At 41.5% G+C, this 144,179-nt stretch overlaps 3 protein-coding genes across 10 annotated transcripts; 1 reads left to right on the top strand and 2 right to left on the bottom strand.

The window, feature by feature from the left end:
- Positions 1 to 3,029: 3,029 nt before the first annotated feature.
- On the bottom strand, positions 3,030 to 24,256 carry LOC311601689 (uncharacterized protein). Of its 2 annotated transcripts, XR_014780626.1 has the most exons (5): positions 16,913 to 20,876; positions 13,685 to 13,777; positions 13,299 to 13,393; positions 6,234 to 6,346; positions 3,030 to 3,572 (listed from the first exon to the last, which is right to left on the bottom strand). XR_014780626.1 is itself a non-coding variant. In XM_084789363.1 (4 exons), the coding sequence occupies exons 1-4, from the start codon at positions 23,776 to 23,778 to the stop codon at positions 3,448 to 3,450; spliced, it is 420 nt and encodes a 139-aa protein (XP_084645489.1). In that variant the 5' UTR covers positions 23,779 to 24,256; the 3' UTR covers positions 3,030 to 3,447. The 2 variants fall into 2 exon arrangements, 1 of the variants encoding a protein (XP_084645489.1); XM_084789363.1 differs by lacking the exons at positions 6,234 to 6,346; positions 16,913 to 20,876 and adding an exon at positions 23,666 to 24,256 and having other exon boundaries at positions 13,685 to 13,771.
- A 101-nt stretch (positions 24,257 to 24,357) lies between these two features.
- Positions 24,358 to 73,472, bottom strand: APOO (apolipoprotein O). 2 transcript variants are annotated; one of them, XM_084789361.1, is made up of 10 exons: positions 73,318 to 73,390; positions 71,614 to 71,692; positions 58,957 to 59,064; positions 56,410 to 56,529; positions 52,584 to 52,638; positions 46,740 to 46,835; positions 41,587 to 41,678; positions 39,909 to 39,989; positions 27,516 to 27,581; positions 24,358 to 24,599 (listed from the first exon to the last, which is right to left on the bottom strand). In XM_084789361.1, exons 3-9 carry the CDS (start codon positions 58,969 to 58,971, stop codon positions 27,546 to 27,548), a joined length of 495 nt encoding a protein of 164 aa, XP_084645487.1. In that variant the 5' UTR covers positions 58,972 to 59,064; positions 71,614 to 71,692; positions 73,318 to 73,390; the 3' UTR covers positions 24,358 to 24,599; positions 27,516 to 27,545. The 2 variants fall into 2 exon arrangements, with proteins under 2 accessions (XP_084645487.1, XP_084645486.1); XM_084789360.1 differs by lacking the exon at positions 71,614 to 71,692 and having other exon boundaries at positions 73,318 to 73,472.
- A 116-nt stretch (positions 73,473 to 73,588) lies between these two features.
- LOC311601686 (uncharacterized protein CXorf58 homolog) lies at positions 73,589 to 104,232 on the top strand (the record flags this gene model as incomplete). 6 transcript variants are annotated; one of them, XM_084789358.1, is made up of 10 exons in its annotated part: positions 73,589 to 73,857; positions 74,601 to 74,681; positions 75,733 to 75,868; positions 79,851 to 79,941; positions 82,423 to 82,517; positions 82,875 to 82,986; positions 93,592 to 93,723; positions 98,466 to 98,695; positions 101,900 to 102,062; positions 104,062 to 104,232. In XM_084789358.1, the coding sequence occupies exons 3-10, from the start codon at positions 75,753 to 75,755 to the stop codon at positions 104,230 to 104,232; spliced, it is 1,110 nt and encodes a 369-aa protein (XP_084645484.1). In that variant the 5' UTR covers positions 73,589 to 73,857; positions 74,601 to 74,681; positions 75,733 to 75,752. The 6 variants fall into 6 exon arrangements, with proteins under 6 accessions (XP_084645484.1, XP_084645485.1, XP_084645480.1 ...); XM_084789359.1 differs by having other exon boundaries at positions 73,589 to 73,809; XM_084789354.1 differs by lacking the exons at positions 75,733 to 75,868; positions 79,851 to 79,941; positions 82,423 to 82,517; ... (3 more) ...; positions 101,900 to 102,062; positions 104,062 to 104,232 and adding exons at positions 83,039 to 83,106; positions 84,882 to 87,084.
- Between the last annotated feature and the right edge of the window lie 39,947 nt (positions 104,233 to 144,179).

Genomic DNA, 144,179 nt, shown 5'->3' on the forward strand with positions numbered 1-144,179 from the left:
TGTATGGTCTGCTTTATTTTTTCACTTTCTTGTGTCTTCTTAGTTAATTCATTAATATTCCTTTTTACATGTTTGAGATTATAATTAACTGGATTTCTCCCTTCCCTTTCCTCCCTCCAAATCCAAATCTTCCTGTATACCCCTATTTGCCTCTTTCAAATTAATGACCTAGTTTTTGTTAATTTCTGTTATACACGCACACAACACACACACACACACACACACACACACACACACACACACACACACAGCCTAAGGGACAACTATATAAAAGTATGTACTATGGTAAGCTCCTCTCATCCTCCTCACTATGAGCACTACCATTGCCTACTGATTCTACTCACCCAAACTGCATCTCACCATCTGTCTGAAACAAAGGACATATTCTCTTACTCTTAGCACTTTAACCAATCATGCATCTCTGCACTGACTACTAACACTGCAAAAAAAAAAAGCTGTCTTCTGGACATGACATGGTTACGAGTCATGAACTGACAAAAGCTGTGCGTAACTGCACATGACTGCACAAGATCAAGCCAGCCCAAACTCAGAGAAGGGTGTTCTTTAGGACTCATCCCTTAAAGAATAGCTACCGGCAGCTGATAGCTATAGGGAGAGGGAGAATCATTGTTTTGGGGGGTCTTTACTGCTAGATTTCATATGGGGAGCAATAACTGGACTGAGACATGAAGTTAGGAGCAGGCATGTTAGGGGAACATAACAAAGCCTGGAGAGGGAAATTGGGGGTTATACATAATCATCTTTCATTTTACACACACACACACACACACACACACATACACCATAGCACAAAATCCCTGGATGCTAAGAACTGTCTTTCAGTTTGATGCCATATTACTCCAGGTTGGAACACACTAAAGGGAATAAAGGCAGCTTCAGATGGTGGAAGAACACATATTTCACTTTGGGTTCATAATACCAAAAGGGTTTCTTTTTGACATCAATGTATACCTGTTGCTAAAAATTTCTTTTTTCTTAGCAACAGCAGCCAAAGAATTCAAAGAGAAATGTATTATCGAAGAATTTGCAATGAATATCTTTAAGAATAACATAAACTTGCTCTCAGAAAGTATCTTCTAAAATGCTTTAGATTGTTATACCTCTATTGTTCCCAATACGTCCCATGGGAAGGCCAAATATTACCTCTCTGTTCCCCATTGCTACAGCAGCAAAAGAAGCAGTATAGTGTGGACGAGAGGGCTGAAAGCAGGCAGAAAGTCACACTCTGTTGCTTAAAGTCACAGTAATGTGGCACTTTCAACTGCCCAAATTGAGGTCATCAAACAGTATTTCAGGACACCTGCTTCCCAGTAGGGATCTGAATCAGCTCCCACACAAGGGTGATGACAGTTGCACAACTTAACCTTGACCTTCTCACCTGCCATATGCTGCTAGATTGGCAGTGACAATTTTATAGTAGATTAAAACCATATCCTAGTCACCTCAGACATATGAACATATCCACTCAAGAAAAGGACCCATCTCCAAATTACTATATATATACTATATACTCCATCCTGACAAGGCGAGCAATAGTAAGCAGCCACTGCAGAGAGCATCTGTTTTCTGTAGGCACTATCTCCATTAGATATTCTGAGCCTTGCAGAGACTGATGTGCACATCTTTTCGGATTCTAACATGCTGTCAAGAGATAGTGTAGATGCATACCTGATCCCTGTTTAAGTGCAACAGGGTCCAGTTCAAAGCCAGCCAGTCCCTCTTGAGTACACACCAGGATATTCACCATGTGCAAACACTTCAGCAAACCTCTATGTTGCTGCCAGTGACTTTTCTTAAGCCACAGGGATTTGGCACAGAAGCATTCTATTGGTAAAAGAGATGTTTTAGGCAAGAGGCTACAAATAAAGAAACCATGTCAACAACCACACAAACTATTTTCACATCACTAAGAAAAAAGGCAGCAAAAAATTGAGAATGAGGAAAAGACGGATGGACAGAAAAAAAGAGAGGCGAGAAGGGAGCTAGGAGGAAACAAAATAAACAGTTTAATCACTGAAATTGCTTAAAATATATTGTTCTGAATTCTATTTTGTTTTTCCTGCTTAGTTCGTTTATGTAAAGTTCAAAAGCACACAAAACTTCATGTTTATAGACATCAATAACTATGTAAGTACTAAAAGTATAGACATATAAAGAAGGAATATTTAACTCCAGGATAAAATCACCGCTAAGAAAGACCAGAAAATTATGTAAGAGATAGGGGTCATGAAATGCATTGCATCTCTACCGTGCTTTTTTAAAAATAAATTTTATCCACAAATTTCAGGAATTCCTTGTTTTTAATAGCTGAATAGTATTCCATAGTGGATAAATGGATTGAGCTAGAAATGATCATAATGAGTGAGTTAACCCAGAAGCAGAAAGACTCAAATGGTATATACTCACTTATATCTGCATATTAGCCCAAGGGGCATGTCCCACGAAAGACTTCACTTACCAGGAAACTGAGACAGAGGGGAGGACATCCTATTGGGACTCTAGATGAGAGAAGCATGGGAGAATGGCAAAGTAGAAGGATCCAGAGGGTCCTAGAAACCTACAAGTAGAACATTATGAAAGGCAGATTTGGGCACAGGGGTCCCGCTCAAACTAAGGCACCAGCCAAGGACAATACAGGCGGTAAACCTTAAACCCCTACCCAGATCTAGCCAATGGACAGGACATTCTCCACAGAAGAGTGGAGAGTGGGATATGACTTTAACACGTACTCTGGTGCCTCACCTTTGACCATGTCCCCTGGAGGGGGAGACCTGGTGGCACTCAGAGGAAGGACAGCAGGTTACCAAGAAGAGACTTGATACCCTATGAGCATATACAGGGGGAGGAAATCCCCCTCAGGAACAGTCATAGGGGAGGGGAATAAGGGGAAAATGGGAGGGAAGAATGGGATGGGATAACCATTGAGATGTAACAAGAATAAATTAATAAAGGAGAAAAAAATGAAAAAAAAATTTTAATCTAAAATATAATTACATCATTTCCTCCTCTTCATTGTATCCCCTCTCATGCATGCCTCTCTCTCAAATTCATGTCCTCCTTTGATTATCGTCTCATATACATATAAATGTACATATATACATACATAGTGGTGATTACTTGTAGATACAAATTTACAGGCTCAGCCCTGAGGGAAGACTTTTTTAGCATTCCTTACTTGCCTGTAGTTCTAGGGGTGGGGTCCCATGAGATTTCCCCCTTCAAAGTAAACATGCCTATTGGTATGGTCATTATTTAGGTTCTTTTGGTAGCCATATTTTTGAGGCATTATGGGTGTAGGTAGCTTCCTTGTCGCTTCTAGTAGATACAATCTCACAGCAAACTTACTGGTTCTCTGGCTCTTAAAATCTTTTCATCCTTCTGTGATGTCCTATGAACTTCAGAGGTGGGGAGTGTATGGTAGATGGATCAATTTGGGTTGAGCACCCTACATTCAATTGTTCTCTGCATTTTGACCAGTTGCAGTTTTCTGTCATTGTCTCTGTTTTCTGCAAAGAGATGCATCTTTGATGAAGGGTGAGAGCTAAATTTATCTGTGGGTATAAGGACAAATATTTAGAGTGCAGTTAGGTTAATTACTATTACAGGGACATGGCATCAGAAGGTTCTCCTCAAAAATCAACGACCTCATTAACCACAGGTAGTTGGCTGGGCTTACAATGCCAGGCATGATTTTCCCACTGTTGAGTGGGCCTTAAGTACAATTAGACAGCAGTTGGTTACCACCTTTATAGATATCTTGCTAATACTGATCATTGTTTTGGTCATAGGCCTCAAAGATTAGTAGGACTATTGATTGCTTCCCTCCTTTAGTAGCTTGTATAGCACCTTCCATTACTATGAAGGCTAATCCTCAGAGAAAAGGCTTTCAGGTCAGGTCTAGCCCAAATCCTCCAAGTCCTGTCTCTGTAGAGCAAGTCATCAGCACTAGGGATTGATCTTGAACTTCTGGGGGCAAAGGCAACAGCACTAGCCTGTGTCTTGAGAGTCCTGGATTCCCGTGACCAACAGCAGGAAAGGAGGGTTCTCCTGTTAGACAGTCTATGGCTCTTTGAGGAAGCATTAGTATCCCACTCAACTTAATTGAAACTATTTATACATACATACATACACATAACATCTGCTATAGAAGATCTCACAAATGGATCCCCAGATACACAGCCCACTAGAATTTGGCCACAGTACCCTGGACCACCCTTCACGTAGACAGATACTTCTAGATTTTACTTCCACTGAGCAAGAAGTAAGTAGAGAAGTCAATGCCCAGTCCTACAACAGCAATCAATGTCAATGTCTGAGCAGGTATGCACTAGTCACTGTTCTATTGCTGTGAAGAGACATTATAACCAAGGCAACTCTTATAAGTAAAAGCCTTTAGCTGGGCATGGTGGCACACACCTTTAATCACAGCACTGGGGGAGGCAGAGGCAGGCAGATCACTGTGAGTTCGAGGCCAGCCTGGTCTACAAAGCGAGTCCAGGACAGCCAATGCTACACAGAGAAACCCTGTCTCAGAAAAAAGAAAAGAAAAGAAAGAAAGAAAGAAAGAAAGAAACAGCGAGCCTTTAATTGGGAACTTGCTTACAGTTAGAGAAGTTTAGTCCCTTATCACCATGGCAGCAAGCATAACAGCATACAGGCAGGCACTGGAGCAGTGCCTGAAAGCTATACCCTGATCTGTAGGCAGAAAGAAGGACACTGGGCCTGGTGTGGGCTTTTGAAACCTCAAAGCCTACTGCCTGTGGCACACCTCTTCCAACAAGGTAACACATCCTAATCCTTATAATCTTTTCACACAGTGCTACTCCCTGGTGATTAAGCATGCAAATATATGAGCCTATGGGGACCATTTTTATTCAACCCACCACAGGGTATTAAGCATAGAGGGACATAGGTAAGCAAGGAAAGCAAAAGCAGGCTGTGTGAGATGGCTGCTCTTTGTTCACAGAAGACTCTGTGAGGAGAAATGGCAGGAAGTCACAAGGGCACAAGGCAAGTAGGGGAAGAGGAGGAACCAAGGGCTTGATAAACTACACAAGTCAGCTTCTGTTTAATGGACTTCCAGCCTAGGGCTTCTCCCATCCTGACAGGATAAAGCTGTTATTTTCCCCTTATCTGCTGCTTTGGCTTCGGTCATTCCCAGTTACTGAGTTCTTTGTTCACGCTGAGGAACAGATTCCGCAGTCTCCTGCAGAAAGCTGCCAGATCTCCATTACAACAAAGATGTCAAAAGACACACTGGGCAAAAGAGAGCATCTTCAACAAATGGTGCTGGGAAAACTAGATGTCCACATGTAGACAAATGAAATTAGACCTGCATATATCACTCTGGGTACTTTAAAAAAAAAGGCCCAGTGACTCAGAGAACTCAATGTGAAACCTGAAAATGCTGAAACTTATAGGAAAAAAATTTAAAGAGGGTCCTACAAGAGCTAGGTGCAGGAAATGACTTTCAGAAAAGGACTCCCTCTGCCCAGAAATTAAGGACAAAAATTGACAGAAACTAAAGAGTTTCTGTACAGCTATGAAAACAACCAACTGGGTGAAGAAGAAACTCAGAGAAGGAGAGAATCTGAGCTAGCTTTATATGTAACAGAAGATTAATAACCAAAATATATAAAGAACTCAAAAAGAATCATGAAAACAAATACACCAATTAAAAATAGACTGGATCTGAACAGAATTCTCAGAAGAAGAAATAAAAAACGGTTTTAAAATATTTTAAAATTTAAAAATCTTAGCAATTAGTAGAATTCAAATTATAACTACTCTAAGATTTCATCTTACCAGAGTCAGATTAACAAAGATCAACAAAACAACCAAGAACATATACTATTGAGAATTTTGAGAAAAGAAAAACCTCATTAACTGTTGGGGGAATTAAAAACTGGTGAGGCCACTCTGAAAATCAATTTGAAGAATTATCAACAAATCTAAAAATAAGTCTAACATATTACACAGCTATAGCACTCCTTGACATGTGTCCAAAAGTCTCAACATCCTGCTCCACAAATGCTTACTCAGCAATGTTCACTGCCACTCTATTCACAACTGCTTTTCTAGCTTTTCTCTGCTTTCTACAGAGACATCCTCAATGCCCTTCTATTCATCTGATACAAATTAAATTGCAAAATTTGTAGGTAAATGGAATTATAAAATATAGTAAGTGGTATACCCAAGACCAGGACACATACTACATATTGTCATCTCTGGTTCCTCGCTCCAAATATTCAGATGTGAAGATGTAACCTTGAGGACTTGCAGTAACCAAAAATGTAAACAGGCACCAAGTGGTGGGGGCTGATCTCTAGAGAGAAAGAAACAGTAGGATATGAATGATATGAAGAAAGAGACGGGAAACACACCAAGTGGCGTTCTAACTGGGGAGGGAGGAGAAAGACCGCTACAGAACAAAGATGGACAAATAACATCAAAGACTATTTGAAAAAGTAATAGTGAATCATACTGTGTTATATTTACCTAAAATATATATCGATGTATATGTATACATATAGATGATGCTTTCAATTGGTACAGAAAAGACCTTTGACAAAATCTAACACCTATTCATGATTTAAAAAAAAAACTGGAGGGGCCAGGGTGAAGGGAATGGATCTCAACATAATAAGCTATTCATCATAATACTAAACAGAAGAAAGTTGGAGCAATTCCCAATTTAAATCAGGAAACAAACAAGGGTATCCAGGCTCCCCACTCCAATTCAAATATAGTGCTTAAAGTATTAGCTAGAGCATTAAGACAAGAGAAGGAAATGAAAAGAAGCCAAAATATTCCTATTTGCATATAATGTTTTCTATAACTGAAAGACCCTAAAGTCTCCAGCAGGAAACTCCTAGAGCTGATAAACTTTGAGCAAAGTATCAAGGTTACAAAATCAACATACACAGTACCCTTGCTATATGTCAAAGGCAAACATACTGAGAAAGAAATCAGGGTCACACTCCCTTCACAATACCCTTAAACAAACAAACAAAACTGTCATGGAATAAACCTAAACAACTGCACTGGTTTATATGAGAAATATCCCCTATAGGCTCTGGTATTTGAATACTTGGTCCCCAGCTGGTGACACTGTTTAGGGAGATTGAAGAGGAAGTTATGTCCTCGCAGGAGGAAGTATTTCACTATGGGAAGGCTTTGAGAACATAAAGCCTTGCTCTGTGTCCAATTCACTCTCTGTACTTCTTGCTGATGGATGAGGATGTGAGCTCTTGGCTTTCTTCTCCAGCTTCCATGCTTGATGCCTCTGTGCCTCCCTGCCATGACAGATTTTTTATCCCTTAGGAGCCATAAACCCAAAATAAACTCTTTCTTCCACAAATCACTTTTGGGCATAGTGCTTTATCAGAGCAACAGAAAAATAACTAATACACTAAGGAAATGAAAGACCTACAAAATAAAAACTTTGAAACAATGAAGAAATTAGAGATGACATCAGAAGATGGAGAGACTTCCACGCACACGGATTAATATGATTAATTTTTTAAAAAAGATTTATTTATTATTATGTATACAGTGCTCTGCCTGCATGTATGCCACCTGACAGAAGAGATCATTAGATCGCATTATAGATGGTTGTGAGCCACCATGTGGTTGCTGGGAATTGAACTCAGGACCTCTGGAAGAGCAGTCAGTGCCCTTAACCTCTGAGCCATCTAATATTATAAAAAGTCCATGCTATCAAAAGCAGTCTACAGATTCAGTGTTATCCCTACCAAAATTTCAGAGTAATAGTTCATGAATATTAAAAATACAATCTTAAATTCCATATGGAAACACAAATGACTTTGGGTAGCACAAATAATACTCCTGGAAGCATCACCATGCCTAATTTCAAGTTATACTACAGAGCCACAGTAATATAAACAGTAATGTGCTTGACACAAAATTGGCAAATTTATCAGTGGAAATAGAACTGAAGACCCAGACATAAGTACATGCACCAACAGCCACCTGATTTTGACAAATGTCAAAAACACACATCAGAGAAAAGACAGCATCTTTACCAAATGGTGTTGTGAAAACTGGGTATCTAAACATAGATTAAAATTTGATTATTACTTGTCACCCTGTGCAAAAAATCAATTCCAAATAGATCAAATATCTCAATATGACACATGAGACCTTAAACTCTGAAACTTCTAAGGAGGATACTTCAGAATAGGCTCAGATGAAGACTTTCTGAATAAGATCCTGGTTACAGAGAAAACAGGACCAACAATCAACAAGTCGAACTTTATCAACTTAAAAGATTTGTATACTGCAAGGTAAACTATTCATTGACAGAAGAGTAAACCTACAGAATTGAGGGAGGCTAGAGTCTTCACATCTATATCTTACAGAGAACTAGCATATATAAAGAACTCAAAAAATTAAACACCAAGAAAACAAAAAATTCAATTTTAAAATGAGCTATGGAACTGAACATTTTCTTTTTTCTTTTTCTTTCTTTCTTTTTTTTCCTTCTGAGACAGGGTTTCTCTGTATAACAGCTCTGACTGTCCTGTCTGTAGACCAGGCTGGCCTGGAACTCACAAAGATCTGCCTGCCTCTGCCTCCTAAGTGCTAGGATTAAAGGTGTGTGCCACCACTGTCTAGCTGAACATTTTCAAAAGAACAAAACTGAATAAATAAGAATATTTTGTGAAGTATTTGATACATTTAGCCATTAGGGAAATATAAATTAAAACTACATTTAAATTTAATCTTACTCTAGTAAGAATGGCTAAGATTAAGAAAACAAGTGACAACAAAGGCTGGTAAGGGATGTGAAAAAGGGAAAGCCTTCAATTAATTATAGGTGAAAGTGGAGATTGATATAAATATAAAGGAGTTTAATTGGAGTTACCCTGCAGAATATAATGTTTGTACCCAAAGCCAGAGGTTACCAAATAAAAAACCCAGTGCCAGGTATAAAATGTGTGCCCTCAAGCTCTTCGTCTGGGCTGTTCCAAATATCTCCTAAACAATACAGTCTGTTGCCATTGCCCTTGGTTGCCCACTTAGAACTTAGTGGTACAATTCTGAAGACACCATTTGGCCACAAGATTTGAAGAAATCAAGCTGCTACTGACTGGGGAGTTTCCTCCCTACTGCTAGCTTTCATACCAATGTAAGATACTGTGTAGGCTGCTGGGAAAGAAAAGTTATTAACAGTCCTATCCAGCTGTGAACCTTGCAAGCCATAATAATGACCACCCTGTCAAGATATGCCCGTAGGTGCAGTGGCACTTAAGGTATCAAGGAATTAAAATGCTAGTGGTAAGCACAAACAACAGCTAAAAGCAAAAGGAAGTTTAACTGTTACATTTATGTTATCTTTGTAAAGGGAAGATTCTTTTCATATTATTCTAAGAAAAATCAGTATTGTTACAAATGACTAGAATTCTTGATATTTACATAGCACTGAAGAGTACTTCATAATTATATAATCACTACAGTGATCAAATAAGTCAGGCACAAAGATAATACTTTTCTAGAGATACATATCAAAGTGTAAGAGGCAGCATTATGTTCAGGGTCGTTTGAAAAAAATCATTAGAAATATCTACTCTTCTTGTTTTCTTTCATTTTCCAACATGCCATAGGTTGTTCACTTCAGAGAACTGCTGTACACATGGGTCTGGCCTGGCCTGAGATGAATAAGCTCTGCCTTAGAGCTCCAAGGGCTAACAAGAGCTCAGTGGATGCTGCCAGAAAGACAATGCTTTCTAAGGTAGAGCCTCTCTCTGTCTTGAGTGTACCTACTTCAGAGTTCCCACATACTTCTCCATCCTCAGTTGATTTACTGCAGCGGATGCCTCCTAGCTCCCATCTCCACGATGTCAGATGTCAGCTTGGATCTGAACCTTTCAGTCTGCCAAGGGAGAAGGAAGCCATCCCCTGTCCCTTCAGAAAGGCACTGGCCAGTGTCTCAGGACTGACCGGCCCATGTTCAATTGCTCTTCACATACTCTTCTATAATAGAAGACTAAGGTAAATAAATCAATAAAGACAAACGACTGTGCTTCAGAAGACATATAAGCAGGGCATGGTGTTGCATGCCTTTATCCCAAACTCAGGAATTCAAGGCCAGCCTGGTCTACATAATGAGTTTCAGGCCAGCCAGGTACCTATAATGTGACCATATATTTAAAAAAACAAACAACACAGGAAAAGTATTTCATGTTAACAATCTCATTTAAAAAAAAAGTTGAAATCACTATGCAGTATGAACTTCATTCTATTTAACATTTACTTTTGTTTTTAAAGTATTTTCAACCTTTCTGGCCTAAAGAAAAAATAAACGGGAGAAGCCACGTCTACTTTAAACATTTTACAAGGCTGTGGACAGCTGGAATGTTTCAGGATCAAAGCCAAATTACCTTGGGCTATCATAACTCCTACATAGAGTTCCATTCAATAGATGTAATTTAACAACCTTGTGACTATTAGGTAAATCTCAAAGGCTAAGAACAGTGCCTGAGGCCTAGAGCAGAGCTCCCCTACTCCCTCATTAGAACCACTGTCAATGAAAGAAATAAGTTTCACCTTAAAGTAATAAAAGATGTGGTTTATTCTGGAGCCAAATATGAGTTACCATGGCCCAGGAACATAAGATTTATATCTCCCCAAAACACCGTGTTCCAATGACATAGGAATTTCATAAATGTTTTACAGTGACAGAACAAAGAAGTCCAGAAATCAAGACACTTTTCCAAATATATCAGTGGACACATCAGGCAGCCAGGTTCTAGTAAGATCCAGAGAATCCTGATGTAGGCTTTGGATACCACCTGACACTTCTAGCCCTTTGGTCAGTGGAAAACTTGGGATTTTGTTAAGTTAACACATTCCTAAATGTCTTATCTGTTTGTCAGGATGTCAGGTCTGACAGAGGGAGGGAAAAGAAAAAGCTATTTAGTAGACTAAAGGTCACCCAAGATAAGTTGTACTTAGGCCCTGGAACTGCAACAGTCCAGCCTCTCCACATCATTAAAGTGAGCTGGATTTTTTAATTTAAATTTTATTTTATCAATTATTCACTTCATGGCCCCCTTCTTCCTTTCTTCCCAGTCCCACCCTCCCTCCCTGTTCCCCATCCCCCTTCTCCTACTCCTCAAAGAAAGGGAGCCCCCACCGAGCCCCCACCCACCCACCCTAGCATATCAAAAACACATCAAGACTGTGGGCATCCTCTTCAGGCTGGGGCTGTTTGTTTGTGGCAGGATTTCTCTGCATAGCCTTGGCTGTCCTAGAACTCACTAGGTACACCAGGCTGGCCTCCAAATCACAGAGATCTGCCTATCATTGCTAGGATTAAAGCAGGCATCAACATGCCCTACAGGATTTTAAACAATTAATAAGCTTTTGCACACTGGACTTCTTTCCAAGACTTCTGATGCACATCTGTATCTGAAAAGGGTCCTCAATTGTGTTTTTTTTTTGTTACTACAAAATTTCATGAAATGGTTACCACATATGGGTAGGGGTATGGAAGGACACAGAGAGGTCAGGAGCTCCACAGGGAGACCATCAAGCCCAGTGCACAAACTGATGCACCAACCAAGAACAATGCAAGCGGAGAACCTAGACCCCCTGTCCAGATGTAGCCAGTGGACAGCTCATGCTCCATGTGTATGGTGGAGGGGGAAGAGAAGGGACTCTCTGTGACATGCACTCTGGTGCCTGAGATTTGATCACTGCCCCTTGGTGGGGAGGCCTTAGAGGCCGGCCCCTTAGGGAAGGGGATGCAGGCTAGAAGAGCCCTGATAGACTGTGATCAAATGGTGAGGGAGAGGCCCCCCTCCATCAGAGGTCTAGGGGAGGGGGGAATAGGGTGGAAGAGGGAGGGAGGGTGGGAACTGGCAGAGAAGAGTGAAGGGATAACAGTTGGGATATAATGTGAATAAGTTATAATTAAAATAATAAATAAGCAAACAAATAAATGGTATTTGGGGTAAGTTAAGTCTGGGTCCAAGGCCAGGATCACTCATCTCCAGACTAAACTTTCTCTTCTGTGTTTGTGTTATAGTGGATAGATATTTCACTAAGTACTACACAACAAATGAACAAAATAACACAAAATAAATAATTCAATATTTATTTCTAAGTATGGAAAATACAGTTCAAGAAAAAATAAAATGTGCCATTAATAACGAAAAAAGTGCAAAGAAGTGTATAAGACACTATGGCTATGGTAACTGGACATATCTGGATTCCAGTTTTTCATAGTGATGTTAACTGAAGCCTATGAATCAAATAGTATGTTGTCTCAATACAAAACTAGATGTTTACATGATAAGACAATTAAAATAACAGAACATTTGCTGAAGAAAAAAATGTAAGTAGTTGTAGTTGCCCAGAAACCAGATACTTCTTTTTAGTTTAAAAAAAAAAAAAATTACACTGAAAATATCTGTCCCCCACCAAGAAAATCCCACAGAATCTATAGCATTTAAGGGAGAAGGAAGCAAGAAGAAAATAAAAGAAAAAGAAAAGGGGGAAAGGAAAAAATGAAAAGGGGAGAGAAAAAAATCTCCCTTGCATTTCCTTTTTTTAAGCACGAAAGGCGGGGGAGAAACCAGGCAGCAGGCTACAGCAAGGAGTAACACTACCATCTACTGGTCAGAACATGTAAGTTCAAGCATAGCAAATGAAAATCGCTCTTTGACCAGCTCTTTGACAGACAGCCCTAGAAAGGATCTGGGAGTCAGGATAAATAGGGTGGGGGCGGTTCTGGGATGGGTCCTGGGCCACAAGATACAGGCTTACATGCACTAAGCGCACTGGACCTAAGAACCTGGCGGCCAGACAGCCTTTAGCCCCGCCCTTGAAGCATAGCAACAGCAGCAGGAAGTCAGACAACACAGAAAACACACAAGCTAGTAAGTCATTGGATTGGCAGGTTTGGGGCCTGCACAATGATCCAAAGTGAAGTCACAATCACAGACATATTAGCCCTCACTCCAAAATCCTATTAACCTACCTCCTAGCACACACAGGCGAGCAGACAGCCCCTGCAGTCTCTCCTTTTCAGGGGCCTCCTGCTTATCCACCTGTGAGCAGGCCCTGCTTTTTTTGTGTGGTGTATGTGACTAAGCAGGACAGGACTCCTGCCTCTGGAAAGTTTTGACTGTATAAACAAGAGGTTACAATCCCCAGGCCTAAGTAATCTCTAAGCTTTTCTCTCTGTTCAGTGCTCCAGAAAGCAAAGGAAGATGGAAGACAAAGGGAATTACGAAATCGGGTAAACTTACCATTCCTTAGGTATATCCGTCCCGCAAAGAAGCCTCTGAAGTCCATTCTGCAGCACCGACAAGCTACCACACCACCCCTTGACTCAAGCAATGATCTGTAAGGGAATGTCGACCTTTTAAAAATTTATTTTTGCTGCCTATAAAACTGCCTGTGACTGAAAGAAGCAAGTACAAAAGTGCACTGTTGATAACTAAATTTCAAAGAAATTTTAGTTTTATTTCACATTAGAAAGCATATATATATATATATACATGTTTGTTTTATTTGTGTATATCCATATTTTTACAAATAGCACATCATACTTTTCCCTATATGTAATTCCTACTCAAGTGTTATTTTGTTGCAGAACCTTACATATTTAAACTGAACATTATGATGCACATACCTGTATTGCCAGCGCTTGAGATGTGGCAGTAGGAGGACCATGAGTTCAAAACTATCCTCAGCTATGTGGCCTTGAACTCCTTGTAAACTAAAGCTTGTAAGAAAAAGAAAGCACTTCTGTAAGGCTGAATGGTTCAACCCTCATGACTGTGGTGAAATATTATGTATCCATAGGCAAAACTATCTCAGTGCCCTTAAACAGCCCTTGAGTGCCTGCTCTCTGCATCTGACTTTAGCATCTCTTCAACTAGGAAGCAGAACCTTGGAGGCAGCTGGATCCAGAGTTCAGGCCAGCCTGGGCTCCATAGAAAGACACTGCAGGCACACGCGTACGTGCGCACACACACACACACACACACCCAACCCCGCAGTGGAGCATGTACAAATACTTGAATTCTTTACCTAGTACAAAAATACCATGCCATACTCCCATAACATTTTTGTACCTTTAAACTTTTTTATTAAAATATAATTACATCATTCCCCCTTCCCTCTCCTCTCTCCAGCCTCTCCCGTGCCCACTGGCCACTTTCTCTCAAGTTCATGGCTTCCTTTTCTTTTACTGTTATTATTTTATGTTTTGTGCTTGGAGATGATTGCCCCATGTGCTTTTTAGATCTATAGAGTGTCCACACAAAACACAGTTCTCACCTCCAAGCAAATAAAAAGATAGTTTGCTCTTAAGCAAAATGTAAGTAACCATGGCCTAGGAAAACAGTACTCCGAATACAACACTTTTCATGAAGTTTTTATAGTTACAGAACAAAACAAAGTCATAAATTGGAACATTTTTTAAATACTTTGGCAGAAACAAGCCATTATAGCAAAGCAGGGGAAATCTTCAGTGTTTATCTCAGCTACTATCAGCTAACACAGCTTTGGGACTGGTGGACGCTCTGACATGGAAGTAACTCACGAAGAAGGAAAGAGGGGCTCTTTAAAAGTGTTTCACAAGGACTTAAATCCCGGAATCCAACCGACCCAGTTAACAAGCAGTATTACCATCATCATTATTTATCAATATCCAAATGTTGTGTTCACTATAGATATTCATTTTATAAAGTGTTTTCAACCTCTACTTTTGCTGTTTTCAGCAAATGATACACATGCATTACTTTGGGTCACGGGCATGGAAAACCTGTGTATTTTAAGATTATGGCTATACATTAGCTTTAGGCTGTAAAAGTTGATTACATGGAAAATCCAAGGCAAGCAAGGTTGGAGGTTACACTGTTCTCTTAAAGGCAGGTTAAACAAACAAGCTGAGTACACAGCAGGATAGCAGTCTTATGTCTTAAGTGACCTCAAAGTGTATTATTAACTCTAGCTGTGAGGTCCAGCAAGAGTTCCAGTCTTTTTAATTGTAAGAGACTATTTTGCCAGGCACACACGCACAAATATTCTTGTTCTCTCTCCCTCTCTCTCTCTCTCTCTCTCTCTCTCTCTCTCTCTCTCTCTCTCTCTCTCTCTCCCTCCCTCCCTCCCTTCCCCTTTTCTCCCTCCCCCTTTTTTCCCTCAAAAAAGGAAGTATTTGAAAATAAACCTTCATCTGAAACTCTAGCTAGCTTATGTGTGATAATTACTAATTTTTAAGTACTTGGAAAAACGGAGGAATTAAACTAAACCCAATAACCTAAACATTACTTCTTCCAAACTAGTTTTATGTTGTGCATTCAACAAAGTCCTATGTGACAGTTTTCAAGAAAACAGAAATAGGCAGCCCGCTTTCATTAAAATGTAAAATGTGTTTTAAAAAAAACACTTATAAAAACTGGTAATTCATAATAAAGAGCTTTTCAAAAAACTATATGAGTTAAATGAGATACCCAAATAAAATCCTTTTTAGTTTATATCAAAACTAAAGATAAATCTAAACTACTATCTCCCTGCTGGGCTTTTTCTCAGCTAGTGCTTCTTTATCTCGTGTATCTTACAGGTCTCCTTGAGCAGCTTTTTCCCCCTTTTAACTCCATGCCTACATTAAAGCATCTTTATTATACAACGCAGTCCTAAAATTCCTTTCAGCCTTAAATCCAAAAGTCTCCCTGAGTGGAGATCCCTACAATTTAGGGGAACCTCTCCTGCTGTAAAGACAAACAAATTAACTAGGTCTGTGTCCCCCCCCCAACATTCCTAGGGATTTATGCTGAGGCCCATCTTAACTCTTGGGGGGGTTCCCTATCTGTCATTTGTCTGATGGATCCTGTTAAACATGGGTTCTGTGTTCCTTGGCTTCTCTTTTTTTCTAACATGAAACTCCACTAAATGTTGGAGAAGGAATATAGAAAGACAGCTAAAATTAAGGAGCATTTGAGCAGTAGTATGGAAACCTAATACAGTAGAGAGTGCCTAATATATACAAATATGAAGGCTATCTTAAGAAACTGTCAAATAATGGTGCAGAGCCCCAACTGGCCATTACTTGTCACCAAATGAAGCCTCTAGTACCAGAAATGGGTTATAGACAATTGAGTGTTGACCAATCCCATGAGAATTCCTCAAATAACCCAAGTTCTTCGTTGCTAAGACAATAGATTGATCGCTCTCCACAAACTGATGGCAAGGCCCTATTGCTGAAGACAACACCTACACAACTCACTGAACGTGGAGAGGTTGAGTTAGTGCCTAAATAGAAGCATCACTCCTATGTTCTAGTGCCTTTGGTATGGGAAGGTACTCTATAGGCTACCGAAAGAGAAGTGTAAATACCAGCACATCCACAAATCCTCTGATCTACAATGGTGTCCTGCCTGCAAGATACTAGGGCAGTGGTGGTACAAAGCTTGTGAGAATAAACAACCAATATCTAGATGGGCGGTGGTGGCGCACGCCTTTAATCCCAGCACTCGGGAGGCAAAGGCAGGCTGATCACTGTGAGTTTGAGGCCAGCCTGGTCTAAAAAGCGAGTCCAGGACAGCCAAGGCTACATAGAGAGACCTTGTCTCAAAAAGCCAGAGAGAGAGAGAGAGAGAGAGAGAGAGAGAGAGAGAGAGAGAGAGAGAGAGAGAGAGAGAAACCCTGTCTTGAAAAAAAAAACCAACCAGTATCTTATTTGATTTAAAGCCTACTCTATAAGACGGAACTTCTAGCTGATACCAGCAGGCTGCCCAAGAAGCAAAGGCTAGATAGCCCAGGGACTAGGGTGAAACCAAATACTAATACTACTTGTATAAAAATAAAGGGGGATGTGGTAATAAAATGATTCCTAATGCTATTCTGCTATACTCACAGATCATTGCCTCACTGAGCCAACATCAGAGAAGCTTCCTTCTTCAACAGAAGAGAACAAGTACAGAGACCCACAGCCAGATATTATCCAGAGAGTAAAAGACCTTGGAATACTCAGATATGATGTCTCCATCAAATCCCTCTGCTCAGGGCTCAGGAAACCCTTTAGAAGAGGCAGAAAGAATGTAAGAGCCAGAGAGGATGGAGGATACCAGGAGGACAAGGCCCTCCATATCAACACGAGAAAATCTCATATGAACTCAGAGACTGAGGCAGCATGCACAGGGCCTGCATGGATCTGCACCAGGTCCTCTGAGTATATATTATGTTTTCCAGGTTAGTGTTTTTATGACATTCCTAAGTGTGCAAATGGGGGGGGTCTGATTTTTGTGCTTTCTTTTGGGCCCTTTTCCTTCTGTTTATTTGTCTTGTCAAATTCCAATGTGGTAAGTTTTTGTTTTATCTTATAATATTTTTTTAATATTTTAGTATCTCATAGAAGCCTGTTCTTTTCTAATTAGAGACAGAAAGGGATTGGATCTGGATAGGTTAGAGGTGGGGAGGAACAGGGAGGAGTACAGGGAAAGGAAACGGTAATCAGGATATATTATATGAGGAAAATATTTTCAATAAAAGGGAAACAATAAAAATGTTTAAAAAGCTCTATGTTTTCAGTGAGAACTGAAAGCACTAGGTGTTAGGATGAGATGGGAGGCTCACATTCCAAGCCAACGTCACCTTCCTTAAAGCCAGGGGACAAGCCTGGCAACTACCAGTGTTCTGAGATACGGGCAGCCAAATATCTTGTAGACAAGAGAACCAGGGACATGCATTGTCACAGCCTTTTGTCTGACTTTTTTCCTGTCTGGGATGAAAATTCTCTATGCTATTTAACCCGTCATGCTTTCTATATTTCCAGGAAAATTATTTCCTCAGTCTAGATTCATCTTGTAGTAATGCACCACTTACCTGTCTGATCTTCTCTGATCCTTACTAATGGAATTTCTTGGTTTCTAATTAAATTAAATTATGCCAGTCTATTGGGAATACAAGAATTTGTTTCTCCTTTATCCACTAATACAAGATATTAGTTTTGACTTTGTAAAGTCTTACTTTGTTATCAGTACAGAATAGTTAACAAGGGACAGGAAAGAAAATGACTATTCATACATAATTTGTGGGCTTATGAAATAATTGAGTACTTGTGAGATGGCTCAGCAGGTAAGTCCAATGATCCAAGTTTAATCCTCAAGACACACATGATGAAAATATTGTTCTCTGGCTGCCACACATGGACTGTGGCATGAACTCACCCATAAATAAATGTAAAATAAGAATTGAAAAATAAAGGCCAACTGTAGTCCATAGCACTTGACCCTGCCATGCTAAATGCAATTTCCACATCAATGATGACTTTTAGAGAGCAGCCATTTTTCTTTATGATTTCGTAAAAAGGCCTAACAATGCCAGTATCACAGACAGCATGCTTATCAATATGGAATACCAATGCACCCTGTTATGCTTTGTAGGTGGGAGTATAAGTTGGTGTGGCTATTATATAAAGTACTATAAAGTTTCTTTACAAAATGAATAACAAAACTAACCTATGATCCACCGATACCACTTCTGGGCATCTATCAAAAATAAATGTAATCAATGTTGCAGATAAATATTTAATGCTCCATGCTCATGGTAGCACTATCACATCAGCCAAGACACATGGATGAATATATTTTTTTAAACACGTTCTGGGTTACCATGATAACCTCTGGCTCTCTCTATACAGACTTAAAATATCCATCTGTGGGCTGGAGAGATGGTTCAGAGGTTAAGAGCACTGACTGCTCTTCCAGAGGTCCTGAGTTCAATTCCCAGCAACCACATGCTGGCTCATAACCATCTATAATGAGATCTAATGCCCTCTTCTGGTGTGCAGGTGTACATGCAGACACAATTGTGTACATAGTAAATAAATAAATCTTTAAAAAAAAGAACATGAAAATGAAAAATTTGTTTTCTAAGGAGATGTCTTATAATCATCAGCCATCAAAAGACCAGCTGGGGAAAAGCTTCCAAAGAAATTGAGGAACTTACTGACAATGTACCTTCAATAGTAGGAAAAACTATAGAAAGTTTTAGAAGTTATAGTGAAAGGAAGAAAATGAAGGAAGGACTGGATCAGAAACAGGAAAGAAGAAAGAAGAAATATAATCCCAACAAACAGCTAAACAGTATAGAAATATGTCTTAGTATGGTTATAAATATATACATAGTCTACATGTGATTTTTCAACATAATTTACTCAGTACCAGATTTGTTTATAAGTGCTCCCAAACACAACTGACAAAAAAAAATCAATGAAATGATTCCTAATGTTCCATTATACTCATAGATTGGTGCCTTGTCCAGTTGTCATCAGAGAGGTTGCCTCCAGCAGCTTATGGGAGCAAATGCAGAGACCCACAGGCAAATGTCAGGTAGAGAGCCCAGGTTGGAGGTCTTCACCGGTCCCTCCCCAGCTTAAAGCTCAGGAACCCCTGCAGAAGAAGGGGAGGAGAAACTATATAAACCAGAGGTTGAGGCCACCAGGAGAGCACAGCCTACAGATTCACCTAAGCAGGGCTCATATGGGCTCAGAGACTTGGAGTGACAGTCACAAAGCCTGCATGGCGTCCATTAGATCCTCTGCATATATGTTATGGTTGTTTGGTGCTTTGTGGGATTCTGAACAAAGGGAGCAGAGGGGCTATCTCTGAGTCTTTTGCCTGCCCTTGGAACCCTCTTCCTCCTACTTGGTTGCCTTGCCCAGCCCTGATGTGAGAGGTTTGTGCCTGGTGAGATTTTTGTGCCTGGTCTTTTTATATGTTATTGATGTCCCTGGGAAACCTGCTCTTTTCCAGGGGCAGGCAGAGGTAGGGGGTGGGGGGATAATGGGGGATAGATTGATGAATGAATGTGGGAGAGAGGGAAGCGAAGAAATTGGGAGAGTGGAGGGAGAGGAAGCTATGGCTGGGATTTATTTCATGATAGAAGAATAAATTTAAAATTATAAACAAATAAATACATAAAGTTATTAACTTGGCACAGCTTCCTGTTGGCTTAATAGTAAAATTAAAAATTTAAAGAACAAAATAATGATAAAATACAAAGGAATATATTTAATCAATGTGACCATATAAGTATAAAAACTAGAGATGGACAATAGGGCAATTAACATGAGTTCTTAAATTTAAATTTTTTTAATTAAAAAAAGGACAAACATAATCATGCAATTCTGGTAAAGACGTTCTCTCCTTGATTCTTATCTCAATTCTGGTTCTACAACATGGTTCCTAAATTAACTTTAAGAGAAAAGTTCTCATACTCCAGGACTGTTTTCTTCCCTATTAAGTAAATGTTCTCTTTTGAAATACTAACTCGTTATTCAAAAGATTAAGAGAATAACTTACCTCTGTGCCTTCAGACATGTTTTGTACGTGAATATGCATATAAATCCAAACATGGTTCTAAGGATATTTTTATAACTACTGCATTTTTAGAAACAAACAAATGGGTTTTCCAAGATCTATATCTTAGCCAAGCCTATGTAAGAGAAAATACTAAATGTGTTTTTAGTGTCATTTTTAAAAACCTGCTTTAAGGCTTACAAAAACATCTTAGAGTTTACAGATAAAATTTACAGATAATCTTAATTTTAATGTGTTACATCATAATGATATATTTTTAAAATCTGCTTTTATTTTAAATTAATAATAAAGTCATAAATGTCAAACTTTATCCTATTCTGAACATATTACCCTACTTTTGATGTCTCCTAAGCAGTAATAAAAAGTAAATTCTTGCATGGCGTGGTGGTACACACTCGTAATCCCAGCACTCAGTTTGATGCTAGCCTGGTCTACAAAGTGAGTCCAGGACAGCCAAGGCTACACAGAGAAACCCTGTCTCAGAAAAAAAAAACAAGAGGAGGAGGAAGAAGAAGAGAAGGAGGAGGAAGAAGAGGAGGAAAGAAAATAAAAAAAATTCTTAAGCTATATGTGGAGGAAGAGGCAGGTGGATCTCAGTGAGTTCAAGGCCAGCTTGGCCTACATAAATTGCTGGACAGCCAGAGCTACATAGTGAGACCCTGCCTCAAAAATAAATACTGATAGATAGATAGATAGATAGATAGATAGATAGATAGATAGATAGATAGATAGATAATTTAAATTGGTTAAGAATACAAAAACTTGTGAATGAGAACTAAGCATTCTCCCTAGGGTCCTCCTTGTTATTTAGCTTCTTTAGGTCTGTGGATTAACTCCACCCAGCAGGGAATGAAAGCAGATGCTGAGACTCACAGCCAAACTCTGGGACAGAGCACAGGGAGACTGATGGGAACAGTTGGGGGATAGAAGAACCTGAAGGACACAGGAGCTCCATAAGGAGAACAACAGAGCCAACAAATTGGGGCCAGGGGTGGGTGCTGCAGAGATTAATGCACCAACAAAGGGCCATGCATGGTGAGGACCTAGACCCTCTTCTCAGATGTGGTAGATAGACAGCACAGTCTCCCTGTGGGTCCCATAATATGGGGGCTACTTCTCACATGCCCCTCTGCCCGCTCCCAACTTTGATCACGTTCCTCTGGCAGGGCAGCCTTGACAGGACGCAGAGGATGCAGGCAGTCCAGATGAGAGTTGACAGGCTGAGGTCAGATGGTAGGGGAGGAGCGCTCCCCCATTCTGAGGACTAGGGGAGGGAGGGAGGGAGGAGAAGAAGGAAGGAGGGATTGAGAGGAGATGGGGGGGGCCACAATCAGGATGTAAAGTGAACAAATTAAAAATAAATAATTTTTGCAGGAGGGAGGGAGGATGGGAGGATACAAGTGATGGGACAATAACTGAGTTGTAATCTGAATAAATTAATAAAATTAAAATTAATAAAAAATAAATACATGATTTTTTAAAATACAAACACTATTAATGTATTTTTATCTTCATGCTTTATAACATGTGCATATTCACTGACATTTGACCACAAACAGGACCTGCAAATATGAGAATACTCTCATACGCACTAGCATATGACCATGCATGGAAACTGCATACATAAGTCTGTATACGCTTATGCTCAAGAACTGCTCATGTGTGAAAACATGCATATGTGCTGACATATGACCGTGCTGAGAAACTGCTCACATGTGATCATACCTGACACACTGAGATATAACCATTGGTCAGGAATTGCATACACACGAAGACACATATATATATACACTGACAAATGGCCATGTATGGGACTACGTGCATGTGAACATGCATATATGTGCCAATATATAAGTATATCCAGTGCCTTAGTTTTTCTACTGCTACGACAAAACACCATAACCAAAAGCAATTCAGGACTCAGGATTTTCACACACATGCACCACCATGTGGCCATGCTTGGGAACTGCACATATGTGAACAATCATATGCACTGGAAGGATTGTACATGTGTGAATACCAAATATGTGCTGTGCCAACATGTAACCACACTTGGGATTGCCTTCATGTGAACACTGACATATACCCCAGCATATTCCCACCCATCCAGAACTACATGCAACAAGCCAGGCATGGTGGCACACACCTTCATTCCCAAGGCAGAAGCAGGCAGATGTTTACCTCTGGTCTACAGAAAGAGTTCCAGGACAGCCAGGGCTACATGGAGAAACTCTGCCTCAAAAACACCAAATTGTACAAAAGTGAACATATGCATAAGTGCCAATATATAATTGAGCTTGGGAACCACATGCATGTAAACATGTACATATATACTGCATATGACCACATATGGAACCAGACAAAAGTGAACACACATATATCACAAACATATAACTGTACTAGAAAAGTATACATATGTGAACATATGCTGGCATGACCATATTCAGGAAATACATACATGTAAATACATGAATGTGAACCAACATGTAACCACACTTGTAACTTACATGCATGTAAGTACACGTTGGGAACTGCACACAGGTGAATGTATATGAACATGCATATGACTCTTCTCAGAACTGAATGCTTATAAACACATAAACACACAAATTTGTAGACATGTGACCATACTTAGAACTGCATATGTGGAAACATACACATAAATGCCATGTGACCTCTCAGAGTTACACACCTGCCAACACATGCATGTGTGCCAACATGTACTCACTCTCAGAACTTACACACATTAAAATGTACATATGTGACATTTGAAGTTTACCTGTGTGTGTGTGTCAACATGCACCTATGTGCAACATGACGAGGCTCAGAACTTACACAAGTATCAAAATATATATACATGTTGACATGTGACCATGCTTAGAACTGAATGCATGTAAACACACACATTTGTCAAGACATGTGTCTGAGCTCAAACTGCACATATGTAAAGATCTATATGTGTTGACATGTGACCGCCCTCAGAAGTAGCGCACATCAATACACACATGCACTGGCATGAGTTTGCTCTTGGTACTTGTATGTGGTTTCTGAAGGTGTTAGTGTCATAGTTACTGCTCTATTGCTGTGAAGAGATACCGAGACCAAGGCAACCCCTACAAAAGAAAACATTTCACTGGGGCTGGCCTACAGTTCAGAGGTTTAGTCCATTGTCCTCATGGCAGGAAGCATGGCAGCATCTGAGACCTTTACATCCTGATTCACAGAGTGGGAAAGACTGGGTCTAGCATGGTCTTCTGAAACCTGAAAGCCCACCCTCAATGACGCACCTCCTCCAACAAGGCCACACCTCCAAATCCTTCCCAAACACATATGAGCCTACGAGGTCATTCAAACCACCACAGTTGAGTCTGGTTCCTTTTATTGGTTTCTGAAGAATCATCTCTAAGCTCCTCTCCTCACTTCTGGGTTGTAGGGTTCAGTCTGCTGACTGCCAACTGGTGCTGTCCTAAAGAGTAAATATTACCAGGAAAGAACACACAACTGGTTATCTGGTGTCAAAACATAAGCCCTGAAAACATACATACAAGTAACATGGTATAGCCCGACCAGGTTATATTGCATGCCATAACAATAATGGAAAAAGAGGCCATGAATGTGAAAGAGAGCTGAGAGGGGTATATGTGAATGTTCAGAGGGAAGAAAGGGAAGCAAGAAATAGTACAATTAAAATACAACCTCAAAAATAAGCAAACAAACAAAAAGATCTCAAAGTGAGGCAAATAAAAGCCAACCCTTAAAAAAGCAAATAGTAAATATTGTCTTTAACACACACGCTCATGCACACACACACATCCACCATACACTGCACATGTATGCATGCAGACAAATGATATACACAGAAACACACACACATAAATGAACCTCTCATGATAATCATGTGTACACATAAACCATACAGATAAGCACTAGAGACACTCATTTAAACTGTTACTTCTACCAGTAAAGAAAGCAGGCCAGCTCTGTTTGAATCTGAATTTTAATTTTGCTCATAAACAGTAATTCTAAGGCTTGTACATTATTTCCATGTGAAGGATTGCAGATTAGTTGGCCTGTAATATGATATCACCTAAAATAGGAAAAAAGGCTTAGTGTTGTTTGTTCCTGATGAAGAAAGCCAGTTTACTATATCCAATACTGACTCTGCCATTTGTCTGTAGAAATACTGATTTACCGTCTGGAGTTTCCAATGTTTACCTATAACTAAAAGAAAGAAAAATATAAGGTAATTGTAGGCTTAAGTAAACAGGTTTTTTTTTTAACATTACCATTACGAGAATGAGCTAGAGAACACTAGTTAATCTCATTTTGCTGATGAGTGAACCAAGACTCAGGATGTGTTCCATCCATAGAACATTCAGACTTTCACCCAGCTGAGTACCCAAGCATACTGCGAGACATGCCTAAATGGCACAGTGAATACCAATGCACCTCTTGCACTCTGAAGACCAAGACAAACTTCCATGTAGCAGCTGCACAAGAGTGCAATTGTATCATCGTCAAACAGCTGGATGTCTTTCCTCATACCTTCCTTTACCTCCTATCTTTCCTTCCAAGAGTGAAACACACACATACTCATACACCAAAGCCAAGTTAATCTTCTCCAGATTGTCTTTTCCTTCATATGTCATGAACATGCTCCACAATTGGAAGTCTATAAATATTTTTGTCTGCTGGGGATTGAACTCAGGGCCTCACAGATGTTAAGCAAGTACTCTAGCACTACGCATATAGCCAAACTTCTGAGAAGCCAGTGACTGACTATTCACTTGATCTTTTAATGTAAAATCAAAGTCTTAAACATGTAAACAACTAGCTAATCATTCTCCCTCACTTTATTAACTTTTTTGCCCAAGAATTTAATAGATGTACTGTTTTGTTAAACACTGGAAGCAGCCTACACTAACAAGGATTAAGTATGTAATGGTTGCAGAGAGGTTCCACCCACCAGCTGATGGAAACACAAGCAGGGACCCCCCAAACAATAGGCAGAACTCAGTGAATCCTGTGGAGGAGAGGAGGAAGGATGGTAGGAACCAGAGGGGTCAAAGAAAACACTCAGAATCAGCTAACCTGGACTCACAGGAGCTCACTGAGACTGAACCACCAATCAGGGAGATTACATGAGTCTAACTTAGGCCCTCTGCGTATGTGTTATAGCTCTGTAACTTGGTCTTCTTGTGGGATTCCTAACAGTGGGAGCAGGGACTGTTTCTGATACTTTTGCCTGCTTTGCTGACCCTCTCCTCCTGCTGGGTTGCCTAAGTATTGTTGAAACTTGATACGCCAAGTCTCCTTAATATCCCTGGCAGGACTGCCGTTTTCTTAAGGGCAACAGAGGAGGAGTGGATAGGGAGAAGTAGAGGGGAGAGACTAGGAGGAGAGGAGGGAGGGGGAACTGTGGTTGGGATGTAATACATGAGAGGATAAATTAATAACAAAATATTTTAAGTAAGCCATGGTAAAAGTATAGCCTAGAGATTAACTACTTAAATAAAGAAGGGGCAAAGTGGATCTACAAACACTACAGGGAATATATACAATAAATTCAGCTGAAGAAGCAATTTCACTTACTCAACACACCTAAACAGTGCTGCCTATGAGGTATTTTAACAAAAACTGGAGCCTAAATTTGACCAAGCCTTTAGATCCAACTGTCACTACATGGGAAATAGAGAAGGAAGGAATGAAGAGAAAACTGGAGCTGACACTAAATATAAAAGCCACCATTGAACATGACACATTTAAGACCAAAAACAGCCAAGGTTTTCAATGAATAAATAAGGAACTGCTGACTTTGCATTAGTATAGATGTCAAATGGAAACTGATGCTGGTTGATGGGTCATAGAGAGCAAATCAGGACCACTGCGTAGGAGTCACAAGGAAATACCTTTCACTTACTATAAGCAACAGCCTCCTAAACTATCAGAACTGTCCAAAGACAGCTGCGGTGGGAGGTTTCCTATCAATCAATGGAGATGTGAAAGGACAGAGCAAAAGGAGGTTCTGCTTGAGGCTGGGGCTGCTCTGTACAAACGCTCAAAGTGCTAGTACTCTCTGGCTCTCTAAAAACACAACGATAGCTGAGAAAGGAAAACCTCAAACTCAGAGTTTTTGTGAATTTTAAATAATAACTGATATACAATAATATAATACAACTATTTAAGATGAGCTGGAGTTGTAGTTCACTGGCAGAATGCTTTTCTGGCATGTGTGAAGCCTTACATTCAATCCCTGGTACCACACACACATATGAGCATTAAAAAAAAACACTTCTATTCACTGCAGGAAATGTGAAAAAATATAAAGTTACAAATAAAAATACACATTTAAATTTTCTATTATACCTCCTGGTCTAACAAAATACCATACTGCCTTTCTTCTTTATTTAGTAATTGTGGCTCTGGGCCTGCCATCCTAGCTACTCAGGAAGCTGAGGCTAGAAGATTGAAAATTCAAGGCCAGTCCAGGCAACTTTACAAAAAAGTCTCTAGAAAATAAAAAGGGAAGGGCTAGGGGTACAGCTCAGGGGTGGAGAGAGTGCTTGACCAGCATGTGTGAAGGCCTGAGTTCAATCCACTACCACAAAAAAAAAGAATGTGGACATATTCCCATGCAATTAAATATTACTAAAACAATAATCCTTTATAGATATATCATAACTAAACTATTTTCACACAGCTTAATATATCTAGGTTAGTTTTTAATTACATATAATTAGCAATCAGGAAATCACAAGTTTAATACATATACAAAGCAGGTGCTTGGTCAATAAATACATATACAAAGCAGGTGCTTGGTAAATAGATATTAAACAAACAGATTAAGAGTAATAGTAAGTTGAACTTAAGACCAAAAGAAATTGCATTGAGTTTCTAACCATTCTGGTTCTAGGGTATCTAAGAAGCACTGGCACTACTCAGAAAAAAATACAATTAAATAAGCCATGGCACATAAAGCCAGAACTTAAAGACAGAATGTAATATGACCCTTTATGTTTCCACACCAAGGTGAAAGTGCTATAATTAGTTAATGGACAGTAAGTCATTTCAACTAGCACTAACAACGCTGAAAATAACCAGAGGATTTGGGAGGGGTGCTCTTTTAGTATTCTTTACCTGATTAAAATGGGCAGAGCATGGAGTTTTCTACTTATTTCCAGGTGAATTCTTCACATTTCCTGACTTGTAAAACAAAATTGAGAACTTTAATGCAACTTGAAAAGAAATAGTGAAGCATTGCAAAGTATCTTCAGTATTTGGCTGAATAGAAGCATGAAATATTAATTTTCTTGGAAGGTGCCCAAACCATTTTATTGAAAGGCTGAGGTGGGGTGTCAAAGAACGGCCTGGGAGATACCAAATTCTCAGCTGGGGTTGCAGTTAGAGATGTTCAAGGTGGTTATAACGAAGGACGAGCCATTTCTTAGTAAACTGAAGGGATTAATCAGTTTCTTTCAGTGCCCTATGTGGAAAGTAACTTGGGCACAGGAAGAAAAAAAAACTATAGTACTTCTTATTTGATAGGTTCAGCCAAACAGTTGATTTCATAAAGAAACAAGATCAAATCAATAGTGAAAGGATTTCTAAGTTCCTAGAAGTTAGATTTATTACTGCAAGCCACTATCACTGCTGTAGAGGACTTGACAAAGAAAGCTTTTTGCATTCCCCACAAAGGCCAATTCATTAAACATACACTTTCAAAGAGGTTTAAATTGGACCACACCGATTCTACCTTGCCACCCTTGGAGAACATATAATTAGATCATGTCATCCATGAGAAGAAGTGTAGAAAAGTTTCCAGGGAGGAAAATTCATGTGCTAAATAGTTAAAGCTTTCCTTTCCTGTATGTTTTTTAAGACTTAGATTCTGAAATTTTGTTAACAAGACCAGCTTGGATATCAAAGATCGAAAGTCATGAGCTGGCAGTCTGAACAAGTCTAGGTTGCAGCTGGACAGGGCGTGAGGCTGTGCTTTCTGTAGACTAAACTCTGTGCAGGTGTCCCTGGAAGCCCTCTCTCGCTTTCTCATCAGCACCCGCAGGTGAAGAGGGGGATGAGAAAGCAGGAACATGCGACTGACTGTCACTAAACAGCATAGCTTCTGGGCAATTTTAAAGTCGACTGGAGTAGTTCAAAACTGTGCTCTCTGCATTGCTTGATGCCCATTATAGCAGCATAATTAATACTGTTCTCTCTTATTCACAAGAGTATCCTAGTTTGGATGTAAGATAATTATATGGTTACCCTATCTAGAGACCAGATCACTTTATAACGGAGTTCTGGGGAACAAGACCATATGCATTACTTGGTGGTTCAACATAAAATAAGAAGGCTGGCTGACAAACTCTGCAAGACCTAGTACTAGTGCTACATCCTCCCAGCATGGCTATCCCCCACCCCGCCCCACATGAGCACACATGTGAACACACACCTCACCACCGCCTACTGGGCCTTCTGCGTTTACCAAAGTTTGCCACGCTGCTTTCTGGGACATAATTTTGGCAAAAACACACTCCTTGCCCTAAAATAGTTAATCCCAAGTTTTGCTTGGCAAAATAATTATTCATCCTTCTCTCAACATTTTCTTCATACTTTGCCCTTCAATGTAGGTTACATTAGAACCTTGGAGTCACCCTCCCCATCCCACCTTCTTCCTGATTTGTATTATTTCCTTCATGTTGAGTCTTTCACCAACCTAGACTTCTCATGTGCGCACACTAGCCTGGAGCCTCCCGCCATACAGCACTCAAACACTTGTTGAATAAACAAATGGGACAGAGTAGAACCTAGGGATCTAGTGGGGATCTGTTCTTGAAGTTTAGGACCAAGCATGGTGTTACAAACCCTCCAATCCAAGCACTTGACATATAGAAAAAGGAGGAGTGTGAGCTTATGGCCAGTCTGGTCTACGTACAGAGCCTCAAAAAAAAAAAAAAAAAGAAAGAAAAGAAAGAAAGAAAGAAAAGAAAAGAAAAGAAACAAAGAAAGAGTTTGGGTGAGTGATTCATTTTTTTAAAAACACATATGAAAGTAAGATAACCTTAGCTAACTACTGGGTCTGCCATAAAAGCAACGCGGCTTCCCACCTAATTAAATACATTTACATCTCAATTAACCTACTAAGTTAACTTGCCAAGTATTTCTAATGATGTTCTTAGATATTCTACTATTTATACCTGCCAGTCTCACAACCTCAAAAAACAAAATGCCAAATTTACAAGTTTTTCAAAAGATCACTCAAGATGAAGAAAATAGGCAGGCAAAGCATGCCACTGTACAGATTGAGAAAAACAGTTCTGTTGCCAAGAATATGGCCTTCTTTACATACAGTTCACTTAGAGTAAAACAAATCAAAACAATATGTCACTAAAAAAAATACTGGGCCTACCCACCCTTGACCACATTTATAAGAGCTCTCTTGAGACAGCACCATGATCTCAAAGGAAATGACATTCTTACTCCAAAAAGCAGTTTATGACTTAATGACAAGCCAAAAATCTGTTTGCATTTTCAGAGAAAGTTTTCATTAAAAAATAATAATTTTCCTTATAATCTAATTTTAATGCAATTTGATTTTTTTTCAGTGCATCCTTACCATGATGCATTGAAACTTTGAACACAAACAACAATTTCTGTTAGCACAACTGAAACCATTTTCAAAAAAATCAAAACACTGGTTTCTAATTACTACCCACTATTACGTAAAGGGGGAATGCCAGTATGATGGGTAATCTTTATTTCAACCTGGGTAATCTTTATTCCTAACTGGATTTGGAATCACCTAGGAGACAGATGTGTGTCTGTAAGAGTGTTTCCAGAGAGCTTTTACTGAGGAAAGACGACCTACCCTGCATGTGGGTGGCATCATCCCATGGTCATGGTCTCAGGTCCCAGACTAAACATAAAGGAGAAAATGAGTGGGACACCAACATTCCCTGCTCTCTGCTTCCTCATCTGTTGAGATGTGAGGAAATGAGAAGTCACAGCTGACAGCCATTTCCAACACTATGCCTTTCCAACCATGATGGACAGTACCTTCAAACCAAGACCCAAAATAAATCCTCCCTCCCTTAAGGTGCACCTTATCAGGTATCTGATCTCAGTAATAAGTAACTAATACAGCCAGACAAACAGTGGGTCATAGGAGAGTCATAGGACTAGACAGAGAGCTTACAGTGCAGGCATGAATTTGTGAGTTTGAGTCCCAAAAGCCCTATTTTTTTTTAAATCCAGGAATTGTGGCATATGCTTGTAATCTCAGAAATGGGGAGGTGGCTCAGAGGCCAGCTAGCCTAGCCTACTTCAAAAGTCCCAGGTCAATGATAAACCCAGTCTCAAAGTAAAACAAAACAAACAAAAGAACCCAGGTGAACAGCACTAGAGGAATGGCGTTGTCCTCTGGACTCCACTCCCACAGTTGAGTGTGAAAGGCAGAACAATGGCTCCCAAAGGTGTCTGTATGTGAGGACCTGAGGCTGTGCCAGAGGAAGCATGCGCCAGAATTACCTCGGATTATGTGAATGAGCCTAGTTGAATTTGAAGAGTTAATAGAGACTAACAAGGAAGCAAAACAAGGTGGTCAGAGAGGAGAGCGTAAAAAGAAGACATACTACACTGCTGCTTTTGAAGACAAAGGAAGGGGTCAGCCTCAGGTGCGAGGCAGCAAAACAGACCTAGGTTTACAACAGCAAGGAGCTAAGTTCTGTCAACAACCTGAGAACAGAAAATCCTGTTCTAGGGCTTCTGAAGAGGAATGCAACCCTGCTGACACCTTGATTCAGTACTGGACTTCTGATCTACCGTGCAAAGATAATAAATCTGTACTGTGTTCAGCTTCAGTATATGTATTTGTTTCAGAGGCAATAGGAGACAATCCTGTGCTGTGAAATTCAGAATCTCTTCAGAGCCAAGAGTACTACTCGGTGGCAGAACACTTATCTACCTGTATGCAGCCACCATGAGAAAGCAGTATATATCTGTTAAGAGGTTTAGTCCCTACCACATAAAATTAAAAAGAAAGTAAGGACAATGTGGTAGATTTTCCATGAAGCGTAAGTTAGGTTGTTCTAAATGTGCTACGTCTTACATAACACTATTAGAATTTTTTTTAATTACAGGTAACTTTTTTTAAGGTTGAAAAGCAGACTTTCAGAATTTATTTATCCTGTTTGAAATTTTTTACTCATCAATTAACAACTCCCCATTTTTCCCCGCTCCAGCCTCTGGCAACCACCAGCAGTCAGTCTTTGTTTCTATGAGTTTGGTAACTCCATATACCTCACATAAGTGGAATCGCACGATAAACGAACTTCTATGGCTGGGTTATTTCAAAGGCAAATCTTTTAAGATCACAGGAATTACTCTCAACTAAACTTGTGTTTCGAGAGCTGAGACATCTTGAATGGAGGAAGAGAGTGTACAATGTTTACTCCAGTGGCTGCTTGCATTTTTCTGATGAGCCAGCAAAGGCTGGATAAAAGTTAAACAAAGCTCAGTTTTCATGTTTTCCTGATCTTTATATAATAAATTATTTCTGGCCTTTAATACTCATTTGAAAGTAACTTGTTTGAGATTTTTAAAACCTAGTGAAAAACAAAAATCTGACATTTACTGGGAAGATGGCTTTGTTTAGCAGATTATAAGAGAATCAGAAGAGCCATCAGTGGAGTTACCTGTGGTAGTCACCCATGTAATCCCAACAAGTGAGAAGCTGAAACATAAAAACAACCACATGGTCCAGGCTAGCCCAGATTACAAAGTAAGTCCTTGTCTTAAAAAAAAAAAAAGAGTGCAATCTGTGACTCTAAGGCCTGATATATAAAATTAGCTTCTGCCTCTGATCCTCAGATCTGAAACAAATTATTCTGAAAAGGTTTCAGATTAGCAATGGATAATCAAATACTCATGCTCTTATTAAATTTTTAAAATAAAACAATTATTAAAAAGTATCAGTAAATCAACTATTTAAAGAATGTGGTTACCAATAAAAGACAACAGCCATGCTTTTTGGTACACACCTGTAATCCCAGCACTCCTGGGAATGAAGCAGAGGACCCTAACTTCAAAGCCAGCCTGGACTACACAGCAGGACTTTCCTCACCAAAACAATGCAAACTAGAGTTATGTGCCCATACAGAGCTTATCAAAGAATCAAACATGAAGCAAGCAAGAAGCGTCTGGATTAGCTTGTCCTTTTGTAGGAACTGCAATCAGCCAAACCCATGTTAGAAATGCCATAAGCCAAATGTTCCAGATTCTTTCAACAAATAAAAATAATAAAAAGTAAAAAGACAAAAAAAGACTTGTAAATTAAGAATCATTTTTTAAAAAGGTAATTAGAAGTCATAAAAACTTGACATGGCTGAGCATGGTGTCACACACCTTTAATCCCTGCAAAGGCAGGCAGATCTTCATGGGTTTGAGGCCAGCCTGGTCTAGAAAGTGAGTCCAGGACAGCTAGGGCTGTTACACAGAGAAACCCTGTCTCAAACAACAAAAACTTGACATACTTGTACATGTCTTTAATCCTAGCACTTAGGAGGCAGAGGCAGAGAACTCTGAGTTCGAGGCCAATCTGGTCAACACAGTTCCAGGCCTGCCAGGGTTATATAGCAAGACCTTGGGGAGAGGGAGAGGGAGAGACAGACAGACAGACAGGCAAAGACTGAGACTTAAGTACTCAGTTGATAAAGCCATAAAAAAGGTAGCCAGGCATCGTGGCTCACACCTACAATGCCAGCACTGATGAAGCAGAGGTAAGATTACCAAAAGTTAGGAGCCACCTGAGTTACACAGTAAAATCCTGTCTCAAAAACAAAATGAGAAAGCTATTACAATCAAATCCAGGACAGCAGCTGCTTGTAGAAAGGTGGAGAGGGCTGTGCCTCAGATCAGTCCCACAGAGGGCTAAGTGGGAAGCTGGCTGATTCTATTTTTCATCTAAGATCATGGTTTACAAGTGTTTGCCTTTTAATAATTCACTTAGCTATAAAAAGGGGTTTAGAGGTTTGTAAAGGGCTAAAAGCTGTTAAGTAGGGAAAACTAGAGAAAGATGAGTGTGGGGTGTGTATTACGTCATATCACTATCAACAGTGAAAGAGCTTTCTTCGGTGTATTGTTATCACTGCTATTTATATAAATAAATCTCAATGTTCTTTGGAAATATATACTGAATTATACATAATATACAGAAGGTATAATGACTATATGGAACTTTAAATCATTCCATTAAAGAATATACGTGTGTATGTATGTGAACGAAATACATGTATTAAAAGCCGGTAAGACATAACGAATATTAATCAGTAAATCCAAGTGAACGGTGCTAGTTTTGCAGCCGTTTCATAGTTTTAAAACTTCTCTAGTTGGGTATGGTGACTCGTCTTTATTCCCAGCATTTGGAAGAGACAGATGGATCTTTGCAAGTTTGAGCTCAGCCTAGTCTATACAGTAAGTTACTGGACAGTCAGAATTACATAGAGAGACCCTGACTCAAAAAAAAAAAAAAAAAAAACACCACCACCACCACCACCAACAACAACAACAAAAAAACCTTTTCCAAAATAGACACTGGTGAATTATTTCTCTCTCTCTCCCAATCTTGAGTCAGCCTGGTCCACTACAAAGCCAGTCAAAAAACAAAAACACATACAAACCAAAACACCTGTTCACAGTTCTGTGTGCTAAGAACTACCAAACTACCCATCAACAGCAGTATTTTCCCACAGTTTACAAAAGTTAAAATAAATAAGGTACTGTCTTACTATTAAAGGATTATAGCAAAAAAAAACCTCAATTGATACAGCTAATATGTCTATACATGTTATATTTATAAGCCAAGATAAAGGAAAATTAAGCAAGCTGAACTGAGTGTTGGGGCCCCCACTTTTTTTTTCATTGTTGTGGTTTTCTTGTTCATTCGAGACAGGATTTCTCTGTGTACCCTTGGCTGTCCTGGACTCACTTTTGTAGACCAGGCTGGCCTCGAACTCACAGCGATCCACCTGCCTCTGCCTCCCAAGTGCTGGGATTAAAGGCGTGCGCCACCATGCCCAGCTCTGGGGGCCCACACTTGTAATCCTAGCACTCAAAAGATTGAGAGAGGAGGTTCAAGAGTTCAAAGTTATCCTCAGCTATATAGGTGAGTTCAAGGTCAGTCAGACAACATAAAAACATGGCTAAAACAAACAAGAATATGCAAGATCAACCATAGTGCTGTAATATATATATACATAGTTGAACAAAATTAAAAGCTCACAGAAAAACGAGGCAACAAAAAATAAAAAATTTAAAAATGGGACTGAACAGATGGCTCAGAGGTTAAGAGCACTGACTGCTCCTCCAGAGGTCCTGAGTTCAATTCTCAGCAACCACATGGTGGCTCACAACCGTCTATAATGTGATCTGATGCCCTCTTCTGGTGGGCAGCCACAGGTGTGGGCAGAACATTGTGTACATAATAAAATAAATAAATCCTTTTCAAAAAATTAAAATTAAAAAACACATTTTAATTAGTGGTTCCCTCTGGGAGATAGGCATGGCCTTGGTAATTTCCTAGTTCTGAAGACAGGTAGATGATTTATACATGTGAGGCTATATTGTTGGATTGGAAACTATATATGTGTATCATATATTCTTTTATAGAAAAAAAAACACAAACCATGATGTGATAGCAGTATTTCTAGATACAACTATCTTTACATTTTAGACAGTTCCTTTTAGCTGAAGCAGATAACCTAAAGTGACCAATGTCAATGATAAAACGAAATATACCCTTACCTTAATAACTACTAGAAGATAAAATGCAAACTTTTAGAATCAATTCCTAAAAGGGAGCTGGGATATGGCAGAACAGCAAAATGCCACAGACGTTGAGAATGCCATAGTTATAAGGATAATACAGCTAAGAACCAAGCTATTGCTGGACAGAGAGTAAACCTGTAAGCAAAGCTACCTGGGAGACTGAGGCAGGAGAACAGTGTTTGGGGTACCAGACTCTCCTACATGAAAGGATTGTCTCAAACAAAACAAATTCTGGCCATCATTCACTCCATTTTAATTTGTATGTGTACAAATGCACATGTGCACAGTATACCTGCACACGTGCGTGCGTGCGTGAGTGCGTGCGTGCGTGTTCCTGCATGAGCGCATGCCTGCATGAGTGTGTGCCTGCGTGAGTGCGTGCGTGTTTAGGTCAGAGGAGAACACCAGGTGCCATTTGCTCATTTCTGAAGACCCAGTCTCTCACGGGCCTGGAGCTCTCCTATTAGGCTAGGCTGCTTGTCTAGTGAGATCCAGGGATTCCACAGTGCTGGGGTTACAAGGGCGTATCAGCATACTTAGTTCTTTTTATGCGGGTTCTAGGGATCAAACTTGGGTCTTCATGCTTGCAAGGCAAGCATTTTACTAAATTATCTTCTGGGTTGCATTTAAGATTTTAGGTTCCTCCTTTAAACATATTATCCATTAATTTCTTTGACTGTACACAACCAAAACTATGTACTACAGCTATGATTACAGTACAAAAAAAGTCAAAATTAGAAGAGAGTTAACTGAGACTGGTAGTTACACTTAACTTGAAAACTTCTAGCTGGCAGTGGTGGCAAACACCCTTAATCCCAGAACTTGGGGTACAGAACCAGGCAGATCGCTGAGTTCAAGCCCATTCTGATCTACATAGTGATTTCCAAGATGATTAACTAGGGTTACACAGAGAAATCCTGTCTCAAAAAAACAAAACAAAACAAAACAAAACAAAAAACAAAAACAACTTCCAAACAAGCAGAAGACAAAAAGTGGCCCTTTATGAAGTGTGCCATGTCCCACTCCCCCAGGTTCCCTTCGAAAAGCCAGGCTCTCTTGCTTTTGTCTGTGCCTTCCTCCTGGTACTGTATGGTTTGTTTCATATTTCAGTTGTATACTCCATCCCCTTTGATATATTATAAGTTATTTGAAATATATTTATTTGATATTCAATGAAGATAATGCAGGCATAATACTCATACTCATATAAAATAATAATAGTAAATTAATTAAAAGAAATCCTCCCCAAATGATTAATATGCATAATGAAAAATAAACAAATTAAAATAAAAAATAAGAAAGAAAGTTCTCCTACAAAGAGGTAACTGATTAAGACTTTAACCATTTTTTTCTGTTTTCCATTTATTCTCAACTGCAAATAGCTTTGAACCATGCTGTCTTTCTACTTGGCAATAACTAGTATTTGATAAAATAGCTAATAAAAATGTACTTGCAGTTTAAAAAATATCAAAAGACCTCTGGAAACCATGAAATCTAACAAGGTGCTGGGGGCATCATAATATATCATCAGAAAAAAAGAACACTGGATTATAAAAAAAAAAAATTCTGAAATCTAAGTCTATCAAACCTTGAGCTAATATGGCCTCCTACTATTTTTCACCTAAGACTTATAAAAAAATATCTAACATAGCTGGGCACAGTGGCACAGGCCTATAATCCTAGAACTTGGGGAGGCAGAGGAAGGTGGATCTCTGAGTTTGAAGCCAGCCTGGTCTACTGCTTTGTCCAGGACAGCCTGGGTTAGACAGAAAAATCCTGCCTCGGGGAGCCAGGGGTTGGGGGGTGGCAGGTAAGGGGAGACTAACATCTTCAAAATCAATAGAATCAATTTTACTTCCTCTTGTTGAGGGCAGCCATCAGGAGAAGTATGCTTGCTGGGGAAAATACATGGAAGAGCACTATGAAGTGCCCATTAACTCTGAGAAAGGCAGAGGTGTAACAGACAAAACAGAATGTAGACACATAATGATGAACTATTGACTTATTTAACTTCTATTTTATGCATATGGGTATTTGCCTACATATATGTCTGTGTACCATTTGCACACCTGACACTCAGAAAGGCCAGAAGAGGGATCTGGAGCACCTGGAACTGGTGTTACAGATAGTTATGAACTGTCATGTAGGAATTGAATCTATATCCTCTAAAAGAGTAACCAGTGCTCTTGAGCCATCTTTCCAGCCCCCAATGATGAGCTATTTAGAAATCGTTACCATCTGACTCCAAAAGAACTTGTATAAAAATCTATGAATAGCTTTAAATGCCCCAGGTTTATCATATTTTTTCTTCCTTTTTTTCATTTACCACAAAATGCTGGTCTGTCTAATTTGTTCCAACCATAGTTCTGCACTCCGTTGAATTCTCTGAGCAGTCTGAGAAAGGTGTTTCCGGGTTAGGGTTAGGGTTAGGGTTAGTGTTAGGGTTAGGGTTAGACCTTTGCTTTTATGTTTATGCATGTCTACAGACATCACAGCAACCTACAGAGGCTCCTAGAAAATCCCCCTCTAAAGTTAGTATGTCCTAGTCTGTGGTTGCACCACAGCCCAATAAGTAGTAGATACTGATTTGGTCTCATTTGTTATCAGAACATTTGCGATGCTGAGGCAGGAGGGCTGCTGTTTTCGTTGTTATGTTGAATGGTACCGGGATTTGAATATGGGGCCTTGTGCATGCTAGGTATGCACTCTAACAATGAACTATATCCCCCGTCCATAATAAGAGAGCTAGTTTAATTGGACTCAAAAGGGACTAAATCCATTATAAACTACCAGTATAAAAATCAGTCTTGAAGCTGGCCCAGTGTTTAAGAGCACGGGTTCTTGCAGAAAACCCAGATTCAATTCCCAGCACCTACACGTGCCTCACAACCATCCTTAACTCCAGTTCCAGGGAATCTAACACCTTCTTCTGACCTCCATGGGTACCAAACACACATGTGGTGCACAGACACATATGCAGACAAAACACTCATAAAACAAATCTGAAAGCAATTTAAAAATCAGTCTTAGGATTACACTAAAAGTTGTTTATGTATACAATAATTTAGTCTGTAATATTACGGCAATCCCTGATTTTTACACACTCACACATATATGTACGTCTGTGGTGCCTTGTGCATGCTAAGCTCATTTTTTTCCTACTGAGCTACAACTCTAGTGCATTTATTTAAAGGCATTTTGATGAGTGTATATTAATGATACAAAATAAGGGGCTTCATTATGACATTTTCATGCATATATTTAACTAACTTTGATCATATTTGCCCCTGTTATATATTTTATAAGAGTATTTTCTTTTTAAACAATTGGAGTCAAATAAACTATACTGCAGAAAGTATGTTAACATAAGAAGCCCAGTTCGCCCTTAGCTAGGTCTCTGAACATGCAGGAGGCAGGATGCCTTGTTCTATACCGAGCCTTCTTTTTTCTTGTTGTTGTTGTTTTTGTTTCTGTTTTTCAAGACAGCCCTGGCTGTCCTGGAACTCACTCTATAGACCAGGCTGGCCTCAAACTCAGAGATCCGCCTGCCTCTGCCTCCCTGAGTGCTAGGATGAGGTGAGAGCCACCACCACTGGGATGAGTCTTCTGTATCAAAAAAGAGTATTTCTACAGGCCACATACAATCAGCTATGTGGCCACTAGGACAGTTGAACAGTGGTGTGACCTTATGATGACACAACCCCCTCTCTCTGCTACTCATCTACCTGATGGCATAAAGAATCAGCCTATCACTACTCCCCTAATGTCTCAAAGCTACATCCTCAGATGGGAGATGAACAAATATTACTAAAGGCAAGAAAAGAGCTTACAATTAAGTGTAAAATCAAGGAAGGGTATATGTCTCAGTTATGTGTTTTTTCCCTGCGGACATAATATATTCCATTTGAATCCAGAGCTTTTTTTCTATTACTTAATTGTTTTGTGTATGGATGTTTTGCTTGCAGAGATACATGTGCACCATGTACATGCTTGGTGCCTTCGGAGGCCAGAAGAAGCAGATTTCCCTGGGAACAGAGTGACAGACAGTTGTTAGGCCACCACGTGGGTGCTATGAATCTAATCCAAGTCTTCTGGAAGAACAGCCAGTGCTCTTAACCACTGAGCCATATTGCTCCAGCCCCAAGTACTTTTAATCAAATTTATTTTTGTGTGTGTGCATGAGTATGAACATGAGTGCATGTGTGTCTGTGTGCGTGCATGCGTGCATGTGTGCATGTGCGTGTGCGTGTGCGTGTGTGTGTGTGTGTGTGTGTGGCGGGGGCCAAGGGGTTAGAGAACAACTTGTGGGAATGAGTTCTCTTTCCACCATGTGGGTTGACAGGACCAAACTCAGGTCAGCAGACTTGGCAGGAAGCACCCCTCTACTCATCGGCCGTGAATCCATTTATGGTACAACTTCTAGATAATATGGTACACTCTGAGAAAACTGTATATAGAAAGGAATAGGAATTACAGTCTAAGGCTGCATTGGGATGCATTTTGGGTCACCATTTTTTACCTAATATTAATATCCAAATACTCAGACATTCTACTGTTCTTCCAAAAAGGACACTAAAAACTCTAAGTAGGAGATATAACAGCCAACAGAAGAAGCAATTAAAAGAATGAGGTCAGTTAAGCATTTTACAAAACCTTAGAAGAACCACTTATTTAAACCAAAAGGAAGATAATGAAAATGCTTCTCACCTTCTGAAAATGTTCCTTCCACAAGCCTTCGACAACTATGTATCCTTGTAATCCCCACTCATATAACTTCTCCCCGCTGACCTTGAAACACAAACAGAAAAGATAGATGAACAGCACATTTGTGAATGGTAAAATAGAGAAAATAGAGAATCTTTTTTACATTTCTAAATATATGAGGAGGAGATATTGTAGTGTGTGTGTGTGTGTGTGTGTGTGTGTGTGTGTGTGTGTGTGTGTGTGTAACTACTACAGGAAATCTTGGGACACATCCACTAAACCTGCATAGTATGCTGGGGATTATAGTTCAGTGGTAGAGGCACTTGCCTAGGAAATATCCTGGCTTCAATCTCTAGTACCAGAAAAGAAAAAGAAAAGAGATTTCTACCTCAGTTTGGTGGCTCACATCTATAATTTCAGCACTCAGGAGGCTGAGGCAAGCAGATTGCTGCAAATTCAAGGCCAGCCTGAACAAGACCGTGGAATCCTGTCTCACAAGCAGAAAAGCATAAAAATAAAAACTAAAAGTTGAAAAAGAAAAAAAATTTAAAACTTAAGGTAGGAAAAAGGATAAAAAGAAAAATAGTCTGGTTACATATAGCTATCGCTTTAAATGAGGAATCCGAGGGACATAGTGTTGGGCTGGGCTGGCTCAGAGCCCTCAGAGCCTGGTTCTCATGACTGCACTGCTGCCTCTTCCCAGGACAGCATTTCCATGCGTGGCTCATTATGCTTCTAAGCTGAAGAGGACAACAAAAGCCCAAGCCTGTCTTCCTCTTGCCAGTTTCCCCAGGGATTCTATGTGTATAGTACCACCATGTAAAGCTTGTTCTCAAATAGCTTGACATCTGAATCACCTGGACGCCCTGCTAAAACACAGATGGCCAGTCCACATGCTTGTACTGCCTAGTTCATAGTCCGCGGTGGAGCCTGAGAATTTGCCTCTCTGACAAGTTCCCAGGGGATGTTGATACTACTGATCTTAAGGCCATGCTTGAAAACCCTGTGGTCTATCTTTACCCAAGTTATCCACCAACTGTGATCTACCTACTTGCCATGATAGCATCAAACTGCAGTCTAAAGAGTAAGAAAAGGATAGTTAACTGAGAACCTCAAATCGGACCTCCACACCAGAGGAGAGACCATATGCCTCATGTCTCAATAAGATAACTGAGTCTGGCGCCAATACCAAGGAGAAATCACAGTCTGTACAGACAAGGCCAGTGAGGGCAGGCTGAAAGTAGCCTGTAATTATCAGCTTTGGAAGTTGAGTCTTTAGATTTCTTCGTAAGTATATAAATGCTATCTTAAATTTCCATGGATTAATATTTGCACTAGTATTCATTCTCTGAACATTGACATTATTGACATGAGATTAATAGTGAGGAGAAATTTCTAAATTGGCTATGAAATAAATTTGTTTGGTGTTATAAGAAATGCAAAACAGGGGCTGGAGATATGGTACAGCAGCTGTTCTTCCAGAGGACTTGGGTTCAATTCCCAGCATCCATGTGGTAGCTCACAATTATCTGTAACTGTAGTTCCAGGGGACCTGACAAAATACCAATACATATAAAATAAAAATAAAAGTTTTTTTTTAAAAAAAAGAACTGCAAAATAAAATAAACCAGCACACAAAAGCTGGAACAAAGAACATCCTTGACTACTGGGTCTGACTCACCTGGGCAACGGAGATGGCTTGTTGTGGGTAATAGATAGAGGCACCTAATCCCATGAAAAAAGGAGGATACACCAGCTTCTTTATTTTTGAACCTGACCAATAAAAAGTGGTACACATCATCAGATGATTTGATATCCTTACTCTCACAGTTTGCTTTATACTTTTAATGCCAAACAAGATATCTTTGGCCCTAAATTGAGATATTAATAGTATACAACAAAATAAATCGCTACTTTTTTTATAGCTCTTCAATATAATTCATACATTTCACCCATTAAAAATACAAAATACAATGTGTGGCTGGTCTTTGTTTCTTTATAGGTTGTTCTTTTTCCCACCCTTTATCTCCCTGGCTTCATCCCCTATAACCAATAGGAGAGAAAGGACAGAGAGAAGAAAGAGAGAGATAAGACTTCCCCAAATCTAATTTATTTCATATTTCTTATTTGCTTATAGCTGGTCTTTGCTACTTTGTGGGTTCTTCTTTTTCCCACCCTTTATCCCCCTAGTTGCTGCCCCCATTACTAGAAAGAAGAGAAAGAAGACTAGAATGAAGATAGAGATTCTTTCCTTTTCTTTTCTTTCCTTTCCTTTTTTTTTTTTTTTTTTTTTTGAGACAGGGTTTCTCTGTGTAGCCTTGGCTGTCCTGGACTCACTTTGTAGACCAGGCTGGCCTTGAACTCACAGGGATCCGCCTGCCTCTGCCTCCCAAGTGCTGGGATTAAAGGCGTGCGCCACCACATCTGGCCCGAGATAGAGATTCTTGAACTAATTTCTTTCTTCTTGCTTCTTCTTTGACCTAACTACTAACAAACCACAAGTAACCCCCCTGAACAACCAACAACCACCCACCCCACCTCTCAGGGCCCTAGCATTTATATACACTGAAAAGTTCCCAGCATTCCAAAGGTCACACAATCGCAGAAACTATCTGCAGCTGGCAAAACTACACCTGTGCTAGAGCATGGGGCAAATTATAGTCAGCTACTGCAAAACAGCCCCATAACCACATACCTGGGATTAAAACAAAAAACATTTTTATTTCTGTTTTTAAAGAAATCATAATTTCAGAATTCTCACTGCAACAATGACTTACTGTATTCACAAAGCTGTGTAACCATCATCACAATCAATTCCCTCATTCTCAAAATAAGGCTAAGGGAAACCTATTTTTGATCTCTATGGATTTGCCTCCTCTAGTAACATCATATATATGGAAACATATAAAGTGTGATTCTTTGTGACTAACTTCCTTCCCTCTACAAATATTTCAACAGAGCCACCATTAATTAATTAAGGCAATATAACCTAAATTGGCCTACAGGTATGTACCCCATCTACCTTTTTTCTAGGTTTTGTTTGTGTCAATTTGCTTTTAGAGATAATCTCACTATGTAGCTCAGACTAATCTTGAACTTGTGACTTTTCTGCCTCTGCTTCCTATGTGGTAGGATTACAGGTGTGAGATGACAGTGTTAGGACTACCAGCATACCCAATTTGAGAACACTATTTCTAAGGGAACAGAAAAAAAGTTTTTTTTTTTTTAAAAATAACAGCATTTTTGTTTCTAGGGTTTGACTTTTTAAAGCAATCTAAACACCTTCTAATATAAACACAAAAGACAATTGCTCCTTTCCTCGCCTTCCTGAGATTTCATTAAAACAGCAGTTAAGAGAATAACCTCATAAGGAAGAAAAAATGTACAGAGTGGCCACTGGTAGATAGGTAACAAGTCATCCAGGCTGGGGATGTAGGTCAGTGATAAGCCCTGGGGTCCATTCTCAACACAAAATAGTGTCAACTGTTAAGAATATAGCACAGTTGGTAGAGCACTTGCCTGGCATGTATGAGGCCCCAAGTTGTTCCCTAGCACCCCCCAACACACAAACACACACACACACACACACCCCAATTTTCAAAATTAAGTATGAATGGAAATGCAAGACCAGTTGGTACTGTCTTGAGGAAGGGCTGTGGCAAAGGAGGGAGTAGACCTTCCCCAGGCACAGATGGAAATGACTATGGGCAATAGAGAAAGTAACCAGGAAACATGACAGGAAGACAAATATAAGTCCTGTCCAAGGAGTGGGTGACCCCTTTCTTCCCTCCATGCCAGCCCAGTGTAAAACTACTCCTGGAAGTCATGACAGAACAATGTTAAAAGCAGGGCAAAGTCTCTCACTAAAAAAAAAAAAATTATCATGAACTTTATGCTGAGAACCAACAATGCAGACACACACACACATACACACACACACACACACACACACACACACACACACACACACACACCAATGCTAGTGCTTAAGAGTAAAGACCTAGGGTAGAGAGATGGCTCAGCAAGAGATGGCTGTTCTTCCAGAGGACCAGGTTCCAATTCCCAGCACCCAAATGTGGCTTAAAACTCTCTGTAACTCCAGTTTCAGGGATCTGGCATCCACACACAGACATGCACATAAATACCAATTCACATGAAATAAAAATAAATATTTTTTTAAAAAAGAGCAAAGACTTCCTCCATACAAGGTCAGCTCCCATCCACCTTACCCTAACATAGAACCTGCCTACCAGCAAGCCATATCTACACACAATGTTCTTACTAGCATTTCAATTGCCTCATTCTGAAACATGACTGGACAACCAGGGATCAGCAGACATTGGAGGAGAGCCTGCAACATAAAAGGAACATCCAGACAACAAGACCTCATGGAAATGACCAAAGGAAAATATTCATAAGGAATAAAATAAGCAAGAAAATATAAGGCATACTACAGTCACTTAGAATGAACTCAATTATTAACTAAAAGCATTCAGGAAGGAAATAGAAAGCAAATTTTCAAAGAAAAAGCAGATACGCATGACTCTTGAGCTAAAGAAGACACACCACCAAATGTCTTACCAGAGGTTATAAGCATCTGTGTGCAGTCAGCATGCCATAGAAATTCAAAACACTGAAGATTGTAGATGTTTCTTTTAAAATCTATTTTTATTTTGGTTTCTTATATCTCTTTCTCCCTTTCAACACCCCAATGAGTGTAGAAGAGAAAGGTTAATGAGGAAGAGGGGCCTATTTCTCTTCAGCTACTTCCTGCTGTTTAGGGTCCTTGGGTTCTTTGAGACAATACCAATCTCCATTGTCAGGATATTCAGCCAGCAACAGCAAATCCAGCAGCAGCCTTCTCTTCCTCCTCCTCCTCCAAGTGTTCTTCTCGCAGCCACCCTTTCTCTCTCCCTGAACTCTATTTATACGCCTCAGAGTACTCCGAATTAAACTAACTGCAGCTGGCAAAAATCACGCCCCACACAAGGCAATTATCAGCTATTGGACAAACTAAAGCCCAAACTAAAATTCCACACTTGGGATTAAAACAAAAACATGTTTACATAACATAACCGAGGTTTTTAAAGAAACCAAAACTTGCATTACAGAAGATCCTCAAATTTACTAAGATTAAAAAAAAAAAGGAGAAGCAACAAGTATCTATACTGGCTATTCACTCTGCCATCTGCAATCCAAACTGTCATGAAGAACAGACATAAAAGGTTTTGGGAAGTTTGTCTCCCACATAATACACTTTTTAAAAAACATGTAGTTCAAAAAACAAGGCTGAATACTCAAAAAGGTGACATAGAAACCAGAAAAAGGCACAATATTGAGCATGAAAAGTCCATGACAACAGTCGTGTTAAGTCTCAGGCCAGGTTACAGGATGGAACTGGGAGAAAAGTGGACTACATACGACAAACAGCAGGATAGTAAGTTTGGAGAAACCTAACAACAAAGTGACACAGGAAAATGTGCAGGAACTTATTTCTCAGGTGAACCAAGGTTGGCACCGGGACAGTGTTCACCCTCCGGACTCTAAAACAATACCTTGTGCACAAAGAGGGAAGAGTTCTAATAGTAGAGCAATAAGTATAAAACCACGGTCTCTTTTATGGTGGTCAGATTACAGAGTTCTTTGTTGGGATATTTCTATATTGAATTTTTGTTTTGTTTGAGAGAATTTCACACAGTGAGCCAGGCTGGCCTGGAATTTACTATGTGGCACAGATTGGTCTCAAGACAGTCTTCTTGCACCTTGGCCCCTTAAATGCTGGAATTACCACATTAAGCTTCTAATCAGAACTTTTGTAATATCTGCAGTTTTAGGCCATGAACATTTATTTTACAACTAGCAAAACTCCAAACAGATCATGAAAATAATCTCATGCTGAGCATGGTAGCGCATGCCTGTAATCCCAGCATTTGGAAGTCAGAGGCAGGCAGATCTCTGTGAGTTCAGGGCCAGCCTGGTCTACAAAGTGAGTCCAGGACAGCCAGGGCTACAAAGACAAAGCCTATCTCAAAAAAATTTTTTTTAAATCTCTTCATAGTGAAGCCTTTAATTACCATTATTGTTTTGTGATATGGTAGTAAAATAAAGTAATATTTTCTGGTGCTTGGGATCCAGCCCAGGGCCTCAAGCATAAAAGCATTCCGCCACTGAGCTATACACTCCAGCCCCAAGTATCAGAAATACTTACTAGCTTCTTTCATTTTAAGCATTTTTAAAGTTTTTATATCATCACTAACTGAAGATGTGACACCTAAAGAAGTTAATAAACTAGTAAATCACTGTCCTACTTACTGTGATTAATACCCTGGTCATAACATTAAACATTTTTTCCAGTTGTTTTCAAGACAGGGTCTCTCTGTGTAACAGAGCCCTGGCTGTCCTGGACTCACTTTGTAGACCAGGCTAGCTTTGAACTCACAGAGATATGCCCACCTCTGCCTACCATGTGCCAGGATTAAAGGAGTGCGCCACCATAGCTGGCAACAGTTAAACATTTACAAACAGTTTGTCAGGTATGAAAAACTTTGAACAGAATTTCACTCTTTCTGTACCATAGAGCAACAACAGATATTTGAACAAGAAAATGTGCTTCTTAAATATAACTAATCTCTTTTTCTTACAAAGAGGATAAAATTTCTATGTATGTTTAAAATCAAATATAATGGAGTAAACAAGCACATGAATCATATATTAAGAAGTCCACATTCAGGAACCAACTTATCTAAAAACTATTAAATACAGATAAAAGCCAAACATATATCCCATCTCTCTCATATGAACTGACTGGGGGAGAACCTTAAAAACTGCACCTACCTCTAGCCAAAAGGAGTCCAACAAAACCAGCAAAACCAATAACACCGAGTCTTGGGAAAAATCCATGAGGTGCATTTTGAAGATACTCGTAGTTGTCTACAATGGAATAAGATTGGAAAATAACTCCATAAATTACTCATTAAAATCAAAAGCAAGTCTCATATATAACTAGAACATACAGTACCAAATGTTCCCCAACCACAAATTCTTTGCTTTCTGTCTGCTAAAACATATTTGTTTTTTTGTTTCATTTAGTATGAGAGTGGCCTTGAACTCAGGAACATGCTGTTTCATCCCCAAGTGCTGGGATTACCAACTCAGCTCACACCTTTTTTTCTTAAAATTAATTTTAACATATACATTTATATTATTACACACGAATAAAGTAAACTACATACAGCAGGAAGAACCATGAGACAATCAGGGGTTATATGAGTAGTTCACACTTCTTTAAAGACAGTCTTGCTATATGGTCCAGGCTGAATTTAAACTTGCTTTGTATCCTAGACAAGCCTAGAACTCACAATCCTGCTTCACCTTCTGAGTGACAGGACTACAGATACACAACACCAGGGCCAAATGTGCCAGTATTTCTTTTCAACAAATTCTTTCAGGAAGCAACAGAAATCAACTCAGAAAAACAAGTATCCTTTGCCATCTGAACTCATTATTTGACTCAACAACAATATATCTGGATAATGAAAGAAAACTGTAATATACATTGTGCTGCCTAGATTTTTGTGAACTTGACACAAGCAAGGATCATCTGTGAAGAACCTCAACTGAGTAAATGCCTCTATCAGACTCACTTGTAGGCAAGTGTGAAGGACAGTTTCTGGATAAATGGCTGATGATGTAGGAGGGCCCAACCCACTGGGGGTGGAGCCACCCATGGGAGGTGGTCCTGGGTGCTCTAAGAAAGCAAGCTGAGTGAAAAGACCTAAGAAAACTCAGCCCTAAATGGGATGTCTCTATTAAACCTCTTCTCTCAGGGAACCCCACCAAAGTGGAGTCAGAAAGAAGGTAAGAGGCCAGTGAGGATGGAGGACACCAAGAAAACAAAGTCCTCTAAATCAACATGAGCAAAGTTCATATAAATTCACAAAGTGAGGCAGCATGCATAGGGCCTGCAAAGGTCTGCGCCAGGTCCTCTGCACATGCATTACGGCTTCCAGTTCAGGATTTTTATGGAATTCCTGAGTGCACAAACAAGTGGGTCTCTGATTCTAGTGCCTTCTCTTGGGCTCTTTTCTCTCGGTTTGTCTTTTCAGTTTCCAATGTGCTCATTTTTGTTTTAGCTTATTATATTTTAATATTATCTTTTAGAAACCTGTTTGTTTTCTAGTGAGCCAGAGAGTGGATCCAGATGTGAAGGGAGGTGCAAAGGAACTGGGAGAACAGAGGGAAGACAAATTGTAATCAGGATATATTCTGTGGAAAAAAAATCTATTTTCAGCAAAAAGAAAAAGAAAGCAGGATGAGCAAGCCTTGGGGAGCAAACCAGTATGGAGCACTCGTCCAAGGCCTCTGCTTCCATTCCTAGCCTGACTGCTTTCCATGGTGGGCTAGGAAACTGTAAGCTGGAATAAACCGTTTCCTCCCCCAGTTGCTTGGTCATGGGTATTTTATCACAGCAATAAAAAGCAAAGTAGAACAAAGTTGATGATACAAATAAATAACCACTCTTGGTGGTGATGGAATTTAATAGTTTAGAAATAAATACAACAGAGCAGGACACGGTGGTGCACACCTATAATCCCAGCACTTGGGGAGGCAGAGGCAGGCGGATCTCTAAATTCAAGACCAGCCTGGTCTATAAAGCAAGTCCAGGACAGCCAGGGCTACACAGAGAAACCCTGTCTCAGAAAACCAAACATAAATACGTAAGTAAAATGGATAGATACAATAGTGAGCGTACTCATGAAATAAACAGTACAACACATGACCGTGTTTGCCATACCCAAGCATATCTGAGGACTTGGATTTGCATGATGCCTCCCACTCCTATCTATGGAGCCAGAGGCACAGTGAATTAGAACCCACCTGGGCACTGTCTCCTCAGGCAGGCTCATCCGAAGCTCATCAGCACAGACTCTGCCTCCATCTCTAAAGCTCCAGCAGATGAGAGTCTCTGCACCACTTTTGCTATCTCACCCTTGGGAACCCTGGGTTTCATCTTTCATGTGTATGCTTTCTGTCTCCCCACACTGAATATATGTTCCTTTCATGGTAGATTGCTTAGACTTATATGTTACCTTCTCTCAGCGGTAACAGAGACTATTTATTCAGCAGGTACAATGTCACATACATATGAACTTGTCATAGTGAAACCCATTACTTTGTATGCTAACCTTAAAATTAATAATTAAAAAAGAATACTGCCAAGAATTGATTAATACCAGATGAACTAATAAATGACTTAAAGCTAGGTCATAATTTAGAAAGCGCTCATTCTCTCTCAACTTCATCCTTAGCCCTCCCTATGTTTATAATTCTTCCTGGAAAAGCCAGTACTAAGTCCTGTCTCTAAGCATTGATTACACTGTGCCTGCTGTGTGGTTTGCTCTCCAGAGTCCCACCCCTACATTTTAATTAACACTGCTAACATGGATAACAATGCTCCTTGAAGATTCACCTTTAGAAAGCCTTCCCTGACTGCTCCTATCTCCTCAATCTCTTTTTAACCAGTCTACTTCCTCTCAACCTTATTAAATCTCTCTGGTTTTGAAATAATATTAAAAGATTTATTATGTGTATATCTCAGCGATTGTTACTATCACTTCTATTGTGGATGGGGTTGGTTACTATGGGTGAAGGGGGGTTACTGTTTGGTTTTAAGACAGGGTAATGCTATGTGGTCCAGGCTGGCCTCAATTCTGTGATCTTCCTGCCTTCATCTCCCGAGAACCCATCACAGTGCCTGACTTGACCATTGTCTTAATCAACCTTGATCATCAATGCCTGATGATGACTCAACAAATGTACTCTGACTGAATATTACCAAACAAGAGTCACTAGTTTTATGCCCCTGTAATGCCAGATACATGCTAATTTTTGTTTTCCTGGATTCTCTGGGAAATAAAGTAATCATTTTAAACATTACTATAGGGTTTGTGTTGTATCTGTATTAATTCCCATCTGGTCTTTTGTTTAGTTTGATTTTAACCTAGCTTTTACTTTCTATTTGATTTTAACCTAGCTTTTACTTTCTATCCCTTTTTTCGGGGTGATTTGAGGCAATTTCAGACATTCACACAGCTTAGTTGGCAGGAAGATACCCAGAGGAGTTTGGTTAGCTGAGCCAAAGGAAGCAAATGAGAAAGAAATGGAAAAGAAGACATGTTTTAAGATCACACCTGAAGCCAGAACCTAGCTTCTGATAACATGCCTTAGCTATGATTGCTGGAAAACAGCCTCACAGTCTTGACAAAATGGAATGCTTCTTAAAGAGTCTTTGTAGTCGGGCCGAGCATGGTGGCACACTCCTTTAATCCTAGCACTCAGGAGGCAGAGGCAGATGGATTTCTGTGAGTTCGAGGCCAGCCTCATCTACAAAGCAAGGCCAGGATATCTGAGGCTACACAGAGAAACCCTGTCTCAAAAAACAAAAAGTCTTTGTAGTAACTCTGTGTTCAGGAAGAGAAAAGACAAATATCTCAAATAATGCCTGCTGCCATTGCCATTTATCAGCGGGAAGTGACAGGTTAACAGTGAGGGGGACTCCTCAGTAACATGTTGTGGTGGTTTGAATAAAATGGCCCCCATAGACCCATAGGGAACAGCACTATTAGGAAGTGTGGCCTTGTTGAAGTAGGTGTGGCTTTGTTGAAGGAAGTGTGTCTTTAGAGGGTGGGCTTCAAGGTCTCAGAAGCTAAAGTTACACCCTGTGTGGCATTCACTGCCTGCTGCCTCTGGATCCAGATGTAGAGCTCTCAGCGCCTTCTCCAGCACCATGTCTGCCTGCCGCCTGCCATGCTTCCCATCATGCTGGTAATGAACTAAACCTCTGAAACTGTAAGCCAGCCCCAGTAAAATGTTTTCCTTTATAAGGGTTGCCTTGGGCTATCTCAGAAAACTGGGAATAGGGCTCCCTCAAGACCCAGCTATTCCACTCCTTGGAATATATCCAGAAGATGCTCCAGCACACAACAGGGACATATGCTCAACCATGTTCACAGCAGCCTTATTCATAATAGCCAGAACCTGGAAACAGCCTAAGTGTCCCTCAGTAGAAGAATGGATAAAGAAACTGTGGTACATTTACACTATGGAATACTACTCAGCTATTAAAAACAAGGAATTCCTGAGATTTGTGGGCAAATGGATTGAACTAGAAATGAACATAATGAGTGAGTTAACCCAGAAGCAGAAAGAGTCACACGGTATATACTCACTTATATCTGGACACTAGCCCAAGGGTCATGTCCCATGCAAGTCTTCACTTACCAGGAAAGTAGGACAGAGGGGAGGACATCCTGTTGGGACTCTAGGTGAGAGAAGCATGGGAGAATGGGGCAATAGAAGGATCCAGAGGGTCCTAGAAACCTACAAGAAGAACATTATGGTGGGTGGATCTGGGCCCGGGGGTTCTGCTCAAACTATGGCACCAGCCAAGGACAATACATGCAATAAACTTCGAACCCCTACCCAGATCTACACAATGGACAGGACATTCTCCACAGTTGAGTGGAGAGTGGGATCTGACTTTCACACGAACTCTGGTGCCCTATATTTGACCACGTTCCCTGGAGGAGGAGATTTGGTGGCACTCAGAGGAAGGATAGCAGGCTACCAAGAAGAGACTTGATATCCTATGAGCATATACAGGGGGAAGAGGTCCCCTTCAGTCACCGTCATAGGAGAGGGGAGTAAGGGGAAATGAGAGGGAGGGAGGAATGGGAGGATACAAGGGATGGGATAATAATTGAGATGTAATATGAATAAATTATTATATTAAAAAGAAAAAGAGTTGCCTTGGTCATAGTGTCTCTTCACAGAGACAGAACACTGACTAAGACGCAACTATTCCACCATGAGAGCAAACCCTTGGAAAAGCAAAATTTTAATGTGCTGAAATACCTTAAAGAGAATGAAATATTTGTCAATATCTCTACTACTTTACTAGTTCCTGGCTGAAATTAGACAAAACATAGACTATAAGCTCAGTTTATGAGTACATATGATAAGTGGCCTGTAAATGAGACACAATCAAGGACAATAAAATTTAAAAATGTAAGAGCATTACTATTTTTGCATACCAGTTAAATTTTTTCCTACATCTAGACTTGTGTACCCCTCCTTTTAAAAGTTTTTTGGTTTTTTTTTGTTTTTGAAACAGGATCTCTCTATGTAGTTCTGGCACCCTTGAACCACAGAGATCCATTGTCCTCTTCCTTCCACGTGCTGGAATTAAAGGCATGTGCCACCACTCCTGGTCTGTGCGACATTTATGAATGGTAGCTAATGAATTAGTATGACTCAAAAATCTGGCGATGAATAAACAAGTTGTATTACATTGTAATGTTTTAGCACTGAACCTCACCAATGCTAAGAAAACATTTTACTAGTGAACCACATCTCCAGCCCTGGACTTTTTTTTTTTTTAATCCAGGGTATAAGCAGTAGCTAGCCCAACAATCCTAATAATGTTGAAGAGATTTATAAAACACTACTCCTCTGAAATCTGATTCAAACATAGATTGTCTTCTAGAAAACAGCTATATAGCTCTAAATTTTTCCATACAAGCTCAAGGACTCTAATCTCCAGAGTCCATTCCTGAAAACCCAGTTAAATACGTCAACAGCATGAAGTAACTGATTTTGCCTAATTAAAACTCAACTTACCTGATCCCCACTGGACAAAGCGTTCCACCCTGGGCTTAGTTTGGGAGTATATTTCCTAAGAAGATAAAAAGAAATCGAGTGAGTAGGGTTTACTGAATAAATTATCATTTTTAATACTTTTTGGTGATAGGGATGAATCTAGGGCCTCCAGCACATTAAGCATATACACTACAATTGAGCTATACCTCCAGCTAGTAACTGTTTTTAAATAAGGGGACCTACTTTCAGTTTTATTGCTTTTTTCTCTCCTTTGTAATGTCCCTTTCACTACAGTAACTTATTCATCAGGAAGCAAGATTCCTGGTTTTGAAAACCTAATCTTCTCACCTTTAAGACTGAAGGAAAGAAGACAGAAAATCGAGATGTTGGAGAGATAGCTCAGTGGTTAAGAGTGTACACTGTTCTTGCAGAGGGCAATAATTCAATTCCTAAAACCTGTGTCAAGTGGCTTATAATGGCCCGTAACTCAAGCTCCTGGAGGATGCAATGCCTCTATTCCCCACAAGCACCTAAAGTCAGGTGCACATATCCACACACAGACACAGACACACACACAGACACACAGACACACACACACACACACACACACACACACACACACATGCTTGCACATACACAAATAATAAAAACTATCAAAAAAAGACAGAAAATTTATAAGTCTTGAAAATCAGAGGTGATCGTTTCCCCATTAAGATTACTAACACTGTCTTTCAAATTAAGTATACTTTATAATTTGTCATGATTTTAGAGCCTATATTTGAGAAATGCTCCTTTGAAGCAGGAATAGGCACCTTTACTGAAACCAAAAAGTCGATAACTCAATTTTAAAGAGATATCACAATCCTGTAGTAAATGAAGTTAACATTCTCTTAATACAATGGCTTTGAGGGACTAGAGATATCTCAGTAGCAAAGTCCTTACGTAGCATGAGTAAGGAACTCAGCTTCATCCTAGCTCTGGCAAGCAAATATATAAGTCCCCACCCCCAAACAAAAGTGCAGACAATGAAATGTATTGTACATGTGATTGGAGCAAAGGTTCAGCAGTAACAGCACTGGTTGTCCTTGGAGATCTGATTCCCAGCACCAGCATGGTGGCTCATGGCCATCTGTAACTGCAGTGGCAAGAAATCTGACACTCTCACCCACATGGTGCACAGATGTACAAGCAAGCAAAATATCCATACACAAAAAATAATTTTTTTTAAATGGCTTGTTCATGAATATCAAATGGCCCTAAAGGAAATGAGGACTTAGCTAAAAGAATCTTCAAGCACTTTCTATAGTGAAGAAAAGAAACACAGAAATATCAAAAGGTGTCAAAACTAGCTGCCACTTAGAAAAGGATTGCTTCATAAATTTTGGTCCAAATCAGTTTTTGAGACAGGGATTCTCGGCGTAGCCTTGGCTGTCCTGACTTGTTTTGTAAAGCAGGCCGGCCTCAAACTCATAGCTATCCACCTGCCTCTGCCTCCCTGCGCACAGGGATCACAGGCGTGCACCACCACACATGGGTCCGCATACTTCTAAATGGGCTGGAATAACAAATGTTGAATGTGGAGGAGGACTAAAAGAACTGACAGCTCTTCATTAAAATCAACTACTTCTTCATGTTGGCTAAACCTGCTTTTTTCTATCTATAAGAAACAACAACAACAACAAAAAAAAAAAAAAACAGCCGGGTGGTGGTGGCGCACACCTTTAATCCCAGCACTTGGGAAGCAGACACAGGCAGATTGCTGTGACTACAAAGTGAGTCCAGGACATCCAAGGCTACACAGTGAAACCTTGTCTCGAAAAACCAAAAACAAAAAATAGAGGGCTAGAGATATGGCTCAACTGCTAAGAATGCTTGTGGTTTCCCTCCCCTTGAGTAGCAGAATTTTAGCAGAGCCATTATATCTGGCATGAATCTGGAGTGATGGAAGCTAAGCTTTGAAATAGCCTTTTGTCAGTGATTGTTATAAGAGATTTTATGGGGTTGTTCTTTTGAAGGATCCTCAGAGATATGCCAATAAACCAGGAAGTCTCCTACGGCTGAGAACTGATTAGGTGATGGGTCTTTCAAGACCAAAGATGGAGGAAACAAGAGATTCAGTGACAAAGTCAAATTGAAACAATATCTATACACAAACCCAGCTGTACAGAAAATACAAGAAGGAAAACTCCAACCAAAGGAGGTTAAGTACACACATGAAATAAATAATTTCACACCAGCAAAGCCAAAAGAAGACACACAGAAACACACTCTCTCTCTCTCTCTCTCTCTCTCTTCTTCCCTCCCTCCTTCCCTTTACCACTATCAACAACCAAATAGAAATTAATAATCACTGGTTATTAATATCTCTTAATATCAATGGACTCAATTCCTCAATAAAAAGACACAGGCTAACAGAATGGATAGAAAAACAAGATCCATCATTCTGCATACAAGAAATACACCTCAGCTACAAAGACAGACATTACCTCAGACTAAAGGACTTGAAAAAGATTTTCCAAGCAAATGGACCCAAAAAGCAAGCTGAAGTAGCCATTTTAATATCTAATAATATAGACTTTCAACCAAAATTAATCAAAAGAGATGAGGAAGGAAATTTTATATTCATCAAAGGAAAATTCAACCAAGACGACATCACAATTCTGAACATCTATGCCTCAAATACAAAGGAACTCTCACTCATAAAAGAAACATTACTAAAGTTTAAATCACACATCAAACTCCACATATTAATAGTGGGAGACTTCAACACCTTACCATTACCAATGAACAGGTCATCCAGACAGAATCTAAACAAAGAAATAATGGAACTAGCAGATGTTATGACTCAAATGTACCTAAGAGACATCTACAGAACTTTTCACCCAAACACAAAAGAATATACCTTCTTCTCAGCACCTCAAGGAATCCTCTCCAAAACTGACCACATACTTGATCACAAAGCAAGTTTCAACAGATACAAGAAAACTGAAATAACCCCCTTTATCCCATCAGACCACTACAGACTGAAGCTGGATTTCAATAACAACAGAAACAAGAGAAAGCCTACAATGGGTGGAAACGGAACAATTCTCTACTGAGTGACTACTGGTCCAAGGAAGAAAGAAAGAAAGAAAGAAATTAAAGATTTCCTAGAATTCAAGGAAAATGAAGAGACAACATACCCATACTTATGGGACACAATGAAAGTGCTACTAAGAGGAAAGTTCATAGCACTAAGTGCCTTTATAAAGAAACTGGAGATAGCCAGGCAGTGGTGGCGCACGCCTTTAAGCCCAGCACTTGGGAGGCCTAAACAGGAGGATCTCTGTGAGTTCGAGGCCAGCCTGGTCTACAAAGCGAGTCCAGGACTTCCAAGGCTACACAGAGAAACTCTGTCTCAAAAAAAAAAAGAAAAAAACTAAAATAAAAAAAATTTTTATTAAAAAAATAAAGAACACTTGTAAGTCAGACACTCTTAACTTAGGACCATTATTATTACACCTTTTTCTAAAAACAAAGTCAGGGCTAAGTATGATGGCTTACATCTGTAATTCTAACACCTATGCTAGTCAGTGAGTGAGGCAGGAAGACTGCAAGGCAATCTGAGGACAGTCTGGGCTATGTAATGAATTCCAGGTCACCCCTACAGAGTGAGATCCTAAGAAATGAACAAATGGGGGTGGGGGTGGCAGAGAGAGAAAAGGAGAAAGAAGGAGGGAGGGAGGGAGGAAGGATGAACAGACAGAAGAAGAGAAGAAACAAACAAAAAATTAAAACATACAGCCAATGTAGACTTTCATTGTTTTTCAATGTAGACTTTTTATTATTAACTCTTAAGTTGACGTACCTGACACCAAGTTGTATATGGCTCACAGTTATGTCGGAGTTGTGAGAAATGTTCTTCAAGTTCAGTCCTTGGCTCCTCCACATATTTAGACTGAACCTCAGGAACTGAGTAGAGTGAAAGCTGCACATATTAAAACAAAAGAAAAGCATACAGCATGAGATTGTGTAACATAGGATCAGTTTTATAGGCTGCTATTTCTATAGTATGTGGTAAATTACAGTTACCCTGAGAGTTCCGTGCCATCTCTAACTTTAGATTATCTTTGTACCTTGCTTCCTCAATAAAGACAAGAACAAGAGGGCAGGGCTACAAACTGCCCTGTCTTCTCCCTATCTATGCTACTGTCTTGTTTTGGTGATGTGGGGTAGTAAACCCAAGGCCTCAAGCATGCAAGGCAAGCCCTCTATCACTAAACTGCACCTCTAGCCCCCTTTATCCACTTTACAGACTGGTAACTGGTATTGTACCTCAACCTTAAAGCGGAAAGAAATTCTACTAAAGAGTGAATGGAGGAGGGTTTTTTGGGGGGAGCTGGTTACATGGATCAAATATCAGACTGATACTGATCAAAGCAGGTGGGGAAATTCACTGCTCATTTAGTAAAGAGCCTTCTCAGGAGCCACCTCTTTCCCCTCAACCATACTACTCTTCTGAGGCCGGAGAAGAAAGAGAAGCTAACCAGCTTTATATAAACACTATAAAAGTAACCTTACCTGGACACTTGGGAACATCTGAACATCCCTTTATTCCAAGACAACAGAAATCAAATCAAATTTTTAAAAAAATCCAAATACTGCTCCCAGATTTAAAAAAGAAGCTAAACAATGGCAAGAAGATGTCTTATTTCACTGATCTAAGTATTTATTTAAGCGGCTCTAATCTTTCCAGGAGCCAGAAAGAATCCAAGCCATTCAATTCTTTGAAAGAAAAAAATGTGAATATTTCCCTTAGCTTAATAAGCAGTCCAGAATCAGGTAGGCAACTCTAAAAACTGAGTTGCATGAGACCCACAACTGGACAATGTACAGAGAGAGAGAGAGAGCTCTCAGAATGCTCAGCCCTAAAAGGGAGGTCTTCACCACACCCCTTCCCCCTCAGGGTTCAGGGAGCTATACAGAAGAGGAAAGTTGTAAGAACCAGAGGGGCTGGAGGGCTCCAGGGAAACAGTGTCTTCCAGACATAACATGACTGAAGCACATTATGAGCCAGCATGCACGGGCCTGCACAGCTTCAAACTAGACGGGGTCCCAGTGCTGAGAGAAGGAAGTGGATAGAGGTCCCATCCCTAACCAAGACGCTGTCTCCGCTGACCTGTTGCAAAGGAAAATTAGTTCTCACCAATGAAGTCTCACTGGAAATATTAAATCCACTTAGGAGCAGGCCTCATGCCCAGCAGTATATAGCCAACCCAAAACGAATTTAATGGTAGTTTTGTAGACTTTCTGTCTTCTATTGCTTTGCTTGGGCTTTTTTTAGTCTTACTGGCCTTCTGTTTGTATATTAGTTTCAGATTTTGGATTTACAGTGGGGGGCGTGGAAAAGAGGGAGACAGAGAAAGACAGAGAAGGAGGGAGGGGGAGAGAGAGGGACAAAGATGGGGAGAGGAAGAGAGGGAAAGAAGGAGAGAGAGAAAGAAGGAGAGAGGGAGAGAGAGAGACAGAGAGAGAGAGCACGTGCATGTTTCTTATGGCTTTTCTTTTCATTACAGTTTAGTTTTTTACATGTTTGTTTGCCTGTTTGTTTTATTTTTTCTTTTTTTGTTGGTTTTTTGAGACAAGGTTTCTCTGTGTAGCCTTGGCTGTCCTGGACTCTCTTTGTACACCAGGCTGGCCTTGAACCCCCTATGTACTGGGATTACAGAAATGCATCATCATACCTAGCTCTATTTGTTTTCTAAAGAGAGAGAAGTGTGGAATTGGAGAGGTGGGGAAGTGAAAAGGTTTTTGGAGGAATTGGGGGAGGGAAAACCATGATCAGAATATATTGCATGGGGGGCTCAGAGGTTAAGAGCACTGCCTGCTCTTCCAGAGGTCCTGAGTTCAATTCCCAGCAACCACATGGTGGCTCACAGCCATCTATAATGTGATCTGATGCCCTCTTCTGGCGTGCAGGTATACATGCAGATACAGCACTCATACACAAAATAAATAAATCTTATATATATTTTGCATGAAAAAATTTTAGTAAAAAGATAAGTACTTACTGAGAAAAAAAGTGAGTTGTGCTTACAATCCACTGGGATATAGTAAGCTCTCCACTAAAAACTAAATCTATGAGTTATTCCTTAATTATGTCCTTAGTTACATTCCACTATCATCTGTGGAAATATCAGAGTCCAGTAATTTCCCACAGAGATAACAAATAAACTATCAGGAAATGAGTAGGTCTTCCTTTCAAATATTTTCTAAGTGTGCTAAGGGTATATGTTAGTATCCAGTACCTCCAAGAGTAAAAATAAAACTATAAATCTTTTAATATCTTGATACATCATTTATAAAAACTCTAAATCAGTTATTTACAATGGACCATACAGTATCATCATGTTACCTCATCAACCTTCATGTAATTTTTGTGGGATGAGTCCTTTTTAGGTGCTGCATAGACTCTGAAGGTGAGCAGGCTCAGGCTGGCCGGCCCCACAGATCTCTGAATTACCTGAAATGCAAAGGCAATCGTTAAATCTTTTCTCCAAGCTACAAATCAGGCACATACAATATAAGCAGGCCCATAACCTACGCCACTCCCATCCAGAAGATGCATTTTTGAAATTCTGAGGATGTCAAAACATAAGCATGTGTTCTGGAACCATTCAAATTTCACGACTTTATCTTAATTTCCCAAAAATAAAACATCCAAAGCCTTCAATTGAAAAAAATTTAAAAGAGAACAAATTGATACCAATTTACATATGATATGTAATAATGCCCCTGAAAAACGGCCAGCTCTAATTCATCATCTTCCCTCAAACCAGCCTCTCTCTACATCCTATCTCAAGAATGGTGTTTGAAATTCACTCTCAGAATATAATAGACCAATATTAACTACAATCACTGTGCTTTCCACCTTCATCCTCCTAAAATGTTGTATTCTTTGATATCTTCCTCAATCCAAATCCCAGCCACTGATAGCTACCATTCTCCTATCTGCTTCCATCAGCTCAGTATTTTTAGATTACATTTAAGTAAGAGTAAACACATGAAGTAATGAACAAGCTAATTACCTCAATTTAGCCACACCATAATAGATACATATTTCAGAACATCATGCTTATATATAGTAAACACATGCCTTTTGCTCATTAAAAATAAAAATAAGCTGGGAGGTAGTGGCACACGCCTTTAATCCCAGTTCTCAGGAGGCAGAGGCAGGAGAATCTCTTCAAGTTTGAGCTCAGCCTTTTCTATAGAGTGATACCGGGACAGTCAGGGATGCTACTCAGTGAAACCCTGTCTTGAAAAACAAACAAACAAACAAAACTGCTAAAAATAAACCCCAAGTTCATCTTAACCACCACCCTCAATCCTTTTGGTCACGAAGCTCTGGTGATTGTGCCTATTAAATGATCTCATTTCTACTTGCTCTTCTTTATCCCCCACTATACAGCTGAGCCCTTAGACCTCCTAGATTGTTTATAGCAGCATTCTAATTGGTTGCCCAGCCCTCTATGGATTCAACGTACCACACAAGAAAAACTGATCTATCTAAACTACAACACTGATTAGATTCTCTCTATCCTTACTTGAATTTTTTTTTTTAAATTATAACCTAAGACTTTTATGCAAACCAAAGACTTGCTATCAGCAACCACAACCACTTTCTCTAACCCCACTCTGACTCTGGCCACAACATATGAACTTCTTTGTTGAACAAAGAACTGTTCGACAACTGCTCATCCATTGCCTCTTAAGAGATACAGGGAAGAGAAGAGAGAACAGTGAAGGACGTTGTTTTATCTAGGTAGCCATGTGTAGCCAGTGTTTGCTACTTTCTGGGTTCCTTTTTCTCTCTTCCACCCGCCTCCGCCCTTATTAACCCCATAACACTAGATAGGAGAGAAAAGGATAGAGAAGAAAGGAGGCAAAGTTATCATTGGGCTGCTTCCTACTGATTAGAGGCTTCGAGTTCCTTGGGGCAAGTTTGATCTTTGCTGTCAGGATATCTAATTTCTTGTTTCTTTGCCCTCAACTACTTGACAAACCTTAACAAACTGCATCCAACAGAGCAGCCAGCCAGCCTACAGCATTCCAGCCTCTCGGGGCCCTAGTATTTATATAGCTTCTGAAAAGCTCCCAGAATTCCAAGTATCACACACTCACAGAAACTATCTGCAACTGGCAAAACCCCAGCCCTGCTAGAGCAAATCAGTCACCAGCTGTGAAGTGGCCTCTTCTGGGATTAAAACAAAAACATATTCCCGTAACATTCCTGTGGGTTTTTGTTTTTTGTTTTTAAGAAACAAAAATTACAAAATTCTCACTACAGCCATGTTTAGCATCATGGAAATCATAGTATTAAGATTTGCAGTGACTGTAATACAAAAGACTTGGTCACTTGGTAACACAAATCCTTACTCCAAGAATTAAGCTGCTTGGAACTCTCAGAGGACTCTAATATATTGGCTAATTGGAGGTTTTGAATATAGCTACATAAGACCTGAACTGAAGCAGAAAACTAAAAGTCAGCTTAGACAAAAACTGAGTTGCCTTTGCCAGGTTTGCAAACCTCAGGAAGACTGTCACTGAGTTCCCTGGCCCATGTGGCTCAATCTTCCTCTCTGGTATGTTCTACTCTCCAACGCAGTCTCATTCTAATATGGTACATTCTCTAGTGTGGATCTCTTTCAACTCAACTTCTATTTCACAGAGCCCCGCCCCGTGGGGGGGGGACTTAATACTCAGAAGAAACTAAGCAGCTGGACCACTATTTGGTTAGATGGGGCCCTACTAAATGCTGTAAAGGGGCAGGATGCCATTATTTAAAAAGAAAACAAACCAAAAAAAGACAGTGGTCTTTGACTCAGGGTTCTCCTCCCTTAATCAAGTAACTGGGATTACAGATATTTGCCACCATACTCAGTGGCTGCCGTTATCGTAAATATTAAATACATTGTTGTTTGTCTCTTTCTTCTGAAGCTTGACAAGGACTTACGATTACAAAACAAATTCAGCCTGGTAAGCAGGATCACCATGATGACAATTAGAACAGGCCAACTAGAACCTGACTTCAAAATGAGATGCTTCTTGCACACCAGCTGGATGTCACCGTAAAGCAGATATGGCCGCTGGCTTAAAGAGCTTCTGGGAAATTCAGGAGGTGACTCAAAAAGACTCAAGCAGCTAACTATGAAGACTTCTTGAGTATAAGGTCAGCTATAGGCTATAGAGCGAGATCAAGCCCAGCCTAGGCCTCATACCCAAGCCCTGCCTCTAACAAAATCCAAAAGCTCAGGCACAGATCAGTAATTCTTCAGCTCCAGCCACAAGAGTAGATCCCTACAAGTTAGCCAAGGTAATTAATCTGGCAAGGTCAGAAACATTTAGATCATAATGGGTACACAGAAACTAAGCTGTTTTGGCTGCTTTGCAAATTAAAGAGTACTGCTCAGAATTCTGCAACTTGAGGGCCACATTATTGACCCAGTAAAACTGTTTAAAAACAAATGGAAAACTCAAGTTATTCTAGACACTCCCAAATCCGCAAACCCCTGACAACTTGCCTTCTAATGCTATCCAGTGGATGGTCTCTTCTATTTTTAGTAGGAAGCCTGTGCTGGCTGTTTTTATGTCAATTTGACAACAACCTACAGTCATTTGAGAGATGGGAATCTCAACTAAGCACTAAGAAAATGTCTCTAAAAATCCGGCTGCAGATAAGTCTGTGATTACTGTTGGAGAGCCCAGCCCATTACAGTTAGGGCCACCCCTGGTCTCTATAAGAAAGCAGGCTGAGTAAGCTATAGAGAGCAAGCCAGTAAGCAGCACCCCTCTATGGCCTCAGCATCAGCTCCTGCTTAAATTCCTGTTCTGATTTCCTCAATGACGAACAGTGATGTGGAAGTGTAAGCCTAATAAATAAACCCTTCCCTCCCCAACTTGCTTTTGGGCCATGGTGTTTCAGCACAGCAATAATAACCCTAATTAAGACAAAGCCATTTATCCTTCCACAAGTCCATACCTTTCATCTTATTGGGCTTTCCATTTAAATTATGTAGCCCTTTCCTTTTCACTAAAAGACCTTTTGTATACTTATGGACATGAGAAATCTCAGAATCACCTAACAACTGGATTAAAAGCATAGATTCCAGCACCTTCTCCTAAAGAGTCTGACTTCGTAAGTCTCAAGGAACGCAAGAACTTGTTGCCACCACAAACCAAGTATCAAAAATCCACAAGATGCTTAGGGAACAGATACTGAACATGAGCTGGTACAAATAATTAAGTGCACTTATTTTTAAGAACATTTTAAAGACTCTGAAATGAAATGAAAATTGTCCAAAACATAAAAAACAAAAACATGACTAACTTATACTCCAGAATACCCGCTCATATTAATCAAGATGTGCTAATACTCTCCTCTTCCTTCTCCTTTTCAAGGGGAGGGGTGCTAGGGATTAAAATCAGGGGCTCAGGCATGCTAGGCAAGTGCTGTATACCACTTGAGCTACATACCCTACCCTGACACTCCACTCTTAATGCTCAATTACTACCTTAACCTTCTACTAGCCTTCCACCTCCCTGCATCGAAAATTCTGGTTTTGTCTTTTAAAGATTTATTTAGGGGAGGTGTGTTCAGGTGCTTGTGAACCACCTGATATGGGTTCTGGGAACCAAACTCTGATCTTCTGAAAGAACAGTGGGTGCTTTTAACTGCTGAGCCTCTCTCCAGCATTTTTTCCTTTTCTTTGTTCTTCCTTTCTCTTAAAAATGTCTGGAGGGCTTTTGTTTTGTTTTGTTTTTTATAGTGGTGGTACTGAGACTAGAACCCAGGCCTTCAGGCATGCTAGGCAAGCTCTCTACCACTAAGCTACATGCTAGAGCACAATTGTAATTTTACTTTTGGAGACAGGGTCTTATGTAGCTCACCTGGCTTTGAGCTCAACGTTTAGCCAGTGAAAACCTAAATGTCTGATCCTCATCTCCACCTCCTAGTGTTAGGACTACTTCTGAGGACTACCAAGCCCAGTTTATGTGAAACAAGGGCTTTGTACATAAGAGGCAAAGCACTCTACAAACTAAATTATATTCCCAGTCCCTCAATTTATTTTAAGATAGGCAGTAATCACAAAAGTATGGCTTTTTTTTTTTTATTTAGCAAAGCCACCCAACAGTCTGATGTTTCGAGTCAGTGTTACTGGGAATGGCCTCTGTAAAGAGCAGCAACAAAATAATCCACAGGTTTGAAAGATGAGGATTTTTTTAATACACCACAATCTTTGCAGCTATATCCACAGAGGATATATGGGATCCCATTTAACAGCTGCTACTTTCACAATATTAAAAATAGTTTCAATCAAGCTTCTCTTTAATATCAAGTCACATAAAATTTCAACTATAAACTAATCAAAGAAATCTGATTGCAAAACTTGTATGAAGAGATCTATAATGCTTTATTTTTATTTTTTAAATGTCTCTCTACCTGGCCCAAACGGACCTTGAATTCTCCATCCTCCTGCCTCAGATCCTTAGTTCTGAGATTGAGTGTATACCATCATACCTGGCTCTATGCTTTCATTATTGTACTCTAGGTATTAGATCACTGAGCTGACTGTCATACAACTTGTACATTAAAATGTGCAGCTTTTTCCAAAGTCATATAAAATCATCTTAAATCTCTATGAAAAAACCAATGTTACATGAATATTTTTAAAGTAAATGTCATTTAAAATTAGATATTCTTATACTTATAAGAAGAGGTATAGCCACATTTCCCCCAAAAATGTTATAGTGATTCTGTGATCATTCATCTTTTCTCCAATAGTTTCCATTCTGCACGTATTTATTCATTTGAAATAGAATACTCCTATGGCTAAGGGCATCATGTAGCTCAGTGGTAGGGCACATGCCTGATGTGCTTCAAGATCCTGGCTCCCATCTTCAGCACCATACACACTAAAAGCCTTTCCCTTTTGATTCTCCAGTTGTTTAAGGGGTCAAAATCTAAAATAGGGGAGCTGAAGAGAGGGCTCTATAGCTAAGAGCATGGGATGCTCTTCCAGAGGAGCCAAGTTTCATTCCCAGCACCCACATGGTAGCTCACACTTGTCTATAACTACAGCCTCAGGGGATCTAGTGACCTCCTCTGACTTCTGTGGGCAACAGGCAACAGGCAACATAGTGCACAGACATGCAAGCAAAGAAAGCACTCATATACAGTTTTTAAGATGTAAAGTGTATTTTTTAAGTCTATGAAAACTGGCTACATTTTTCAAGATTATGTGTAATGGAAGTTTTGGGTTCTTTGTGAACTCAGTTGTGTTATGAAAATATGTCTTTGTTTTAATCCCAAGTGTGGGATTTCAGTCTGGGCTTTGGTTTATCCACAACTGGTAACTGTCTCATGTGGGACATGCTAGAGGAGAGGAGAGGAGAGGAAAGGAGAGGAGAGGACAGGACAGAGGGAGGGAGGGGAGAGAGGGGAGGGGAGGGGAGGGAGGGGAGAGAGGGGAGGGGAGGGGAGGGGAGGGGAGAGAGAGGGGGAGGGGGAGGGAGGGGATGGAGAGAGAAAGGGAGAGAAAGTAAGAGAGAGGGGGGAAAGAGGGGAGAGAGGAAGAAAGGGAGGGAGAGAGGGAAGGAAGACGGGGAGAGAGGGAAGAGATGGGGAGAGGTAGAGAGAGAAAGGGAGAGAGGGAGAGAGAGGTTGGGAAAGAGAAAGAGAGAGTGAGAGGGGGAGAGACAGAGGGAGAGAAACAGAGGGGGAGGGAGAGGGAGAGAGGAGAGAGAGAGAGAGAGAGAGAGAGAGAGAGAGAGAGAGAGAGAGAGAGAGAGAGCGCAGTATGGAGAGACCAGAAGCAGATGGTGTGGCAGCTTGGAGATAGATGGAGAGAAATGTTTGAATGCAGCGGCTTGGAGGAGACCGCTTGCTGCGTTTGCTATTGATGGAGATTAGTATTGCCCCAACAGAACCCACTGACCCTCAATAGCTGGGAGAAGTAAAGGGGTCTGTGGTCTCCTCTCCCCATTATTCTTCTTTCTCTTACCCAGGGTTACAGGTTGGTGGAGGCTTCAATACCCCAAATAAAATAGTTTAAAATCAAAGTCAATAGTTCTGCTTGTTCTAAATAACTAACATAAAACTGAAAGATAAAGTATGTACAATCTTTTAAGGTAAAACTAACCGATGACAACAATCAATAGTTTGGTCCAAATAACACTACATTGGTGTTCATAAGAACATATTACTAGGGGGCTGGAGAGATGGCTCAGAGGTTCAGAGCACTGCCTGCTCTTCCAAAGGCCCTGAGTTCTGTGGGCCTTTGTCTGCAGGTGGAGGAGATGCTCCCTCCTGGTAAGCTTCCTGCTGGGACATAGGTAAGCAGACACCCCTGTTGATAACCCACCAGACGCAAATGTATTACAGAGATAGTTCCTTGCAGTCCCTTACCCACACAAAAGGTGTTAAAAGCTGGCTTTTTGAAGAAAAACATATCAAAGGTGCCCTGGAGACAAGCCCCGGGAAGTGTCCTGGGAGTGTCTCCTGCTAGTCAGGTACCCTTAGTTTAAAAACCCAGAGGCTGGAAGTGGGCAAACACACTACCCATTTCTCCCTCTGTAGCTTCCTGTCCTTGTCTTTCTTTTATCATTAAGCTTAGTGAATTAAAATCTAGTTCGTTGACTCTTGACTGTCTTCATTTTAATCAAGTGTGGTCTGGCCTTTCATACGCCAGAGGCGCCCTTTCCCCCTCAGAAAGGGACACAGATTCCCATGGTCTCAAGCCAGGCTGAGTGCTGCAGCCCCGCTTCCCTCCCTGCCCTGAAGGCCTTCTTCGGGACTGGTTCTCGGGGCAGAGCCTTCTTCAGCTAGCCTCCAGAAGGCTGAAGGAAACTCTGTGACCCGATTCTCAGCCCAGCCTCCCGGAGAGAGTTCAATTTCCAGCAACCATCTATCATGAGATCTGGTGCCCTCTTCTAGCACGCAGACATAATTCAGGCAAAACACTGTATACTTAATGAATAAATAAATCTTTAAAAAAAATAGAACATATTACTAATAATTTCTTATAAACTGAATTAAAAGTAAAGAGAAACATTTTAAATTCATTCACAACTCTAGGAACATCAAAATAGATTACCTTACCCTAAGCAGGCACTCGGTGAGTGTCTCCATGTCACAGTGCCTCCTCAGCTCTGTATACAGTCGCATGCCCCACCACTGAGTTATCCCTCTAGCCTGACCCAGCTTTTCTTTCTATGAGGGTCATGCATCCAACACAACAGAAGCTTGCTCTGGGTAGGGGTTGAAAGTAACATTGATAAATCATATATAAGCAGAATGTATTGCCCCTATTTGCATAACATATTAAAAAATAAATTTTACTTATCATATGTAATCACAGCTTCCATTTCTAAATGCTTTTGAATCATCTTTTAAGCCTGTAAGAAATTCATTTTCTGTGATTTAAAATAAGAACAAGAAACAGGCCTGGAGGGATGGTTCAGTGGTTAAGAGTACTAGTTGCTCTTCTAGGAGCTGGGTTTGATTCCCAGCACCCACATGGCACCTCATAATTGTATATAACTCCAGTTCCAGGGCACTGGATGCCCTCTTCAGGTTTCCATGAGTACCAAGCACACACATGGTGTACATCCAACCATCCATCCAGGCAAACAGTCTAACACATAAAATAAATAAATCCTTAAAAAAAAAAAAAGAACAAAAGCCTATTGTACAACGACACTTGTTTTTTTAAGTAGGGGAAGCAGACTGTAGTTCAAATCCATTGATGTTTTTATTTTTACTAATTTATTTTTATTTTATGTGCATTGGTGAGGGTGTCTGATCTTGGAGTTACAGACAGTTGTGAGCTGCAATGTGGGTGCTGGGAATTGAACCAGGATCCTCTGGAAGAACAGCCAGTGCTCTTAACTGGTGAGCCATCTCTCCAGCCCCTTGTTTAATCTTTATTGAGGTAAAAAGCTGAGAATCCTTGAAGCAATGTAGTATATTTTACACTTGACCTTAGCCAAAAGGTTCAGGAACAATGACTGTTTTTGTTCAGAGCTCATACTAGTTCCCATTTAAGGATTTTTTTTTTCGAGACAGGGTTTCTCTGTGTAGCCCTGGCTGTCCTGGACTCACTTTGTAGACCAGGCTGACCTCGAACTCACAGAGACCCACCTGCCTCAGCCTCCCGAGTGCTGGGATTAAAGGCGTGCGCCACCTTGCTAGGCTTCTTTATTCCTTCTTTAACAAAGATTTTCACCACAAATCCAGATTGTCTTCAACTAATTGAATCTTAGACATTATTTTTACTTTAAAAATATTGTTCTGAAGACAGGTGAGTTTTAAAGAAAATTCACTCAATATACAAGTACACTATAATGCACAGTGGTACCATTAAAATACAGTTTAATGTTCAGTTAGAGGCTTTTGGTAAATTGAAAACTCTTTGACCTTTGTTCTAAACTCTTGCTTCTCCAAGTCTTAGTGTACAGGGAACACAAGCTTCAAAAGCCACATTAAGAAGCTGATACTAGGGGCTGGAGAGATGGCTGATGGGTTAAGAGCACTGAATGCTCCTGTGGAGGTCCTGAGTTCAATTCCCAGCAACCACAAGGTGGCTCACAACCATCAGTGATCTGACGCCCTCTTCTGGCCTGCAGGTGTAATGCAGGCAGAGCACTGTACACATAATAAATAAATCTGTAAAAAAAGAAAGAAAGAAAGAAAGAAAGAAAGAAAGAAAGAAAGAAAGAAAGAAAGAAAGAAAGAAAGAAAGAAAGAAACTGGCACTACTTGGGGGCTAGAGAGATGGCTCAGAGGTTAAGAGCACTGCCTGCTCTACCAGAGGTCCTAAGTTCAATTCCCAGCAACCACATGGTGGCTCACATCTATACTGGGATCTGGTGCCCTCTTCTGGCATGCAGGTGTACATGCAGGCAGAGCACTCACATTAAATAAATAAATCTTTAAAAAGAAACTGGCACTACTGAAGTTTCCTAACAAAACTAACATAAACTAGGGGAAACCCTTAACAACATTTCTAAAATATATCTTTTCTGAGATTTATTTTTATTATTTCTGCAGATAAGAAGAATGTTAGTCTCTCTTGAGGTAACAGGGAGTTGTTCAAGATCTTAACATTGAACTCAATTCTCCCCCACTGACATTTTTTTGAGAAAGGGTCTCTCTACCTAGCTCTGGCTATCCTGGACCTCACCATGCAGACCAAGATGGTCTCTAACTCACAGAGTTCTGCCCGCCTCCTCAGTGCTGAGATAAGAGGCGTGCTCCACCATGCCGGCTCCTACACTGACTTTGTGTGAGAATTTTCTTCACTGTTAAGAAAACCCTTTCAGCCTTGCCTGGTTAACATCCAAGGTCAGAGCAAATGTGTTCTTTATGAAGTCTGATGCCCTCTGCTGGAGTTCCATGTGTTCTATGTTTGTTCTCAAAGTCGTGTGACTGTTCACAAACTGGATGCCAAGATTCCTCCTTTCGAGATTCTGATGCCGTTGGCCTTGAGTCCACACTGGTCATGGAAATTTCCATAAGCTTCCCATATGACTAAAGCATGCAGTCTAGGGTGAGATCCATCCCATTATAATATACTTGCTACATCTGTGCCAATAACCACATGTAAGATTTAAATCAAAGTTTTATAGTTCCATAGAAGTATTGAAAACCCAGAGATCACTGGGTTCCGCCTAACAGATAAATCCTGGAGGCTGGGGAGATGACTTAGCAGGAAACGGGGCTTGCTGCCCTTCTCCAGGACCCAAGCTCAGTTCCTGATTCCCAGCACCTATGTCAAGGAGCTCACAAGCACCTCCAGCTCCAGCTCTAAGGGATCCAGAGGCCTCCGCTGGCCTCCCAGGGTACCAGCACACATACACGGCATTCACTTCCAAATTCATATAAGTGAAAAAATCAAATTGTTTTTAAAGTAAAACTGAACTAAGTGAAGGGCCCTCCAGTTATATCTTAAATAACCATAATGCATAACTAGATTGGGGAATTCTCTTCTAGATAAGAACCGAGTCATTTCACTTATACTACATAGAACATTAACTATGCCCAGGCCATAGCCAGACAGTGATGAAATCTGTGAAATGAATGAAATCTAGTATTGTACATGGGGAGTAGATGTATTCAACATTCAAACTTCCTGATACGGCACAAAACAAAACTGCTTCCAACAACAGAATCCAAATTCTGGCACACTTTTCAAATGTGATTTGTTTTTTTAAATCCACTAATGCTACCTAGTGCCCTGAGGATAAAAAGCCAAATCAAAACAATGGCCACAGGGCTAGAGTAGTGGCTCAGTGGTTAAGGGTTCATATTATTCTTACAGAGGATCCCACTTTGATTCCCAGCACTCACATCTGGCAGCTCACAAATAGCTGCAACTCCTCTAGCTTAAGGGAGCCAACACTTCTCTGACCTCCTTGGGCACATACATAAACACACAGAAACAAAAATAGACAATTTTAGGGGCTGAAGAGATGGCTCAGAGGTTAAGAGCACTGGCTGGTCTTCCAATTCTCAGCACCCACATGGCAGCTCACAACTGTCTGTAACTCCAGCTAAAAATAAAAAATAAATAAACAAAATACAAATTTAAAAAGAAATCATGGTTACAGTTTAAACGTTAAGTGCCCTGAACAAGCTCCACACACTGTTCTTCCCTACCAACACCTATGCTCTCGATTCTTGTACCTTCCGGTCCTAGTCTCCTGAAGGTGCCAATTCCCAAAACCAGACCAGTCCTGTCATTTGTTCTGTCCCCTCTAAGCAATGACTTGTGGTGATGAAAGTATCAGCATAGCCCTTGAAAAGCCTTTTTACTCTTGGTAGATGCCTCTTCCAAATCCTACCCATTCATAAAACACAGGATACATGCACTAAAGATCTTACTAAATAAAACCTTAACTGTTCAAAGTGTGACCAGCAGCATCAATGACACTGAGATGCTCAAAAGAAAAAAAAAAAGGGAGAATCTGAGGTCCCATCCCAAACTAGTTTTTAACAAAAGTCACATGTACATTAAAGTTTGATGAGCTATGGTTCTCAACTGCTAATGCCTGCTATCACTCTTACTATCCTGAAATAAAATTCTTCATTCACTGACACACATGATTTTATTTATATATAATATATATGCTTACTTTTATATATAACACAATACTAGAAGGCACTCTGTACACTACCAGAGAAGAAAGGCAAACACCAACCCAGACACAAGCCCTGTGATCTACAATGGTGACCTGCCTGCAGGATATTCTGGTGCAATAGTGGCACAAAAGCTGTGGGCGTATCCAACAACTATTTAATTAAAACTAAGGCCCACACTATCAGATGGAACCCTTGCCTGACACTGCCTGAGACTTAAGACCCATGGATCTAGGGGAAAACCGAATACTACTGCTCTGCTAAAGAATGTAGCAATAAAATGACTCCTAATGATATTCTGATATACTCATATATCAGTCTTTTGCTCAACCAGCGTCAGAGAAGCTTCCTCCTGCAGCAGATGGGAACAAATACGGTGATCCACACCTGGACAATACACAGAAAGTGACAGACCCTGGAACACTCAGTCCTAAATAGGCTATCTCCATCAAATCTGTCCCCCTCGGGCTCAGAGAACCCTGTAGAAAAGGAGGAGGAAAGGTTATAAGAGCCAAAGGGGATTGTAGGCAATAAGGAAATAAGCCCTTCTAAATAAAGCATGGCAGACACACTAATAAACTCACAGAGACTGGGGCATCATGCACAGGACCTGCATGGGTCTACACCAGATAGGGGCCCGGTGCTGACGGAAGTGGATGCAGGTTCCATTCCCAGCCCCCACATGTTATCTGACAACCCCATTTGTAACCCCAGTTCCAGGGGATCATAGTCCTCTTCTGGCCTCTGTGTACAGCAGGCGAGTATGTAGTTCACAGACATACATATAAGGAAAATACACATAAAATAAAATAAAACAAATGCTCAAAACAACTAAAGACACAAAGAATAACCCCTGGAATTTCCAAAACTTACCACCCAAAGAAGTGGTACCCGTCAGTTGAGAACCACTGTTCTATAATATCACATCTTTTTCCTTCCCTTTTTCTCCCTCCTATAAAAATATAAAATAAAATAAACAACTTATCTGAGTCATGAATCTTTGCTAATCTTTCATTTCCAGAAATAAACTTACATTATCAGGATCATGAAAGATTTTCAAAGTGCCCAAGTCAATGAATACTTGCACAAACTTATCTGAGTGCACCCAACATGAGCATCGGTGGTTGCAGATCGAATTTCCATTACACTTCCTCCTTCCTAAAGAACCCCAGCGTGTTCATGAAACCATTCTTTTTCCATATGTTTCAGCAAAGTGGTTTTGTTTAGCCTAAGCTAAGCAGAGACCAACATTCCCCTGGTAACTGCTACTGGGCTAGGAACAGAGACAACAGACCTAGGTTGGTCTAATCAGACCTGAAGAGAAAATATAATCCAAGTGTGGGAGTTTTATGCGCTCCTCTTCCCCTACTGAATGAGAAAGTATTGTTACTGCCAGGCATCTTGAAACCATAGGAAAACCCAACAATACCATAGCAAACCCAGAAGAGCCAGGTGTTTGATGAGCCTGCTGAGCCAACAAATCAAGGAATTCATTGTCCATCCTTCCTCTGGCTTTAGTGACATAATTCTCAGTAGTTAACAATTAGGTTTTACTACCCTAATTTCACTATCAGGAAAAAAAAAACAGGCAGTGAAGTGGGGTTAAGTGACAGGCCCGTCATACAGCTAGAAAATGGCACTACCACAGCACCAGGCGGCAGAAACTTTCATCTCCTTTTCCAGGCCACAAACACTGCAGATGCAGGAAACTTTTACGTGGGTAGCACAATACTGATATTTCATTAGCACTCTTCTGTGAATATTGTGTTCATAGAGACTTGGTTTTGTAGATTTCTGGCTTCCTGTGATTATTTAAGACAGAATCTTCGTATAGCACTGTTGTCCTGGAAATCGCTAAGTAAACCAAGCTCTCCTCGAACTCAGAGATCCATCTGCCTCTGCCTCTTGAGTTCTGGGATTAAAAGCGTACACGGCCTGTGACTTTTTTATGATAAAATATAATTGACTTTTAGGAAAGAATAATCCTATGGTAAAATACAGGGTTTTTTTTTTTTAAGTCTTCATTGTAAATGTCCACCTTACGGAGGATAGTTCAAAAAAACTGTAAGGAAGGGGAGAAGAGTCGACTTCCCCATACTAATTTTCAGTAGAGAGTAAAGCCCCAGCCCCCTGGACACGCAAGATGTTCCCAAACTAGCCTCCCTGACATCCTCCAAAGCTGACCCTCCCCCACCCACAAGCCAGGTTCTGAAACCTGATCCTGCCAGGCAACCAAAGCCTTGAACGCAGAAAAGCTGGACCTAGCCTCATCCTACCCAAGACCTCAAAAGAGCATTAGCCAAGGGAGTGGGGAACATGGAGGTGTTTTAACATTTCAAAGTGTTTCATTCGTGAGAGAACTCAAAGGACCGACCCCACCCATCCAGGGTTTCAAGCCTCAGCCTCATAGGTGCCTGTACCAGGCGGTGGATGAACCGCCGAGCCAGGATTTAGTTAGCCCAGAGGTGGTCAAAGCCTCGGGATGAACTGTGTCTGGTCCCCAAAGAGACACCAAGGAAGCGAGAGAAGGACTCCCGGCGTCCGAGAGGACATGATGACCCGGCTCCTCGTTCTCACCTTGAACATGTCGCTGGCAGCCGCGGCTCCGGTAGGGTCACCCCTTCCTTGGCCCTGCCCACTACAGAAAGGGACCTACGGAAGCCCAGTTAGATCATGATTCCCTTGATCGCGAGCAGAGCGGCCCGTGGTGCACGAGATACTGCTGCCGCCAACTCAACCCGCCAAACGCTCAAGGTAACCACCACTAGGTGGCGCGTTGCATCGCTTAGCAACAGAGAAGCGCGGACGCGCGGGAGCCTGAGGAACCCAAACCCCGCCTTCCAATTGGTCCTGCCTCCTCGCCGAGTTGTTGCTAGGCGGCAAAAGGCAGCTGCTCTGCGTGGGCGGCACGCCGTAAGGAGGAGGGCGTTTCTTTGGCGCCTTGCCGCGCTGAGAAGGAGCTCTCGCCTCCACCGCTGGGCGCCTGGCTGCGCTGGACCGGAATCCTGTGAGCTGAGGCGGCCGGGCGGTGGCGCCCGATAGAACTGGGAAGGTTGCACCAGCCTCGAAGTGAGTAGCAGCGGATCGTCCGCGGGGCTTCGACTTACTTCATAAAAGGTTTTTTCCTTAAAGAATTTACGTGTGCTGAACGTTCGTTAAGTTTTACGTTTAAACTAAATGTACCACGTTATTTAATCGCGAAAAAGTGACCTTTTTTCTCTTTAAGGTACTAACTTGTAAGTCTGAGAATCAAATATTTGTTCCATTTAATACTTGTAGAAGTAAAATGGTAGTATTTAGCTATTCGCAAGAGAAACAAGCATTAACGCTGGTTTAAACGCATAATTTTATTTCTTCTACCGAAGTTGGTGGGCGTGATTCTCATGGCCGAGTGTCCAAGGCTGCGTAAACTCTAAAGCTAGGATCCAATTCCAGGTAGTCCGCCTTTGAAATCTCTGCGCTAGCCTCAGCGAACTCTAGCCCGTCCCGTAAGGACGGTGCATTTCGCATTTGGTTCTGTTTTTCTGCACTAACTCAACAGACAATGAAAGCCCCGTGGGCATCCTGGAGATTTGTTGAGTGAAAGGTCACTGTCCTCTTACCGAAAGGCTCCTAGGAGCACACCTGTCCTTTTTTTTTTTTCTTCTTGCTGCAAGGGAAAAGAAAAAGCGCTCTGGGGCAAAGCATTTCACTAAGAAGCTTTTGCCTTAGTGCTTGAGCTTTGACTTGGTCAAAGTTTAAGGTTTTTTTAAAAGCGGGACTTTGGGGCGTTAGCAAGTTTCAGGGAGAAGAAAACTCTAAGGCTCAGCGAGGACTAGACCAAATCCAAATGTTAAGGCGGCTTTTTTCCATCTCAACAGAACCGTGTGTTCCAAGCCATCCCCATCTCCAATCCCCAAGGAGAAATACTGAATAGACTGTGACGCCTCTGCATCAGTAAGGTAACATCTTAAAAGTTTGAAGCATAGCGGTACATTACACCCGGAGCTCTTAATGCAAGGGGTATGCGAACTAGGAAAAGCGGGAAATGACAACTTCACCTTCACTAAACTCTAGCTGAACTTTAGCATTTCTTTCAGGTACCGTGTAGGCAACAAGCCTCAGGATTAGCAGTGCTGGTGAGTGTCACCAATAGAAAGCAGAGATATTTTCATAGCATTTACAGTCACGGCAGCTAACTAAAAATATCACTTATGCTCATTACTACAAAAGTACAGTAGTTATTAGATTTTGATTTTATGCATAAAGAAGACACGAATTACTGCAGTTCCCTTTTAAAAGGTATTTTGAAGATATGACAATGAATTTGCGAGCCACATCGAAACTGGAATATACTTCAAACAGTAAAAAAAAGTTGCAGGTAGAATCAAATAATTTCATACATGACTGCTCACATCAACAAAGGGGCACTGAACCACAAAGAGGATCAGTAATTTGCTGAAAGTCTCATAAGTTTATAATAAAAACTGTGCAAAAATTTCTTCAGAAAAATGTGTACAAACCCTCCACTCCATTTCCACAGTCAGCAAAGGAGTGTTTGACTGAGAATGACTGTCCCTGAATTATTGCTCCAAAAAGTTTACTTCAAGAGCCAGGTGTTGTGGCGGACATCTGTAATCCCGACACATGGGACACTGGGACAGGAGGATCCGTTTAAGGTTGATGTCCGCTGCATAATGAATTTGAGGCTGGCCTCAGCTACATGAGACCCTGTATCACAAAAAGAAAAGTTCAGTTGTAGAGTGAAGAGGAGGTAAAAATAGGAGAAAGGGAGGCCACATAGGAGGTTACAAATAGAGCCACTGTCTCTCCAACATACCACAGGGTGTTTTTACTATGGAAAAAAAATACCAACTGGAAACAATACTAAACGCACAATGCTCTCTTTTTAAAGGGATTCGGAAATTGAAACAGCAAGTGTATGACATGAGTCTAGACCAAATGTAATAATGTGGGGATTATAACCTTAAAACTTAATGTATGTGTGTTCAGATTACTTCTTTGTAGGGAAAATGAAAAAGTCCTCAAATACAACAGGTACTGGTGCTCCAAAATCAGATAGTCAGCTCTCAGAAAAAATCCACAAGACACATTCGGCACGTGCTACAAAGATAAAGGCAAGAAAAGAGTAAGAAGTCATCTTTTTGCCTTTTGTCTTTTTTCCATGAGTAGACAAATTAAGAACTTACCCATTTTTATTTGTTTGTTTGTTTGTTTTTGTTTTCGTGTGTATATGTGTTTTTTTGTTTTGCTTTGCTTTGCTTTGCTTTGAAGACAGGGTTTCTCTGTGTAGCCCTGGCTGTCCTGGAACTCCTTCTATAAACCAGACTGACTGCAAACTCACAGCAATCCACCTGCCTCTGTGTCCTGAGTGCCAGGACTAAAGGTGTGCACCACCACACTGGCTAAACTTACCCAAGTTTACTCAGATAACTTTAAACATATCTTAATGTGTAAATTAAAATGTTGATTTTTTTTTAAAGATCACGTTTGACTTACATATTATACATTTAGAATTTTGTAATTTACAAAGCATGTTAACACATCTCCTTGACAATACTACAACCTTTTAAAGCAGTTTTCTCATTACATGTTAGAAGTGAGAAAGGACTACAGGAATGGCTTGGTGATTAAGAGCCACTTCCTGAGGACCCAAGTTCTGTTCCCACCACTCATATTAGGTGGCTCATAGTCCCCTGTAATTCCAGCTTTACAGAATCAAACCCCTCTGGCCTCTGTGAGAACCTGCGCTCATACACACACACCCATATGCTGACATACACATAATTAAAATACCTTTACATCTCTTTAAAAGTGAAGGAAAAGCAGCTAAGAAGAAGTTAAGCAACTTGCCGAAAGTTAAACCAGATAATGACATCAATTAGAATTCAAAAGGTTTCTTTCTGTAGTTTAGGGTATTTTGGGGGCTTGTTGTCTTTTTGTTTTGTTTTTGAGACAGAGGATCTCATTTTGTGTTCCAAACTGGCTTAGAACTCACAGTTTAGGCTGCCTCTGTTCTCAGGTGCTGGCATTAAAGGCACGCACCACCATGCTCCCCCCCCCTTCTTCCCGGTTTTTTGAGACAGGGTTTCTCTGTGTAGCCCTGGCTGTCCTGTACTCTCTCTGTAGACCAGGCTGGCCTCAAACTCACAGTGATCCACCTTCCTCTGCCTCCCGAGTGCTGGGGATTAAAGTCTTGCGCCACCATGCCTGGCCCTTTTCTATTTTTTAATGTGCATATTTGTGTATGCGTGTGACAACTCCGGGTGCCTGCCATCTTCAGGAATGGCATTCAACTCCTGTGAGACAAGCAAGCTCTCTCATTGGCCTGGAGTTTGCAAGTTAGGTTAGACTAACCAGCATGCTCCAGGCATCCTCCTGTCTCCACCTCCTCAGCACTGAGATTACAAGCACATGCCACCATGCCAGCATTTTTATATAGGCGCTAGGGATCAAACTCAGGTCCTCGTGCTTGCGTGACAAGCTCTTAACTGGGTTATTACCCCCTTTCCTTCTCTGGCCATTTCTTCTCTACATCCTGTATTTTTCCAGGCAGTGATGACATCTTTGCATACAGTCCCTGAAGAGGGAGAGCCCTGGAGGAGAGCCCTGTGAAATCACTTGGTGCTGGGATAGTATCTAAAGTAAAGTCTTTCTTTAACCTGCCTGGAATGAACCTGGCTTGAGCAAAGATGAAAAGGGGAAATTCTTCTCCTAGATCGTAGTCACAGCCCCTAGGAAAGAAAGGAGGTCTCTTGTGATTTCATCTATTCTACATTGCAGTTTCATCGCACTTGAATCAGTTGGGTGGAACCTTCAGTAGCTACACAGTCCCCTTTCTTCAACCCTTTCAACCCCCTAACACTAGATAAAAGTAAAAAAAAAGAAAAAGAAAAGAATAGAGATGAAAAGAAAGAGATCCCTGAATAAAGTCAGGAGTCCCAAAGGAGGTGATGTTATCTTTAGACAACTTTCTGCTGATTAGGAGTGCCTTAGAGCAAGTTTGATCTTTGCTGTCAGGATATCTATTTTCTTTTTCTTGTTTATTCTTTGTACACGGCTACTTAACAAACTGCAACCAATAAAAGCCAGTAACCCACACAACTCTCAGGGCCCTAGCATTTATAAACCCTCTGAAAAGTTCCCAGAATTCCAAATGACACACAATTTCAGACACTGTCTGCAGCTGGCAAAATCCTGCCCCTACCAGAGCGCAAAACAAATCATAGCTCCTGTGAAGGAGCCCCACACCTCCACACATGGGATTAAAACAAAACATATTCTTATAATATTCCCGTGTCTTTTTAAAGAAACGAACATTCCAGAATTCTCATTACAGTTAGGCAGTGCTTTTAGGAACTACTTATAATCCCAGCACTAAGGAACCCGAGGCAGGAAGATGTTGAGTCTGAGGTCAGCCTGAGCTACACACCAAGTTCCACAGTTCCCTGTCTAAAAAAAAAAATTTTTTTTAACCTGACTATAAAGGAATTATTGCATTGCTATGGTGTATGTGCATGTTCTTGCATGTGCATGCACATGGGTATATATGTGTGAAGGCCAGAGATCTTCCTCAATAGCTCTCTAGCTGCGTGGGAGGGTATGTACATTTGTGCACAGGTACACTCACCTGACATACACACATACAGATGGAAGTCAGAGGCAGATGCCTAGTGTCTTCCTCTATGGCTCTCTGCTTTATTTTTTGAAACAGGGTCTCTCACTGAATCTGGAGTGTACGATTTGAACTCTTAACAGTTGCTTTACTTGCCAGAAAGCAACTGAAACCCTCCTGTCTGCACCCACCCCGCCTAGTGCTGTGGTTACTTAAGGGGACCACAGCCCTCAACTTTTACATGGGTGTTCACACTTGCGCAGCAATTTCTTTACTAACTGAGCCATTTCCCCAGCCCTTTCACCTTATTTTCTGAGAGAGGATGTCTCACTGGCCTGGAATTCACTAACAAGGCTAGGCTGACTTGTCATGGAGCCTCAGGGACCCGCCTGCCTCCACTTCCCTAGTGCTGGGATTACATGTGTTCTCGGATCTTTTTATATGGGTTCAGGCTATTGAACTCAGGTTCCAATTCTTCACCCACAGAGCTATTTCAACAGCTGCCTGAATGTTTTTAGAAGGCAAACTTTTCTTCTCATACCTTCTATTTATTAACATTCTCTCTTTCTCCCTCCCTTCAACTTCTAACCTCCTTTCTCCCTTACCTCTCTTTCTTCCTCTCCTCACTCCCAGCCCCCTAGTCGTAGTAGGAATTAAACCCCAGGATCTCTGACTAAGGATATTCTTACTTAGTAGAGTTGTTACCTAATATATGCACAAAGTCTTTGGTTCAATTTCCATCACCATATAAAGCCAGAGATGACATAATCCCAGCAGGGCTAAGAAGTTAGAGGCAGGAGGATCAGAAGTTTCAAGTCATCCTCATCCACATATCCAGCTCTTCAAATCCAGGCCTGCTTACCGGAGACACTGTTTCAGAGATAACGCGGGGAGGGAGTAAGACACAGGCCGGGACTGAACCCTCAGGCCAAGCTCACTGTGTAGTCAGGCTGCTCTGGAGCTCCTGATCCTCCCGCCTCCATCTGCTAAGTGCTGGGATTGTAAGAAAGTGCCACCATGCCTGGCTTTATGTATGGGGCTTGATACAGTTTTAGGTGTTTAATTTTTTTAATCTCAAGGGAAATACTAATTATTCCATAGCCTCATTCTGATTAGAGCCTACAAGGGAATCATTCCACTTACTCCATCCTAATGTTCCTCATTAGTTCAGTCTCAGTAATGGGAAAATGTAAGATGCAAAAATTGAAAGCCTGGCGTGGTAGCGCACGCCTGTAATCCCAGCACTTGGGAGGCAGAGGCAGGCGAATCACTGTGAGTTGAAGGCCATCCTGGTCTACAAAGTGAGTCCAGAACAGCCAATAGAACACAGAAAAAAAAAATTTTAAAAACCCTGTCTTGAAAAACTAAAAAAAAATTTTTTAAATAAAAACAAAATAAAATTTTTAAAAATTGAAAGTTGTCTAAGATTTCAGGAAAATGAAAAGCACTTCATAAATAACCAACCAACCTCTCTTTTTCCTCCTAATATTAATAGAGACATTTCAGCAACAAAAATACAGAAAGCCTGGTTCATTTATGTGGACAAAACATTGTTTAAACTCCTAAAACATGCAGTTTGTGCAGCGGTATGTATTTTTCCCTCTGACAGATGTTATTCCATAGCTAGTTAAAAGACCTGATAATTAAAGATAGAACAAATAACCCTCTTTGACTTAGATATAATAATATTTATCTCTCTGACTTAGATATAACAATATTATTTAAAGTTCTTAAAATTGCTTCTTTTGTTAACATTAAATGGATTATTTCTGGTCCTTTATATTTTATTTTTAGATTTTTTTTTTTAATTTTATGTGTATGGATGTTTTGCCTTTGTGTGTATCTGCACACCATGACATGCAATGCCTGTGGAAACCACAAGAGGGCAATGGATTCCCCTGGGACTCATACCTGGGTCCTCTGAAGGATCAGCAACTGTTGAGCCATCACTCCAGCCCTCTGGGTGTTACTATTTTTCTGAAATGAACGCACTGTTGTGTTTCAGTTTTTGAATTTGTGTCCTTATTTGAAGATAGGAGACAGTGATCTTACAACAGCAACGAATTTCTGGATTAAGAACTGGAGGCATAGGCTGGAGAGAAGGCTCAGAAGTTAAGAGCACCGTCTGCTCTTCCTAAGGTCCTGAGTTCAATTCCCAGAAACCACATGGTAGCTCACGACCATCTGTAATGAGGTCCGGTGCCTTCCTGTGCTAGGCAGATGCACATGCGGGCAGAATACTGCATAGATAATAAATAAATCTTTTTTAAAAAAGAAGTGAAGGTGTATCTCAGTGGTAGAATGTGTATTCAACAGGGCCTGGGTTTAATCCTTAACAACACACACACACACACACACACACACACACACACACACACACACAGCCTGAATTTTAAAATACAGTTTTCTTTTTCTACTCAGCAGATGTAGTTCATTTTTTAAGAATTTATTTATTATGTACATGGGTGTGCCTGAGTGAGTTTATGTGCACCGTGTGTGTACAAGAGCTTGCAGAAGCCAGAAGAAAGCATAAGATCCCCAGGAACTGAAATCACAAGCAAGTGTGAGCCGCCACGTGGGTGCTGGGAACCAAACCAAGGTCTCTGTCAAAGCAGTACATGCTCTTAACCGCTGAGCCTCCCTCCAGCCCAGCATTTCCATTATCTCAGCCTTGGTTCATAAACGCAAGTAAATGTTTCTGTCTTCATGTAGGAAGCTTACAATAGTTTTGTTTTGTTTTGTTTTTTGAGACAAGGTTTCTCTGTGTAATAGCCCTGGCTGGCCTGGACTCTCTTTGTAGACCAGGCTGGCCTCAATTTCACAGTGATCCGTCTGCCTCTGCCTCCCGAGTGCTGGAATTAAAGGTGTGCGCCACCACTGCCCAGCTAAAGCTTGCAATATTAACACAATTCTGCAATAGAATAACAACCAAGATAGCTTGTTAGTAAAAAGGGCAAGTCAGAACAGTAGAAAGAATATAATCCTATTTGACTATCAACAATAAACAGATGCCTATCCTCCTGCACTGCCCGCTCCCCAAAAAATCCCTTTGGAAACTATTCTGCTATCAGAAATGTCACATTACAGGAATTTTAGCAGCCCTGAAAAATAAAGTCTAAGCATATGTATACTTCTTCACTATCTTACCCTCAGGCCTACTTGTATTATCATATAAAAACTCACTTTTAATTATCATGTTATTGCTTTCCTTATAATTTTAGGCTATTAGTAAATAAATGAAGTTAGTCGTTTTTGCATCTTTATTCCAATGCTTCAAATTAGTAATTCATATTAATAATATTTTATCTTATTAAAATCTCACCATTGTACATTTTATGGAATTGTCACAGGCATAAAATTGAATAGAGTCATTAAGGAAAAGAATGGGAGTTTTAGAGTCAAACAGATCTAAGTTTGAGACCTAACTTCCTCACTTATAAAAAAGAGAGTGATACTATTCTAATTGTGTTGTTAGGATTAAATGAAGTTTTATACATATACATGTATATGATATCACCATATTACATGATAAATAAAAGGTGCTTGAAAGCTAGTTGCAGAGTTTCAGGACAGCCAAAGCTACACTGAGAAGCCCTGTCTTGAAAATAAAAAGTTAGTTGCTTAGTGCCATAATTATCCCCATATTACCATAATACATTGAACATTAAACACTTGTTAAGTTTCTTATACAGTTCAGGTACTGTTTTAAATGCTAGGGACATAATAAAGAAGAAAGATGCTGACTGTGCCTTTATGGCACTTATAATATAGTTGGAGACACAGATAAGCTTATAGATAAATGCAATAGATTGTGGGAAGGTGTTCTCACAGAGAAAGAACAATGCCTGTGATCTCAAAAGGGATGAACACTCAAATTTGGAGACCCATTAAGTTAAAATAACAGACTCCAGGCTTCATAGATGATAAACACAAAGAATAGAAACCCACTTCTTCGGAACTCTGAAACAAGTGTACTCTTCATTTCACTGTGCTTCCATTCCTCTAGTCAGTAAGTGACATCTGAGCAGGGCACCACTTTCTGTTCACAGTGCCATCATTTATTTCAGGAATATTGTGTGGCACATGAACTACTGAAGAAAGTAAGCCCCATAGAGGCTGCACTTGTGAAAGATCCTAGCATGAAGTGTAAAGTCAGATTCAGGTAATATATCTCTGCTAATGTATTTCACAGGGGAGATAATAGAAATGATTTTTTAATCCTTATTATTTCTCAGGATAAAATTAAAAAGTAAATGTTTCCCTATTTACACTTGTTATGTAAAAAGGCTAACACATGACTCTAGCTATAGGAGACCATGAGGTCTCACCCTCATTGTGTCCATAAGTACGAGAATAGTTGTGACTTTCACCTGTGGATCCATTTCTTTGCTAGGTCTTTATATGTTCTTTTTATGCTCTGTATTTGGAAAACTGTATGAGCTGTGTTAAGTACATGAGGAAGAAACATTGGGGCCCCAGAGTTGATGCTGCACCACTAATTTTTTAATCTTTATTTCAGATTTGGTGGCGAAACATTTCCACCTTTCATCGTGTTTAAAATTTTTTTTAAAAATGATGGCCATGGTTACAAGTATTTCAGCGGGAAAGGTTTACTAAAGCCGTCAAGTAAGGTGATGTTTCATGATGTATGTTTTTATACTAATATTGCTTCTTAACATCTAGGTGATATCTAAATTGCATCCCAAGTATACAGTCTACATTATTTTGCCTTCAATCAGCCCATCAAACAGGTAACTTTTTTCTAAGCACCGTGTTTCAAAGTGTCTCCACTAAAATAAATTTAAAATTTATTACTTATATGAGGCTCTAGAAAAATATCTATCACTTTTCTTTGCGTTAAAATTTTTAAATTTTATGTTAGGTGCAATTTTATTTGTTTTAGTGGAATTTTGTTTTTCTTTTCATTTTGTAGTGTACCTAGAAAATATGTGCTCGACTTTGGTACTGAAAATATACTTTTAAGTTGAGTATGTTGGCACAATTTTGTAATCCCCGTACTGTGGCAGGATGCTTCATAGCTCAAAGCCAGCCTAAGCTGCATAGTAGAGCCATTTCTGAAAGAAAGAAGAGCCTGGGGTAGAGAACGTTCAAAATAGTTTTTTGGGTTTTGTTTCTTGTTTTTTGTTTTTTGTGGTTTTGGGGGGGGGGTTGACAGGAGTTCTCATGATATCGTTAAGTTTCAGGAATTATCACCATACTTGTGTCAGTATAGGGTAATTCCAGGGAGCATGTCAAAGTGCTACGTCTGTTTTTAACAGCAGTGGTTTTAATCTTTTGGCTCTTGCCCTGACTAAAATAGAATTTAAAATATGGTTATAGTCATTTTTAACCATTAATAGAGATCTTATTCTAGATTTGTAGTGTAACTTTGTGGTAGAAATTTTGCTAAGTATACATGCTATGTCGTACATTCAGTCCCAGGCAATGCAATAAATAAATAAACAAACAAACAAATAAACAAACAAACCTTTGAGAAATACGTTACACAAAAAGCACGGCCTATCTAAAATCATGAGTTGGTTCTGGAAAGAAGACTGCACAGCCTGGCAACTTCTGACTTGATCCGGCAAGTGCAGGATTGAGTCTGAAGATTATTAGAAAAGTAACAGAGGCTACTTTGCTTTTTGTTTTTATTTTTTAAAGATGTATTTATTATGTATACAATGTCCTGCCTGCATGTGTGTTTGCACCCCAAAAGAGGGCACCAGATCTCATTACAGATTATTAGGAGCCACTATGTGGTGGCTGGGAATTGAACTCAGGGCCTCTGGAAGAGCAGCCAGTGCTCTTAACCTCTGAGCCATCTTGCCAGCCCTGCTTTTTGTTTTTAAATAATTCTAGGAAATATCAACTCCGTTTCAAAAATGTAGCAAATGTACTACAAGTTCTCACTAGGCAATATGGTATGAGGTTTCAAAAACATTAATATATATCTATTATAAAATTGGAATCTGATGAATAAATATATATTGGTTTATTGGAACAGTTTCCCTGTCTGTCCTAGAACTTGCTCTTTAGACCAGGCTGGCCTCCAACAAAGAGGTCCACCTGCTTCTGCCTCCTGAGTGCTGGGATTAAGAGTGTGGGCCACCATGCCCAGCTTAAGAAGTATATTTTCATCTTACTCTTGAGGGATAAATTCGTATCGTGCTCATCTTCAGAATAAGCTGAGGTTCTATAAAATACCATCTATTTTTCTATTCTAATATTATATAATCAGACTTTCCCAGGAACTGAAATTCTCCTGGGTCAGTCCCACCATCCCTGATGTGCTCTGGCTTTAAGAAAATGAGAACCTCAGAAGGAAGATATCACTGGAAAACACCTATTTATATATTACAACTCATTAGAATGTTAAATAATAACCTCATTAATTTTTGTTCATTTGTGACATAACTGTTAGAGGGGGGAGAAAATAGCCCAGTGATATAAAAAAGAAAATGTGACTTCCCTTTTCTCCAACATCCTGAAAGCTTCATCATATGTCTTGCTGTGTCTCCATCAGCCACCTGTCTTGAGAACCTGCTAACAGACAGGAGGAAGACAACTGGGTCTTAGGAAATCCCTGAACACCTCAGGAAACCCGACAAGCCTCCAAAATGATGGGTCAAAGGGCAGATTCTTCCTCGGAGACTTCATCTGACAAAACCATGGAAGATCAGAAACGTCCTCCACCAGAAGAGATTCCCAGGATAAAATGCAAAGACTGTGGGGCCTTTGGACACACTGTAAGAAGCAGGAAGTGCCCTATGAAGTCTTGGGATGGAGCCAAGGCACCACAATTCTTAAACATAAAGAAAGAAAAGGAGAACCGGGACCCACGAAAGCCACAGAACCCCCAGAGCCCTGAGACAGTGAATGAGACAGAGAAAGAGAGAGAAGAGCGAGAAAGAAAAGAGCAGCGGAGGAAGGCTCTCTTGCTCAAATTTCCCAAGAAACCCCAAGAGCCGAAGCCACACAGATGGAAGGATACAACACATTCTGGTGACTATCTGAGGCGTCCCAGCAGACCAAGATTCATCCATATACGTAAGAAATCATCCCTGATTAGTCCACCATCAGACAAGACATCTGATGGGCAACCAGACCCTACTACTATCATACCTTTTGAGGAAGATCAACCTGAGACCTTGGATGTCACTAGCGTGTCAAAACCAGCCTTTGGGCACAGTGATATGGACCAAACTTTCAGTGAGAATCCAACAGACCAAAGCACAGAGGATTGCTTCCATCAAATTCCCCAGGCTACCTTCAGTGTGCAGGAAATGGGCCACATGTTTAACACTCAGTCACCAGCCCAACATTCTGATGAAGATAAATGCTGCCAGCTGTATCCTGCTACACATACAGATGACCAGAATGCTGAACTCAGCTTCAAGGTAACCAAGGAGAGAAGTTTCCAGGTCCGCAGCCAGATTACCCCAAAGTGTCCAAAGAAATGGCGACTAAGCCCCTACCAAGTACCCCAGAAGAGCACTGAAAAGCCTATGCTGCAGGCTTTCTGTGCTGTTCCACATTCAAGTACAAGTAGAGTTGAACCAAAAGAGCTTCCTCAAGGCACCAGCGTTGAACAACAGCCTCCATACAACAGAGCTCTCCCGCATTTTGCCCAGCCTCACGCTGAATCCCATCATCCATTGTCCAGCCACGTTCCAGTCCAATCCCTCCGAATGGTCTTCACTAAATTGGGAAATGATTTCTGGAGCTCCAGGATCTTGGAAACTTCTTCATCCCATCTTCATGAGAAGGAGACATCTCCTGAGAATAACGCCTTGAAGCAGCCTGACCTTGAAGCAGGGAGACCGTACCCCTGGGTCCCACTGCGTATCTTCATAAGGAAACGTCCAACCTCCTCCTTTGAGGAGAGTAAATGAGAAGGAGACCACATGAAAAGAGAAACTGTCTCCAGCCTCAGAGGGACTTGTGGAAGACTGTTTGATAGCAGAGAAGAGAGCAGAGGAAGCTGACTGAACCAGTTGATTCTGGTCCTTGGGACAGTGAAGCATATGAACTGGCAAGGAATCAGCAACAGACACAGACATTTACTGTTCAGATCACATAAACTGCATTTCAGATGGAGCTTACCAAAGTGAAAGGTTAAGGAGATTCACATGACGTCTCTAAGAACTAGAGTTGGGATGTACATGTGTTTATTCGCACATAAGTAGAAAACCAGAATGATCCTTTTTGGCATACAAATACCTATATTAGTAGGAAGTCTGAATGATCTCTGGGACCCACATCTTCATCCTGACCTTGGAAGGGAGCTACTGTGGATGAAAACCATCACAAAGAACATTCTTTCATACTTACAGATGTTGTAAATGTTTTAAAAATGTTTTAGTGTTAATATAAGTTCTAGAAACCATACCAAAGAAAAAAGAATATTTACTATTTTGCCTTTCCCTAATATGCTGCAGCTGTCACTCTCATGGAGTAATCAGCCCCAATGGTTTGTTATGGTGCCTTCAGTTTCCCCATGGAATGAGATTTTATAATTCTGTTTGTTCTTCCTATTAAGATGTTATCGTACTGTTCAGCCTGACTTTTTCAGTGGACACTATAGCGGTCTTTAATGAACAGAACATACCCAACCTGGAGAGAACAGTTTGGACTGCTCTCGTCCCTTTCATTCCTTTCAAAACAAGCTTGACTGATATGTAAATTCATAGTCCAAAGAAAACTTGCAATGTTGGGATTTTTCTTGTTCTGAGTTTATATTTTTGCTCTTTGAATAAAAGTTTGAATAAAAGTTTCTTTAGCAAACTTCTCTGTTTATTTCTTTTTTGTTTTGGTCTTAGTTTTGTTTGTTTGTTTCTTGCTTGTTTGTTTGAGACAGGATCGCGCTATGCAGTTTTGACTGTCCTGGGATTCACAGGCTGGCCTTGAACTCCCAGCGATCTGCCCGCCTTTCCCTCTGGGACTCTGGGATTAAAGTGGCTCTTCCTTCATGAGCTTCTGATTGCCTCCACCTCCAGAGTGCTAGGATTACAGGTGAGCTGACATACCCGAGTTATGCAGTGCTGGGGTTACAGGTGAGCTGACATACCCGAGTTATGCAGTGCTGGGAATCAAACGCAGGGTTTCATTATAAGGTAAGCACTATACCAACTGAGCTACACCCCTAGCCCTAAGTCCATTTATTTCTTCTATTATGTACATGTATGTTCTGCCTGCATGTATGTCAGTGCACCATATACGTGTCTGGTGCCAGAGGAGGGTGTCAGATTCTCTAGAACTAGAATTAGAAATGGTTGTGAGCCACTGTGTAAGTGCTGGGAATCGAACTCATACGCTCTGTGAGCGAAACCAGTGCTCTTAACTGCTAAGCCATCTTTCGAGCCCCTCATTTGTTTCTTTATATAAGTGAGTCAGTTTTAGTTTGTTCAGATATTTAAGTTCACTTATCTTTGAAAATACCTTTAGCATTGTTATGTGTATGGATGTTTTTGCCTACATGGCTGTGCACCACATACATGCCTGGTGCTTCAGGAGGCCAGAAGAGGGCATGGATTTCCTGGAACTGGAGTTGCAGACAATCGTTAGTTGCCAGGTTGGTGATGGGAATTGACCCAGGTCCCATGGAGGAGCAGCCAGTGCTTATAACTGCTGAGCCATCTCTCGAGCCCCTCTAATTTCATTTATAAAGGAGAAATTTAACACATTTTTGCTCCACCGATCCCCTCCATATTTCCATTTCTTGTTGCATTTCCATATCATTTTCCAAAACAAATGAAAGGGGAGGGAAATAAGGAAAGTTAGACAATTTACACTACCCAATTTCCAGACTTATAAAGCTATAGTAATTAAGACAGTATAACAGAGTTGGGCATAGTGGCACAGAGGCAACTGGATCACTTTGAGTTCAAGAACAGCCTCGTCTACAAAGCCAAGGCTACACAGAGAAACCCTGTCTTGAAGAGGAAAAAAAGATAGTATAATGGTGGCATAAAGACAGGCAGAGATTCCACCAAGAAAAACTAGAAACACATCTGTATATAATCAATATTTTCTCCAAAGGTGCCAAGACAGTGGTTCCTATTACCTCACCCTTCAATATATTTCCTCATGTTGTGGTGACTCCAAACCATAAAATTGTTTTCATTGCCACTTCATAACTGTAATTTTGCTACTGTTATGAATTGTAGTGTTCCGGTGGTCTTGGGCAACCCCTGTGAAAGGGCAATCGATCCCTCCCCAAAGAGGTTGTAACCCACAAGTTGAGAACCATTGTTTTAGTACAATAGAATAATGGTGTGTGTGTGTGTGTGTGTGTGTGTGTGTGTGTGTGTGTGTGTGTGTGTGTGTTCACGCGCGCACGCGTTCATTTCATTTCCTGTTTAACGATCTATTTTATCAGCATTGGTCATTTAAAAGACAGTTGTCATTATTGTTGGTCCATCTGAGAATTTACTAAAGCCCTTTTACCCAAAGCATCTGCAGCCCTACACTCCAGCGTCCACTGCAACATTCAAAAATGCAGAACCTAGAGCCTGGAGAGATGGCTGAGTAATCAAAAGTGTGCACCATCCTTGCAGAGGATTGCTTCTCAGCACCCTAGCAGATGGCTCACAGCTTCAGGGGATCTTGTCCTCTCTGGCTTCCTGGGACACCTACCTGCATGTGCACACATGCACACACAACTTAAAGAATAAAAAAGAAATACAGAAGCCTTGGTCCTACATCAGACCCCTGGCCCAGCATCCACATGTTAACAAGTCCCTCAGGTAATCCTTGACACTATAACGTTGGTAAGGACTTTCCTAAAAGAGCCTCCTATTCCATGGTCTGGAGCACCAGTAGGTAACTGACATCTTTTTTTGTTCATGTCATACAGTAATGTACCTACATGATAATGATGTTTAAGGGAAGCACACCTCGCATAATAGTGTGAAAGCCCACTTACAGGCTACAAAAGGATCCTATAGATCCGACTGACAAACTTAACTGTTAAGATCCAGCAACTGTTATTTTATATTTTTTCAAAAATCCCTAACCTTTTAAACTTTATCCATACTTTTTTTTAAAAATTAACAATAGCCACCCTTTTTGCTTGGTTATTCCCTCTCACTCTTGGTCTCCCTCCCTCTCTCCCCATCGCCCCCCCCCAGGGCTCTTTCCCCCACTATGTCTCATATATACCAGGCTAGCCTCGAACCCATTATGCAGTTGATGTTGACCTTCTGCTTCTCCGGCTTCCACTTCCCTATGCTACTGCTACAGGTGTAGACCACCATATTTGATTTTTACAGGAAGTTCTGAGGATCAAACCCAGGACCTCATGCACGCTAGGTAAGCACTCTGCCAACCTTGCTATATTGTCAGCCTTACTTGATCACTATGGGATGGGGAAGTGCAAAAGCTGGAGGCTGAATGTCCTCATTCGTTTTCTATTTTGATTTTTGAAACAAGATCTCTCATTGAACCTGGGGCTCACCAATTTAGTTAATCTGGTTATCCAGTTCTATTTAGGGATCTGCCCAGCTCTGTCTCACAGTGCTGGGGTTTCAGATGTATGCCATAATGCCCAGTTTTTCCATGGGTACTAATGGTCAGAACTCAAGTTCTCATCTTACCTAAGCCATCTCTCTACTCCCTCTGGCCCTACTTGATCCAGTTCTATCAACTGTAATCTCAAGTGCATTATTTCACTTAATTCCCATAAAACTATTCTGTTTATTTTGCTAACTTATCTTTATGTTTAAGAAATTAATGTGAAAATTGAAAGGAGACTAATGGGGAAGTGGAAGGGGATCATTGGGAGTAGAAGGAAAAATACATGTATAAAAACTCCATAATACCTAATAATGAAAAATAAAGTCACATTCAAAAACAAAGTTTTAAGTAACTTGCTTAAAACCTCACAACTAGAGAGTGAAGGGCCTGAGGCCAAAGTCCATGCTCTTAACCACTCCTGGCTCAGGGACGATGCCGATGCTGTACGTGTTCTCTCACACAGCCCTCCCTCTGTTCCCTCTGGTGAGAAATACAGTCCCCACTCTGTGAAAAAGCAAGACTTTGAGGAGACTTGGAGGCACATAACCGAGATTTGAATGCTTATCTGTTTCTACCATACTGCATACATTTCAAGATGAAGCAATCCCAGCAGTTCTTGCGCTTTTGTTTATTCTGCATCTGCATATAACGAATTATTCCAACCCAAACACAAGGATATACCACTTATCTTTACTTCCATAAGTGGGAATTTCCAGCAAGAATGAATGCTGATTATGTGTAACACATGTCTGACAAAGAACATCTCGACTACCGGGCAGTGCGCTCCCCCACCCCCAAATACCTCTGTGTTTGTTTGAGTAAAAAAATGTTCCCAGTAAGCTTACATATCTGAACACTTGGTCCCTGTTTTGAGGTTGCTATTGAAGATGTGATCTCTTAACTTCCTGCTCTGGCCACCTGCTGCCATGTCTCCCCTTCTATTACCTTCTGGAGCTGTAGGCCAAAACTAACTCTTCTGTAAGTCGCTTATGGTCATGGTATTTTTCACAGCAATGGAAAAGTTTCTAACACACCCTCTCAAAAGTAGGCAGAGAGCCGGGTGGTGGTGGCGCACGCCTTTAATCCCAGCACTCGGGAGGCAGAGGCAGGTAGATTGCTGTGAGGACGAGGCCAGCCTGGTGTACAAAGTGAGTCCAGGACAGCCAAAGCTTCACAGAGAAACCCTGTCTCGAAAAACTAAATAAATAAATAAAAAAAAATAAAACAAAATAAAGTAGACAGAGAGCTTGTCCTATGCTTCTAGGCATGTTTTTCTTTGGTCATAGGACTAAAGTAGACCCAATATAACTGAAGCAATGTATGAATAGGACTGGGTCTTGTAGAGATCAGTGGTAGTGGCTAAATGGCGCATTGGGAGGGAGGAACTGATAATAAACGCCTTTTCTAGGTAATTTGAGCTAAAGTAAAATATAATTATTTCTAAAGAAATCCCTAAAGCAGAAACTACATGGATTTATACCTGTTCAATGTACAATGACTTTTTACCTTTAGTGTGGTGGAACTGGTTTTAAAAACCCACATGACACTGTAATAAAGTATAATCAAGAGATGTACCATTGTCTTTTCTTCAGGTACATAATGTGCAAAGAAATTGGTGAAATGAAAAGCAAAAATAATCCACCCACGGGAATGTTCCCATTTTCATTAAACTAGTCACATCACTGCATTAAGAATAAAATATGACCACTGTAATCTTTTCTTCCCAACTTATTTTCTATATACATCAATTAAGCTTTGGAATTCAAAATTTAAAAGGACTATTCTGGATAATAAATACGGGAATTAGAGAAGAAAATATGTGAAGTCAAGCTATTGTGTTTTAAATAAAAAGGATAAAAGGGGTTTTTATCCTGCCTGAGTAATTTATTATGGCCTCCTCAGTGTTAACAGAGTTTTCACACTTTCACAAATAGCATATTCTGTTATACGCAGGGGAAAATTTGATCTGGAATGGAAAAAAGATTTGAATTTTCTTCTTTGCCAGCCTCCCTCCACATAAGCAGACCCTTTGTGGCCAGAAGCATGGATACATATTATAAATAGGTGTTAGAAGATTCAGCACATATTTTGGGAGTGCTTAAGTCTCTCTAAGGATGTATAGCTATCATCAGAAAGATTGATATATGTGGGAAGATTCACTGTGTCTAGGGCCAAGACAAAGAATTTGAGCCTCTGTTTTCTGTGATTTTTCTCTCCTGGACTCTCAGACACTTTCTTTGAGTGTAAACTGTTGACCATTTAGAAAGAAGGAAATTTTCTTTCTTTGCTTTTCTCATCATTCTCTGAGAATGATGTCTAAAGGAAAGGAGAGGTGTAAGCAACTTGACACATGCACATTTCCATTTGGAAACAATGAGTTAACAAACAGAAATGAGTGTCAGTTCCGGAAACACATGGGATTCTAGATCCTAGGGCACCCTCTTTAAGCACGAGGTTAAGTTTTCTTTTCACTAACAGCAATAATGTTCGTTTGCTTTCATTTAAATAAAAAGAACACTTTTAAAAAGGAAAAAATCGTGGAGCCAAAGAGATGGCTCAGCAGTTGAGAGCACTGACAGCTCTTCCAGAGGACCCAGATTCAATTCCAGGCACCCAGATGGCAGCTCACAAGCGTCTAGAACTCCAGTTCCAGGGGACCTGACACCATCACACAGCCATACCTACAGGCAAAACACCAATAAACATAAAATATAAAGAAATTATTTACAAAACCTTTAAAACTATTGGCCAGCCTGGAGAGAAATCATAACAGTTAAGAGCACATACTGTTCCCATGTAGAACATTAGTTTGGGTCCCAGCACCCACATCAGGCAGCTTACATTTGACTGTAACCCCAACTCCAAGAGCTCTGACACTCTATTCTTACCTCCCTGGGCACAATATTCATATCCACAAATTCACATACATATACACATAATCAAATATAAAAATAAAATCTTTTTTTAAGATTTGAAAACAATTATTATATTATACTGGTATATTGCCTGCATGTATGCCTGTGCCCCACATGTGTGCAGTTGCCACAGAGGCCAGAAGTAGGAATCAGATTTCTCTAGAACTGGAATAACAGATGGCTGTGAACTGTCGTGTGAAAGCTCTGGATGAGCAGCAAGTGGTCTTCATCGCTGAACCATCATCTCTCCAGTCCAAAATTCAAACCTTTAAAAAAATGATGGTCCCTTGAAGACTGTAGACTCAACTATACCTGTAGTTATATTTTAAAACTCTGCATCAGTAGCTATGGGAACAAATACCAAATGATTTTAAAATCCCTATAAAAGCCAGACATGGAAGTCCATGCCTGTAATCACAGCCCTTGGGAGGTACAGGCAAGAAGATAAGAAGTTTAAGTTCGTCCTTGACTACACAGCAAGCTCAAGGCAAGCTTGCGTTACATGAAAGCCTGTCTCAAAACAAATCCCTATATAGCTGGGCACAGTGGCTTATGCCTGTAGCCCCAGCATTTTGGGCGCTAAGGCATGAGGCTTACTACTAAGTTTCTGGCCAACCTGGGCTACAGAGTGAGACCTTATTTTAACTCCTTCCCCACCCCTAAAAAATAGCTATATAATTTCTTTTTTGTAAATAACAAGATTGTAAAAGACAGGAACAATTTTTGCTATATTTGTCAGAAAATAGATAAAATATGTGCCAATGATTAAAAGTATATTATTTTGAAAATCTACTTTCTTTGTAGGCAGTGGCTGATGCTTATAAGATAATGGGGGAAAGGAAATTTTATCAACAAATTATGGAAGATGAGCATATTTTCCAGAAGTTCAAAGTAGCCGATCGTATGGATGTTGTCACAGTGCAAGATTATATGCAAGTAAGAAATTTATATATAGATATTGAAAAAATCAAACAAAAAAGCTTTCCTGATCCTATCCTCCAACAAGAAAGAATCATACCTTTTAAATTTTGTGGTAAAACACATACAACATAATATTTAACATTTGGTGGGCTAGAGAGATGACTCAGAGTAAGAGAGTGCTTTCTGTGCTTCCAGAAGACCTGAGTTCAGTTCCCAGAACTTACACCTGTCACAATAGCCTCAGATGATCCAACACCCTCTTCTGGCCTGTGAGGGTACAGCACACACACACACACACACACACACACACACACACACACACACACACACACACGGATGATGGGGAGAGAGATAATAAAAATTAAAATATTTTTTAAAATAAAGACAGAAAAACTTACCAATTTAAGACTGGCATGATGGCCTAGCCGGTAAAAGAGCTTTATACCAAGCATGAAATCCTGAGTTTGATCCCCGGACCCACATGGCAGAAGGGAAGAAAACCAATTGCACAAAGATGTCTTCTGACTTCTGACTTCACACAAATGCTCTCCTCATGTACACACACACACACACACACACACACACACACACACACACACACACACACGTAGTTTTAAGCTAATAAGTGAAGAGCTAACTCTGGTTTCAGAATACAGAAAGAATTAGAAAGCAATGAGAATTCTGTTCAAAGATTCTTGATACACCAGGAGAAATGGTGGTTTGCTCAGTTTAAGGCTGTATGTCTACAGATGCAAGATACAGAGTAAGGGCAGTGGCCCTGGGTGACAGACAAGGAGAGAAGCTGAAGGAATTTGTCTGGCATGACTCCTGAATTTCTGATTTGCATAGCTATACCAAGCAATACTGAACTGGGTCACTGAAGCTCCATACCCAAATAAGAATACTAGTAATAAATCCTTCTGTAACACTCACTCCCATTTATTCTCCTAACAGTCCTCAGAGGCAGTCAATGAAGAAATCAAAGTTGCCAATATTCTGATTCCTAATGTAATAATAACATGTGACCTCAGCTTCTTCATTCGGGCACCTCTCTTGACATAGGAAGTTAGTACAGAGCCTTAGAGCCTCTTGATTGTGTTTTCTTAGGGACTTAGCCTATGAGACTAGGGAATTAGATCAAAAAATAAAGCTGGGAATGCCATCTATCTTTGCTAAGGACATGAGTCACCAACTCATAGGCTGTGAATATGTCAAAGACTGGGGTCAAAGAGAGATGAGATTATTTGTGGAAATCAATGGCATTTTAAAAGATCTTCACAGGTATATCACACTTTCATCGCAAATGCTGTGGTGCTCTTTATGGATGAGAAAAATGAAGCTTTAACGAGGTCCAAAAACTCACCCAAGGTTACTCAGTGAATGAGTGAGTGGCAGAGTAGATCATTGACAGGTCTGAGATGTTTACTGACTGTACTACTCCACTCCTGGGAAATAAAGTAGACAGACTGTCTCAGGCAGGGTTTTATTGCTTCGATGAAAGCAATGAAGCAAGTTGGGGAGGAAAAGGTTTATTTGGCTTATATTTCCAGATCACACTCTTATCACTGGAGGAAGTCAGGACAGGAACTCAAGCAGGGTAGGAGCCTGGAAGTAGGAGCTGATGCAGAGGCCATGGAGGGTGTTGCTTACTGGCTTACTCCCCATGGCTTGCTCAGCCTTTCTTATAGACCCCAGGACCACCAGCCCAGGGATGGCCCCGCCCACGGTGGCCTGGCCCCTCCCCCACTAATTACTAAGTGAGAAAACGCCTTACAGCCCGATCTCCTAGCAGCATCTCCTCAACTGCTGCTCCTTTCTCTGATGGCGCTCGCTTGTATCAAGTTGACATACAAAGCCAGTCAGTCCACAGGGAGTGTGAGACTAAAAGAGCGAGTGATAGGAGCTGAAACGATAGAAAGCACATTTCACATTTTTTTGTTGTTTTGAGACAAAATTCCATGTAACCCAGGCCGAGCTCAAATTGGCTTAATCCTTCATTCATGTAAATCCACACGCAGGAATTACAGGCTTGTGCCACCACTCCTTGCGGGATACTTTCCGATGTGTCTGGATCTGATTTTTTTTTCAGCACTGGAGCTCGAACCCAGGGTCTCTTGCATGATAGGCAAGCACTCTACCCCTAAGCTATGTCTCCAGCCCCAAACATAAAAAACAGTCAATGAAGAAAATCAGTTGGCACGTTAAAAACAACTGATGTTTGCCTGTAAACTCAGCAGTCAGAAAGTTAAGGCAAAGAGGATTTCAAGTTTGAGGCCACCCTCAGTTCCACAGTGAGCTCCAAGCAGCCCTGAGTTACATAGCAAGATCCAGTTCAAAACCAAAATAAAAGCAAACATCAAAAGCTCTCTTATAATAGAAATAAACAACTCAAAACATTTAGCACAGTATTATTTAAAACATTCAGAAATGCCAAGAGTGAACGTTTTTATGTCTTTGTAAAAACCTAATCAGCAGTGGACACACTAAAAACCAATGAGTTGGTCACTTTGAGTGGGTGAAATAGATGATATGTGAATCTCGGTAAAAAGCTGTGAGCACAGCAGATTGGGGGTGTAGCTCAATGGTACAGTGCCTTGAGGTTGATCCCTAGCATAGTCAAAACAAAGAAAAGCCATGGGGGGACAGGCGGCGGAGCATAATCAAGAATGATGTGAAACCTCTTGGGTGGCTCAGGCCTATAATCCTAGATGTTTAGGAACCTGATACGGAAGGATCACAAGCTCAAAGCTTCCCTGAGGTACCGAGTAAGTGCAAGGCCAACCTTGGTAACTTAGCAAGACTGTATCAAAAAAAAAAAAAAAAGGTTTAGGGGTAGAACACTTGCCCAGCTAGCACACACAAGGCCTAGGTTCCACCCTCAGTCTACCACCTACCAAAAGAGTACTTGGAAGAATATTTGCCCTCTTGTTCTCCTGTACGTTACAATAGGGACCAACTGTCCCTGCCGAGTCTCCATCAGCTGCCACACTAAGTTTGAATCAGTTGCTGACATTTTGGTCTTGAGATTTTATATGCTTCAAAGTATGTTGGCTCTTAGAATATGAAGGCTTTTCTGCCAATAACACCTCATTCTTCTCACAGCCTTTTATATTGGTGAGTTCACCTTCACCAAGTCCGTCTAGCTGTTCAGCTTTTCCAGTTTCTTTTTTTTTTTTTTAAGATTTATTTATTTATTATATAGACTGTTCTGTCTCCATGTGTGCCTGCCCGTCAGAAGAGGGCACCAGATCTCATTATAGATGGTTGTGAGCCACCATGTGGTTGGCTGGGAATTGAACTCAGGACCTCTGGAAGAGCAGTCAGTGCTCTTAACCACTGAGCCATCTCTCCAGCCCCCTTTTTGTTGGTTTTTTAAAAAGATTTATTTATTTATTTATTATGTATCGTTTCCAGTTTCTTAAACAGGGGCAGCCTTTCATAGCCGCATGTTCCCTCTACACCTCACTTTACATTGGATGCCAATTTCACTTCCAGTGATACCACATCTGGTTTCTTTGCTGGCCAAGTTTGTCTCTTAAAGAGATTTTTTTTATTTTAATCATGTGAATGGGGCAAGATCGTGTGCATATATGTGCAGGTGTCCAAGGAGGCCAGAAGACTGCACTGGGTCCCCTGGAGGTGGAGTTTCAGGTGGTTGGTGAACGCTAGGAATGTAACTCGGGTCCTTTGTAAGAGGAGCGTGTACTCTTAAGCGCTGAGCCATCTCTCCAGCCCTCGATTGCTTCTTTTGATTATCAGCTTTTGGAAAATGTCACATGGGTATATCATTGTGAGACAAAGAGGCCACACAACTACATAATTGCTGTCTGTGTGTGAATTCATTAATGGATTTACAGTACCAAACACTGGGAGAGTTTTAGAGACAGGACATGACTTGTCACTACATATGATTGCACTCTTGTCACTAATGTAATGCGGATCCAGCTGCAAAGTCTGTGCTTGATGCAAAGGCTTGCAGTTATATTGGGAGAACTGGGGCTGCCCGTCTCTTGTTGAAAGACTGGTAACTACTCAACCAAACGGTGGCAACTGACATTTCTGCATGGCAAAATGGGCTATGTGTGCATGCTTGTGTGTATGTGTGGACTGGTGTGCACATGGAAGTTTGAGAGGATGTCATAGCCCTTAAAGGCCTCATTCTGGCACTGGAGCCCCTCACCCTCTGTTCCTATCTCTCAAACACACATCTAGAATGTTGAGTATATAAATTTGGGGGAGTTTGTTTTATTTGGTTGATCGGTGTTCAAGACAGGGTTTTTCTGTGTAACCTTGGCCATCCTGGACTCACTCTGTAGACCAGACTGGCCTTGAACTCATAGAGATCTGCCTGCCTCTGCCCCCCAGAGTGCTGAGATTACAGGCATGTGCCACCACCCCCAGCTATAAATTATGTTGTTACATTGCTTATCTGAAATCATTTTAGAGTGGAAAAAAGTGAAGTAGTATTCCTACAAACATTACAAGTCAAAATAATAAAACACTCCAGTTAACACCAGAGAGTAGCACACCATTTCTAAAATAGTGCGTGCCAGGGTTTATGCATTAGAGAAACATTTAGTGAGGGCGGCACTGTGTGAACTGAAACTGCACCACACGGGTTTGCCTTCAGGAAGGGAGTCAAGAAGAACGGAGATCACAGAAACATCTAGTCGGAATGAAAGTTATAGGAGAGAGATGTTGACACAGTCTGGAGAGGAGCACCAACAACTGATTATTCTGCATTTTTTCCCATATAGTACTGTAGCCTTATGGATGAGACCCCTGCGTCTTCTGGTGGCAAGAACAACCACTGGCGAAGGTTAAATCTCAGAAGCATTCCCAGGACAATGATGATGTATGACATAGTTGAATACGCGGAGTCGGGAGTAATCTCAGACCGTTTACAAAAAGAGATGAAGTATTTGTTACAGACACCACAAACAGAAGAGATGCGTCAGCACCAGCTAGAGATTGTTTCTAAAGTTAGGTAAAAGGCCATTTTTCTTGAGGTTACAACACTAATAGCATTCCTGAGAACGCTCCCTCTCTGCCACACAGCCCACTAACGATAATCATAAGGCATATGGGAGAACTTGAGTTGGGGAAGACTGCACCAAACATGTGCAACTTTGTAGGTGAAACACAAACTTAAAAGGTTCTGAAGTGGTTATTTGTACCACCAGGCAGGCACCTCAGGGTGGCAAGAGGCTGCCCTGACTAATGTGGGGACAGTACAGGAGTAAAGAGGTGACTCTTTATTTAGAGCAGATGGTAGTAGACACAGAGACGGCACTGATGGAAGAAAAGCCTCAGGCTAGCATGGCTGCCTTTCAAGAGAACATAAGACACAGTACATGCTGGCAAGAAGTAAGAGCCACCCTACGTCAGGAAGTGGAGGGGCCCCAGTAGAGCAAGAGAGGCTGAGTGTGCCTCTCCGGGGAGAGGGGCCTGCGTGTAACTGTTAATATTTCTGTTTTCATAAATACAGCCATTGCCGTGCAGTGTGGAGCTGAAGGCTGCTTCCTTCCCGTTGAAAGCCATAATTGTACTGTCACTCTCCTGGCTCCCGTTGCCTAGGATCAATTGCATATAAATTACAGTAGCATTATTTCCTTCTTTACCAATAACAAGAAAAGCAATTTGTATTTTGGAAAACTATGTCATACATACATACATACATACATACATACATACATACATACGTGTGTATACATATACAGATATATATATATATGAAATGACAAGGACAGAATGTGATTGTTCCAATTAGATTCATTTTAATTTCCATTATGAAGACTCACCCAATGCATCTTATTTATTTATTAATCTGCCTTCATTAAGAAAAAGAAAGTGGTAATAAGGCTTAAGAGGACTTGTTGGTAATATATTTTCTTTCTTTTTCTGGTTTGTTTTTGTTTTTGTTTGGTTTGGTTTGGTTTTGGTTTTGGTTTTTTGAGACAGGGTCTCTCTGTGTACCCCAGGCTGTCTTGGACTCGCTTTGTAGACCAGGCTGGCCTCGAACTCACAGCAATCCGCCTGCCTCTGCCTCCCGAGTGCTAGGATTAAAGGCGTGCGCCAGCACATCCAGCTCCAAGAGGGCTTGTTGGTAATCTATTTTCACATGTATACTTGCAATGAGAAATATTCTTTAAGCCTACAAAGAAGCCACTGGCAAGCAACCATATGGAGACTCTCTGGCATGAAGACGAAAGGTGCTGAGCCCACAACATAATTTAACTCCTTTATTTTATAGTCAAGCTTGTGCATTTTCCAGACAAATAGGCTGGTGCAAGGCACAGTCTGTCATCAGGAAATAGATTTTCTCTAGCTCATACATATGAGTATTGAATATAGAACTTAACCCTATTACCACCAAGGTCAAATAAATGATGTCATTTTCCTCTCTGCCATATATAACCTTGAGCTCCCTGCTATTTGGATTCATGCTGCTGATTATCCAAGAATGAGTCATTTAGGAGTCAAACAGCTAGCCAAATTTTAAATCAACTGAAGAAGAAAAATATTCTCATAAGAGCATCTTTGGACAAAGTCCTAAATTGGGATATCCCAGAAGCAAGCCCTAAGACCAGGAATTGAGTTGGAGCAGTTTATTTGGGAGGTGATCCCAGGACCCACTGAGTGGGTAGGGCAGGAAAATAGAAAGGAGGGCAACCTAACTGAGTGTTAGCAAGCCAGTGGAACTACGTGGCCAGCTCCACAAGTCTGGAGGGATGGCTCAGGGGACAAAGTGTTTGCTGCACAAGCAAACCGCTGGAGCTACCTGGAGCTTTGTCCTTCCTGAGAATGTCAGAGCCAGCGTACAACATGCAACTCAGAGGTATCCCAGTGGGTACACTAATGAATACCCAGTGGCCATGGGTTAAGTGTTAGCCAGCAGAAGCAGTATTTTTCAGGTACTTTTAGCCATCTCTGCACATGGACTCTTGCTCTGAGAGATGGTTCTAAGGATGAATGAATGCTACAGATGCTGGCAGATGGATAGTGGACTGATCTGCCCTGTGATAGTAAAGCGAAGGGGACTAAGTACCTGACAGCCGCGGCATCTGATCCCAACACTGATGTGATAAAATAGCTTCACTAGGCTGGAGAGATGGCTCAGGGGACAAGGTGCTAGACTGCACAAGCATGAGAACCTGAGTTTAGATCCCCAGAGCCCATGTAAAAAGCCAGGGAGTGGTGGCGCACACCATTAATCCCTGCACTTGGGAGACAGAGGCAGGCAGGCTCTGAGTTCAAGGCCAGCCTAGTCTATGGAGTGAGTTCTAGGACAGCCAGGCCTATGCAGAGAGACCCCGTGCCAAAGAACAAAACAAAACAAATAGGTTAAAATTAATTTTTAAAAGAAGCTTGTTTTTTCAACTTATGAAATGTAAATTCTGGTGTTATTTACAGTGTTTAAAAGTTCGTGGTGAGGGCTTGTATCTGTTAGATTGAAGCCAGCCTGGGCGACATAGTGTTGCCATGTCTCAAAAAAAATTTTTTTTGAAGTGATCACTACACAGTGTTTTTTAGGGAGGCTTATTTTTAATTGATAGCAGATTTTGACACTTTTGTCACCAGAGTTATCAACACCATCATCACCTATACACATACCTCCACAAATACCAGATAAAGAACAATGCCATGCCAAGTGGTAGCGGAGCACACCTTTAATCCCAGCACTCGGGAGGCAGAGGCAGGCAGCCTGGTCTACAGAGTGAGTTCCAGGACAACCAGTGCTATACAGAGAAACCCTGTCTCGAAAAGCAAAACAAAACAAAAATCAAAACAACAACAACAAAAAAAAGAACAATGCTATGCAAACTCATAGAAACGACAGCTTTAACCTAAAATCTGGCATGCAGCGCAGTTGCACATACTGAGCTCTATCAGTATGCTAGAGAATGTGCTACAGTTTACAATTTGCTTCACATTTTAAATTTTAATTTATTTATTATTATGTATATAGTGCTTTGCCTGCATATACACCCAGAGGCCAAAAGAGGGCATCAGATCTCATTATAGGTGGTTGTGAGCCACCATGTGGGTTGCTGGGAATTGAACTCAGGACTCTGGAGGAGCAGACAGTGCTCTTAACCTCTGAGCCATCTCTCCAGCCCCCAATTTGCTTCACATTTAAATCTTACTTTATGTTCTTTTAATTTTTTTTTCTAATTCAAATGTTTTCTAGGTATCCATCCATTACAACTGTCCGTCCTTTTCACCAGACCTGGGAACAGCAGAGTAAAACAAAACATCTGGGTCGTCGGTCCAAGCAAGCACAAAAGAAAGTTGAAAAAATGAAAAAAGCCTATATGGCACCTAAAGAGGAAAAGGCTTCCTGTGCGGTATCTGTAAGTTTAATAAGCAGTAAACGTGTTTATTATATTGGACAACTTTCAAACTTTCTATACATAATTTTATTTGCACAAGTTCAAACCTGAAACACCTTTGGCATACCATACCTGGGTAGTATGAAGGTACTTTATCCCGGTAGCACCCATTTTCTTTTATTGTTATTAATTTTTTTAAGATTTATTTATTTATTAAGTATACAGTGTTTTGCCTGCATGTACACCAGCAAACCAGAAGAGGGCACCAGATCTCATTATAGATGGTTGTGAGCCACCACGTGGTTGCTGGGAATTGAACTCAGGACCTTTGGAGGAACAGGTAGTGCTCTTAACCTCTGAGCCATCTCTCCAGCCCGTTAATTTTTTTACATAGGGTTTTACTATGTACCCCTGGCTGGCTTGGAAGTCTGTGTAAACCAGGCTGGATTCGAATTCAGAGCTCCACCTGCCTCTGCCTTCTCTGCCCCTTTCTGCTCCTCTGTGCCCCTCTGCCCCTCTGTGCCTCTCTGTGCCTCTACCTCTCTCCTCCTCTGCCTCTGCCTCCTTTGCCTCCTCTGCCTCTGCCTGGTTTGCTTAGATGTGCCACCACACCCACCTGCATTTTCAGTTCTTAAACTTCCAGGCATGGTAGCACACACTTTCTATTACTAAGAAGGCAGAAGCAGGGAGATCATGAGTTCAAGGCAAGCTGGACTATATTATTAAGCTCAAAGCCAAGCTAAACTGCACAGCAAGATCTTGTCTCAAAAATGAAAAAAATAAAAAGATGGATAAGTGTCCTCGAGAGATGGCTCCGTTCTCTTCTAGAGGAGTCTGGTTCAATTCTCAGTGCCCACCCAGTTCACAGCTATCTTTTACTGACTTGACACCCTATTCTGGCCCCCAAAGTCACACGGAGCACAGACATACATCCAGACCAAACACCCGTAAACATAAAGTTAAAATGAAGATTTAAACTTTTTTTTTGATTGTTTAAATCTTTTATTGCAAGCATTTCTACCGATGCAGCTTAAAACTTTTTTAAAGAACAGAATTCTTACACACAATTTTTGGTAGATATTCCATCAAGCCCCACAAGCTGGTGCGAGAAGAGAGAGAAGGGAAGAGGGGAGAGGAGAGGAGGGGAGGGAAGAGGAGGGGAGGGGAGAGGAGGGGAGGGGAGGGGAGAGGAGGGGAGGGGAGAGGAGAGGAGGGGAGAGGAGAGGAGGGGAGGGGAGGGGAAGGGGGAGGGAGGGGAGAGGAGAGGAGGGGAGAGGAGGGGAGGGGAGGGGAGGGGAAGAGGGAGGGAGGGGAGAGGAGGGGAAAAGAGACCCAAGCAAGCACTCAATCCTGCACAACCCTGCTAATGCTTTTCTCAGAATAACAGCTATCTGGTGTGGATACTCAAACTAAATCAGAGGCTCACGGGCCTACCTCTGTTGTTTTTGAGACATGGGGTCTTTCCTTTTTGCCCAAGATGGCCTCACCTTCTGGGCTCAAGTAATAGTCTTGCTTCAGCCTCCTGAGTAGATAGAGCTGTGACGTTCTATTTGAGCAGGGAAGCTATGCTATGCAAAATCTGCCTCTATACTGCCACATTGTAGGGATATTGTTAATGAACATGTTTTGATACACTACCTTGTTGGTTGTTTTTTTTTTTAATTCTGCTGGGCTACTGAGATACTCAGCAAGGAAAGGCACTTGCTGCCGAACTTGAGTTAGGTCCCCAAACTCCATCCACATGGTAGAAGGAGAGGACCAACTCCAAAAAGTTATCTCTGACCTTCACACTCTTCTGCCATGGCATTTGTATATTCACAGACACACACACATACACACACATACACACACACACACACACACACACACACACACACACATACACACAGAGTAAATAAGTATATTAAAATATTCTTAATTCTGCTATAAATGTTTGGAAGGTAAAAGTAAGTAAAAATAAAGAATAAAAATACAAAGTAGTAAAAGCAAAATATCTCCTTTTATTTGTAATCCCACCTAGAAAGCACAAACAGACAGATCACAAACGAAGGAGAAGGTCATCTTCTGCTCGCCATCGTTTACTATTTTGACAGTTGAAAAATCCCAAACAGACACAACACTGGAAAAAGAAGAAAAGGAATTATTTGCCTGGTATCAAGACCTCTATGTTAAACATTCTTCATTGTTTTGAAACACTTAATTGACAGAAACAGTTTGACAATATTGTTTTCTTTTCTATAAATAAAGGGCAATTAAGTACAAAGAAGTCTTCAGTGTATTTTCTTAACCCATTGCATGACATACTTGTAAGCTCTTTTGCATTATTGGAGGCAGAAATGGGTTTTAACCTGAATCAATTACTTCCATTAGATGTCCTGAAACTAGAAAATACAGTTTTGTTCAAGAAATGAGACAAAAATTAATCCCTAAGAATTTGATTGAATGTTGATTTTTTTCATTAAAAAAATATTTGACCAGGCCATAAACATTTGAATTCCCAGGATGAGGAGCTATTCTTGAGCCGACCTCCTCCTTTATCTTTGTTTAGCTGTATGTTGTTTTTATGGAATGGCTTTGGAATGACCTATTCTGGATTACAATAAAATGATAATAGATCTGTTGTGACAGTAGAAATGACATGGTACACCTAATCATTATTGAACACTATAAGAACCTGAGACAGGATATAGCATCTGCTTTGGATATTTTAAAAATATAAACACTGTTTTGAGTAATATTTCTTCATTTCATTGTGAATTGATAAATTCACCTTCCTGATAAGAACAAATTATTGATTTCTTTTGTGATCCAAGCTACTGAATCATATCAAACATTACCAGAGTCTATGAGAGCTTTAAAAAATTTACTTGTTTACTGTACTTTTAAAATGGAATTTTTTTACTTTGCTTGGAATTTAAAATGCACAGGCTGATTGTTAAGCTACTCAGGATCTCATTCTCTGCTAAAATACTCTCATAAATGATAAATATTAGAGGAAAATTATATGATTAACATTGGAATATATTTAACATAAACATGTACTTTTTAATATTGATATAGCCTCATTTGAAATCCATAAAAAGAAACATAATCCTTTCTCTTTAGAATTTGTCTCAACAGTGATGAAAATTTAAAAGCCAGCTTTGTCCTCCTGAATCACATATATTCTCATTCATTAATTTAGGAAACAGCTCCTCATCTGACCAAATGCATATGAGATTCAATCCAGCCTAGTACATTAATAGCAAAGCTAAAGAAGGCATCACATAGAAAGATGAGAAGCAGGACAAAGCAAGGCCACACTGTTTATGTTTCAAAGAGCCTTTCCTCCTATTTCATTATCATTTCTGCATCATCAGAGCATGTGCTAACCACACATGCAGCCACATCACAGGAAATCCTTTACAAAGCTCAACTGCACACAGTCCAATCTCTGGCACAACTGCTTTCTTTTCCCTATACCTTTCTAATCTATGAAAATGCCTGGATATAGTTTTAAATTTTATTAGTATTTAACTATATAAATTATCGCTTTAATTATGACATTTTTATAGATGAAGATATTCACGTTCTATTGCCTTCTTATCCCCTCTCCTGCTGGTCCCTTTCTTTTTCCCAAATAATCTCCCTTCTAATTTCATGGGTTGTTTTTGTTTGGTTGGTCTTATTTTAGTTTTTCGTTTTTTGAGACAGGGTTTCTCTGGGTAGCCCTGGCTATCCTGGAACTCGCACTGTAGACCAGGCTGGCCTCAAACTCTGATCTGCCTGTGTCTGCCTCCCTAGTGCTGTGATTAAAGGTGTGAGCCATTATGCTTGGCTTGTTTTTTTATTTTACATATGAGAGAAAATGCAAGGGATATGTGTCCTTTTAAATCTAGTTTATTTTATTTAACATGATGATCTCTAGCTCCATCCATTTTTCTACAAACAACATAATTCTGTTGTTCTTTTTAGCAGAATGCAACTCCGTTGTTTGTATATACTACATGTCTTTATCCATTCCCGGCATCTAAACAGGTTCTCTAGCATGGCTATTGTGAATAGAGCTATGACAAAACATGTCTATACACATATCACTACTCTATATTTACTTTCATATTTTGGGCTATACCCAGAAGTAGTATCTTGGATCATATGCAAGCTCTATATTTAGTTTTATGGAAAACTTCCATAATCATTTCCATAGTGGCTGAATTTACAGTTCCACTAACAGTGTATAAGGATTCCTTCCCCTTCCACATCCTCACCAGCATTTCTTGGGTTTTTGTTTTCTTTTTTAAGAAAATTTTGTCCTCTATTTATTATGAGAACTGGGTCTTTTAAATTTTTTTTTTTGAAGGCCCATGCTAGCCTCAAACTCATGATCTTCCTGCTTCAGCTTCTCCATGTGCTGGGATTACAGACATATGTCACCATGTGCTTGGATTACAGACATATGTCACCATGTGCTGGGATTACAGACATGTGTCACCATGTGCTGGGATTACAGACATATGTCACCATGTGCTGGGATTACAGACATATGTCACCATGTGCTTGGATTACAGACATATGTCACCATGTGCTGGGATTACAGACATGTGTCACCATGTGCTGGGATTACAGACATATGTCACCATGTGCTGGGATTACAGACATGTCACCGTGTGCTGGGATTACAGACGTGTCACTGTGTGCTGGGATTACAGACATGTGTCACCATGTGCTGGGATTACAGACATGTGTCACCATGTGCTGGGATTACAGACATGTGTCACCATGTGCTGGGATTACAGACATGTGTCACCGTGTGCTGGGATTACAGACACATGTCACCATGCCTAGCATTCATTTGATAGTATAAATTTGTTTGTGACAGGCTCTCTTGTAATGCAATCTAGCCTTAAACTCACTATGTAGCCAAGGACAAACACTTGAACTATCCCTCAGCCAACGGTCATCACATCCCAAATGCTGAGCTGACAAGCATGTACCTCCACAACTGCCCAAGAATATTTTGAGCTTGAAATTTTCACAACTGTAGGTAGCCAATATTATGACACACATCTTTACACAGTCTTCATTACTTCAGTTATATATTGCATAATGTCTGTTTGTAAAAGTCCTGTATGTGTGTGGTGTATGCATGTGGACACGTTCCTGTGGGTGTACATGTGTGAGAGTGTACACTTGAGCTTGTGTTTGTGGAGGCCAGAGGTTGATGTCAGATGCCTTCAACAATCACTCTCCACCTTATTTTTTTAGAGAGGTGTCTTGACTGAACCTAGAGCTCACCATTTTGGTGGATCTGGCTGGCCAGAGAACTCCAGGCATCTACCTGCCTCTGCTCTCCCTCCACCTACACAAACAGTGGCCTAGAGTTACAAAGATTCCCAACCATGCCTAAGGCTTTTTCACAGGTGCTGGGCATCCAAACTCAGGTATTCATGATTGCACAGCAAGCAATTTATCCATCAATTATAAGTGGTATATACTCACTTATAATTGGATATTAGCCCAATATAGATGTCCCCTGAGAGACTCCACCCAGCAGGGGATCAGGACACATGCTTGTAGCCAGATTCTTGGTGGAGCATTAAGAGTTGTATGGAAGACTGGGGGGGATGGAAGGACCTGGAGGTGTCAGGAACCCCACAAGGGAACCATCACAGCCAGTGAGTCTGGACCCATGGAGGGCTGCACAAACTGCTACACCAACAAAGGACAATGCATGCAGAGGATCTAGATAAGACCTGAGAGGCTGTGGTCAGATGGTGAGGGAGGAGGGCCCCCCATGTCAGAGGTCTAGGGGGGAAGAATAGGGCGTAAGAGGGAGGGAGGCTGGGAATGGGTGGATACAGGCGAGGGGGTAACAATAGTGATGTAATGTGAATAAATTATAAAAATAAAAAATTATTTTTATAAAAAGAATACCAAATCTCCTTTCCACTAGTGAGCACACACTGTCAGCAAACCAGCAGAGGGAGCACTGGACCCACAGGCACCCCCCACCCCACTCACCCCCATCTTCCATCTCCAGCCCCCAGAACTATCACAGTATTTATTTCTGGGTTGTTTTGTGATTTGTTTGTTTTTGTTTTGTTTTGTTGAGAGATTGTTGTTCCTGTTGTTGCTGCTGCTGTTATTGTTTTGGTTGGCTTTTGTTGTTTATGTTTGAGACAAGGTCTCTCACTGGATAGCCTAGGCTTGTCTGGAACTCACAATCTTCCTGCCTCAGCTTCATGGTGCTGAGATTTTAAACAGGCATAAGCATGCTTAATTTCTTTCTGTTATTCTAAATCACCTAGTTTGGAGTACTCAGTGCATCCTCTCTGGGGAACTTATATACCCACCATGAGTCAGGCAACTGTGGCCCTTCTATCTATGGCCACAAGGATAGACTTTTTGTTGGTAGTGGTGGTGTTTGTTTGGCTTGTGACAGGGTTTCTGTAGCCTTGGCTGTCCTGGACACGCTTTGTAGACCAGGTTGGCCTCGAACTCACAGTGATCCGCCTGCCTCTGCCTCCCTAGGTGCTAAGAATAGACTTTTTACTTGCAGAGGGCTAAAGAGAAGTTTTATGGGCTAGAAAACAAGGTACAGCTAAAGGGAGGTGATCATATCAGATGAGAATTAAATAAGTGTTCACTCACTGAGCATTAAGAAAAATAAAAAAGTAAAAAACAGCTGTCCTCTGCTCTGACCTGACACGCAGGATTCTGGTAGTGAGAATTGCCCCCTCTAGGAAGTTCAGAAGAGACTTTTATACAGATCTGACCAGGAAGAAAAAGACTTCAAAACACTGGTCTGGGTAAAGGCAGTTCTACAACTAATGGCTCAACCAGTAGTGAAGCCACAGCAGCTAGGTAGGTCTGCTCTACACAGAGCATCTTGGTCTGGTTTTCTAGTGCCTGGTTCTTAAATAAGCACAGAAAACTGGACACCAATGGACAGCTAAAGATAAAAAAAGCTTCTAGTGCTTGATGTTGTGCCATGGTGTCTCCATCTACAGAGTTCACACTCAAGAACCACATGGCCAAATTCCAAATAAAAAGCACAAAAGATGGGCTAGAGAGATGGCTCAGAGGTTAAGCACACTGTCTGTTCTTCCAAAGGTCCTGAGTTCAATTCCCAGCAACCACATGGTGCCTCGCCGCCATCTATAATGTGGTATGATGCCCTCTTCTGACCTGCAGATGTACATGTAGGCAGAGCACTATATACTAAATAAACAAATAAATAAATAAATCTTTTTAAAAAGCACAAAAGAATGCATAACATTAGTAAGTTTACAATTTAGTGTTGGGCTACCTTCATAGCTATCCTGAGTCACATGCAGCCTGTGGGCATTAAGCCCATCTGTCTGTAGCATGAATAACAAAGACACAGAGGGGGAAAAAACTCTGAAGAGAAAAGACAGACCATTTAAATCCAGAAGCCTTAAGAGAAAGATAATGAGAGATAAGAAAAAGAATGCATTATAAAACAAGAGCAGCCCGATTATACATATACATATGAGTGAGCACTTTGTATTTAAAGTATTACATTTTAAGTTAAAGAACTCTACAAATCTCAGTAGTAGTGGCTCACGCCTTTAATCCCAGTATTCTGGAGGCAGAAGCAGGCAAATCTCTGAGTCCAAGGCCAGTCTGGTCTATAAAGTGAGTCTAGGACAGCCAGGGCTACACAGAGAAACCCTGTCTCAAAAACAAAACAAAAAACAACAACAAAACAACTCCACCAAGGGGAGCTGATGAGAGAGCTCAGTGGGTGGAGATGCCTGCCACCATGTCTGATGACCTAAGTTCCAACCCCAGGACCCACATGGTGAGACACAAGAACTTCCATGAGCTGTCTTTCCATTCACCTCCAAACATGAGCTAGGATGTCCATATACCAACACAAAATAAATTTTTAGTGTAATAAAATTTTTTCACAGTTTTAAAATAACAAAGAACTCCATAAGGAGCAATAGAAATTACTAATTTTGAAGCAATGCAAGGGGGGCTCAAACCTATAATCTCAGCACTAAGGAGGCTGGGGCAAGAGGACTGTGAGTTTTATTTCAATGTGAGCCACCAAGTGGGACCTGGATTTTTAAAAGAATATCCAGAAAGTTTCAAGTAATATGTTAGAATGCTACAGACAGAAAGACAAATATCAGTCTCATAAATTTCCAGAAAGAAGAAATTAATCGCACACAGTGGCTCAGGGTCAGCCTTCTCAACTGTAACCCTGGAAGCTACAGGACAATAAAGCAATGCCTTGCAAAGCTCAAGGAAAACTTTTACCTACATTTCCAAAGCAAGCCAGGTGAGGACTTCAGGGAAGACAGAATAAGGGTATAAGATTAGAGCAATTTTGCCTCCCATTTCCTTTTCTCAAGTAACCCTAGGGGATATGGTTTCACCAACATCAGAACACAAAAGAAGATGAACTCGGGATCTAAGAAACAGGGTATCTAACATAAGAGAGGTAAAAGAAATACTTGAGATAAAAGGAGAAATCTCAAGGTAGGAGCCATGGAGCAGACCTGGAAAAACAAACCATGACTGGGCCAATCTGATGACTCCAGAGACCTGTGGAAAACAAAATCATAAATCTAAGGAGTCTAAATTATGAAAATTTTCCTTAACCACTGAGCCATCTCTCTAGACCTATATACATCTTATTATAAGACATTTAGGGGCTGGAGAGATGGCTCAGTGGTTAAGAGCACTGACTGCTCTTCTGGAGGACCTGGGTTCGATTCTCAGCACCCATGTGGCAGCTCACAGCTGTCTGTAACTCTGGAGGGTGGGAAGGGTGGTCTGACACCCTCTTCTGCCTATTGAACGCACTACACATGTGATATACAGGCATGCAAGCAGCCAAAATATTCCTACACATAAATATAAAAATAAGCAATTATAAAATTTTTATTTTAAAATATATATGTATGCTGAGAATGGTGCTACATGCTTTTAATCCCAACCTCAGGAGACAGAAGCAGAGGCAGGTGGATCTCTGTGAATTCAATGCCAGCCTGGTCTACAGAGTGAGTTCCAGGGCACCTGGGGCTATCTAAGTCAACTTTGGCTTCTTTCTCTTCCTCTGTCTCTCATATATATGTGTGTGTGTGTGTGTGTGTGTGTGTGTGTGTGTGTACACAAAACAAATGTATACACACACATACAAATGTGTAGTTCACACACCTTTTTAATGGTATAACCACCATTTGCTTTGAAACTTCTTTCTCCATGAATTTGTTTGATTAGTTTGCTTTTCGGGGCTTTGGTCTTTCCCTGCCTTGTGTGTAGTAGTTTCCAGAGCTTCCTTGAAGCAGATCTTTTAATGGGAGGGGGGGTTTAGCCCCAAAGGGACAGCTTCATACTTTCCCTCCATGATTACTAGACCTGTCTACCAAGGGCCTGGGCAACACTGTTGTCACATCAGGTTTTCTTGCTGGCCCTCCTCCTCCTCCTCCAGGACCCACGTTCCACCCTCCACTTTCAGAAGCATGCCTCTGCCTCTTAGAGGCTCCCATTAGGCAAATGCGGAACTGAATGTCCAGAGACCACCCCCTCCCAGCCTCAAGGCAGGAGAGAGCTACTGGAGAAAACGCCTCAGTAATTACCACTGTTAGAAGAACCTTGACTGACCGGTCCAGCAGCCACCTACCCTCCGCTCACCTCTACTAAGAGTAGCCTTACTCCTTATGTTTACGACAGCTGCCTCCTTTTACTTAATTGTGTTATCGCCTAAGCACAGATCCACAAACATGCATATTTAATCTGGCCTTATTTCCATATTGTCTTCACTTTTTCTTTCTTTCCATTTTTTTTTTTCGAGACAGGGTCTCTCTGTGTAGCCCTGGCTGTCCTGGACTCGCTTTATAGGCCAGGCTGGCCTCGAACTCACAGAGATCCGCCTGCCTCTGCCTCCTGAGTCCTGGGATTAAAGGCGTGCGCCACCACTGCCCGGCTTGTCTTCACTTTTTCATCTAGAGGTTCTTGCCTACCTCTTTTTAAAATTTATTTACTTATTGGTTGTTTTTCAAGATGAGATTTCTCTGTATAGCCCCAGACAGCTCGAAACTCACTATGTAAAACAGGTTGGCCTCAACTCAAAGATGCACACGCCTCTGCCCTTTGCCTCAGGCTCCTGAGTTGCTGGGATCAAGCATATGCACCATCACGGCCAGCCATTTTTAAAAAGGTTTTATTTTTCTTCTATGTGTATGGATGTTTAGCCTCCATTTATGTGCAGTACTTATATATAGTACCTGTGGAGGCAGGAAAAGGGAGTAAGTTCCTCTATAACTGTGGGTGCAGGCAGTTGCGAGGAGCAAATGCTGTAAACTACTGAGCCCTGTCTCTAGCCCTCTTTGTTTTTTAAGATTTATTTTTATTTTTGTTTGTTTTTTGGTTGGTTTGTTTTGGGTTTGTTTTTCTGTTTCTTTGTTGTTGTTGTTGTTGGTGGTGGTGGTGTGTGTGTGTGTGTGTATGTGTGTGTGTGTGTGTGTGTGTGTGTGTGTGTGTGTGTGTGTGTGTATTTAAGAAGTTGGCTTGAGGGGGGTACGTTTGGTTTCAAGACAGGGTGTTTCTGTGTATGCCGAGGGGAATAGAGGCACGGGGTCCGAAAGGCTGAGGATAGAAGCAGCTGGGGGCATAAAGACAGCATGGCAAGGGGCACAGAAACAGAGGGACACAGAAGCTGATAGGCCGAGGGGCAGTGAGGCTGAGGGACATAAAGGCCAAGTGGCACAAAGATAGACAGAAATAAAGCTTATATTCGAGGGGGAATAGCGGCCAAGGAACAGACGGAGGCCGAGAGGCATAAAGGCTGAGGGATGGAGAGGCCAAGGATAGCCGAGGCAGGGGGAGGGGCATAGGGCGGAGGGAGAGAGGGGCCAAAGGGCATAGAGACAGAGAGGACAAGAATAGAAGAGGAAGAGGAATATAAGGACAGAGCGCCCACGGAGCACAAAGAGAGAGGGACATAGAAGTGGCTAGGCCACATTTCATGGAGGATGAGGACAGAAGGCTGAGCTTAGAGGCCGCGGGACAGAGAGGCTGAGGGTAGAGGAGGCTTAAGGGCATAAGGGCAGAGTGGCCAAGGGGCACAGAGACAGAGGGACATACAAGCCAATAGAGTGGGGGACAGAAAGGCATAGTAACTGGGGTACAGGAGCATAGAAGCCGAGGGGCAGAGAGGCTGAGGGAGAGGCTTGTGAGCATAAAGTCTGAGGGACTGAGAGGCTGAGAGGCCTAGGGACAGTGAGCCCAAGGTTCATAAAAACCAGGAAACAGGGGAGGCCCAGGGTACAAGAGGCTGAGGGGCATAAGAACAGCGTAGTCAAGGGGCACAGAGACAGAGGGACATACAAGGCAATAGAATGAGGAACTTTAAGGCTGATTGACAGAGAGCCCGACAGGCATATAGGCCAAGGGACAGAGAGCCTGAGGGGCGTACAGGCTTATAGTCCAAGGGTCACAGAGGCTGAGGGATAGGAAGGCTGAGGCACAGGAAAGCCAAGGGGCATAGAGGCCGGAAGACAGAAGCTGAGGGACAGAGAGGCTGAGGCTAAATGAGGCTGAGGAACATGAGGACAGAGTGGCCAAGGGGCACAGAGACAAAGGGACATAGAAACTCATAGGCAGGGGGGGCATTGAGGCTGAGGGACAGAAAGGCCAAGTGACAGAGGCATGCTGACAGAGAGGTAGAGGAGCATAGAGGCCGAGGTATAGTGTGGCCAAGAGACAGAGAAGCAGAGAGGCGTAGGACAGCCAGCCCAAGGGTCATAGAGGCTGAGGGCCAGAGAAGCCCAGGAGAGAAGAGGCTGATAAGTATAAGGACAGAGTGGCCAAGGGGCACAGAGACAGAGAGACTGAGAGGCTGAGAGGCCAAGGAGCATAGAGGCTGAGGGACAGAGTGGCCGAGGGACATGGGACCTGAGTAACAGAAAGGTAGAGGGGCATAGAGGCTGAGGGACATAAAACCTGAGGGGCTGAGAGCTGGGGGTAGGGGTCGCACAGTGACAGAGAGGCTGGGAGGTCAAGGGACATAGAAGGGGAGAGTAGGATAGTCCGAGGATAGAAAAGGCCGAGGGACATAAGGACAGACAGGCCAAGGGGTGGGGGGCAGAGACAGAGGGACAGAGAGGCTGGCAATAGAAGAGGCTGAGGGGCGTAAGGGCAGAGTGGCCAAGGGTAATACAGACAGAGGGACAGTGAGGCCAATGATAAATGAGGCTGTGGGACATAAGGACAATGTGGCCAAGGGGCCCAGAGACAGGGACAAGGAGGCTGAGAGGTAGAGGGGATAGAGGCCAAGGGACAGAGAAGCTGAGGTGCACAGAGGCTGAGAGGCTGACAGGCATAGAGGCCTAGGGACAGAGACACTGAGAAGTAGTGTAGGCTTAGAGTTTTCACAAAGCTACTTGATTTAGCATTCTTAAATGCCTTTACCTCCCTCCCTTCCAACCTCCCAACCCTAGGTAGCACAGAAAGGAGGTTAAAGGGGAGAAGGGGCGGAGTTTCCTTAGTTACTTCCTGTTGTTTAGGGTCTTTGGGTTCCTTGGGGACAAGTCCAATCCTTGTTTCAGGAGATCTCCAACGTCTTCTAGTCAGGTTTAATCAACAGCGACCAGGAGCAGCAGGAGGCTGCAGCAGCATTCTTCCTTCTCTGAGCCCCCAGGTCCCTCTACGGGTTTGGCATTTATTTCCTCTCCCGAGTCCGCAGAATTCACCTATATGCGGCTGGCCCAGAGGCCCTCTCAGAGGCGGCAAGAGGCAAATAGTCTGCTGCTCTGGACAACCTGAATCAGCCCCATATCCCACACCTGGGATTAATACAAAAACATGTTTACATAGCGTAACTGAGCTTTTAAAGAAACCAAAACTTCCACAACAGTACAGAGGCGGGGAGAAGAGACATAGAGATAGAAAAACCAAGAGGTCAGGGACAGAGAAGGGGAAGGCAGGAGAGGCAGAGGGGCATATGAGCCGAGGAACAGAGAAGCTGGAGGGCATGGAAGCCCAGGATAGGAGAGGCTGAGGGGGCAAAAAGACAGAAAGAACAAGGGGCTGAGAGGCCGAGGAGCATAGAGATAGGGGGGGTAAGGGGCAGAGGGGCGTGGAGGCTGAGAAAATGAGAGACACAGAGGCTGAGGGACAGACAGGCAGATGACAGAAGAGGCTGAGGGGCCAAGGGACACAGAGACAGAAGGACACAGAGGCTGAGGGGCCAAGGGACACAGAGACAGAAGGACACAGAGGCTGAGTGGCCAAGGGACACAGAGACAGAAGGACACAGAGGCTGAGAGGCCAAGGGACACAGAGACAGAAGGACACAGAGGCTGAGAGGCCAAGGGACACAGAGACAGAAGGACACAGAGGCTGAGAGGCCAAGGGACACAGAGACAGAAGGACACAGAGGCTGAGAGGCCAAGGGACACAGAGACAGAAGGACACAGAGGCTGAGTGGCCAAGGGACACAGAGACAGAAGGACACAGAGGCTGAGAGGCCAAGGGACACAGAGACAGAAGGACACAGAGGCTGAGAGGCCAAGGGACACAGAGACAGAAGGACACAGAGGCTGAGTGGCCAAGGGACACAGAGACAGAAGGACACAGAGGCTGAGAGGCCAAGGGACACAGAGACAGAAGGACACAGAGGCTGAGAGGCCAAGGGACACAGAGACAGAAGGACACAGAGGCTGAGTGGCCAAGGGACACAGAGACAGAAGGACACAGAGGCTGAGAGGCCAAGGGACACAGAGACAGAAGGACACAGAGGCTGAGAGGCCAAGGGACACAGAGACAGAAGGACACAGAGGCTGAGAGGCCAAGGGACACAGAGACAGAAGGACACAGAGGCTAAGTGACCAAGGGACACAGAGACAGAAGGACACAGAGGCTGAGAGGCCAAGGGACACAGAGACAGAAGGACACAGAGGCTGAGGGGCCAAGGGACACAGAGACAGAAGGACACAGAGGCTGAGTGGCCAAGGGACACAGAAACAGAAGGACACAGAGCTGAGAGGCCAAGGGACACAGAGACAGAAGGACACAGAGGCTGAGTGGCCAAGGGACACAGAGACAGAAGGACACAGAGGCTGAGAGGCCAAGGGACACAGAGACAAAAGGACACAGAGGCTGAGAGGCCAAGGGACACAGAGACAGAAGGACACAGAGGCTGAGAGGCCAAGGGACACAGAGACAGAAGGACACAGAGGCTGAGAGGCCAAGGGACACAGAGACAGAAGGACACAGAGGCTGAGTGGCCAAGGGACACAGAGACAGAAGGACACAGAGGCTGAGAGGCCAAGGGACACAGAGACAGAAGGACACAGAGGCTGAGAGGCCAAGGGACACAGAGACAGAAGGACACAGAGGCTGAGAGGCCAAGGGACACAGAGACAGAAGGACACAGAGGCTGAGAGGCCAAGGGACACAGAGACAGAAGGACACAGAGGCTGAGAGGCCAAGGGACACAGAGACAGAAGGACACAGAGGCTGAGAGGCCAAGGGACACAGAGACAGAAGGACACAGAGGCTGAGTGGCCAAGGGACACAGAGACAGAAGGACACAGAGGCTGAGAGGCCAAGGGACACAGAGACAGAAGGACACAGAGGCTGAGAGGCCAAGGGACACAGAGACAGAAGGACACAGAGGCTGAGTGGCCAAGGGACACAGAGACAGAAGGACACAGAGGCTGAGAGGCCAAGGGACACAGAGACAGAAGGACACAGAGGCTGAGAGGCCAAGGGACACAGAGACAGAAGGACACAGAGGCTGAGAGGCCAAGGGACACAGAGACAGAAGGGCACAGAGGCTGAGTGGCCAAGGGACACAGAGACAGAAGGGCACAGAGGCTGAGTGGCCAAGGGACACAGAGATAGAAGGACACAGAGGCTGAGTGGCCAAGGGACACAGAGACAGAAGGACACAGAGGCTGAGTGGCCAAGGGACACAGAGACAGAAGGACACAGAGGCTGAGAGGCCAAGGGACACAGAGACAGAAGGACACAGAGGCTGAGAGGCCAAGGGACACAGAGACAGAAGGACACAGAGGCTGAGGGGCCAAGGGACACAGAGACAGAAGGACACAGAGGCTGAGTGGCCAAGGGACACAGAGACAGAAGGACACAGAGGCTGAGAGGCCAAGGGACACAGAGACAGAAGGACACAGAGGCTGAGAGGCCAAGGGACACAGAGACAGAAGGACACAGAGGCTGAGAGGCCAAGGGACACAGAGACAGAAGGACACAGAGGCTGAGAGGCCAAGGGACACAGAGACAGAAGGACACAGAGGCTGAGAGGCCAAGGGACACAGAGACAGAAGGACACAGAGGCTGAGAGGCCAAGGGACACAGAGACAGAAGGACACAGAGGCTGAGAGGCCAAGGGACACAGAGACAGAAGGACACAGAGGCTGAGAGGCCAAGGGACACAGAGACAGAAGGACACAGAGGCTGAGAGGCCAAGGGACACAGAGACAGAAGGACACAGAGGCTGAGAGGCCAAGGGACACAGAGACAGAAGGACACAGAGGCTGAGAGGCCAAGGGACACAGAGACAGAAGGACACAGAGGCTGAGTGGCCAAGGACACAGAGACAGAAGGACACAGAGGCTGAGGGGTAGAGCGGCCTAGACACTGAGGGACAGGAGGAGAGGGTAGAAGAAGCCAAGGAACAGACAGGCCAAGGATGGAAGAGGCTGAGGGGCACAAAGAAGAGAAGGCAAGGCGCACAGAGACAGAGGGACACAGGCTGAGAAGACAGGGTGGGGTTGGCATAGAGACAGAGAGGCAAACAGGTCAAGGAACCAAGAAGGTGAGGGTATCAGAGGCTGAGAGACAGAGAAACTGAGTGACATAGAGACAAATAGACATGGAGGCTGAGGATCAGAGGGTCATAGAGACCGAGGGACAGAGAGATCAAGAGGCAGTAGAGAGGTCAAGGGACAGAGAAGGGGAAGGGAGGAGAGGCCGAGTAACATAGAGGCCAAAGGACATAAAGGACAATGATAGGAGAGGTTGAGGGGCATAAACACAGGAAGGACAAGGGGCATAGAGGCCAAAGAGCATAGAGACAGTGGAACTGAGAGGCAGAGGGGCATGGAAGCCAAGGGACAGAGAAGTCAACGGGCATAGAGGCCGAGGAACAGAGAAGCCCAGGGGCAGAGGAGCTGAGCATAGAACAGGCTGAGGGGCATAAAGAAGAGATGACAAGGGGAACAGAGACAGAGGGACACAGAGGCAGAGGCCCATAGAAGCTGAGGGACAGAGTAGCCAAAGGACAGAGAAGCCAAGATCCCAGGTGGTGATGGGTGTTTGGTTTCAGACATCCTTTGGTCCCTACCGGCTGCACAGTGTGGTGGGCATACCCTGCTGTCTACCCTGAATTCCCCAGCCCAGGGGAGTCCCCTCTCCCAGAGGCCCTTCACTATGTAATCCAGACATTTTTGGTTCCCCTCTCCTCTCTTCTCCTCTCCTCTCCTTTCTGTATCTCTCTTCCTCTTCTTTTCTCCCCCCTCTCTTCTTTCTCTCTCTCTCTCTCTCTCTCTCTCTCTCTCTCTCTCTCTCTCTCTCTCTCTCTCTCTCTCTCTCTCTCTCTCTCTCTGTGCACCTCACCACCACCACCACCAGGTGGCCAAGAGCTGCTTTCAATAAACCTGCATTTATATCCTATAATTTTGTCTTGTAATTAGCTCATTCTTACATTTCAATCAGCCTGGTCTCTATATAAGTCAGTTTTCCATTACTGTGACAAAATGCCAAAATTGGTCAACTTATAAGAAGGGAAGAGTTATTTTGGTACAGAGGTTTCACACCAGGGTTTTTGGCACTGTCCTTTTATGCCTTGTAGACACAGTGCACTGTGCCAGTGTTGGATTCGGGGTAGAAGCTGAGCAAACTCACTTCAGAGACAGAAGCTTAAAACACGAACTTTTTTTTCTGTGTATGCAAGGAGGTGGCAATTTTGGGATCTGAACCATGTCCCCAAAAGGAGATTGTACATTTTAAAATATATTTTATTAATTTATTCATATTACATCTCAATGATTATCCCATCCCTTGTATCCTCCCATTCTTCCCTCCCTCCCATTTTCCCCTTACTCCCCTCCCCTATGACTGTGACTGAGGGGGATTACCTCCCCCTGTATATGCTCATAGGGTATCAAGTCTCTTCTTGGTAGCCTGCTATCCTTCCTCTGAGTGCCACCAGGCCTCCCCATCCAGGGGACATGGTCAAATATGGGGCACCAGAGTTCATGTGAAAGTCAGAATGCCCTGTCCATTGGGTAGATCTGGGTAGGAGTTCGAAGTTTACTTCCCGTATTGTCCTTGGTTGGTGCCATAGTTTGAGCAGGACCCCTGGGCCCAGATCCACCCATCATAATGTTCTTCTTGTAGGTTTCTAGGCCATCTGGATCCTTCTATTTCCCCATTCTCCCATGCTTCTCTCACCTAGAGTCCCAACAGGATGTCTTCCCCTCTGTCCCACTTTCCTGGCAAATAGCTATTAAAAACAAGGAATCCCCGAAATTTGTGGACAAATGGATTGAACTAGAAATGATCATAATGAGTGAGTTAACCCAGAAGCAGAAAGAGTCAAATGGTATATACGCACTTATATCTGGACACTAGCCCAAGGGGCATGTCCCATGACAGTCTACACTTATCAGGAAAGTGGGACAGAGGGGACGACTTCCTATTGGGACTCTAGGTGAGAGAAGCATGGGAGAATGGGGAAATAGAAGGATCCAGAGCGTCCTAGAAACCTACAAGAAGAACATTATGATGGGCAGATCTGGGCCCAGGGGTCCTGCTCAAACTATGGCACCAGCCAAGGGCAATACATGCAGTAAACATTGAACCCCTACCCAGATCTACCCAATGGACAGGACATTCTCCACAGTTGAGTGGAAAGATTGTACATTTTTAAAGAATTGGAACACAAAGTGAGAGGGAGCAGGACAGGCTGTTGCATTAACCAGTCATAGTTTGACACAAAGGGTTGAGCAAGGAAGTAAATGTGGGTGACTGGGACTTTTCAGGTCACCTGGTTTCAAGACCCTCAGCTCAGCTTTTTGCAGTCACGTCCTCTCTTGAACTTCGGCCTGGAATTTAGAATGATAGGGGAACAAAGGCGTGGGCAAGCTTTAAGTCAAGACAGGCCACACATTTACAACTCGTGTGCCTTAGCAAGACGGAACTTATTCCTGAGATGGCTGGACCCAGAAAACTGTCTCTTAACACCAGGTTTGCATAATAGAAAGGGTCTGTTCACCTTCTGGCAGTTGGGAAGCAAAGAGAAAGACAAGAAGGGGTCAAGTCCCAACATCCCTTCCTTATCAATATGCCACCACTGATTGAGCTTCCTCCACCTCCCCTTGTGTCCCACTTCTTAGTGCGTCCAGCACCTTTCAGTAGTGTCGCCAGCTGCGGATCAAGCCTTTAGCAATATGGCTCTTTGGGGCCTCCCGAAAAACCAACAGTCTCCATCTCAAAAGACAGCTCCAAAAATGGTAGGCCTAGCCAGATGCAGTGGCCCACACATATGACATCAGTACTTAGGAGGCCAAAGTTGAAGGCTGCTTTGAACTCAAGGCCAGCCTGAGTGACTGAGTGAGTTCCAGGACGTCACAGGCTACAGAAAGAGTCTCTATTTCAAAAAAAAGAGAACAGAAAAAGAAAATTGTCAGGCTTTATGTGTGAAATATATAACTGACAAAGCACTGCTGATAAGAGAATAGAGGCAATAAGCAATGCCTTCCTAAACACTGTATTAACTGTGCAACTATTTCTGCAGAAGCTGCTGGTCCAATTTTCAAGGTGGTTCAACAATGCTAGTGTGCAAACATACTAACAAAGGCTGCAAATTTCCAAGGAGCAATTTTTGGTAATCAGATAATTAAGGATTTTTGAAGACAAAAAGCAATGTTGTGGATATTTCTACAACCTTTGTGAAGAAGCGACACGGAATAATAAGTGACTCAGAGCCTATGTACTCTCTTCCTATGGTAATCCAACAGCACAGTTTCCCTAAGTAAATCTAATTGACAACTTGGAGAAATGTTAATTCACATCAAATCACATTGCAAGGCTTCCATTTTGTAATCTGTGCTTGCTTAAGTTGTTTTACATGGCCTTTCAATTAAAATTAGCTTATGGCTTATTTTCATACCAAACTGGTGACTATGGTATAGTAAGTTTATAAAGTTAATTAGGTTTTAGTAGCAGGAGAATTTTTTTCAACTCTACTATTAAATCTTTGTCTGAAAGCAATGTGAGGGGTCCAGCATTTTTGGCTAGGAAAGGTACCGAAAAAGTGAATATGGCCCAACATTCAAAAGTCTCTGAGCCTTGTCTATAAATTTATATATTCAGCTATGATTCATAGAAATGACATTAAAGTCTAAAATATTCAAGCATGTCTTTTTTAAAGTTCTCAAAGAGTAAATCATTTCCTTCTGTATTTTTGGAAAAGTTATTATTCACTTCTCCCTGGTGATATTAAATTATGACAATCTTTGGCATTCAAATTAACCTGCCAAGTTATATCCTCCCCAATTCTCAAACATTTGTGAATATGAGAAGATTCTGAAAATGAAAATAAAGATATAATGGTTATAGGCCACAAAAAATTGTACGGGCCTGTCATGGAATTTTTCAAAGACTCAAATACAATCTAAGCATATTTTGGATCAATAATTATTACAGATTTCTATAAATAGGCTTTTAGTGTTAAAAGATGTTGAATCAGCATTTCCGGAAGTCCATGACTAATGCCATTATACTATCTGTCTGAATTTTCTTATGATGTCATCTCTTCAGAAATGTTAAATATTAACCCATAGGTTTTTCTTAGCGGTTTCTTAAATTCAGGATACTTTGTCACTTTGTACAAATAAATTCTTTTAGCATGCTAGAGTGAATAAGGTCAGATAGCAGTACTTAGGCTTGCATCCATCTCAGCCAAATTCGAATGCTCTATGCAAAGACAGTCTCTTTCCCTTCACAGACTACTAATGAAGGCACAACATCAAAGGGATTTTTTTTTGAGATCTGCCTCGCCCTGTTGCCCAGACTCCAGCACTCCTCATGTTCCAGTCTGCAGAGTAGCCAAGACCTGAGGAACGTGCCACTGCGCCTGGCAGGAACATTATTTCTGAAAAAAATTCTGAGTCATTTGTGTGGAATACATTTCCATAGTTCAAGTAATTTTGCAACAAATTAATTCATGATATTCATAGGGTTTTTTTTCTAATATCATGCAAATATTTCTCTGGAAGCTAATTTCTCTTACTGTGTCTAAAATATAATTTTCAAGCCTCCTGTAGCAAATGCTATAATTGGGCTACCAAGAGCTCCTCACCTTCACTGCTTATCCAGGTTCTCACTTGAGAAGTTGGTTGGAGATATCCCAGGTCCTTCTGCCTTGTGGGGTGGGTAACTGAGGTGTGTGTGAGCTTTATGCTGCTTTTCAGAATTTTCCAGCACAGTTGAGTTTGAGGCACCCACAGTGGTAACATACATACATACATGCAAACATACATATATATATTTTTTTTGGCTGCCTTGCCTCACCTTCCTTCCCTGGTGATTTCATTTTCCTACTAAGGTACATTTTTGTTTTGTTGTGTTTTTATTGTGTTTTCACACCTTCTTAGTGCCAGAAGCCTTGCCTGCAAGTGCGCTTCTGCTTCTGCCAGCCTGAGGCTCCCCGACCTGCAAAGCTTTGCTTTGTTCTTTCCTCTGCATTTGAATTTGTCATTTCCCAGGCTTACAGTGCAGTGAACAGAGCAAATGTCAATTTTGTTAGGAAATGGCTTTCCGGCTACTTCTGGATTTGTCTTCTTTGTAGTCTGTGTCAAAAAACAATTATTTTATTCCTCAGCTAATCCCTCAAGATAAACAAATCTACAATTGGTTCTCAAAATATGGGGAGAAAAAATTGTGTCTCTGGAGTTCCAGTCAGTGATTTCAAGAGTGTCAATCAGCTTTAAATTTCAGTGAATTTTATTCCCAACTCTACAGAAACTATCCCAATTGAAGATGAAGGAGCATTTCCCAACTCATTTTACAAAGACAACGTCACCATTAATAGCAAAGCAAAAGTGATACAAAAAATGAACAAGCAAAAAACCCTACAGGACAAGCTTGTTTATGAACTTGTGTTGTGGAAGTTTTGGTCTATGACATAATGTTTTTGTTTTAATCCCAGGTGTGGGATATGGGGGCTGCTCCAGTTTGTCCACAGCTGATAACTGCCTCATGAGAGGGCACGTGATCTTTGTCAGCTGGGAACTGCCTCATGTGGGGTCGTGGTCTTTGCCAGTGGGAATAAATACAAAAGCCAAGAGAAAAGAGAGGAGGGGGAGAAGGAGACAGAGAGAGAGAGACAGAGAGAGAGAGAGAGAGACAGAGACAGAGACAGAGACAGAGACAGAGACAGAGACAGAGACAGACAGAGAGACAGAGAGACAGAGACAGAGACAGAGAGACAGAGAAACGAGGGCTGAGAGAAGACAGCTTGGAGGAGACAGTCGGAGGAGGAAGAGAAGACTGTTGCTGTGCTGGCTGTTGCTGGCCGAATATGCTGATGGTGGAGACTGGTACTGCCCCAAAGAACCTGATGACCCTAAACAGCAGGAAGTAGCCCATAAGAACTATGCCCCTCCTCCCCATTAACTTTCTTTCTTTCCTACCTGGGTTGGGGTGTTAGAAGGGATCGGGGTTGGGAGAGAGAGGCATTAAGGAGTCCCACATAAATTAGGTTTTAGAAAAATCATAGCCTACAAACTTGGACACAAGAGATTATTTGAAAAGGTCACAAATCAAGTTCAGCAATATAGAAAAAGGACTATATGCACAGCAATCAATTGGAGGTGACATTCCCAGTATAAGTGTTTGATATTCAGAAATCCACTGGGGCTGGAGAACTGGCTCAGCTGTTTAATAGCACTTGATGCTCTTATAAGGGATCTGGTTTAGATTCCCAGCACCCACATGGCAGCTCACAACCATCCCCAGAGAAATCTGTCACCTTCTTCAGACTTCCATGGCACACAAGCAGTTTAAACATACACATAAAATAAATTTTAATCTAAAATAAATTAAAACAACCATTGTAATCCTTTAGCCATATCAATAGGCAAAAATAATTGATTCAGAAAATTACTTTTTTAAAAAATTGGACATCTACACATAATAAAGCTGGGCATGGTGGCACACGCCTTTAATCCCAGCACTCAGGAGGCAGAGGAAGGCAGATCACTGTAAGTTCGCAGCCAGCCTGGCTTACAAAACGAGTCCAGGATGGCTAAGATAGTATAGAGAAACTCTATCTTGAAAAACAAAAAAAACAAAAAACAAAAAAAACACTTTGTAAATTAGAGGAACTTTGTTAACTTAGTAAATTTGCTAATAAATCCCACAGTTAACACCATACTCAGTGCTGAAGACTGATACTTTCCCTAAGGGTACCCTAATAGTCACTCTTATTCAACATAGTACTGAGAGTCCTAAAGATTTCAGTAAAGCAAGAAATGGAAATAAAAAGCATATAGAAACAAGGAAGAGAAACCATCCATATTTGTACATGAGAGGAGTGTCTTCATAGAAAAGCCTCAGGAATTTACTAGAGGGGGAAAAAACTACTAGAATAATAAGTTCAGCAAGATTGTAGGATATAAGAAAAAGACAGAAATTATTTAACTTTCTATATAATGTCAATGAACATGTGAAATTTTCTTTTCTTACTTTTTTTTTCTGAAACAGAATTCTCTGTAGCCTTGGCTGTCCTGGACCTCATTAAATAGACCAGGATAGCCTTGAACTCACAGAGATCTCCCTACCTTCCAAGTGCTGGGATTAAAGGTGTGCACCACCACATCCATATTATGAAATTTTCATTGTAAAAATTAAAAGCACAGCGGGGTATGGTAGGTACATGGGAGGGGAAGGCAGGAGGATCAGGAGTTCAAGGTCAGCTACATAGTGAGTTCAAGGGCAAACTGTGCTATATGAGACCATGCCTCAAAAAAAAAAAAAAAAAGAAAAGAAAAGAAAAGAAAAAGAAAGAAAGAAAAGAAAAGAAGAAGAAGAAAAATAATAAAAATAAAAGCACAGTGTCATTTAGAATTACAGTTTAAGTCAGGTGTAGTAGAAAATCCCTGTGAGTTCAAGGCCAGCCTTTTCTACATAGAGAATTCCAGACAAGCCAAGGCTACATAGTGAGAACCGTATCTCAAAATTTGTATGTTTCAAAAAGATACCTAGGTATAAATCTAACAAGACACACATAATCTCTGTGTATTGAATTTTTTAAAATGCTGATGAAAAGAATGCCAGACTCAGTAAGCATGTAAATTCTGCCCAAATAGATAGACAGGTTTAACCCAATTCCTATCAGAAATCTGCAGGACTTTTTTGGTAGACTTGAGCTTATTCTAAAAGTTATGTGAAGAAGACAAAAAGCTAGAATGATGAAAACAATTTTAGAAAAAGAAGGATTAATTAAAATAGCAAAGAGGGGCCTGGAGAGATGGCTCAGAGGTTAAGGACAGCTCCTCCAGATGTTCTGAGTTCAATTCCCAGAAACCACAAGGTGGCTCTCAACCATCTATAATGTGATCTGATGCCCTCTACTGGCCTGAAGGTGTATGTGCAGCCAGAGAATTGTATGTATAATAAATAAATAAATATTTTTTAAAAAAGAAGGATAGGGCTAGAGAGATGGCTCAGAGGTTAAGAGCACTGCCTGCTCTCCCAAAGGTCCTGAGTTCAATTCCCAGCAACCACATGGTGGCTCACAACCATCTATGATGAGATCTGGTGCCCCCTTCCGAAGACGTACATGCAGGCAAAACACTGTATACTTAATAAATAAATCTTTTAAAAAAATAAAAAGAAGAATAACAAAAAGGACTAATTACATCACCAGATAGCAACATACTGTGCACGCACAGAAATCTAGACGGCAGGATAGCAGTGGGGAAAAGCCACATAGGTCAATGGAGCAAGGCAGAATTTGTAAATGGACCAAAATAAGCATATGAATAGATTTTTTTTACAAAGGCAACTCAGTAAAGAAAGAATAGCCTTTCCAACAAATGTCACTTAACTGACTAGACAGCCATAAGCAAAATTAAAAACACAAAAAATAAGCCTGAACAGTACACATAAAAGAAATTTAAAATAGCTGGGCATGGTGGTGCATGCCTTTATAATCCCAGCACTTGGGAGGCAGAAGCAGGTGGATATCTGTGAGTTCAAGGCCAGCCTAGTCTACAAAGTGAGTTTAGAACAGTCAGGGCTATTACACAAAGAAACTCTGTCCCAAAAAAACAAAAAAAAAATTTTAATTAGGTCATGAATTTTAATACAAGACATAAACCTAAAACTTTTAGTTAGAGGAAAGATTTTTTTAATTATTAATAACTAGAATTATAGTGGTTTCTAGACAAGACACTAAAAAGATAATCCATAGAAATCAATAAGTAGGACATTAGGAAAATTAGCTTTACTACAATGAAAGACCCTGTTAAAAGGGTGGAAATACAAGCTACACACCAGGCAAAAATATTTGAAAATAACATATCCTACTGTAACAGGGCCCCAGGCCTTAGTAGGCCCCCAGACTTTAGGACAAGTGACTCCATGACGGAAGTGCCATTCCGGCTGTAAAACTCAGTACATAGACATCAACACCTGCCAAAAATAAAGCAATAGCCTAATCCATCAAAGTCCACAGTTCTAGAATAGTCTCCAAGAGTACTAACCTTGCTTTTTGGCTTCTGTAGTTCGGCTTCTGGCTAACTGTTCTTGTTAAATGAAGTGTGTCAACCTTTGTACTTAAAAGCTCCCCCTGAGAAAGGCCCAGGGCTACACTGGGATCCTGGGCACCCAGTGCCGTTGCCAGCTGGCTAACAAAGACTTTCTAACTTTCTATTGGCTTAAACCCATGTCTGAGCAGTCTTCTCTGGGGAACACCCACAACACTAGTAAGGAGTTGTTTCCTGAATATGTTTTTTGAAGGAGGGAAGAAAGAGGGATAGGAGGAAGACAAAGAGAGGAAGGAGCAGCCTGGAGTGGGAGGCAGGAGAGACCACTGTTCACCCCACAGAAATGCAAATGAAAAAACAATAGTTACAGCAAATGCTATGTGATGTATAATCCAAATAACCACAGAGGCTAGGTGCCTAGTAAGGAGAGGATCTCCTAAAGAAGGGGAAAGAAAACATATTGTGCTGAAGAGATGAAGGGAAAATGATTAAATGAGGAGGAAAATGGAAGAGTAGGGCAAGAGAAAGAATATGGGGAGGGACAGCTGACACTCATGGTCCTTTGAAAAAGTGTATGGAAACCTACTGGTCAAGAAGCTTCCTAAAATATCTACATACATGGAACCAATTTAAACGGAGTCACCATATAATGAAGGATGCAAAGCCCCCACTAGACATCTTATACCCACCAAGTACAAACTCTAGTGCCAGGAACGGGTTATATCAGATTGAGTCATTGGCCAAAGGGGCTCTATGACCTGCCCCCCAAACGTCCACAGACTGTTGCCAAGGTTATTAGTTACTCTCTTTTGTTTTGTTTTGTTTTGTTTGTTTTTTCGAGACAGGGTTTCTCTGTGTAACAGCCATGGCTGTCCTGGACTACCTTTGTAGACCAGGCTGGCCTCGAACTCACAGAGATCTGCCTGCCTCTACCTTCCAGAGTGCTAGGATTAAAGGCGCGTGCCACCATGCCCAGTGGAAAGTGTCTTTCAGGCACAGCAAGACTGATGTGCAGATGAACTCCCAGAGACTGTGGCAACAGGCACAAGACCTGCAGAGGTTCCAGTCAGACAAGGCCCCAGCATTGAGAGGGGGAAGTAGACGGACATGAGGCCTCACCTCTAACCAAGAAACTATTTCATGATTGGTGACTGGTGGCAAAGGGAAAGTGATGGAGCATCGCTGGGCATATCGACCATGCCCAGGAGTAGTTGGCCAACACCAAGCAAACTCCATGCATGAGGTTTTTCTGAGGAGGTGATGTTTGTTTGTTTATTTATTTTCTTATTTCGTTTTTGTTTCTTGGTTTTAATTTTTGTTTTTTGTTTGGGAGAAATGTTTGTTTTTAAGAGAAAGAGAGAAGAGGGCGGGAGGGAGGGAGAAAAGGAAGGAGGGAGGGGGAGGGAGGGAACATAAAGTTGGGTGGGTAAGTAGGTGGGGAGGATCCGGGAGGTGTTGAAGGAGGGAAAAATATGGAGAGATTGTTCAGTGGTTAAGAGCGTTTGCTACTTTTTGCAGAAGATTGGGGTTCAGTTCCCAGCACCCACATGGTAAGTCACAAGCACCTGTAACTCCAGCTTCCGCTTTAGGGGATCCAATGTCCTGTTTTGCCTCCTCTAGCACCTGTACATGTGGCAAATACACATATTGATACACACACATAAATGTTAGAGAGACGGGGAGGGGAGAGGGAGGGAGGGAGAGAGGGAGAGAATCTTAATAAATAAGATAATACCAAATGCTGCTTAGGATGTGGAGGAATTGGATCACTTCATAAATTGCTGGTAGAAATGTAAAGTGGTCCAGCCACTTTGGAAAACAATCAAAAACTAAACATGCATTAACCATGTGACTGAATATTCCCACTGTTAAACATTTATCCTAAAGAAAACTTCACCCAGAAAAACACTGTATATGAATGTTCTCAGCAGCTTTGCTTGTAACAGCAAAATGCTGGATGCATCCTACACCTATCTCAGTGGGTAAGTGATTGGAAAACTTCAATACATCTGTAGAATGGAATAGTGTTTTGAAATCCACAGAAATGCATTATTGATATTTTAGCAACAACTTCCATGGACCTCAAGCTCATTATTCACAATAGAAAAAAAAAGTTAACCTCAAAAGGTTATACACTGTATGAATCCATCCATCTAATATGCTCAGAATAACAAAACCATAGAGGAGAGGAAATTAGTGGTTGCCAGGCAACAAGAACAGGAGGCCAGAATGGGAACTACATGAAAATGCAAAATTCTGAGATAGTATTCGTTAGTGAAGATGGAACATGTCTGTGTCTTGATGGTGATGATCAGTACATATGATAAAATGCACCCTCAACCCCTCACAAACAAATGAAGGTTGAAACTGGTGAAAAGTAAACCAAGTGTGGTGGCTCCTGCTCATGATCCCTGCAGTCTGGAGGTGGAGGCATCAGGACTGAAAACAAGCCTTAGCTACATATTAAATTTATGGCCTGCCAGGGCTCCATGCAATCCTATCTCAAACCAACAAAGTAAAACAATAGTGAAAATTAATTATCTATAGTATAATTAGCAGTAATTAAATTGTTTTCAGTTATTTTCAATTTCCTGGTATTTTATATTATATAAGAGATTACTATTGAGAAGCAGAGTACATGTAACATTTTTGACACTTCCTGCAAGATTTATTCCAAAGAAAAGAAAATGTTAATTCTATGAGTTTGTTATAATAGTGAGAGAGAGAAAAACATAAAAGCTCTTTTGTATTTATGTGTAATAATATGAATGTATATGTTTTAAAAAAGACACAAGAAAAAATGAAAAAAAGCTCTTTGGTTATTAGAGAAAGAATCTTTAGATGATAATTTAGAAATGCTGTAACTTACGGCTGGAGAGATGGCTCAGAGGTTAAGGGCACTGACTGCTCCTCCAGAGGTCCTGAGTTCAATTCCCAGCACCCACATGGTGGCTCCCAATCTTCTATAATGTGATCTGATGCCCTCTTCTGGCCTGCAGGTGTACATGCAGACAGAGAACTGTATACATAGTAATAAATAAATAAACCTTTAAAAAAAAGAAATCCTGTTACTACTTCAAATATAAACTTGTTAGGCAGGGTAGCTCAGTGGTGGAGCAGTTGCTTAGCATGAGTGAGATTCTGGTTTCCATCCCCAGAAACGGAAAGTGTGTGTGTATGCATGTTTGTGCACACGGGCACACGTGTGTGCATGTGCGTGCATATGTGAGTGTGTGTGTTATTAATGAAATATATGTGTGTTATATCTATACATATATTATTACACATACATACAAAGTAGAAGAGCAAACACATGGATGTGCGTAAATTTCTGGCAAAAGGTAAATTGCCTGTCACTATAAAAGCCTTAAGAAAATGTCTTGGAGCGGGAATGAGCAAGAAGAGCTTGAGACTACTGGAGTGGAAATGCTCTGACAGGACATTTTCTGACTTTTTTTATCCCTGCATTTCAGTCTAATCTTCTGTCTTTGTTTTGCTATTGTTGAGGATACATAAAGGTTCATGAATTATACATTATATGATGATAAAATATCACTTTTTGTGTTATTAAATGTTTTCGGTTTTGAATTCTATTGTAAAAAATATACATAATGCTTTCTTTCCCCAGAATTTGCTTACTATAGCTACCCAAATTTTATTTGTAATCTTTGCTTGTTTTTAATGTGTGCCCTGTCTTTTCTTTTTTCTTTCTTTCTTTCTTTCTTTCTTTCTTTCTTTCTTTCTTTCTTTCTTTCTTTCAAGAAGCGCTCTCATGTAGCCCAAGCTAACCTCAAACTCACTGCATGGCCACAGCCGATCTTGAACTCTTGACTGCCCTGCCTCAGCCTTCTAAGTCCTGGGAACACAGGCATGCGCCACCATATCTAGTCTTTTGTGTGTGTCTTTGGTAGAAAACAAAGAGCTGTTTATTTTCTCCCAAATGAAAATCTTTTCACAAAAAAGAGGGGGGACCGGTGCAGTGGCGCACGCCTTTAATCCCAGCACTCGGAGGCAGCGGCAGGCAGATCGCTGTGAGTTCGAGGCCAGCCTGGTCTACACAGTGAGGCTAGGACAACCAAGGCTACACAGAGAAACCCTGTCTCAAAAAAAAAAATCTTTCATTGCTTAAGAAACTGAAGGGGCTGGAGAGATGGCTCAGCAATTAAGAGCACCGGCTGCTCTTCCAGAGGTCCTGAGTTCAATTCCCAGCAACCACATGGTAGCTCACAACTATCTATACTGAGATCTGGTGCCCCCTTCTGGTATACAGGCCTACATATAGGCAGAACACTGTATACATAATAAATAAATCTTTTAAAAAGAAAGAAAGAAAGAAAGAGAAAAGCGCTGTGGTGGCACACTCACAGTCCCAGCACTTGGGAAGCTGAGGCAGGAAACCCAGAAGGCTAAAGGCAGCCTGGACTACATAATGAGACTTCATATTAAAAACTGTAAAATAAGAAATAAGAAATTTTACACATTAAAAAAATATTTTAAAAGTGTGTGTGTGTGTGTGTGTGTGTGTGTGTGTGTGTGTGTGTGTGTGTGTAGCTATGTGCATGCCCTATCAGCTGCCCAACATGGCTCCTGGGAAACTGGGAGAGAGTAGCAAGTGCTTTTAACCAAGGAGCCATCTCTCCAGCCCTAAGAAGTGTTACCTACTTGTTTTGCTGTGACAACTTACTCTTTGATGTAATCTTTTTTTCTTTTTTTTTTAATGTTCTGTGTCTCATATGCGTTTACTGCAATCCACTGCCTTTTCCTTTTTAGACTGTTGCTAGGATGGTTCACTGTTCTCTACCTTTTTTTTTTCTCTAATGACTTGTAAGGTTTATATGCTACTTTCATCCTTGTATTATTTTGATTAATTTGCTCAATTTCTAATCTTTACTTCTATATTTGAAAGTATACTGGACAGTGTGGTGCACATCTTTAACCCCAGCACTTGGGAAACAGAGGCAGGGCAATCTCTGAGTTCAAAGCCAGCCTGGTATACAGAGTGAATTCCATGACAGCCGGGACTACACAGGGAAACCCTGTCTCAAAAAAAGTGTACAAGGAGCCGGGCATGGTGGCACACGCCTTTAATCCCAGCTCTCAGGAGGCAGAGGCAGGCAAATTGCTGTGAGTTCGAGGCCAGCCTGGTCTACAAAGTGAGTCCAGGACAGCCAAGGCTACACAGAGAAACCCTGTCTCAAAAAACCAAAAAAAGGGGGGGTTCTATTTATATTAGTTATGAAAAGTGAAAAATATCTACATTTTCCTCCTAGGCCCATTGAGGCATTTGTCACATTTACTTATGTATCTAATATTTTGTTCAAGTATTTTATTTATGTATTGTGCAATGAAGCTCTTTTGGTTTGCTAGGTATGAATGTTCAGTAGCTCCAGAAACACTCCTTAAAGAGATTACCTTTTTTTTTTTTTTTTTTTTTTTTTTTTTTAATGCCTTTGAGGCCAGCAAGATGACTCAATAGAGAAAGGCGTCTGGACCAAGTCTGAGATCAGGAGTTCAGTCTCCAGGACCCACATGACAGCAGAGACCTGACCCTGCAACTTGTCCTCTGACCTCCCTCCATGTACGTGCGGTAGCATACACACCCATACACAAACACATACATAAAAATAAGTTAAATTACAGTAAGTTTTTTAAACAAAAAATTAAAGCACCTTTGCCGCTTTGTCAGAAACAAGTCAATCCACCGCTTGCGTGTGGGTCTCCTCCGCCCTCTTTGTCCTTTGTAGTCCAGGGATCACTTGGTTCTTTTCTTTTGCCAAGATCTCACTGTCTTCATTCTTCTGAGGTCAGTTACTGAGCTCTCCAACTTCGTGCTTTTTCAAAATTGTTTTGACTGTTACAATCCCTTTGCTTTCTCAAAGAAACTTGAGAGTTTGAAATTTTCTACAAACAGCCTTTCTGGGATTGGGGTTGCTGGCAATCTTTTCATAAATTTGGGGAGAAACGACCTTTTATTATCTATTACTATATTACAAAAGAGCTCAAAATGTAGTAGCCTGTAGCATCACATATTTATTACCTCACAAACCCTGTGACTCAGGCATCTGAGTAGAGTTCAGGGCCTCCTACCTCAGGCTCTTTGGCCAGCTCACGAGGTTGCAATCACGTTATCAGTCAGAGCTGAGTCAAGGCTCAGCTGGGGGAGAATCTCAAACTCCCAGCACTGTCTGCGACTAAACACCGCAGGCTGTTAAGAGAGCCCCTCCCTGCTGCTCTTGCAGACAATCTCTTGGTTCCCAGCACCCACAGCAGGCAGTTCACAATGGCCTGTAACTCCAGCTCCAGGGGATCTGATGGCCTCTGAGGGTGTCTGTTACACACGCACGGTGTATCCCCATACCTTATTGTTTCTTCATACAACGCAGCACCAAGGGGGGGTGGGCGGTGGCACAACCCAGAGTCGCCTGAGCCCTCCCACATCAATCATTAACCATGACAATGGCCTCACAGACTTACCTACAGAACAAACTGAAAGATGACCCCAGCTTGTGTTACACTGATTTAAAACAAAACAAAACAAAAACAAACAAACAAAAACCCTAAGCAGCCTAGTAGTGAAGAAGACTAAACACTCTTTCAGAGGACCTGGGTTATATTCCCAGATTCCCAGTAACCACATGGACACTCACAGCTCTCGGTAGCTCCAGCTTCAAGGGATCTGATGCTCACTTTTGGTCTCCTCAGGCATCGGTCGTGTAGTGGTACAGATACATACATTCAGGCAGAACATTCAATGTAAAATAAAATAAACAAAAGAACTCCTCTTCAAGAGTTGATTCCTTAGCAGGGCATGGTGGCACACACCTTTAATCCCAGCACTCAGGAGGCAGAGGCAGGCGGATGGCTGTGAGTTCGAAGCCAGCCTGGTCTACAAAGCGAGTCCAGGACAGCCAGGGCTACACAGAGAAATCCTGTCTCAAAAACAACAACAACAACAACAAAAGATTTGATTCCTTGCTAATTGTCAGCTGGAGGGCTCTCCGCAGTTCCTGTGGCCTCCCTTTAGAACTGCTAACAACATGGCAGCTAACTCACCTAAGAGCAAGAGGCGAGAATGAATGCTCGACAAAGCCTTGGCCTCTGAGGAGGATTTAGGAGGTGCTACTTCATACAACTTGTTGCCTTTTCTGTTTACTGAGAGAGCACGGGTACCTCCAGTGCACCCTTCGAGAGAGGAGTTAGGAAAGGACGTGAATGCCCAGAAGGCAGGGAACACTGGGTGCCATCATTTAGGCTATCAGCTGCCAAGGTCTCCACAATGAAACTTCAGTCAAGGAACACATTGTATTTACTGTGGCCATCTTTGAAGTTTTTCATTGAAGTTTTATGGTGTTGAGCCTCCAGACCTTGAACATTCTTTGTAAAAATTATGTCTAAGGATTAGGTATTTCTAGTGCTATTATAAATGTTACTGTTTTAAAATTCAATTTCCAATTGATTATATATATTATCCTGTGATCTTGCTTAAAGACATGTATTGTTCTAGTAACCTTTTTTGGAGGCTCTTCAGGTGTCCCCACAGTGACTGCCTGTCTGTAGAAATGGGTTGCTTTCTTCTTTCTGATCATATATCCTTCTGTTGTCTGGGCAAGGGCTTCTTGTTCTCTTAATCACTATTCCTTCTTATGTCCCAAAGGCTCCTTCTAGAATTACTTTTTTATCCTTCTGGGATATGTTTCTGGAAAGCCCTTTTAGAGGCTGAATTGGTAAAGTGCTTGCTATGTAAACATGAACCCGGTCTGCATCCCTGGCACCCACATAAAAAAAAAAAAGCCAGGTAATGTAGCATATCCCTGTAACCCCAAGAGCTGGGGAAAAAGAGACAGGGGGATCCTTGAGGATTGCAGCCAGCCAGTCTATGTGAATCAGTGAGCTTCGGGTTCAGTCAGTGACCCTGTTTCATAAACTAAAGTAATGAACCATTGAGCGAAACACCTGACATTGGCCTCTGGCCTCCACATGCACACACACACACACACACACACACACACACACACACACAAATTAAATAAATGCATCAAAGTTCTTTAAATGATATCTATTTATGGACGAAAATATCTTTATTACTCCATCATTCATAAAGTGATGATTTATGTAGTGGGGGTAAAAGTCCAGGCCTACCACAGTTCTTTCTTTTATTGTTTCATTGTCTTCCAGCTGTCAATATCATAGAATGTCTACTTGTCTTTGATGCTCTGAAGTTCTATCACTCTGAGTATGAATTAATTTTATTTATCATACTTTGGACTTCTTTGGTTTCTGTGTATGAAGACCAGTGTTTTGGGTTGGTGAGATGGCTCAGCAGGTAAAGGTGCTTGCAGCAAGCCTGACAACCTGAGTCCTGTCTCCTGGCACCCACACCGAATAAAGAAACAACCAATTTCCATAAGTTGTTCTCCGACATTCACGCACGTGCTGTGAAACATGCTGCCTGTGTATGTGCATCACACACACACACACACACACACACACACACACACACAAACACACACACAAACACGCACACACTAAATAAATGTAAAAAAATTAAAGACTAAAGTCTTTCATCATTTATGAAGCTCTATATATATGTTATTTTCCTCTATTATTATTGTCACTTCCTCCTCAAACTCCAGTTGGAACATATACTGGACCTCTGCTCATTTGTCTTACCCTCTGATTCATATTTTCTATCATTTTGTCTTTTGTTTTCTGCTGATTTATTTATTTATTTATTTATTTTTGTGGCTGGAGAGACAGCCGTGGGTGCTGGGAACCAAACTCTTATATTTTTGGTTGTGAGCCTAGCCTTTTAACAACTGAACATTATTGTGAGTTTCTATTTTAAATTACATATTGTTTACTTTTTTCTTTTTCTTTATTCTTTTATTTTATTTATTTATTTATTTATTTATTTATTTATTTATTTGGTTTTTCGAGACAGGGTCTCTCTGTGTAGCCTTGGCTGTCCTGGACTCATTTTGTAGACCAGGCTAGCCTCGAACTCACAGAGATCCATCTGCCTCTGCCTCCCGAGTGCTGGGATTAAAGGTGTGCGCCGCCGCTGCCGCCACCACCACCAGGCTCAACATTTTAAAGACTTGTTTTTATTCAATGTGTATGTGTGTGCATCCGCATTTGCCCCTTGTATGTAGTACCCGCAGAATCCAGAAGAGGGCGCCAGATACCTGGAACTAGAGTTGATGGCTACATGAGTGTTAGTACATGATGTTTGTCACTGTGTGCCTAGTTTATTTCACTTGACAAAATGACCTCCATATCTAACCGTGTTACATATGGCAGGATTTTATTCTTTTAATTGCCCCTGAAACATGTAGCATGTTTACTTTATCCACTCAAGACGTATTTGGGGGAAAATGGACCTCTAGGCTCTTTCCATTTACTGTCCACTGTGGATAATACAATAAACACAGTGATACAGAGGTCACATCAACATATATATTTCATTTCCTTTATATACACACTCAGAAGTGGAATTGTGCCATTATATGGCAGTTAGTTTTTGAGGCCCCCATACTGTTTTCCATACAGCTGTGGAAGTTTATAGTATCTCCAATGGTGTACAAGAGGTTCCCTCTTTTCCAGTTTGCCCAGCACCTTTGGTATTCTAAGTAGGGTGAGATGACAAATAATACCTGGTTTTGTTATTGTTTTGTTGGTATTGCTTGTTGTTGTTTTGGTTGGTTGGTTGGTTGGTTTTGGTTTATCAAGACAGGGTCTCTCTGTGTACCCCTGGCTGTCCTGGACTCACTTGGTAGACCAGGCTTGGCCTCGAACTCACAGAGACCCGCCTGCCTCTGCCTCCATAGCGCCACTATACCCAGCTTGTTTTGCTAGTATCCTAAGTAGGATGAGATGATAACTAAAGTTGTTTTTTTTTTTTTTATTTTTTAGAAAAAAAAATGTCATATAGTCCAGGCTAGCCTTGAGCTCACTTTGTAGCCAACAACAACCCAGTGCGCTCCTGCACCTCTGCCCCACCTCCAAGCACTGGAATCCTAGTTTACTTCATGGAGGTTCTTTGGGGCTGATAGAATTGTTATCTCTGAAGACTTTGTTCCTGTCTGGTAGCGTTCTGTGGACACGCCTGTGGACCACTCTGGTTTGGGCACTTGGCTTTTCATGGTCATGGGCTTTCTTTAGCTGAACTTGCCAAGAGAAGAGAAAGGATCAGGAGGATGCCAGACAGGGCTGTTGACTACAGTGTCGTGTGATTCCTGAGCTGGCTGGCGGTGGCTGAGAGGTTTAAAGTGGTTATTTGAGTGGCACATCACAGAATATACTAGGGGTACTTTGGGCTCCAAACAACACAAAATCCCATCAAGTTGTACTTAACATATAGCTCATTTTTCCTTACTTAATATAAGATCTGCAGCAGATGATTGCTGGCATCAAGAGCATCTGCCCTGGATCAGTGACATGGCTCACTTTCCACTAAGTCGGGCAGTGTAACTACGATCCCTGAGAGCCACACAATGGGAGGAGAAAACCAAGCCTTGCAAGCTTTCCTCTGACTCACACACATGCACACGTGTACACACACATGTACACGCCCACATGTGCACAGAACAAAATAAATAAATAATTTTTTAAAACGTGTGTGTGTATGTCTTTTATCTGCATGTTTATCTGTGTCCCATGGAGCACATGCATGGAACGGGAATTACACACGGTTGTGAGCTGCTATGTGGTGCTGGAATTCAAACCCAGCTTCTCTGGAAGAGCAGTCTTTTCCTTTTTTTTCTTTTGTTTTTTCGAGACAGTGTTTCTCTGTGTAGCCCTGGCTGTCCTGGACTCACTTTGTAGACCAGGCTGGCCTTGAACTCACAGCGATCCACCTGCCTCTGCCTCCTGACTGCTGGGATTAAAGGCGTGAGCCACCACTGCCTGGCCTGGAAGAGTCTTAACCACTGAGCCATTCCTCCAGCTCTATGAATCTAATTTTAAAAGAGAGAGAGAGAGCGAGAGCTGGAGAGATGGCTTAGCTATTAAAGAAAAAAAAAAAAAGCTTCTCCCACCCCCTATTTTCCTATCATGAAAACAAAATTGCTTTCTCCAGCTAGTGGAATGGCTCAGTATGTAAAGGTGCCTGGCACCAAGGCTGACAACCTGAGAACAATCCTCAGACCCTGTGTAGTAAAAGGAGAAAACTGACTCCAATAAACTGTCCTCTGCTCTCTCTCCACACACACAAATGTATGCTCATGCATTCATGACACACACACACACACACACACACACACACACACACACACACACACACACATCTAATAGAAATGACAAAGCAAAAGGCTCCCACTCATTAAAAAAAATAACACAGAAAGCCTCCAGTAGACTTCGTATATTTATCTCCTTGACTAGAACTGGACCCTGTGGCCCCTCCTGGCTGGCTGCAAGGGAAGCTGGGAAAATGGAATGAAGATTTTTGTGCCCGGAGCAGTGAAAACTGTTGCCTTGAGCAACCTCTGAATTCTGTTAGTATAGAAAACAGGGAAGGGTGTGCAATACACCACGAACAGTGCTCTGCTCCCACAGGCTTCTGCCATATTTCTGCTCATTGCCTGTGCTGTAGCTAACATCCTCATCAGCTTAACAGTCCTGATTATAATGTTTCTGCAGGTAGAAATGTTGAAAATGTCATTCCTGACATGGCAAATGTGTTTTGTAAAAAGGATTTTGATAGAAATTACGAAAATGTACCCAAGAGAGGTTCTGTAGAGTTATATTCCTAAGAGCAGTAGATAAAGCTACCTAGTTTCCCCACATCCTCCTTCACACGGGAGATTAACACTCTTATTTTTCTTCATCAGTCTTATATTGTGGGGAAGAAAAAAAAGGTCCTTGTTTTCATTTGCATTTTTATTACTTTTTATTCACCAGACGTATTCAAGGTTTCTTCCACCCCACCCCCCTTTGGTTGCGATTTTAAAATGGAGGTAATTTCAGCCCTTGGGAAATGATTGCAATACAGTGTTCTGCTCTTCTGCTGTCCAGGTTAATCACAGCAAGTCTGCATTAGCCTGCGCTGTTCAGCTAAAGCTCCTGCTTGACACTGTCTCCCAGTCAAAGCATGAAGTGTGTTGATTCGTAGGGTCTCTATGTAACCAGAAGTCCAGAGAGTTTGGGGGCAGGCCAAGCCAGCTTGTGAACATTGTTTATTGATAATAATACTGAAGAGCTGCACCTGGGCTTGAAGTGCTGTTTCCCCTAAGCCCCAGCCCCACTTGCCTCTCCTTTCTCAGAGATCTGCTGCTTCCACAGCAGGGATCTGCCTGTAAGACCAGCAAGACACAAAACCACCCTTCCAAAGGGACCGCTCCACACGCCAGTGCATCCTGATCCAGGAGATGTCAGGCCTGGCCTTTACAGATAGCCAGTCTGGGAAGGGCCCATATTTGCCCCCCCCCCAACCCCTTCTTTAGACCCCCTGCTGGGAGTCATTGGTTGTGATGCCTAGCCTGACTTTCTTACCATGGTGTGTCCTTTCTTTATATAAATATTTGATGGGTTGTGAAGATGGAGTTTTGGGGGAGGGGTTGTTCAGACTTTTTGGTACAAAGATTTAGCCCTTCTATATGCTAAGCAGGAGTTCTGTCACCAAGCCACACCCCCTGCTCTGAAGCCTATTGAAACACACTGCTAGAGTATTCAGCATTCTGTCTCTGTAAATGCTGTGTGGCCACCAGGAGAAAATGCATATTGTCTGCTAGATGGGTTTCTTTCAAGAAAGCTATTAAAAAAGACAGACAAACTGTATTATTAACTGAATCCCCATCACATTTTGTCTTTGTACATTTCAATGCCGTTTTATTCAGGTTGCTCTGGTCTCAAATTCTACCAGCTTAAGTATTTTGACCTTTGGTTTAGAATAATTTGCATCTCTTTTGTATATTTTCCCATTCACTTACACTGACCTTTGTGTGACAGTGTGATTCTTTAAATATCACAGAACTGACTTTTCTAATGTAATCTGAAAGGTTTTACTTTTAAATATATTGAATTTATTTTAACTATAAATCCATTTATATTTATCAAAACTATTATATTGAGTTCATTATGTTCCATCCCTTTCCTATTTTAAATAATTTCCTGCCCTTTTGTTTGATATAGCTTTTTTCCCTCATTAGCTTTCTCTTTGTTTTTATCAATTATCTTCATTACTTGGGAGTCCATAGATAATTCCTTTTGAAGCTGGTAAGTACAATCTTTAAGCATCCTGCGTCTGGGAAGAACACATGCAAGATTTATATACTGGTTTTGCTCTGAGAGAGTGAGTGTGTGTGTGTGTGTGTGTGTGTGTGTGTGTGTGTGTGTGTGCATTCTTGTGTCAATGTTTGAATGGAACCCAAAATATGACTCCTTTGGGTGTTGATCCCCATCTTCTACCTTATTTGAGATAAGCACTCCTTGCGTTCGTTCTCTCTCTCTCTCTCTCTCTCTTCTCTCCTTCTCTCTTCTCTTCTCTCTCTCTTTTCTCTTTTCTCTCTTCTCTCTTTCTCTTTTTTCTCTCTTTTCTCTTTCTTTACTCTCTCTCTCTTATCTATCTATCTATCTCTTCCCTCCCTCTCCAATTTTCAAAGATTTCCTGATCAGTATAATAAACTCCAAAGAATCAACATGATACTATGCATTCAGATGAGAAATACTTCTTGGGTAAGTAGCTTCTGAAAGACTCTTAATTATAAGCAGTTTAGTGCTGGAGTATGTAGTTCAGAAGTTGGGACCTTCGTCAGTTTGCTATAGTCCACATTCACCAAGCAGAATTTATATTGCTCATGGGAACCCAGTTTGTCCCAAGGCTCTTATTCTTCCTATCCCAACTAACATCTGGACTGAACAATGCCGGATGCACCACACAGTGTGCTGCTCCAGTACTCTAGCTCTAACAAATACAAAGAGGAGAATCAAGCTTGGATGCTTCTTGGCCTGACTGATGGTCTAGTGGAGCGTGTTTGCAGAAGCGGTCTGGGTACACAGATGGGAGCCCAGGAGTGCAGGGTGGACAGCTTCTGCCAAGATCTTTTATTTGTCACTACATCTGCATGTGGCTTTATGTGGGCACTGGGGATCTGAATTCAAGTCTTTATAATCTCATAGCAAGTGCTTTTCCCATAAAGGTATCTCCCCAGCTCCAGTTGGTTGTTGTTTTTTTTTAAACAGTGTTGTTATGTAATCCAAGTTTCCCTTTATTTTGCAGTCCTCCTGCCTCAGCCTCCTTGAGTGCTGGGATTAAAGAGATGTGATTCCATTCCTACTTAAAGTATTTTGATAGAAAAAAAAGGCTATAAAAACCTACTAGATCATGGAACAATATCTCAGGAGCCATCATAAAGACCTTTCCAGAAGCCACAGCAGCAGCGATGTGAACATTAGTGTACATAATAGGAGTGAGTGAATACACAAACAACTCAGAATCTATTGACTGATAATATTACCAAAAAAGGAACCTTCATTGTTTACCTTTTAAAACAACTTCATTTTCTTTTAAAGAATTTTATGGCACTGCTAAATAAAATATTTAATCAGAACAACAATACTTTTTGATGTTGGCGATTGAACATAGGGCCTCACATACAGAAAGCACAGATTCTACCATAGAGATATAGCCTAACCTCAGAGCAACAATAATTAATTTTTAGGAAGCATCCTCAGGCCTATATAGCCTGCTTGTCAGCATTTTTAAAATGAAATAGTACCCTTAGTTCTTTGCTATTCAGCCAAGTTGAGTTCATATTTACTCTCCTCCCTCTTTGTTAATAAAGTTTTAGATTAGATATGGATGAATTATTTGGACTCTTAAAACTGCCTTTGTAGTTTTCACATGACTTCCCCCAAGTTTTTGCCATTTGGGCTTTTTAATCCTTTATTGTCATAGAATATTTTTGCTGGATTCTTTTCAAGATATGTGAACCACTGCTGTTTTTTAACCCTGGCAACAGAGACAAACAAAGGGCTCAGAAGATCAGGCTGTCTAAACTCCCTCGTGACTCTTAGATCAGTCAGTCATGTCACCTCCCCAGCCTTTGGCTTCTCATTAGTAAGGCATGGATAGTAAAAATTCCTGTCTGGTAGGGTTATAAGTCAAGAATGGGTGCCTCGGTATACATACCAATGCTTCGCATCAGTGCCTGCCACACATACGTGTCTAAAACTGGCTATTGTGAAATTGTGAAACATAATCTGACAGGCCTTACAAATCAACACCAGACAACATCTTTCTCCCAAAAGTCTAGCTGGGACTCCATTTTCTTCTGGAAGCATATGCTGCAGAGAAGTATGTCTCTGCTCCATTCCAGCTCAGTACTGGTGCTTTGAAGCCCACCTGCCTTAGTTTGCACGCTAGCTCCCTAACTCATGAGCTATGTAGCGTCAGAGCAGCTGCTTGGTGTGTCTCATCTCAACTGTCATCGCTAGATCCCACACAGTGGAAGGTAAGAACTGACCTCTTCAAGCTGTCCTCGGACCTCCACATTTGTGCCATAGTGTGTGCTTCCATACATATACATACATAAATAAAAATTTAAAGGTAGCACATGAGTGTAAGCCAGAGGACAACTTGCAGGAGCTCCTGCCATGTGTGGCCTAGGGATTGAACTCAGGCTGTCAGACTTGATGGCAAACACTGAGCCATCTCACTGGCTCATTAAAAGTAAATTTATTTAATGGTTGCCAAAAGTAGCTACGTGTAGGTAGTCAGGTATTCCTGGAGTGTCAAGTCCTCTATTCTGAGATACCATCTTCTGAAGGTTAGGGCTCCCTTCGCTGTAAACTGCCATCATTCCTGCTCTGAACTGGAACAGATTCTATCTGTGTGCCCCTATCCACGCTGGTACAGGCTCTGTCTCCTCAGTACCACCCATCTCGTTGATAATTCTCTCTTCTCTACCTCTGAAGGCTGCAGGTACTCGGGGCTTGGCTGTGGGCAAACGTTTCCATCTCTAGAGCTGCCAGATTCCTTGTGCTAGGTCCACCATTCCTGGGTCTTTGTGGTGGCGCAGGTGGGAAAGCTAACCTGCCCCAGGGCCAGCTGAGGGAAGGGGTTCTGGCCATTTCCTGGCCCCCACTGTCTCTGTAGCAGCAGGCGCTGGCAGGTATGTGCAAGGTGTGACTCACTGGTGACAGGACTCCATGCTTGGTGGGGTGGGAGAGAAGCCAGACTCTGCAGGATACCAGACCCCCATGCTGCTCAGAGCAGCTGCAGCAAGCTAGGGCCTCTCTGTGGGAGCTGGCCAAAAGGGCAGACCCACCCTCGGGACCAGACCTGGACCCTCTGTGGTAGAAGAAGCCTGTTTACAGAGGCCCACGACTGTGTGAGCATCTAAGTGTGTGAAGATCTGCTGCAAAGCACAGGCTCCCTTGACTTCCTTATTCCTAATCCTTGTTTTTCTACCCAACCAATTATCAGCCCGTAAAATCTCCAAGTGCCTCTGTCTACCCCACTTCAGTTTTCATACGAAATTCCATGATAGTGGTACTATCAAAACTCTCAGCTGCCAAGCACCTAGGAGTCTTGTACACACAATTCAGACTTCATTGGAACCTTACTTCTTTTTGAGTACTGTCCAGGGCCTGCCTCGCTTTCATGGGAATTCCGAAACTTCTACAACTTTGAGTGGCTTCTGTTGGCCGTTACACATGAGAATCAGAGATTTGAGTACTTTCCCAGATTTAAGATGCAAGTCACTGTTCCTGCTGGCTAACCCTGGCCTACTTTCCTTCTCCAGTATGGGCTCAATTGTACCCAACAAGAAGAAAGTATTCATGACCAACACTGGTCACTGTCACTGTCCAGCAGTGGCCTGACTGTTATTACTTTAACTTACCATGATTCCCTGAGGTAGGTTTCAAGATTTCCACTTAGCAGATGAGAAGACTTGGGTTGGACTAATAAATTAGATCTTTCTTTTTAGGAGAGTACTATTTTTTTTTTTACAGAAAAAAAAATCATTTATAGCATGATGGATAATGGGGATGTGTGCCACTGTTTTGTCTACTGTATTACTTCCCTTTCCACTCCTGTCACAAACACTTACAAAAAGTTTACTTGGCTTCATGGTTTAAAAGGTTCCTATGAGCAACAGAAGTAGTTCTATTGCTTTGGGATCTGTGGGGTGGCCATCCATCATGTCAGGAAACAGCGTGGAGCCAGGAAGAAACCAAGGGAGAAAGGAAGAGAACAGGATCAGACAAGACTGGCTAAGGGAAGCCCCTGGCTAACCTAATGTTCTATCACTAGGCCCCACCTCTGAAAGGGTCCAGCATTTCCCAAGGGCTCCATGCTATGGAGCAAACCTTACTTTTGGAAAGCATACCAGACCCGAACTAAAGCACCTTTGTAGCTGAGTATAATCTTGAACTGACCCCC

Source organism: Acomys minous (assembly GCF_964271855.1).
Source record: "Acomys minous genome assembly, chromosome: 7".
NCBI classification, from domain to species: domain Eukaryota; kingdom Metazoa; phylum Chordata; class Mammalia; order Rodentia; family Muridae; genus Acomys; species Acomys minous.

Excerpts from the sequence above, each read along its gene's own strand:
- LOC311601689 (XM_084789363.1), bottom strand. The coding sequence starts at position 23,778 with ATGATTCTTCAGAAACCAATAAAAGGAACCAGACTCAACTGTGGTGGT. Across the intron at positions 13,772-23,665 it reads GTGTGGCCTTGTTGGAGGAG|TTTACAAGGAGTTCAAGGCC; the intron begins GTGCGTCATTGA and ends TACAAGCTTTAG. Across the intron at positions 3,573-13,298 it reads ACGGATATACCTAAGGAATG|ATAAATTTAGCTCTCACCCT; the intron begins GTAAGTTTACCC and ends TTATACCCACAG.
- APOO (XM_084789360.1), bottom strand. Across the intron at positions 46,836-52,583 it reads CTTTGTCCAGTGGGGATCAG|ACAACTACGAGTATCTTCAA; the intron begins GTAAGTTGAGTT and ends ATTCCATTGTAG. Across the intron at positions 39,990-41,586 it reads AAGCCATCTCCGTTGCCCAG|GTCAGCGGGGAGAAGTTATA; the intron begins GTGAGTCAGACC and ends TTGTGTTTCAAG.